This window comes from Mauremys reevesii, linkage group 21, assembly GCF_016161935.1.
Source record: "Mauremys reevesii isolate NIE-2019 linkage group 21, ASM1616193v1, whole genome shotgun sequence".
Taxonomy (NCBI): domain Eukaryota; kingdom Metazoa; phylum Chordata; order Testudines; family Geoemydidae; genus Mauremys; species Mauremys reevesii.
In genome coordinates, this window is record NC_052643.1 from 21,703,121 (window position 1) to 21,847,299 (window position 144,179).

Consider the following 144,179-nt stretch of genomic DNA (forward strand, 5'->3'; position numbering starts at 1 on the left):
GGGACTTTAACTTCCCGGATATAGATTGGGAAACAAATGCTAGTAATAATAATAGGGCTCAGCTTTTCCTAGACGTGATAGCTGATGAATTACTTCATCAAGTAGTTGCTGAACCGACGAGGGGGGATGCCATTTTAGATCTGATTTTGGTGAGTAACGAGGACCTTGTTGAGGAAATAGTTGTAGGGGACAACCTTGGCTCGAGTGATCATGAGCTAATTCGTTTCAAAATAAATGGGAGGATAATCAAAATTGCATCTGAGACTAAGGTATACAATTTCAAAAGGGCTAACTTTACTAAATTAAGGCGACTAGTTAGGGAAGTGGATTGGACTAACATATTTAGGGATCTAAAGGCAGATGACACCTGGGGTTACTTCAGGTTGAAGTTGCAGGAGTTGTCAGAGGCATGTATCCCGAGAAAGGGAAAACGGCTCGTAGGTAGCAGTTTTAGACCGAGCTGGATGAGCAAGCGTCTCAGAGGGGTGATTAAGAAAAAACAGAAAGCGTACAAGGAGTGGAAAATGGGAGGGATCAGCAAAGAAACCTACCTTATTGAGGTCAGAGGGTATAGGGAAGCAGTGAGAAAGGCAAAGAGCCGGGTGGAGATGGACCTAGCGAAGGGGATTAAAACCAATAGCAAAAGGTTTTTTAGCCATATAAATAGGAAGAAAACCAAGAAGGAAGAAGTGGGACCGCTTAAATCTTTAAACGGAGTGGAGATTAGGGATAATCTTGGAATGGCACAATATCTGAACAAATATTTTGCCTCGGTCTTTAATGAGGCTAATGAAGGGCTAAGGAATAGTGATAGAGGGACTGATGGGAATGAAGATATGGGGGTAGACATTATGGTATCTGAGGTAGAAGCCAAACTTGAACAGCTAAACGGAAGTAAATCGGGGGGCCCAGATAATCTACATCCTAGAATATTAAGGGAATTGGCGAGTGAAATTGCAAGCCCGTTAGCGATGATTTTTAATAAATCTCTAAACTCGGGGGTTGTACCGTTTGACTGGAGATTAGCTAATATAGTTCCTATATTCAAGAAGGGGAAAAAAAGTGACCCGGGTAACTACAGGCCTGTTAGTTTAACATCTGTAGTATGCAAAGTCATGGAAAAATTTTTAAAGGAGAGAGTGGTTACGGACCTTGAGGCCGATGGCAACTGGGACAAATTTCAGCATGGATTTACGAAAGGTAGATCGTGCCAAACCAACCTGATCTCCTTCTTTGAGAAAGTAACAGATTTTTTAGACAAGGGAAATGCGGTGGATCTAATATATCTTGATTTCAGTAAGGCGTTTGATACGGTGCCGCATGAGGAATTACTGAAAAGATGGGGATCGAAATGAAAATCCAGAGGTGGATAAGGAGCTGGTTAAAGTGGAGACTGCAGAGGGTCGTATTGAAGGGGGAACTGTCGGGTTGGAGGGGGGTTACCAGTGGAGTTCCTCAAGGTTCGGATTTTATTCAATCTATTTATCGCTGACCTGGGAACCAAGAGTAGGAGTGGGCTGATAAAGTTTGCGGATGACACCAAGTTGGGAGGTATTGCAAATTCGGAAAAGGATCGGGATATCCTCCAGGGAGATTTGGATGACCTTGTAAACTGGAGTATTAGTAACAGGATGAAATTCAATAGTGAGAAGTGTAAGGTTATGCATTTAGGGATGACTAACAAGAACTTTAGTTATAAGCTGGGGACGCACCAGTTGGAAGTAACGGAGGAGGAGAAGGACCTAGGAGTCCTGGTTGATCGTAGGATGACTATGAGTAGGCAATGTGATGTGGCTGTTAAAAAAGCTAATGCAGTCTTGGGATGCATTAGGCGAGGTATTTCTAGTAGGGATAAGGAGGTGCTAGTCCCGTTATATAAGGCGTTGGTAAGACCTCATTTGGAGTATTGTGTGCAGTTTTGGTCTCCCATGTTTAAGAAGGATGAATTCAAACTGGAACGGGTACAAAGAAGGGCCACTAGAATGATCCGAGGAATGGAAAGCTTGTCGTATGAAAGGAGACTTGAGGAGCTTGGTTTCTTTTCCTTAACCAAAAGAAGGATAAGAGGAGATATGATTGCACTCTTTAAATATATCAGAGGGATAAATACCAGGGAAGGAGAGGAATTATTTCAGCTCAGTGCTAATGTGGACATGAGGACAAACGGATATAAATTGTCAGTCAGGAAATTTAGGCTTGAAATTAGACGAAGGTTTCTAACCATCAGAGGAGTGCAATTCTGGAACAGCCTTCCGAAGGAAACAGTGGGGGCGAAGGACCTCCATGACTTTAAGATTAAGCTAGATAAGTTTATGGAGGAGATAGTATGATAGGATAACGGACTTAGTCAATAGGTCAATTAAGTGCCACACTGGTAATTAGTACAATGGGTCAATGATAGGATATTGTTAGCCTTTTTCCAGAGGGTATGGCTGGAGAGTCTTGCCCGCATGCTCGGGGTTCAGCTGATCACCATATTTGGGGTCGGGAAGGAATTTTCCTCCAGGGTAGATTGGCAGTGGCACTGGAGGTTATCGCCTTCCTCCGAAGCATGGGGCAGGGGTCGCTTGCTTAAGGAGTGGGTGGATCGGCTTATGTGGCCTGCATCTTGCAGGAGGTCAGACTAGATGATCATAATGGTCCCTTCTGATCTTGAATTCTATGATTCTATGATTCTATGATGATTCTAAGGGACTAAATCTCAGGTGCGGAATAAAATTCTGCCTCCTTCAGCTCGTCTTTTCCTTGCCTAGAATTCAACTGTCACCAGATGGATCAGACTGAACACGTTTCAAACCTCGAGGAGGCTACTTCCTGTGGATCACCCCACTCAAGGAGTGTTCATTCTAGGAAGCAAGCCGGCTAGACAGTAAAACATCAGACGCTGCTCCCAATGCGCCACTCAGAAATTAGTCAACTTGATGGCCAGAAGAGATCATTAGAGCATCTAATCTGACCCCCTGCATATCACAGGCCTCCTGTATGACACAATAGCTTCTTTTGGGGCAAACACATTCCAGAATTCTCCGGTTCTCCATATGAACCCAACAACCAGCGCACACAGGTCCAGAAGTGGGCAATCTCTCCTATGGTCACTAGATGGCGATGCAGCTTGGCACTTTCCCATTCATGCGATGATCCGACCTTTTGGTTAACCAATCTGGCCTGGTCCCAATTCGATGGGATAAAGGGGGTTCCGCTCTCCTTGTGAGCGATCGTTTGATGCAGGGGATCTTCTGCTGGTGTTATTCCTTGTGGAAAAGTACAAATTGCAAAACTGATGGGAGGGGCCTTCTGAGGTGGTAGGGAGGGGTCACGCTGTTACCTGCAATGTACACAGGCCCTGCAGCAGGGACGCACCTCGGACTGTGCATAGAAACAGCTTAAAAGTGCATCACAACAGTGAAGCCGTTGTCAAGATGCTATTCTGTGCAGAGGACTGTACGACAGCTCCTGTTCCTGATCTGAGGCCTGAATTGATTTCAATGGGAATTAGGAACTGAAATACCTTTAAAAAATCTGGCCCTAAGAGATTTGCTCAAGGTCGCAAAGGAAGTTTGCAGTGAAGGCAGAACTTAAACTCAGACCCCTCAAGTCTTAGTCGAGTGCGATAACCTCTGGACCATTCTTCCTTTCTCCTGTGTCTGTCTAATGACGTGCTTCTGTCTATCTAACCCCAGACATAACCATGTCTCTCTCTATCTAGCCCCATAGAAAAATAATCCGTCTGTCTAGTGTCTACCTGTCTACCTACTTTTCCATAACTAAGCCAGGAGCTAGGCTATTTATAAGAAGTCAATTAAAACCACAAACTAGGAATAAACTCTGATTACGTTCAAGAACCAGCATTCTTGTTGAAATCAGTAAGATTATGTTCACACTGGTTCACTGTATATTAACTGAGGAGATATGAATGAAGAGCAAAGTTAAGCAGCGGGAGCTCTATTAAAACTATGGGTGAAACCCTCATGCCTGCTCTGGCTTCTTGCACAGCCTAAAACTGGAGTTCTGCAGTGGGGAAGCATAATAAGAATAATTCTCTGCTACATTAAAGAGCCCTTTAATACCCAATATGTTCTCTCCATTAAGGCACTTCAACACTTCAATGAAGTTATCTTTCAATCTTCTTTTGATAAGTTAAATAGGTTGAGCTCTTTCAATAGCTCACTAGAAGGCATTTTTCTCCAGCCCTCAGAACATTTGGTGGCTCTTTGCTGCCCCAGCTCCAATTCCACAACTTCTTTTTCAAATGAGGACACCAAAACTGGAGGCTGTATTCCAATATCAGGCTCACTGATGCCGTGTTACCTCCTGTGATGTTATTGACATAAACTGTAACTGTATAGATCACCGCTATACCACTATTCTAGATTTGCAGCCAATATTGCATAAAGGTCGTCGTGTAAGGGGTCTATGGAGAGGTTATGATTGGCTGATTAGAATTATGCTATCTGTTTATGTGTATCATTTTTGTCGTTGATGTTATGAATATTGGCTTTATACTCTAAGTATTTAATACTTGTGTTATGCTTCCAGGGAACACCCCAGACAAGTTGGTGTCAATTCTGCCTAGCCTGCTTGATGGCTCACTAAGGGGTCTGCTCAGTGTCCCGTTTGCAGTTTCGCCCACTTCAGCCACCTGTAGGGTTTGAAGCAGCAGAACAATGTCTGCTACCAAGCACTGAGCAACGCAGCGAGTGGTGGCGCTACGAATCGTGGGGTACATGTCCAGTGAGCTGTACTGCTTGCCACGGCCAGACACAGCACCAGTGGAGCTGCAGGGAGTGATGGTACAGGCAGGGCCGGCTTTAGGAAGTGCGGGGCCCTATTCGAACAGTTTCGACGGGGCCCTGGCAGGGATGACTAAAAAGTTTTGCAATTTGTACTTTTCCACAAGGAATAACACCAGCAGAAGATCCCCTGCATCAAACGATCGCTCACAAGGAGAGCGGAACCCCCTTTATCCCATCGAATTGGGACCAGGGCCAGATTGGTTAACCAAAAGGTCGGATCATCGCATGAATGGGAAAGTGCCAGGCTGCATCGCCATCTAGTGACCATAGGAGAGATTGCCCACTTCTGGACCTGTGTGCGCTGGTTTTTGGGTTCATATGGAGAACCGGAGAATTCTGGAATGTGTTTGCCCCAAAAGAAGCTATTGTGTCATACAGGAGGCCTGTGATATGCAGGGGGTCAGATTAGATGCTCTAATGATCTCTTCTGGCCATCAAGTTGACCAATTTCTGAAAAACTGAGTGGTGCATTGGGAGCAGCGTCTGATGTTTTACTGTCTAGCCGGCTTGCTTCCTAGAATGAACACTCCTGGAGTGGGGTGATCCACAGGAAGTAGCACAAACCTCCAAAGTGCCTGGCCAGGGGCAGGACATTAGAACAGCAAGGGAGGGGTGTGGCAGTGACATCACAAAGGCCTTTTGCAGGACCTCAGGCTATTGGTCAAAGGTGGTGGGGAGGTGGTGACCTCACAGAGAGATGCTGACATCAGCCAGGCAGGACAGGGGCGAGGGGCCAGGGAAACCTCAGAGACCCTGTGGCTTTGCTTCAGCAAGTCTCCTTCTCCAGGTCTCTCTTTGAGGACTGGGGGAATATTGGGGTTCACGTACGGGAGCGCCAGGAGGAACCTCTTTCGAGTTTTCTCCTTCCCTTTTAGTGATTTTACTAGAAAACAGATGTCCCTGTTTAGAAGGTAAGAGCCTCCTCGAGGTTTGAAACCTGTTCAGTCTGATCCATCTGGTGACAGTTGAATTCTAGGCAAGGAAAACAAGAGCTTCAGGAGGCAGAATTTTATTCCGCACCTGAGATTTTGTCTCTTAGAATCACTGGGGACATTAGGGTTTGTCCTTTTAGTTTCACCTTTTCCTCTGTACATCCCTCCCTCCCTCCCTCCTTTCTCTTCGTCTCTTGCTTCGTTTGTCCTTTCTCCTGTTCCCCTCCCAACACCAGGAGAGTGGTGTGTGTGTGTGTGTGTGTGTTAGTTTGCAGGGACTGGTAGTGGGCAGTGTGCTCTGAGAATAGCCGAGCCTTTGATCACAGCAGAGCCCTGATTATGGGGCCTACAAAGGCAGACGAGGAGTCAGCCAGCAGGACAGGAGTCCAGGAGTCACAAACATAGGTGGGCACAGGGCAGTTTGAGTGGGAGTTTGTCAGGGGAGTGTGGGGAAGGGAGTATGTGGTGTTCTGGTTTTGTTTTGTGTGTGTGTTTTCCCTTTTTCTCCTTGACAGGCATTTAGGTGGGAGGCTTTGACAGCTACAGAGGCAGCAGTGGTAGAGACCCCAGGAAGGGAAGCGACAATGAAGCTGATTGGATGTGGAAGCTGTGGAAAGTACCTTATCCTGGAACAGGTACCTGAAAAGAGCTTCATTTGTATGAAGTGCCACCTGATAAGGCTGATGGAAGATCCAAGGTTTGGAGATGCAGGTGGCAACTCTGGTTGAGGTTTGAAGGGGATTTGAGCAGATGGCTGGGGGGAAGGAGAGAGGAGGCTGAAGGGAAAAGTGAAGACTCGCAGATACAAGCCGGACTGGAGAACTCTGAGGGGAGGCTGCTAGGTGAGGAAAGTGGCCCGTGGAAGCATGTGACTATGAGAACCAGGTGGAGGACAAGTTCTGTGTATGAGGGGAAAGCAATGGACATGTTATTCCTTGACTTTAGCAAAGCTTTTGATACGATCTCCCACAGTATTCTTGCCAGCAAGTTAAAGACGTATGGGCTGGATGAATGGACTATAAGGTGGCTAGAAAGCTGGCTAGATTGTCGGGCTCAACACGTGGTGATGAATGGCTCCATGTCTAGTTGGCAGCCGGTATCAAGCAGAGTGCCCCAGGGGTCGGTCCTGGGGCCGGTTTTGTTCAATATCTTCATTAATGATCTGGAGGATGGCGTGGATTGCACCCTCAGCAAGTTTGAAGATGACACTAAACTAGGAGGAGTGGTATATACACTGGAGGGTAGGGGTAGGATACAGAGTGACCTAGACAAATTGGAGGATTGGGCCAAAAGAAATCTGATGAGCTTCAACAAGGACAAGTGCAGAGTCCTGCACTTAGGACAGAATAATGCCATGCACTGCTACAGACTAGGGACCGAATGGCTAGACAGCAGTTCTGCAGAAAAGCACCTAGGGGTTATAGTGGACAAGAAGCTGGATATGAGTCAACAGTGTGAACCTTATTGCCAAGGCTAATGGCATTTCGGGCTGTATAAGCAGGGGCATTGCCAGCAGATCGAGGGACGTGATAAAATTGGAAAGAGTCCAGCGGAGGGCAACAAAAATGATTAGGGGGCTGGAGCACATGACTTATGAGGAGAAGCTGAGGGAACTGCGATTGTTTAGTCTGCAGAAGAGAAGAATGAGGGGCCCCTGCTGTGCTCAGTGGGGTTTGTGCTGCGGTACGGTGCTGTGTTCCTTCGCAAAGGGCAGTTGTTTGCTCCTTTCCTCAGTAAGGCCTAGGTGAAAACAAGATGAAAAATTCCAGCTCTTTTTCTTGGATATTTTTTCTCTTCTTCTTGCACATTCAGGGTTATAGCTGAGAACGTTCACTGACCCTGAAGTTGCATAAAATGTGTTTTGTCTTAATACAGTTTAATTTCATTACTTTCAATTCTCTGATCAGCACAGCCCGGAGTGGTAAAAGTGGGGCTTTCACAAAGATAACCATGGCAATAAAATAGAGACTGAACCAACGCATGAGTAAGAGCGTCACTGTTTAACAGCTTGTATAGGTGCGGACTCAACCCCACGGCACCTCCTGCTGGTGACTTCTGGGAATCAGCTCATTCCAGCTCCGGAGTGCCCTTTCCAGGCCGGTGATCCGCCTGGCCCCTGGCCCCCGTGCCCCTCCCTGGACCCGGTGCCCCTTTAGCTGAGGTGCTGCCCCCTGGCAGTAACCCCTTTCTCTCAGGGTCTACCCTGCCCAGGGAATCCCCCACCCACTATCCCCACCTCACCTCAGTACACGGCTACTGCCAGTCATCGTCTCACCCCCGTGCCCTGGGGCAGACTGCAGTATCAGCCATTCAGCACTGGCAAGGAGGGTTTGGACCTCCTGCCTTGGCCTACCCCTGGGCTGCCCTCTGCAACTCCCAGGACCTCTTGGCCTTCTGCTAGGCCCTGCTCCAATCAGGTACCCTGTCTCTAGCTCCCTGCAGCCAGGCCCATCTCCCGCTACAGACAGAGAGAGACTGATCCTTCTGGCTTCCCTGGCCTTCTTAGAAGGCCCTGTTGCTCAGGTTGGGGCGTGGCCCCAGCTGCAGCCATTTCCCCCAATCAGCCAGGGTTTTACCTTGCCCAGCCCCAGTCCTCTGCAGGGCTTTTCCAACCCCTTCCAGGCTGGAGTGGGGGGTCACCCCGTTACACAGCACAGAGATAAAAGATTTTCTTTCTATTACAAAAAAAACAAAGGAAATTAACAAACAAAAACCCTTCATTTAACCTTACGTACGTTTGCTTTCATCAATAAAATCATTAGGAAATACAAAGTCAAGGTTTCTAAACAGGATGGAAAAGTTACAAAGTGAAGCATTCTCAGGTTAGCAAATGTCCTAAGAGGTGTTGCCCTGGCAGCCTCAATTCAGTCCTCTTGTGCATTTGCAGGATGATGCAGACTTTTATGACATGATCCCATAGTATTTTTTTCCCACAGGACCCCTTCCTCATTCAGCGCACAGGGTTTTCTGCTCTGGGGCTGTGTATTGAAGGAGTCTGTTGCCTGTAGGGTCCCTGCCTCATTTCTTGCAGAGTTAACGTTGCACAGGCAATGCTCATTCTGCTATTTCCTAGCTTGAGAGTGCTTCACTTTGCAGCCTTTTAGTCCTCTGTGCATTTCCTAATGTTTATAGCTTGCTTTACTGAGGAGAACAGTTTTTATGACAAAGGTTTGGGGTTTTTTTTTGGTAATGTCTCCATTATTTATCCGGTCAGTGTCAATAGTGTGCGCTTTACAAGACAGAGAAAGTAAGGACACGCCCTGATACAAAGCCCCTCTGATCTAAGGAAGACTGACACATACAAAGAAAGCAGGAGATGTAAGAACTAGGACGTTCTTTCTTTCTTCTGATGAATAGTCATTTGTTTATTATAAATTATGATTATGATTAAAGAAAGGGTTGTGGACTGGGGAACTTGTGCGGTGAGGATGTTCTATGCAGAAGTTTCCATTGTTTGGCACATGCAGCTGATCTGAAGTGCCACGCAGTGCTAGGTTTTGGGTAGCAAGCCCTCTCACAATGGCAAAGAGCCTTTTCAGAACTCTGATGCAATCTTCTCTTCATGCTGATCATCTATGGTGGCCTTTAATCTTAGGCTCATCTCAAGTTCTTTCCACCTATGGAATGCTCTCTGGTGATTTGCTGCCCTCTCATGGCATGCCACATTTCTAGCCAGATTTTTCCAGTCCTTTATTCCTGTAGAACTCAGTGTGGCTGGAACATTAGACTGGAGGAGTTTGTAACAAAACCAGTATGCAGCATTCTGGGGTTTTGAGTACCTAAGCCATGGCCTCTCCACTTTGTCACCATTGGGGATTTCACACCAGGAATGTGTTGGATGGAAACTTCTATTTTCATTGTCTTTGGGGAATGTGAAGTTTTTCACTTGCTGTGGCCCATGCAGTACAAGGAAGTCCTTCAGGCTATTGCTCAAGTGGGTCCACAGTCCTGGATCATCTAGATTTAAGGAACTAAACTCAGCAGCAGCTGTTTCTTGTGCCTCCACCACACTCTTCTCTGAGCTACACTTTTCTTCAGGAATGTGCATGGTTACATCCATTTGAGATGGAGATATGGATGCTGCAGTAGATGCCAGGTCACCTGCACTCTGACTAACTGGAAGATCAGGCATCTCCTCACCACTCACATCCTCACTGGGGCCAGAAGGCTCAGCGTGAACATGTGTGTCTCTGTATCTCAGGAGAGCTCCTTCCTCCTTAGATAGAAAAGCTTCCTTTGCTTTCTTTCTTTTTCTGAATGTTGCCCCAGGGGGGCGTTTTCTTCTTTCACTCATGACTGCTAGTGGCTCTCAACACTCACTTGAAGAGGACAAATAAGCAGGCTGGTAGCAGGGCCTGAGTGAGGGAAGATCTCAGCCTCTTAAGGGCCTAACCGGCTCCTACTACTTCAGTTGACTGTCTGTTCTCCTCAAGCGGGTTCAGGGAAGCAGCAGGAAATAGGAAGCTCCCTGATAAGCTGGTGTCAATCAGTCCAGGCACCAGCGGGTGCTCGGGAGGTACATAAGAGGCTCCTCCTCTCTCTCTTGGACCATTGAGTAGCCTCATGAACACATCCGAGCGGTGGACATAGGCACCAGCAACCGATCCCCCAAGCTAAAGTCCCCTTTGCAATCCAGGGAAACAGCCTGGGTTGTCTGGAGCACAGGGTTTGGCCCATGGTGACTGCAGACCCTGCCCCTGCTGCACAGCGACTCCTGGGACCCCTCTACCCCATCAGCACTCGGCTCTCCCGCATTCTGCTGAGCAGCTGAGATCTGGGGGAACAGAAACCCTTGGTTAGAGACGGAAAATCTCCTCCCAGGAACACTCTGTCAATGGCTGCCAGACGCCGTCCCTGTGAAACCCCAAATGTGCAGCCCCTCGGATTCCCACAGGGGAGATCTCAGCTCATTCACTTGTCACCCGTGGCCGCAGTCTCTGACAGGGGGAATGTAGAGGGTTTTTTTACCAATGGTCCCTTCTACAGCGCCCAGAATGGGAGGAGGTTTGACCTTGTGATGTGAGGTCTGGATCTGAGAATCAGGGCTCCTGGGATCTGGGGCTCTGCAATGGGTTGTGGTCTAGTGAGTGGAGCTGGATTTGTTGACAGTGAGTGAGAGGGGCTTGTGCTGAAGGACCCTGGGTCAATCCCCACCAATTCCTGTGATGTCTACATGTGGCCACGATTTTACTTACCTCTCAAGGTAGGTTATTTAGCCCATTCCTGGACACACGTGTTACATCTGCTGCTGGCCATCCCTGAGATGGAGGTCCTTCATCCACACAAGGACATGGCACATCAAGGTCAATCCAGCAGCTCTCATCCGGTCTTCACCTCCGCAATGGACGGTGAGCTCTAACCTGACCAGAGAAAGACAGGGTGGTATTCTTCAAGGGAATCTGCTGGTGCTCCTGCATCCCCTGCTCCACCTCACACCCCGACATGCTAAGGGTTTTCCAAAGATACCACTAATCTCGGATAAACAAAGCAGCTGAGATGAGGTCAGTGTGGGTGGATTTACTGAGCAGACTGGTTCTAATGGAAGAACAGATTTCTCCCCTGCTCTAGGGAGATTCCCATAGGAAAAGTCTCTGATGGTTGGGGTGGGGGCAATGCAAACCCTCAGCCCTTTGAATGGCAGGAAATCAGGACTCGGGGAGTTAAGGGGTGTCTCTGTCCTGCTGGAGGGAGCAGACCTGGAGAGCAGGAAGAGCACTAGTGGCATTGTAGAAAAGCCAGTGACTTCTACCTGTGAAGGTGGCTGAAGCTTCTGGCAGACGTTAGAGTCCCGGATCCTTACACCTCCTTTGGGGATCCTTTTCCTAGGAATAAATAAGGACACCACACAGAGAATGACATTTGAATCCCAGGGAAAAGGGATGATCTCAGCCAGGCTACGTACCAGGAGCCCAATTTTTGTCCCAAGAGCCACAATTACCCAGATGAGATTTTCTTCCCCATTTGCTTTCAGGTTATTTACTCACAGGATTCATGTGTTTGCTTTGCCGGGTCTCCACTCTCTGCAGCTCTTCATTGGTTTTAGTAACAATCTTTCAGTTTTTGATTCTGTTGCCTCTTCTTACAGTGTAGCATCTGCTTAGCACTTTTTTTTAAAAAAATCAATTCAAACCAAAATCCTGATCCTACATTGAAGATCTAGCCCGTCCTGTCCCGGCCCCAGCTGAGGGTCCCCAGCTTTGGCCCCACGGCTCCAGCCTGGCCCCCGCAATGCTAGTGCTGGTCCCGGCCCTGGTCCCGCGCCTCTGGCCCAGCCCCCGCGGCACCGGTGCTGGTCCCGGCCTGGCCCCACGGCTCCGGCTCCACCACGCCTGTGCCGGCCCGGGGCCACAGTTGTGGCTTCGCGGCACCGGCGCCGTTCCAGGCCCGGGTCTACAGTTGCGGCTGCAGCTCTGGCGCTGGTGCCAGCCAAGTCCCGCGGTCGCGACGCCGGTGCCGGGCCCACGGTTGTCACGATGGCGCTGGTCCCGCGGTTGCGGCTCCGGCGCCAGTCCCACGGTTGCGGCTCCGGCGCCGCGGCACCAATGCCAGTCCAGGCCCAGCCCTGCGGTTGCAGCTTCGGCCCTGCGGCACCAGTGTCGGTGCCGGTCCCAGTCCCATTCCCAGTCCCGTTCCCGGCCCCGGCCTGACCCCACGGTTGTATCATTTCAGTTCACTAACCACACATCAAATTGCCTTTGTTTAAGAAATCAGTTCGTTTGAAATGCAAAACATTTTGATACAACTTGTTTCTTATGCTTCTCTTTCTAGCTCTGGCATGACCTTGCTGTGTGACCAAAGAGAGGTCACTTCTTTTCTCTTGCCCTCGGTATCATGGGGGATGGAGGAAATTCTCTCAGTCCTAGCAGGAGAGCGATTTGAGCAAGTCAGGCGTGTTAGGGACCTCGTGCTCTAAAGGACAATGGGCGATTGTTGTTTGGGGTAAGAATCCCAACAGATTTGTTACTTGTCCCCCAACCAAAGCCAATAACACCTCTCTGTATTTTCAGTCATGAGTTAGACCGTCTCAGCACCCCTCTGTCTCCCGCAGCCCTCAGGTGTTCCTTGGATTAGGGAGGCTTGGATGCTAAGAGAACTGGAATTAGTTTACTGGCTTCCTGGGTGTTACTAGCCCATGAGGGTCTCAGTCTGCTCCCCAAGGCCCACACTCCCAGACACGAAAGATCAGGACGGATTGATTTCACTCCAAGTTTTTTGTCTTTGTATTTTTGAATTATTGTCCTAATGAAAGATTGATTGTCATGAAATCTTAGAGCTGGTAGATGACAGAACAAGGAGCAATGCTCTCAAGTTGCAGTGTGGAAGGCTTTGATATTAGCAAAACCTTTTTCACTAGGAGGGTGGTGATGCCTTTGAATCTGCTAGGATAGAGTCCCCTATCTTGTACTTAGAGCCTATATTTTTTCTTACCTTCTACACAGATGACAATATCTTTGAAACAAATCCACATCGAAATGAAAAACACACGCACAGAATCTCCTCTACAGCAACTGTCTCTTGGTGCTCAGCGAGAGACCGCGAGATGGAGGCTTGCTGCAGCAAGGCTACAGGGCTCTCCGAGGTTCCCCCTGCCCCGCATCCCTGTCCTGCCCGGCTGTTGGCAAGGGACCTCTGTGAGGTCACAGACGCCTCATCATCTTTGCCCAATAGGCTGAGTTCCTGCCAAAGGCCTTTGTGAAGTCACTGCCACACCCACCTTTCCCTGGCAGGCCTGTCTGCCCCTGGCCAACCCAGCTGGATGTTTAAGCTGCAGCCCGGATCACCTCACTTGCTCATTATTGATTCTGGGGAGCAAGCAGGCCACCCAGTAAAACAGCAGAGTCTGTTCCACACTCCACACTGAGCTTTTCATAGAGGTTAGGAAACAATTCCATCTCCTAATCTGGCCTCTATTTCACAGGCTTTGAAATTTCACACACTTTGCACCATATGAAGCCCAATGGCTTGTAAGTCATTAAAAGGCACCTTCCAGAATGACAGGCAGTTGTGACGTGAGGACACCAGGAAACAGAGACTCCACCTCTCCGCTGGATAATTTGTACCAGTGGCTAGTTTCCCTCACTGTCAAAAATGTGTGCCTACGTCTCATTTGAATTTCTCTGGCTTCAGCTGGCAGCTCTTGGTTCTTGTTGTGCCTTTTTTGGCTAGATCGAATTAGCCCTGCCCCATGAAATGCAATCTCCCCGTCCTGCTGGACCCCCCAGCCAGGAGAACCCAGTAGGGGCCTCCTAGCTATTTCTCTGCCTGGCTGGGGACAGGACTTCCTCTCCGTGGGGATATCAGACGCACTTGCAGAGGCAATGCAGAAGTGAGTGTGCTGCATCAGCCCGGTGTTGGGCTCAGGGCTTTGGCCTTGGCAGCTTCTGCTCCAGTCACGTCTCTGGGTGCCCGGACTCAGAGCTTCTGGCCCCCTGTGGCTGCAGCCAGTGCTGGGGCACTGGGCTCAGGACTTTCATGCCCTTCCCAACTCCTGCCGGCACTCTGGGTACCTGGGCTCGGGGCTTCTGCCTGGCATCTGAAGTGAGAGCTCTGGGCTTCCCTTGCAGTTCCTTCTGGGGCTCGGGGGTCCATTTCTCTGGATGCCCCAAAAATGGTAGGAGCCAAGGTGTTCCCAAGTAATAGGTAGGCGCTGAGGTGCTCCCAACATCAGGGACCCACCTGCACATCTGGGAACCTCCTCTAGCTTCAGAAAGGTTGCTGGCTGCTGCCCTTGGAGCCCAGGTCTGAAGGCAGCACTCAAGTGAGGGTGACAATGCTGTGACCCCCCCCCCCCCCAACAACCTCTGAACTCCCCCATTCTCCCAGTTTGGTCGGGACCCCCATGGTCACAATACCAGGAAATACCTGGTGGAAACATCTGAAATGGTGACCTTGGTCAATTTCAAGGCCAGAGGGTTTGTAAATTAGTCAAAGTGAGCCCTGAATTTGGTAGGGACCTGGCTATTATGCAGCCCCGAGCAGGTTTGCGCTCCCAGTTCTCCTGAAAGACCATGGAGAATTCCTGCTGCCTGAGAAACTTCCCAGAAGAAGCTACCAGGACTGGGGGAGAAATGAAGGAAACCAACCAAAGCCTGAGCTAGGATGGAGAGCATTGATCCAAGCGGTGTTTGAACCCCTCCACCCCCGCCTGCCTGCCTGCGGTGAAACGGACAGAGGGGCACTGATTTCTAGTTTTGAACTTGATAAAGACCGTGGGCTTCAGCACAAGCCCTACAGCCCATACTCTGAACTCTTGGATAAACAGCAAAGCTGGCTTTTCCCAAACCTTTCCCCCCAGTGCTCTGCATCCACTTGGGATTGTGCCCAGCAGAGGCTGGTGGAGGGGAGGGGAAGGGAGAGGAGGCCATGAAAATGTTGTGGCGTCTGCACTACCCCACAGACACACACACACACAGCAATGCAGGGCATAATATCCAGGACAGTAAATTATTTGGCCATAACCTACAAAATCCTCAGTGTTGAAAGGACAATTTTTCTAGAAAACAATGGGAGGGAGGAAGGGGTGAGAGAGTTGCAGTAACCACCTGGACTCCCAGTCTCTGGCCAGGCACATCCCCCTCTCCAGAGTTTTCACTGCTATCATCTCCGAACTGGTCCTCCTGATCTGATGTGAGGTCACATCCTGGCATTTAGGGACATTGGCAGGATCTTCCCTGTTCCCAGCTGCAGCATCACCCTCGTTCTCCTGCCTGATATGGATCCCGCCAGGGCTCAGCTAAATGGCATGTGGCATGACAGGCTCTTTGCTGAGGGCCCTTGACAGCACCCAATCGAGATCTGAATCGGACAGGCACCTGCAGGTGCATTTCCTGACTTTTTACTGGACTCCTGGACCCTCTCATGCTTCTGCTGCAAATGTTCCTTCTCGCTCAGCGCTGAGCAGCAGAATGCTCATTGCCCTTTGGCTGTGCGACATCCAGACGTCTAGGCCTGCTGCTCTGAAAGAAACTGTCTTCACAGCTCTAATCCTGGCAGATATTGATTAAAATCTTGCCGTGCTCCTCTAAGTGTATTTGTGATTGGACGTGCTTCTTGCTAGGGGGGATTCTCAGATACATGAACTGCATAAAACAGAGGGAAACCCTAGGGCGGGAATCCCTACCCATAGGAACCATAGCCCTAGCTCCAAGTGCCCTACTCATAGGAACGCTAACTCTAGGGCGGGAAGGCCTACGCATAGGAACCCTAACCCTACTTCAAGCGTCCTACCCATAGGAACCCTAACCCTACTTCCAAGTGCCCTACCCATAGGAATCCTAACCCTAGCTCCAAGTGTCCAACCCATAGGAAACGTAACGCTAACGCGGAAAGCCCTACCCATAGGACCCCTAACCCAAGCTCCAAGTGCCCTACCCATAGGAAACCTAACACTAGGGCGGGAAGCCCTACTCATACGAACCATAACCCTAGCTCCAAGTGCCCTACCCATAGGAACACTAACCCTAGCTCCAAGTGCCCTACCCATAGGAACCCTAACCCTAGGGCAGGAAGCCTTACCCATACGAACCATAACCCTAGCTCCAAGTGCCCTACCCATAGGAACCCTAACCCTAGCTCCAAGTGCCCTACCCATAGGAACCCTAACCCTAGGGCAGGAAGCCTTACCCATACGAACCATAACCCTAGCTCCAAGTGCCCTACCCATACGAACCATAACCCTAGCTCCAAGTGCCCTACCCATACGAACCCTAACCCTAGCTCCAGGTGCCCTACCCATAGGAACCCTAACCCTACGGCGAGAAGCCCTACACATAGGAACCCTAACCCAAGCTTCAAGTGCCCTTCTTATAGGAACGCTAACCCTAGCGCGGGAAGCCCTACCCATAGGAACCCTTACTCTAGCTCCAGGTGCCCTACGCATAGGAACGCTAATCCAAGCTCAAAGTGCCCTACCATAGGAAACATAACACTAGGCGGGAAGCCGTACCCATAGGAACTCTAACCCTAGCTCCAAGTGCCCTACCCATAGGAATTCTAACCCTAGCTCAAAATGCCCTACCAATAGGAACCCTCACCCTAGCTCCAAGTACCCTACCCAAAGGAACCCTATCCCTAGGGCAGGAAGCCCTACCCATACGAACCCTAACCCTAGGGAGGGAAGCCCGACCCATAGGAACCCTATCCCTAAGGCGGGAAGGCCTACCCATAGGAACCCTAACCCTAGCTCCAAGTGCTCTACCCATAGGAACCCTAACTCTAGCTCCAAGTGCCCTACCCATAGGAAGCCGAACCCTAGGGCATGAAGCCCGACCCATAGGAACCCTATCCCTAAGGCGGGAAGGCCTACCCATAGGAACCCTAACCCTAGCTCCAAGTGCTCTACCCATAGGAACCCTAACTCTAGCTCCAAGTGCCCTACCCATAGGAAGCCGAACCCTAGGGCATGAAGCCCTACCCATAGGAACCCTAACCCTAGGGCGGGAAGCCCTACCCATAGGAACCCTAACTCTAGCTTCAACAGAACTACCCATAGGAACCCTAACCCTAGGGCGGGAAGCCCTACCTATAGGAACCGTAACCCCAGCTCCAAGTTCCCTTCCCATAGGAACCCTAACACTAGGGAGGGAAGCCCTACCCATAGGAACCCTAACCCTAGGGAGGGAAGCCCTACCCATAGGACCCCTAACCCTAGGGCGGGAAGCCCTACCCATAGGAACCCTAACGCTAGCTCCAAGTGCTCTACCCATAGGAACCCTAACCCTAGGGCGGGAAGCCCTACCCATAGGATACTGAACCCTAGCTCCAAGTGCCCTACCCATAGGAACCCTAACCCTAGGGTGGGAAGCCCTACCCATAGGATACTGAACCCTAGCTCCAAGTGCCCTACCCATAGGAACCCTAACCCTAGGTCGGGAAGCCAAACCCATAGAAATCCTAACATTAGCTCCAAGTGCCCTACCCATAGGAATTCTAACCCTAGGGAGGGAAGCCCTACCCATAGGAACCCTAACCCTAGGGAGGGAAGCCCTACCCATAGGAACCCTAACCCTAACCCTCACCCTCACCTCACCCCAACCCCAAACCCTCACCCTGATCCTGACCGCGACCCCGACCCCAACACCAACCCTACCCTTACCTCTACCCTACCCCCACCCCCAACCCCATCCTAAACCCTAAACCCTAAGCCTAACTCCTATCTCTACCCCTACCCCCAACCCCAACCTCACCTCACACTAACCCCTAAACCTAACCGTAACCCTGACACTGACCCTGACCCTAACCCTACCCCTAATCCTACCCCTACCCATCACCCTGACCCTGACCCTACCCCAACCCTAATGCTAACCCCCTCCCTAACCCCAACCCCAACCCTAACCCTTAAACCCTAACCTAACCCGAACGCGAACCCTATCCCTCACCCTCACCCTCACCCTACCCAACCTACCCTGACCCTAACCCTAACCCCAACCCCCACCACCACCAACAACCTGACCCTGACCCTCCCCCTACCCCTGACCCCGACCTTGACCCCAACTCCAACCCTAATCTAACCCAACCCCAACCCTAACCCAACCCTAACCTAACCAAACCCTGACCCTAACCCTACCCCTAACCCCAACCCCAACCCCTAACCCAAACCCTAACCCTAACCCTAAACCTGACCCTAACCCTAACCATAACCCCACCCCCACCCCCACCCTCACCCTAACCACAACCCCAACCCCTAACACCAGATCCTGACCCTGACCCTAACACCAACCTCCAACCCCAACCCTAATCCTACCCCTACCCCTTCCCCTACTCCTAACCCTACCCATACTCCTAACCTTACCCCTACCCCTAACCCTCACCCTAAACCCTATCCCTAAACCTAACCCTGACCCTGACCCTAACCCTAAACCTACCCCTACCCCTCACCCTGACCCTACCCCTACCCCTCACCCTAACCCCTAACCCCACACCCTGACCCTAACCGTGACCCTGACCCTAACTCTAACCCTAACCCCAACCTCCAACCCCAGCCCTAACCCTAACCTAATCCTGACACTAACCCTAACCCTACCCCACCCCACCCCTACCCCAAACCCTACCCCTACTCCTAAATCTAACCCTACCCCTACCCCTACACCTCACCCTCACCCTATCCCTAAACCCTATCCCTAACCCTAACCCTGACCCTAACCCTACCCCTCACCCTGACCCTGACCCTAACCCTACCCATACTCCTAACCTTACCCCTATCCCTAACCCTATCCCTACCCCTACACCTCACCTTCACCCTAAACCCTATCCCTAACCCTAACCCTGACACTGACCCTAAACCTACCCCTACCCCTCACCCTAACCCCAAACCCCACCCAGACCCTAACCGGGACTCTGACTCTAACCCCAACCTCCAACCCCCGCCCTAACCCTACCCCAATCCTGACACTAACTCTAACCCTACCCCACCCCACCCCTATCCCAAACCCTACCCCTACCCCTCCTCCTAAACCTAACTCTACCCCTACCCCTACCCCTCACCCTATCCCTAAACCCTATCCCTAACCCTAACCCTGACCCTGATCCTAACCCTACCCCTCACCCTGACCCTAACCCTAACCCTACCCATACTCCTAACCTTACCCCTACCCCTAACCCTAACCCTACCCCTACACCTCACCCTCACCCCCCCACCCTGACCCTAACCGTGACCCTGACCCTAACTCTAACCCTAACCCCAACCTCCAACCCCAGCCCTAACCCAATCCTGACACTAACTCTAACCCTACCCCACCCCTACCCCAAACCCTACCCCTACTCCTAAACTTAACCCTACCCCTACCCCTACACCTCACCCTCACCCTATCCCTAAACCCTATCCCTAACCCTGAACCTGACCCTGATCCTAACCCTACCCCTCACCCTGACCCTCACCCTAATCCTAACCCTACCCTATTCCTGACCCTAACCCTAACCCAACCCCAACTCTAAACCCTAACCCTAACCCAACCCTAACCCCTAACCCTACCCCTGACCATAACCCTCACCCAACCCTAACCCCAACCCTAACCCTAACCCTAACCCTACCCCTGACCCTGAATTTGACCTTGACCCTAACCCAACCCTCACCCTCACCCTCACTAACCCTAAGCCTACCCCTACCCCTAACCCCCTAAACCCCTAACCCCAACCCTAACCCCTCACCCTGACCCTGACCCCCACCCCAAACCCCACCTCCACTCTCATCCTCTCCCTGACCCTACCCTGATCCTGACCCTACCCCCTGATCCCTGATCCCAACCCCCACCCCTACCCCAACCCTAACCCTAACCCCTAAACCCTTACCCTAACCCTATCCCCTAACCCTCGCCCTCATCCTAACCCCAACCCCTAACCCTAAACCCTCACCCTAAACCCTAACCCTCACCCTCACCCCCAACCCAACCCCAACCAAAACCCACACCCTAATCCAAAAGCTACCCCAAACCCCAAACCCAAACCCCAAACCCAAAAACCCAAACCTAAACCCTAACCCTAACCCCAACCCCTAACCCCAACCCTAAACCCTAATCCTAAACCCTAACCCTGAACCCTCACCCTAACCCTAAACCCTCACCCTAAACCCTCATCCTCACCCTAACCCCCCTAACCCTAACCCTTAACCTTAACCCTAACACCAAGCCCAAGCCCAACCTTACCCCTTCCTCTATCCCTACCCCTGACCCTGACCCTGATCCTGACCCAACCCTACCCCTACCCCTGACCCTACCCATAACCCTAACCCCTAACAATAACCCCTAAACCCTAACCCTATCCCCTACCCTCACCCTAACCCTAACTAAGCCTAAGCCTAACCCCAACCCAACCCTAACCCTACCCCTAACACCTACCCTCACCCTCACCCTAAACCCTAACCCCCTAACCCTCACCCTAACCCCTAACCCTAAACCCTAACCCTAAACCCTACCACTAACCCTCACCCCAACCCCAACCCCAACCTAAACCCTCACCCTAAACCTAAAGCTACCCCAACCCCTAACCCCTAACCCTAACCCCAACCCTAAACCCTAAACCCTACCCCTACCCCTCATCCTCACTCCCACCCAAAACTAACCTTAAAGCTTCCCCTAACCCCTAACCCATGAACCCAAACCCTAACCCCATCCCCTAACCCCTAACCCCAACCCCAACCCTAAATCCTAATCCTAAACCCTAACCCTGAACCTCACCTCACCCCTAACCCTAACCATAAACCCTCACCCTAAACCCTACCACTAACCCTCACCCCAACCTTCACCTAAACCCTCACCCTAAACCTAACCCTAATCCACCCTAACCCCTAACACTAAACCCTACCCTCCCAACCCTAAACCCTCGCCCTCACCCTTGCCCTAGCCCTAACCCCGAACCTACCCGAACCCTAATCCTACCTAACACCTAACCCCTAACCCTACCCCAACCCCATACCCCTACCCCCTACCCTCACCCTAACACCTAACCCCAACCCTAAACCCTCCCCCTAAACCCTAACCCCTAACCCTAAATCCTAACCTAAACCTCACCTCATCATAAACCCTACCCTACCCCTCATCCTCACCCCCACCCCAACCTAACCCTAAAGCTACCCCTAACCCATGAACCCAAACCCAAACCCTAACCCTAACCCTAACCCCAACCCCAACCTTAACCCTCACCCTAAACCTAAAGCTACCCCAACACCTAACCCCTAACCCTAACCCCAACCCTAAACCCTAAACCCTAACCCTGAACCCTTAACCCTTAACCCTAACCCTTAACCCCTAACCCTTAACCCTTAACCCCTAACCCTTAACCCTCACCCTAATCCTAACCCCCCTAACCCTAACCCCTAACCCTAAACCCTACCCCTACCCCTACTCCAACCCTAACCCTAAACCCTAAACCCTCGCCCTCACCCTCGCCCTAGCCCTAACCCCTAACCTAACCGTAACCTACCTGAACCCTAACCCTACCCCTCACGGCTAACCCCTAACCCTAATCCTACCCCTAACGCCTAACCCCTAACCCTACCCCAACCCCTTACCCCTACCCCTAACCCCTACCCTCACCCTCACCCTAAACCCTAACCCTCATCATCACCCCTAACCCCAACCCCAACCCTAAACCCTCACCCTAAACCCTAACCCTCTAACCCTAAACCCTCACCCTAAACCCTACCCCTACCACTCATCCTCACCCCAACCCCAACCTAAACCCTCATCCTAATCCTAAAGCTATCCCTAACCCCTAACCCATAAACCCAAACCCTAACCCTAACTCCTAACCCCAACCCAACCCCCTAACCCTTAACCCTAACCCCAACCCTAAACCCTAAACCCTAATCCTAAACGCTCACCCTCACCCTAAACCCTAACCCTAACCGCTAACCCCAACCCCCTAACCCAACCTAAACCCTCACCCTAACCCCAACCCCAACCCTAAACCCTTACCCTAATCCTAAACCCTCACCCTAACCCCCCTAACCCTAACCCCCTAACCCTAAACCCTAAACCCTACCCCTACCCTAAACCCTCACCCTCACCCCTGCCCTAGCCCTAACCCTAACCCCTAACCTAACCTACCCGAACCCTAATCCTACCCCTAACGCCTAACGCCTAACCCCTAACCCTACCCCAACCCCTTACCCCTACCCTCACCCTAACCCCAACCCCCTAACCCTCACCCTAACCCCAACCCCTAACCCTAAACCCTCACCCTAAACCCTAACCCCCTAACCCTAAACCCTCACCCTCACCCTCACCTTAAACCCTACCCCTACCCCTCATCCTCACCCCCACCCAAACCTAACCTTAAAGCTACCCCTAACCCCTAACCCATGAACCCAAACCCTAACCCTATCCCCTAACCAAAACCCCTAACCCTTAACCCCAACCCCAACCCTAAACCCTAATCCTAAACCCTAACCCTGAACCCTCACCCTCACCCCTAACCCTAACCATAAACCCTCACCCTAAACCCTACCCCTACCCCTCACCCCAACCTTCACCCTAAACCCTCACCCTAAACCTAACCCTAATCCACCCTAACCCCCTAACACTAAACCCTACCCCTCCCCCAACCCTAAACCCTCGCCCTCACCCTTGCCCTAGCCCTAACCCCTAACCTACCCGAACCCTAATCCTACCCCTAACACCTAACCCCTAACCCTACCCCAACCCCTTACCCCTACCCCCTACCCTCACCCTAACACCTAACCCCAACCCTAAACCCTCACCCTAAACCCTAACCCCCTAACCCTAAATCCTAACCCTAAACCCTCACCCTCATCATAAACCCTACCCCTACCCCTCATCCTCACCCCCACCCCAACCTAACCCTAAAGCTACCCCTAACCCATGAACCCAAACCCAAACCCTAACCCTAACCCTAACCCCAACCCTAAACCCTAAACCCTAACCCTGAACCCTCACCCTAACCCCTAACCTAACCCTAACCCTAACACTACCCCTACCCCTACCCCTAACCCCTAATGCCTAACCCCTAACCCCAGCCCCTAACCAAAATCACGCTTGGCGTTGCAGCTAGCTGGAGATGTTAGGAGTAACAAGAAGGGTTTCTTCAGGTATGTTAGCAACAGGAAGAAAGTCAAGGAAAATGCGGGCCCCTTGCTGAATGAGGGAGGGAACCTAGTGACAGAGGATGTGGAGAAAGCTAGTGTACTCAATGCTTTTTTTGCCTCTGTCTTCACAGACAAGGTCAGCTCCCAGACAGCTGCACTCTGCAGCACGGTATGGGGAGGAGGTGACCAGCTCTCTGTGGGGAAAGAAGTAGTTCGGGACTATTTAGAAAAGCTTGACGAGCACAAGTCCATGGGGCCGGATGCACTGCATCCGAGGGTGCTAAAGGAGTTGGCTGATGAAATTGCAGAGCCATTGACCATTTTCTTTGAAAAATCATGGCACTCGGGGGAGGTCCCGGATGACTGGAAAAAAGCTAATGTAGTGCCCATCTTTAAAAAAGGGAAGAAGGAAGATCCAGGGAACTACAGGCCAGTCAGTCTCACCTCAGTCCCTGGAAAAATCATGGAACAGGTCCTCAAGGAATCAATTCTGAACCACTTAAAGGAGGGGAAAGTGATCAGGAACAGTCAGCATGGATTCACCAAGGGCAAGTCATGCCTGACTAACCTAATTGCCTTCTATGATGAGATAACCGGTTCTGTGGATGAGGGGAAAGCAGTGGATGTGCTATTTCTGGACTTTAGCAAAGCTTTTGATACAGTCTCCCACAGTATTCTTGCCAGCAAGTTAAAGAAGTATGGGCTGGATGAATGGACGGTAAGGTGGATAGAAAACTGGCTAGATGGTCGGGCTCAACGGGTAGTGATCAATGGTTCCATGTCTAGTTGGCAGCCGGTATCAAGTGGAGTGCCCCAAGGGTCGGTGCTGGGGCTGGTTTTGTTCAATATCTTCATTAACGATCTGGAGGATGGTGTGGACTGCACCCTTAGCAAGTTTGCAGAGGGTGGGAGGAGTGGTTGAGATGCTGGAGGGTAGGGATAGGATACAGAGGGACCTAGACAAATTAGAGGATTGGGCCAAAAGAAATATGATGAGGTTCAACAAGGACAAGTGCAGACTCCTGCACTTAGGACGGAAGAATCCCATGCACTGCTACAGACTAGGGACCGAATGGCTGGGCAGCAGTTCTGCAGAAAGGGACCTAGGGGTTACGGTGGACGAAAAGCTGAATATGAGTCAACAGTGTGCCCTTGTTGCCAAGAAGGCTAATGGCATTTGGGGTTGTATAAGTAGGGGCATTTCCAGCAGATCGAGGGATGTGATCATTCCCTTCTATTCAGCACTGGTGAGGCCTCATTTGGAGTACTGTGTCCAGTTTTGGGCCCCACACTATAAGAAGGATGTGGATAAATTGGAGAGAGTCCAGCGGAGGGCAACAAAAATGATTAGGGGGCTGGAGCACATGACTTATGAGGAGAGGCTGAGGGAACTGGGATTGTTTAGTCTGCAGAAGAGAAGAATGAGGGGGGATTTGATAGCTGCTTTCAACTACCTGAAAGGGGGTTCCAAAGAGGATGGATCTAGACTGTTCTCAGTGGTAGAAGATGACAGAACAAGGAGTAATGGTCTCAAGTTGCAGAGGGGGAGGTTTAGGTTGGACATTAAGAAAAACTTTTTCACTAGTAAGGTGGTGAAGAACTGGAATGGGTTACTTAGGGAGGTGGTGGAATCTCCTTCCTTATAGGTTTTTAAGGTCAGGCTTGACAAAGCCCTGGCTGGGATGATTTAGTTGGGTTTGGTCCTGCTTTGAGCAGGGGGTTGGACTAGATGACCTCCTGAGGTCCCTTCCAACCCTGAGATTCTATGATTCTATGATTCTAACCCTAACCCTAACCCCTAATGCTCACCCCGACCCCCACCCCCACCCCAACCCTAACCCTAACCCTAAACCAACCCTAAATCCTAACCCTGACCCTAACCCCTAAACCCTAACCCTCACCCTAACTCTAACCCTGAACCCCTAACTCTAACTCTAACCCTAAGCGATTAGGCAGCTTTGTGAACAGGGGTTGCTAACAGGGAGTTTCACAGGGGAGTTCTCCAGGTGAAGGAGGAGCAAATACAGCATCCTTGGGATCAGTGACTGTTTGTGTTTGGGGGTTACTTGCTGTTTGCTGAACTTGTGTTTGTCAGTCTGGTTGGTTGGTTGATTGAAGGACCGTGTGCTGTGGCTGGCAGTTGGAGGCTGTGAGATTCAATGGAAGGTCTGAAAGCTAGAAGCCTGACACATCAGAAAAGGGCAGACAAATAAACGGTGACAAGTTTTTAAAGTGCTTGTACACAAATGCTAGAAGTCTAAACAATATGGGTGAACCAGAGTGCCTTGTGATAAAGGAGGCTATTGATATAATAGGCATCACAGAAACCTGGTGGACTGAGAGGAATCAATGGGACACAATCATTCCGGGGTACAAAATATATCGGAAGAACGGGTCATGCGTGGGGGGGTGAGGGGGGTGAGGGGGAGTGGCACTATATATGAAAGAAAATATAAAATCGAAGTAAAAATCTTAAGTGAATCCACATGTGCCATAGAATCTCTGTGGATAGAAATTTCATACTCTAATAAGAATATCACATTAGGGATCTATTATCGACCACCTGACCAGGACAGTGATAGTGATGATGGAATGCTAAGGGAAATTAGAGAGGCTATCAAAATAAAGAACTCAGTAATAGTGGGGGATTTCAACTATCCCCATATTGACTGGGAACATTTCACTTCAGGACGAAATGCAGAGATAACATTTCTCAATACTTTAAATGACTGCTTCATGGAGCAGCTGGTACGGGAACCCACAAGGGAAGAGGCAATGCTAAATTTAATCCTGAGTGGAGCGCAGGAGCTGGTCCAAGAGGTAACTATAACAGGACCGCTTGGAAATAGTGATCATAATACAATAGCATTCAACATCCCTGTAGTGGGAAGAACATCTCAACAGCCCAACGCTGTGGCATTTAATTTCAAAAGGGGGAACTATGCAAAAATGAGAGGGTTAGTTAGACAAAAGTTAAAAGGTACAGTGACTAAAGTGAAATCCCTGCAAGCTGCATGGGCGCCTTTTAAAGACACCATAATAAAGGCCCAACTTCAATGTATACCCCAAATTAAGAAACACAGTAAAAGAACTAAAAAAGAGCCACCGTGGCTTAACCACCATGTAAAAGAAGCAGTGAGAGATAAAAAGACTTCCTTTAAAAAGTAGAAGTCAAAGCCTAGTGAGGCAAATAGAAAGGAGCACAAACACTGCCAACTTAAGTGTAAGTAAGAAAAGCCAAAGAGGAGTTTGAAGAATGGCCTAGCCAAAAACTCCAAAGGTAATAACAAAATGTTTTTTAAGTACATCAGAAGCAGGAAGCCTGCTAAACAACCAGTGGGGCCCCTTGATGATCGAGATACAAAAGGCACGCTTAAAGACGATAAAGTCGTTGCGGAGAAACTACATGGATTCTTTGCTTCAGTCTTCACGGCTGAGGATGTTAGGGAGATTCCCAAACCTGAGCCGGCTTTTGTAGGTGACAAAAGGAACTCTAGGAACTGTCACAGATTGACATGTCACTAGAGGAGGTTTTGGAATTAATTGATAAACTCAACATAAACAAGTCACCGGGACCAGATGGCATTCACCCAAGAGTTCTGAAAGAACTCAAATGTGAAGTTGCAGAACTATTAACTAAGGTTTGTAACCTGTCCTTTAAATCGGCTTCGGTACCCAATGACTGGAAGTTAGCTAATGTAACGCCAATATTTAAAAAGGGCTCTAGGGGTGATCCCGGCAATTACAGACCAGTAAGTCTAACGTCGGTACCGGGCAAATTAGTCGAAACAAGAGTTACGAATACAATTGTCCGACATATAGAAAAGCATAAACTGTTGAGCAATTGTCAACATGGTTTCTGTAAAGGGAAATCGTGTCTTACTAAACTATTAGAGTTCTTTGAAGGGGTCAACAAACGTGGACAAGGGGGATCCAGTGGACGTAGTGTACTTAGATTTCTAGAAAGCCTTTGACAAGGTCCCTCATCAAAGGCTCTTACGTAAATTAAGCTGTCATGGGATAAAAGGGAAGGTCCTTTCATGGATTGAGAACTGGTTAAAAGACAGGGAACAAAGGGTAGGAATTAATGGTAAATTCTCAGAATGGAGAGGGGTAACTAGTGGTGTTCCCCAAGGGTCAGTCCTAGGACCAATCCTATTCAACTTACTCATAAATGATTTGGAGAAAGGGGTAAACAGTGAGGTGGCAAAGTTTGCAGATGATACTGAACTGCTCAGGATAGTTAAGACAAAAGCAGACTGTGACGAACTTCAAAAAGATCTCACAAAACTAAGTGATTGGGCAACAAAATGGCAAATGAAATTAAATGTGGATAAATGTAAAGTGATGCACATTGGAAAAAATAACCCCAACTATACATACAATATGATGGGGGCTAATTTAGCTACAACGAGTCAGGAAAAAGATCTTGGTGTCATCGTGGATAGTTCTCTGAAGATGTCCATGCAATGTACAGAGGCAGTCAAAAAAGCAAACAGGATGTTAGGAATCATTAAAAAGGGGATAGAGAATAAGACAGAGAATATACTATTGCCCGTATATACATCGATGGTACGCCCACTTCTCGAATACTGCATACAGATGTGGTCTCCTCATCTCAAAAAAGATATACTGGCACTAGAAAAGGTTCAGAAAAGGGCAACTAAAATGATTAGGGGTTTGGAGAGGGTCCCATATGAGGAAAGATTAAAGAGGCTAGGACTCTTCAGCTTGGAAAAGAGGAGACTAAGGGAGGATATGATAGAGGTATATAAAATCATGAGTGATGTGGAGAAAGTGGTCCGGCCGTTCTTACGTTCTTTATGTTCTTATGTAAGTATTAGCCTTAGATCGATAAGAGTTAGTAAGGAAGTAGGATATGCATATGGTGCCCCAGGTAAATTTTACAATTTCTCTCTCTTTGTCCCTTTGTTTAGTTTGCACCCTTTTATCTGTATAAATAATACTGTTTGGGTATTGCATGGGGCTCACATTATCTGGGTGTTATTAGCAGAGCACTTTGCTAATAAAACAGAGTGATCTGACAAACTGAGTCCTGAGTCTAACTTTGACACTTGCCTGTTCCACTGCGAAAAGGTACTAGTGGCCGTTGCCTAGGGGATGGTGAGCGATGGGTCGCCGGGTTGCCACTGCTTTTGAGCTTGGTGCCCTGTCTTGTGTAGGTGGAGAAGGCGGTGTCATGAGTGTCCTAAGTTCTCTCACTACCTCAAGGTCTCTGGCGTGAAGGGAAACTCCAGTGCTTCCGTATGACCCTCCCATGGAGGGGCGTTTTGAGAACCAGCCTCGACCTTGGCCTCAACCTCAATGGTGCCAGGCTAGGCAGTGACACGCTTATGTAGTCCAAAGCAGGTCTCACTGCGCCCGAGTCGTTCCATGCTGGTCTTGGTGTGGGTGAGCCCCTGCCCCCCATCCAGCGATCGGGAACGGTGCCGCGTGCTGCCATGGGCAGGGACACTGTGCAGGGAGCCCTGTTGGTGCCGAGGAGCTTTCTTGGTGCCGAAGTTTCTCATGTCAACATCAGAGCACTGTGCCAAGGTGCTCGGTGCCAGATCGGCTGACCCCAGCTCTGAGTGGGGATGAACTGAAGCTTCCATCAGCAGCATCTTAAATCTTTGATTCCTCTCTTTTTGAGTCCTGGGGCAAAATCCCCTATCGATCTTGCAATGGTCTTTTTGATGCAATTCCCCCAGACACTTCAAGCATGCCCTGGTCCGGGAGGTTGGGGGGGGTGGGGGTGTACCTACTGGAATTCTAACTATTTACTGTTAATAACTACTGAATTAACTATTTACAATAGAAAAGTCTGAAAAGATGAGGGGGAAAAGCTTGCTGAAGCAAGAGAATGAGTGTTCTGGCTAACCATCACAGGTGGTAAGAAGGAACTGAAGTGGTGGTGGGTCGGCAGGGCCCTATATATGGTGCCATGGATGCGTAACTACAGGGGGTGCCTGAGCTGACCCACCGGGTACTGCTTTGGGGAGGGGGAACTTCTGGCTACTGTGCATGTGGCACACAAAAACCTAATGGAATGGACATGAGCAAGCATTCGAAGAAGAAATGATGGTTCTTCAATATGTGTCCCTGTAATGGTCCTCAGGGAGGGCCCTTTGGGCAGCTATGTCAGAGTTTTTAGGCTTTCCACTGTGCTGCTGGAGCTGTAGGCTACAGAGCTTCTTACTCCCAGCTCTGCCACCCAAATTAACTAATTCCCTGCCTTTTAAGTCCTCCAGCAGATGGAGTGTTTGCGGCAGGTGGTCAGGAGTGGCTGAGCCTAAAATAATCCCTCAACTCCATGTTGCCCAGTGTGGGGTTTGTACACCCCATCACAGTCCCCCTATGTAAGTGTATGTGCTTCCCTGCACTTCTGATCAGAGCTCTTTGGTAGTAGTGTCTGTTCAGCCCGTATATGTGCCTCTCCCTCCCTTGTGCTCTGCCTCACGGCTAATTAGTGCTGCATGGGCAAACCACACTCAATTCCTTGTCTACTGAAGAGTCCTCATCCTACATAGAGCTGAGGAGGGTTGGTCATGGAGCACAAGATGAGTAACTTCCTCATCTTCTTCAAGTAGTGTCCTTCTGAGTGCTGCGCTGTAGCTGACTCCAGTGGGAGTTTGGGGCCTTGGCTCTGAAATACTGCAGAGCCAAAGCTAGCATTGGAAGTAGAGTCCCCAGTAATCGCATGGTGTTCTGCAAAGGTATGAATAGAGGCCCAAGTGTCCGCTCTGCAGATTTCAGAGCTATGGACATTACCAATCTTGAGTGTGAACTACATTGCAGACATGATAGCGCCACCCCTTTAGACCTAGCAGTGTGTAAACAGAGGTGGTCTCCATTAGCAGCAGATTTCTACTAGATTTGCTTAGCGATGGCACAACTCAGTGTCTGCAACATATATGGGCGAGAGTAAGGTTATAAAAAGTTTGCCAGTAGTCAAGTTTTACCATCCCACGGAAAAAGCCAAGGGCAACTGAAGCCCAACAACTGTTTGGGAGGAGGCAGTGGGATCGACTGTACTTTCCTTTTGTCCCCCTTTCCTGCAGAAGCAGAATTCACAATGGGTAGGCTCCCCCCCCCCCCCCCAAAACACACACCTTTTCCCCCATCGGAGTGTAATGCAGGCACACAGTCTGAGTAATTACTTCAAGCAACAACAACACAGGTGTGAATATCTGCTTGAAAATAAGAGTTCCTTCACCTTGCTCAAAACCTCCAGTCCCCTTTCAAGCAATGCACACACTTCTAACTGCTGCTGTTTTAGCATTAAGCTTCTTTAGTTTCTCCCTCCCACTGAGTTTCTGTCTTTTGGCGTTTGTCCCCAGATGCAGTAGTTTCTACTCCCCAGCCCTCCCTTTGTAATTTACTAACCATGATTTGATTGTTCGATGCACCTGTAGACTGTTTTGGTTTTCACAGATACTTTCAACTTCTCCCAGTTTAGTATCAGCTGAATTTCATTAACCTGCTGTTTACAACCTTTCTGACAATTAAAGGGACACTGACAACGTAAGTCAATTTTGTCTATTTTTTTAAACCCACTGTTGTTGCTTTGGTTACTTTCAGGGCCACCCAGAGGATTCAGGGGGCCTGGGGCAAAGCAATTTCAGGGGCCCCTTCCATAAAAAAAAGTTGCAATCCTATAGAATCCTGTATTCTCGTGAGGGGTCCCTGCAGGGCCCGGGCAGCCCTGGGAAAAATAAACATTTAAAAATCTTCCTCATCTCGGCACAAACACAGTTTTGAGAACTTCTTTTCAAGGAACCTTTACAAGGTATCACTGGGTCTCAGCATCAGCTAGTGCTAAAAGGCACTAAAGCTCATTAAAAGGGTTGGACAAATATTTTCCGTCAGAACTTTTTTGGATTGAAATCTAGGGTTTTTTTAAAAAGCAGAAAAAAATCACGGACAATGTCTGCCACAACCTGAACATGGTTTGGGGTTTCAGAAGCGTGTGGCCAAATATTTGCTGCTTGCTGTGTTTGATTGTTTAAAGAAATAAAGTTCTGCTTAAAAAAAATCCAAAACTTTTGAACCACCTCAGCTTGTGACCAAACGCCTGAGCCCATCCAGTCAGAGATTTTTTCCATGTTTCTGATACTCTCCTGGCTTCCTTGACTCACAGCTGTCTCCATAACTTTGGGTTCATTTAGGTTAGAACATAAGAATTGCCATATTGGGTCAGACCAAAGGTCCATCCTGTCTACTGCTAGTGGCCAATGCCAGGTGCCCCAGAGGGAGTGAACCTAACAGGTAATGATCAAGTGATCTCTCTCCTGCCAGCCATCTCCAGCCTCTGACAAACAGAGGCTAGGGACACCATTTCTTACTCATCCTGGCTAATAGCCATTAATGGACTTAACCTCCATGAATTTATCTGTTTCCTCACAAACTGGAGACGGTTACTGTGGGTTTGTCTTTAGTATAGACTATGTACATACTCCACGAACTGAGCATTTGAACTTGTTCCAGGATCTGGGATGAGCCTAGGATGTGAAAACTGAAATGCTCAAAATAGCACATGCGTGTGAATGGACACAGCGTGTTAAAATTAACCCAGGGGTTCTCAAACTGGGGGGTCACAAGGTTATTACTGGGGGTCGTGAGCTGTCAGACTACACCTCAAACCCCACTTGGTGCGCTGGTGCCACCACTGCTCAGGGGGGCAGTCAGGGGGGCAGGAAGTGGGTGGGGGGGTCAGATAGGGGGCAGGGCCAGGCTGTCTGGAGAGGCACATCTTTCCCTACCCTAAAGCTCATTCAACAGTTTGAGGCTTGCAGACAGTTATTTAACACAAAGAGCCAAGCTGTTATCTTTTCTCTTAAAGGGACGGTAGCCCTAACTTCTCAAATGCCAAATTATAGTCTACATTTAATTTCAGTGCCATAGGGAGATTCATGTCAGGGGAGGGTAGCTTCATTTAAAATTAGCCACTTTAGATTAACAACCAAGAGAGCCATGGGGGAGGGGACACATCAGAAGAGCAATATCCTACACCAACCCCCTCAGCAGTGGCAGCTCCAGCCAGGCACCAGCGCACCAAGCGCGTGCCGCGAGGGTGGCAGTCCGGCAGCCTTCGGGGGGCTTGCCTACGGGAGGTCCACCAGTCCGGCCGATTTGGCAGCAATTCGACGGTGGGTACGCCGAAGCCACGGTACCGGCGTACCTCTCGCAGGCCTGACGCTGAAGGCAGCCAGCCTGCTTGCTGTCTAGCAAAAAAGCTAAAGCTGCCCCTACCCCTCAGAATCCCCAACTCATCCTGCTCCTTGTCCCCTGACTGCCACCCCACCCCGAGACCCCTCTCAACCACCACCCCGGGACCCCCGCTCCCTGAATGCCCCAACCCCTATCCACCCCCATGGAGTCCTGACAGACCCCCAAACCTCTGCCCCTCCCTGTCCCTTATCCAACCCCCGGCCCTCTTACCATGCCGCTACCCCTGCCTCTCCTCTCTCCCGGAGCCTTAGCGAGCTGGGTCCAGGAGTGGCCCTGGACAGAGCTAAAGCAGCCTAGCTCTGGCGGGACCTGAGCTCCCACCGTTCGGCTTCAGCTCGCAGCCCTGCCCCCTTACCATGCGTCTCCGAGCAGCAGGAGCCACGCCGCTTAGCTCTGTCCAGGGCGCGCCATGCTGAGGCACTGGTGGATGGGGGAAGGCAGAGCCTCAGAGATTCTCATGGGGGCCCCGTGGGGTCGGGGCAAATTGCCCCACTGGCCCCCCCCCCCCCCCCGGCAGCCCTGGTTACTTGTAAAGGAATGGAGGAAAATGCCACTTTTTTCAGTTTATTTTGTATTGTTTTCAGGTTTTATACCACCTCAACACCATCATACACAAGCACCTTCCTATCAATCATCATCTGTCACGTAAGGTTCATTCACTCTCCCATTCCAGGAGAGGCTGCGTGTGCAGTGTTTTGATAAGAGGTTTGGTTTTTCAAATGTACATGCTGTGTATGTTCAGAGTTTGTTAGAGAAGGCAGATGGAAGAAAATGCACCATACATTTGAAGTGGAAGGTGATGAGGTCTGAGATGGTCCTTAGTTCCTGCGGGAGTTCATTTCACTCAACACTGACTTTACAGGGGAGACTGACTGTACCAATTTCGTCAGTTCACACTGGTCTTCACAAAGGAGGGGGAGAAGAATGTTTTAAAGAGTGTAAAATTACAGAGTTTGGTAGGGGACTTGGGAAGGGGGGGGGGGGGGAGGGAGGAGGTATCCAAAACTCATTAACAAGGACCAGATTTCAAGCTGATGGTATCCCTTTAACAAAATGTTAAATAAAATGGGCCTCCACATTGATCCCTACCCCACTCTCCTAGATGTCACCTAAAAAACCTGAGAAAGCTTTGGAGAGGAAGCAGCACGCAAGATAGGGCTGGAATCTAATTTCATTTTATTTTAGCAAATTGCATGTTCATCACTTATCAACATCTCTACATTAGGAGTTACAGAACTCTCCATTTGTTGTTTTTTTAAAAAGCGCAAACAAGAAGTGAAAACTCAGGTTCTTCATCTTTTAAAAAACATTTCAAAGTTGAATTCAAGATGACTTGTATATATTTTGGTATTAGGTAACAGATGGAGGATGTGTGGAATCGCTTACTCAAATCATGACAACCCGACTAACTGAAAAATCAGGAGATTGCCCATTATGGGACTCCTTTGACATCAGATGGGTCAGAATGTTTTGCATTCACTCTGAGATCTGACTCATTTTCAAGGGGAACTTGCCGGTCTGAAGTGGCCAAACAAAAGATCTCCTTAGCAAATCACTACAACGGCCACGCAGAGAGAAGCACCTTCAGAATTCAGTGTGAGCATTGTATATATTTTGCTTCTCCATAGAAGCATTAGGAACCCTTTGTGTTAAGTTACCATGCAGCAAATCTAAGGAGAAAACTACTGCAGTTTTGCCTTTTCACTTCAGAGTTACATTTCCCCAATGATCCTGTTCCTGCTCTGTAAAGATATAAAAATCTTCTTTGAACAAGTTTTAAAAGCAAAAACCCCAAACACTCACCATAAAGTGTACAGATTACACGCTCTAGAAAAGCCCTAAAATTATTGCAAAAACTAAAGATGACTTGTTTCAGGGGGAGGGCAGGCACAAGGCATCTAGATCTAACTCGGGTTGGTTTGACTTCGTTTTCAGCTTTTCCCCATCATTCAAGAAAAAAAAATTAAGTGTTTAAGCATTAGAACTAAAATACAAATGCACGTTGACATTATAAAACAAGATTGTGGATTTGACCATGGATTCCTGACACACTGGAAAAGTTTACTTTTTGCCCGGAGAGACTTCCTCATGGTGGATTTGCCCTTGGCAGGATTTCGCTTCTTTCTCCCGCTTGCTGCTGGTTTCTTGGAAGAGCTGCTACCAGAGGGCCTCTTGATGGATGGGGCTGCTGGTCTGGCTTTCTTGGCAGGGGTTTTGACCTTGGGCGGGGGCTTTGCTTTCCCCCGGCGGACTGCAGGGGCCTTTCTTGGCTTGGGTTTGGACTCTCTTCGTTTCACAGGGGGGGCCCTGCTCTGGGATTTTGGGGGGGATCGCATCTGCATCCTGTCAGGAAGGACAAGAAAATTTAGTACCAAGGCAGCATCGCACAAGGGTTAATTGATATAAAATGGAGCAGAATTCAGCCTACATCTTTAATGTGGAGGACCCACCTCAATTTGAGTAGCCAGACCCCAAGAGCAAGAAAATCTTTTAAGCAAGATCACAGTGTAAAGCTCTTAACAGTCCTCAGGGTGATCTAAATTTGTATCTCCTTTGTTAGCATATAACCCTATGAATAGTGCCTGTCATTCAGGAGTATGAGTCATGCAACCCAAGCGTCCAAGAGCTTTCCTTTGTGTTGGGTTTGTTACTAATATAGCCACTCAGCGTAAATGTACATTTGGAGCAAGAACAGTTTAATTTGGCTTTAGAACAGTAAATACACCAGCCAGAAGAGCGCAAAGTAAACTTATCCTGTATTTATCTGATATCATTAAAAAGTCTCCAGCTTTTAAAAGTGAGACCACAACCTTTCCTAAAGCATAGAAGAAACATGGAGAAACTAAATGGAAAAGGAAATGGATACTAAATATGATACAAAGAATAAGAAAAGGCCCTCTCAGCTTTTATGAAATTGAGTAAAGACTACCATTGGAGCCAGTCCAGGTGCACACTGATAACGCGTGTACAGCACCTACCATGATAGAGTCCTGATCCCGACGGTGTCCAAAGCCTCCAATCACAAAAAAACTATACACCACCTTGCAAATGCCTGCATCATCCCCTGCTATTCCAGTCCTGGATCTCTCTGCAGTAATGGCTATCTGTGGATAATTATCCACTGCCAGAGATTGACTAATCAATTCTCAGCAGTTAGCCCTAGTCCTAAAGAACTTTACCACAGCCATGACAAAGGCCAATGAATTGCCCCAAACTCTGGTTAATCATGACCTCAGTTCCTTCATGGATGATCCAATGTCTGAGTCGCCCCTGCACTATGTTGTTTTGCTGGAGCCTGCTGCTGAAGAGGCAGGATTCCCATGAAGCCTGTAACTGCAGGTCAGTCATACTTTTTAGTATGTCATACTGGAGGAGTCCTGTAGCAAGGAGATTTGGCTTCCCTCAGAGATTGACAGGGAGGGACCACAACATGCCCCCTGTTGTGTAGAACCAGGAAAGCTATGCCTGCCCCGCTGGAAGCTGAGGAGCAGGACAGGAAGTGGAATTACAAAAGGTAGGCCCTTCAGCTCAGCTGGGCTGGAGCTGCCAAGGGAGACAGATGCATCCTGCCTGCTGCTGGAACCTGGAGAGGAACCCCATTGTGCTGAAGACTAGCCAGATCTCCCTGGGCTGCTAGCTGACCAAGATGCTGAGTAGCTGTGGGGGCTGCCGCCTGAGGACTGGCCAGAGTTCCCAGGGCTGCTGGCCAACCGAGACACCAAGGAGCTGCTGGGGCTGCTACCTGAGGACTGGCCAGAGCTCCCTGAGGAGACAAAGGATCCCCACGTTACAGAGGTACCAAACCCCAAGGATGTAGGAAGTAGCCCAGGGGAACTAGATGACCATCAGGTTAAGTGTTGGCCTGATCCTAGGTCAGAGTGTTGCAGGCAGACTACTCTGCCACTGTTAGGGCCCTAGGCTGGGATGTGGTGGAGTAGGTTGGGCCAAATCTCCCCACCGTAGGCCAGAAGGCCTGTGTTGGTCTACCATCCACTGAGCCCTAGACTGCTTTGCTGCTCTGCCCTAACTGAAGGTCCGGGGCTCAGACTGCCTTACTGCCTGGCCTGAGGGCCTGAATACTAGATGCAAGGTAATTTCCCCTTTTTGAGATCACCTTTACAGGTGTGTGACAGCAAGGAGGCATGGCCTCCCTGAGAGACGGACCAGTAGGGATAGCCATGCAGGCATACAAGCCCATTTGTTTTCAGCTCTATACCTTTTCTTTGGAGGTGGTTCTTCTTCCTCTGACTCTTCTTCCTCCTCAGATTCCTCTTCTGCCTCCTCTTCCTCCTCCTCAGATTCCTCAGAATCCTCCTCCTGCTGCTTCTCTGGGAACAGCACACCTGGGCTGCAAGAGTAATCTTGTTAACTCATGTCAAAGGATAAAAAGTTCAGTATCAGATGGCTGAAAAGGAGCCACTGATTGACCCTACATTGCCAGGGCTAGTTGCCCATTTTGTTACAGTAAAACCTAGCTAGTTTGAGCTTCCACACACCGGATTTACACACGATGCTGATTTCCATGCATGGTGCTAAATATTATAGAAATCAATGAGGTGCTGCTAGGGAAGGGCCAAGGTGGATGAAGTCAAGCTGGCTGCAAATTAATGGACATGCCACAGCCCCACCTCTCCCCTAAGCAGTCCTTCCTCAAGCTTTCTTACACATTGCTCTCTCCCATTGCAGGCATAGCAGGGGGATGGCAGTTTAAGTCAAGGTTCTCACTGATCATGGAGCAGGTCCTTAAGGAACCCATTTTGAAGCATTTGGAGGAGAGGAAGGTAATCAGGAACAGTCAATAAGGATTCACCAAGGGCAAGTCATGCCTGACCAACCTGATTGCCTTCTATGATGAGATAACTGGCTTTGTGGATACGGGGAAAGTGGCGGATGTGATTTACCTTGACTTTAGCAAAGCTTTTGATATGATTTCCCCCTGGAGCCGGGTTTGTTCAGCATCTTCATTAATGATTTGGATGATGAGATGAATTACACCCTCAGCAAGTCTGCGGATGACACTAAGCTGGGGGGAGAGATAGATACGCTGGAGGGTAGGGATAGGGTCCAGAGGGGCCTAGACAAATTGGAGGATTGGGTCAAAAGAAATCTGATGAGGTTCAACAAGGACAAGTGCAGAGTCCCGCACTTAGGACAGAAGAATCCCATTCACTGCTACAGGTTGGGGACTTGACTAGCTAAGCAGCAGTTCTGCAGAAAAGGACCTGGGGATTACAGTGGACGAGAAGCTGGATATGAGTCAGCAGTGTGCCCTTGTTGCCAAGAAGGCTAATGGCATATTAGGCTGCATTAGTATGAGCATTGCCAGTAGATTGAGGGAAGTGATTATTCCCCTCTATTTGGAACTGGTGAGGCCACATCTGGAGTATTGCCACTATTCTGTAGTGGGGGGCCAGTTTTGGGCCCCCCAGTACAGAAAGGATGTGGACAAATTGAAGAGAGTCCAGTGGAGGGAAACAAAAATGATTAGGGGGCTGGGGCACACGACTTATGAGGAGAGGCTCAAGAAACTGGGCTTATTTAGTCTGCAGAAGAGAAGAGTGAGCGGAGATTTGATAGCAGCCTTCAACTACCTCTGATATTGACTGGGAACTTTTCACTTCAGGACGAAATGCAGAGATAAAATTTCTCGATACTTTAAATGACTGCTTCATGGAGCAGCTGGTACGGGAACCCACAAGGGGAGAGGCGACTCTAGATTTAATCCTGAGTGGAGCGCAGGAGCTGGTCCAAGAGGTAACTATAGCAGGACCGCTTGGAAATAGTGACCATAATACAATAGCATTCAACATTCCTGTGGTGGGAAGAACATCTCAACTGCCCAACACTGTGGCCTTTAATTTCAAAAGGGGGAACTATACAAAAATGAGGGGGTTAGTTAGACAAAAGTTGAACGGTACAGTGACTAAAGTGAAATCCCTGCAAGTTGCGTGGGCCCTTTTTAAAGACACCATAATAGAGGCCCAACTTCAATGTATACCCCAAATTAAGAAAAACAGTAAAAGAACTAAAAAAGAGCCACCGTGGCTTAACAACCATGTAAAAGAAGCAGTGAGAGATAAAAAGACTTCCTTTAAAAAGTGGAAGTCAAATCCCAGTGAGGCAAATAGAAAGGAGCACAAACACTGCCAACTTAAGTGCAAGAGTGTAATAAGAAAAGCCAAAGAGGAGTTTGAAGAACGGCTAGCCAAAAACTCCAAAGGTAATAACAAAATGTTTTTTAAGTACATCAGAAGCATGAAGTCTGCTAAACAACCAGTGGGGCCCCTTGACGATGAAAATACAAAAGGAGCGCTTAAAGATGATAAAGTCATTGCGGAGAAACTAAATGGATTCTTTGCTTCAGTCTTCACGGCTGAGGATGTTAGGGAGATTCCCAAACCTGAGCTGGCTTTTGTAGGTGACAAATCTGAGGAACTGTCACAGATTGAAGTGTCACTAGAGGAGGTTTTGGAATTAATTGATAAACTCAACATTAACAAGTCACCGGGACCAGATGGCATTCACCCAAGAGTTCTGAAAGAACTCAAATGTGAAGTTGCGGAACTATTAACCAAGGTTTGTAACCTGTCCTTTAAATTGGCTTCGGTACCCAATGACTGGAAGTTAGCTAATGTAACGCCAATATTTAAAAAGGGCTCTAGGGGTGATCCTGGCAATTACAGACCGGTAAGTCTAACGTCGGTACCGGGCAAATTAGTTGAAACAATAGTAAAGAATAAAATTGTCAGACACATAGAAAAACAAACTCTTGAGCAATAGTCAACATGGTTTCTGTAAAGGGAAATCGTGTCTTACTAATCTATTAGAGTTCTTTGAAGGGTCAACAAACATGTGGACAAGGGGATCCGTGGACATAGTGTACTTAGATTTCCAGAAAGCCTTTGACAAGGTCCCTCACCAAAGGCTCTTACGTAAATTAAGCTGTCATGGGATAAAAGGAAAGGTCCTTTCATGGATTGAGAACTGGTTAAAGGACAGGGAACAAAGGGTAGGAATTAATGGTAAATTCTCAGAATGGAGAGGGGTAACTAGTGGTGTTCCCTAAGGGTCAGTCCTAGGACCAATCCTATTCAATTTATTCATAAATGATCTGGAGAAAGGGGTAAACAGTGAGGTGGCAAAGTTTGCAGATGACACTAAACTACTCAAGATAGTTAAGACCAAAGCAGATTGTGAAGAACTTCAAAAAGATCTCACAAAACTAAGTGATTGGGCAACAAAATGGCAAATGAAATTTAATGTGGATAAATGTAAAGTAATGCACATTGGAAAAAATAACCCCAACTATACATACAACATGATGGGGGCTCATTTAGCTACAACGAGTCAGGAAAAAGATCTTGGAGTTATCGTGGATAGTTCTCTGAAGATGTCACGCAGTGTGCAGAGGCGGTCAAAAAGCAAACAGGATGTTAGGAATCATTAAAAGGGGATAGAGAATAAGACTGAGAATATATTATTGCCCTTATATAAATCCATGGTACGCCCACATCTCGAATACTGTGTACAGATGTGGTCTCCTCACCTTCAAAAAGATATTCTAGCACTAGAAAAGGTTCAGAAAAGAGCAACTAAAATGATTAGGGGTTTAGAGAGGGTCCCATATGAGGAAAGATTAAAGAGGCTAGGACTCTTCAGTTTGGAAAAGAGGAGACTAAGGGGGAAATGATAGAGGTATATAAAATCATGAGTGATGTTGAGAAAGTGGATAAGGAAAAGTTATTTACTTATTCCCATAATACAAGAACTAGGGGTCACCAAATGAAATTAATAGGCAGCAGGTTTAAAACAAATAAAAGGAAGTTCTTCTTCACACAGCGCACAGTCAACTTGTGGAACTCCTTACCTGAGGAGGTTGTGAAGGCTAGGACTATAACAGTGTTTAAAAGGGGACTGGATAAATTCATGGTGGCTAAGTCCATAAATGGCTATTAGCCAGGATGGGTAAGAATGGTGTCCCTAGCCTCTGTTCGTCAGAGGATGGAGATGGATGGCAGGAGAGAGATCACTTGATCATTGCCTGTTATGTTCACTCCCTCAGGGGCACCTGGCATTGGCCACTGTCGGTAGACAGATACTGGGCTAGATGGACCTTTGGTCTGACCCGGTACGGCCTTTCTTATGTTCTTATGTTCTTACCTGAAGATGGGTTCCAAAGAGGATGGAGCTAGTCTGTTTTCAGTGGTGGCAGATTGTCAGAATAAGGATAAATGTTTTCAAGTTGCAGTGGAGGTGGTCTGGGTTGGATATTAGGAGAAACTATTTCTCTAAGAGGGTGGTGAATCACTGGAATGGATTACATAGGGAGGCAGTGAAATCTCCATCCTTAGAGGTTTTTAAGGCCTGGCTTGACAAAGCCCTGGCTAGGATGATTTAGTTGGGGGTGGTCCTGCTTTGAGCAGGGGGTTGGACTAGATGACCTCCTGAGATCTCATCCAACCCTAATCTTCTATGATTCTATGATCCCAGGCAGCTGTGCTGAAGCCATGATGGACTTGAAGATTAATAGGATGATTCATGCTTGAGTGTAGAGTCTTTGAGAGGTCACCCTGCCACATGTCTCCTCAGAAGAGGCTCTCAAGATAGTCACCCTCTTCATGCTCCAAGTGGCTCAGCTTAAAGGTAGGAATGTGAAGAAATTAAAGATGGTGGAGCTGAGACTGGTTCTCTCCCCTCCATAAAGAGGGGAGGCTAGCTTTATGGTATTACAGATAGTGGGATAGTTGGACCCAGGATATTTTTCCTTATAATCATTCTTGTGTTAAGAAGCAAGGAAACTGAGGGCCATGCAGATTTGCTTCATCTTGGAAGCACTTAAATAATACAATGATGGGTACTACAGAAGATAAAAGGACAGAATATCTGAGACTACTAGACCCAATATTTTATATATTCCTTAAGAGTCTCCTGGTTGGTAAAGCCATCATAATGTTTAATCAGATTTGTTATCATCAGAACCTAGAATGATACGGGTTATACAATGTTGGGCATAATCAAGGTTGTTAAACCCTATTAAAAAACAAAAACAAAAAAACCCCCACAAACAAACAAAATCTTCCAAGGTAAAAAAAAATTGGTCCTGTGAACATCAAAATGTTAAACAACATGGCTAGGCTAATGGTTTGTGAAATGCTCTGCATGACCACCTGTCAACGGAGGGCTCTTTACCTGGGGTAATAAGGGAAGCACAGCTGGAAGGTGCCACTGAAACCTTTCCCAGAGATCTGCTCCATCCAGCCATTCTTCTCACATTTCTGCAGGGTTCTCTTCAGTAGATGCACTGCAGGAAGTTAAGTAAGGGTGTGTCAGTAACGTTATCCAGCCACAAGCCCTGACTTTACTGTTCTATACAGGCCCCTTCTCGATGCAGTCAGCTTCTGTGTAGGACCCAGATAAAGAGCTGCTTTAGAAGAGGTTTACTACATATGTACGGTATGTAGAACTTACAGGGCAATTAGGTAGATTTCAGGTGGGGAAGGGAAAGAAAAATCGCATAAAAAGGAATATACTGTTTAGTAAGCATAATAAATGGAAAGGTATTCACTCCATCCAGCTTCCACAATATTGCTGAAGTGGGGCTTTTAGAGAGATAACATTTCACTGTAACAAAATCATTTGGGACTAAGCCATCCTTTTATCAGCCTACAGACCATTCACACTGAATAGTTTTAATTAAAAATAGCACTTAAAGAGCTTGCTTTATTAACGGAATGGATCATTTCCATTAAACTATTAGCTTTGTCCATGTTAGATGCACAAGAGTCCAAAATAATTATTTAAAGAAAAACCACCAAGTTTTATAATATGCCTCATAAGGCTATTTTTAAACCGGGGCAGCGAAAGGAGTGCAAGGGACAAAATGACAACCATGGCAGAGCACAGAACTCCTAACATAACTCCCTGTCTGCTTCTACATCTCCTCGGGTCTCCTGCTCTGGATAGTCCAGAAAGAGAGTGAGATCATTACAGATATTTCCATCTAGTGGTAGGGGGTGTAAGTTAACAGATGGCATGCTGAAATGTTTCCACATACGACCAGTGGTAAACAGATATGATACATCTGCAAGCAATGATCAAATGTTCTCAGGCACTGGGGATAAGGCGTACATAATCAACCTATCAACCAGAGTTAAAATTTCCTACAGCAATGCTCTAAAACCAAATAATGCCAGTGCTAAATACATATTAGACTAGCATGGATATTCTTCCCACAGCAGAGATTCAAGCCGAGTCATGGGTCAAAAGACGAAGTTACTCACTGTGTGCAGTAACAATGGTTCTTCAAGATGTGTCTCCCTATGGGTACTCCACTGTAGGTGTGCTTGTGTCCATGTGTTGCAGGTTGGAGAACTTGGGCAGCAGTGTCCATTAGGCCCGCACATACGCTGGTCTCCTCTCATGCCCTACCATGAGGCTAGTCAGCGTGTGTGGTCTAACCCCCTCTGTTCCTTTTCTACCACAGAGTCACTGACAAGAACTCCAAGTAGAGGGGAGCAGGGTGGGTTGTGAAGCACTCATAGGGGGACACATCTCAATGATCCATTGTTACGGCACAAGGTGAGTAACTACTATTTCAGGGATTGGCAACCTTTGGCACGCGGCTCGCCATGGTAAGTACCCTGTCAGGCCGGGCCAGTTTGTTTACCAGCCGCGTCCGCAGGTTCGGCTGACTGCGGCTCCCACTTGCCATTCCAGGCCAATGGGGGCGGTGGGAAGTGGCGGCCAACACATCCCTGGGCCCACGCCACTTCCCACCGCCCCCATTGGCCTGGAGAAGCAAACAGTGGCTAGTGAGAGCCGCAATTGGCCGAACCTGCAGATGCGGCAGGTAAATAAACTGTCCCGGCCCGGCAGGGTGCTTACCCTGGCGAGCTGCGTGCCAAAGGTTGCCAATCCCTGTACTATTTTTTCTAGTAGTGTCCCTATGGGTACTCCACTGTAGGTGACTCCCAAGCAGTATCCCCACTGGAGGGCTAAGACTTCGGAGTAAGGTCAGTTACAAATGACAGTACTGTGGAGTCAAAGATGCCATTGGGGGTGGAGTTCCCAGCGGTTGCATAAATGTTCTCTGAAAGTGTGGACTGATGCTCATGTTGCCGCCCTATAGATCTCTGAGATAGAGACATTCTTGAAGGAAATGAGAGATGAAGATTGACCTTGTGGAGTGTGTACAAGTAGTATCTGGAGGGGTTATATAGTGAACTTGATAACATTGTCTGATGCAGTTTGGGATCCACTTGGAGAGTCTTTGGGCTGATATTGCTGAGTCTTTGGATCTTTCTGCAATGGAGAGAAAAAAAAATCTAGGGGGACTTCCTGAAAACTTTTGTCCTGTCCAGGTAGAAGGCTAGGGCTCTCCTGGCATCTAGAGCGTGTTGTTTTGGTGAGGCTTGGGGTAAAAGGTTGGAAGGTGATGGGGAGGCTACCGTGGCAGTGAATTTCAGATGTGGTCTGAACGTAACCTTGTCCCAAAACAATACACTGTAGGATGGATGTGCCATCAGAGCTGCTATTTCTCCTATTCTCCTAGCCAAGGTAATTGCTATCAGGAAGACTGTCTTCACTGAGAGACATGCAAACAAACAGGTGGCCATGGGTACGAAGGGAGGCCTAGTCAGTCCTTTCAATACCAGGTTTAGGTCCCACATGGGAGTAAGAAATTGAGGAAGTGATCGGATGCAACAGCAGTGAGTATCCCTCTACTGGTTGGTGGAAGGCTGCTACAGCCACTGGGTGGACTCAGAGAGCCCTGATCTTTTTAGGGTTAATGCATAATCTAAGATATGTGGAAGAGTTGATATCAGGGAAATTTTTTGGGAAGTACACCAAATCCAAAACCTGGACCACTTTTGCAGGTAAATACATCATGTTGAGGACTGTGTAATACCTCTTGGACCTCCTTTGAACAGGAGCTTTTTTGGTGTTGGAACCAAGTAGGAGCCATGCCTTGAGCCAGCACCAGAAAATCCAAAGACTAGGGTACGTCCTCAGTTCTGAGAGGAGGAGGAATGGGAGAGGGATCAGCAGGCACATCACAAACTGTGACAGGTAAGGGTGCCAGGTCTGTCTTGGCCAAGTGGGAGCAAGATGGCTCACGCCATCTCTTTATTTCAGCAGGACTTTTGACAGTAGAGGAAAGGAAGGAAAGGCACGGAGAAGGTCCTCATGCCAGGGAGGAGGAGAGCATCGCCCAGAGTGTGTTGTTCTATCCCTGCTCTGGAGCAGTAGTGTGGACATTTCTTGTTCAGGTAAGTGACAAATAGGTCTGTGGTCGGCATCCCCCATCACCTGAATGGATCACGAAGTACTACTGGATCTAGCTCCCAGGTATTTCTACTGAATGATCCATAAAAGGTAATAATTGGAGATATACCAATCTCCTAGAACTGGAAGGGACCTTGAAAGGTCATTGAGTCCAGCCCCCTGCCTTCACTAGCAGGACCAATTTTTGCCCCATCCATCTTTCCTGTCACTTCTTCCCCAATAAAGGATGCTGTTATAATGGTATCAGACACATATCAAGTCAAATCACAACTTCTATTTACAATATTTACACCAGCACCGCTATCCAATAGGTCATCTTTGGGTCCATTATCTGCCACAATGACAGTTATTCTAGGCCTCCCGTTCGAATCCCATCTTAATCTAGTTATCTCCCACTCCTGGGGACCCATTTCCTGTGGGAGCAACTTGTCATCAGGGCTTCTCCTATAGGGTAGGTTTCTCTGAATCCTCAACTTGCACAGCTGCAACTCTTTTCTGCTCCTTAGATATTTCTTCTTCCATCCTTTGCATTTCTTTGATTAATTCATCAGTATGTCTCCCATTCCACTGATCCATATTTACTCCCCTCAATTTCAAATACCTCCAAGCAATATTTCAAATCACATCTACTCCCTTCTGGGGCTCATTCTGATTATTCCACCTTCTACCACAGCCTCTCTCTCTCTCTCTCACGGAATCCTGATCTATAAGCACTCTCATTTGAATATGTTATTGCTTCAACAAAGGGTACTCTGGGTTTGAATCCTTCTACCTTTCATCATTCCTTGGCACATTATCCAGTGCATCCATAACAGTTAACCCCTCGTCCTGGGCTGCTTGGTTCACCAAATTAGTAGACATTGCTAATAAATTCCTCTCCAATCCCTCAAACACATCATTTCAAAATTCCCTCTGTTTCAAATAAACTGACATTAAAGAATCAGCTATGATGTGCCTGGCAACCTCTGTCCTGGGGTTAGTCACCAGTTGTATTTCTCCAGCCAATAACCCCAATGTTATTCTACATAACAGGTAATCCCTAGGCGAATCCCCAGGCTTCATGTAATCTGCACTGGATAGCACTTTCATGGGTCTTTGACCTCTTTCTTTCCCTAACAACATAATAAACTGCAGTATCAGCTGGTGTGCTTCTGGCTGCCTGTCCAAAGCATTTTTCACTCAATCTACTGCCTCTCTAGTGGTAGCTGCCCTGATCAACCTATAAAATTAATTCATATTTAAATTCTCCATTCCTCTTAACTCTGCCCACTGTACTAGCCATATAGCTATATTTTTCATATTCACTGGGTCTAATGACTTTGCCATCAACTGTAAGTCTGATGAACTCGCAGGAATTATTTGTGTCTGTTCTGACTGTATATCCCCCACTGCATCCCTAACTGTAGCAGTGATAATAGTGATAGAAAGGAGATCAACCGTCTTTTCTGGCTTAGGCTCTCCTGACCAGTTTCTTATCTCTTCCCTCAGCTTAGTATAAAGCCCCTCTCGAGGCTTTTCCTTTTGACCCCCCAGATCTTCTCCATACCACATGTCTCTTTTCACTGAAATCCCAATCTCTGTTGTCTCCTTGGCACACAGCCACCACTTGTAGTCCCTTTATTTTCAATTCTCTTTTTAATACTACAATGGTTTTCTGACACCAACTGTGAGAAGCACTTACAATCTCTTCTTCCTTTTTCTTAGTCAGTTCTCGAATTAATGCCTTCATTCCTACCACTTGATTTTCTAATTTATCCTTATTTGCCTTAATCTTTTCCCAATCTATCATTTTCTTTTCCAGTTCACTATTGTGTTTCCCCATTTGGTCTAACTGGGTTTGCATTATCTGTGCGTGCCTGTCTTCCTTCCCGCTACAAATTTTCCTGGCAAGTTTTAGAGTTCTCTTGTAGCATCTGTAGCTTTGAACAGATTTCCCCCTTACATACAATTGCCTTTTTACAGCCTGTTACAACAACCATACTACGGCCATTTGCTTTTTCCTGGCATTAGGCTTGTACAGCTGTACATGTTTCTCAAACATGTTTTCTAAGGTCTCAATTGTTTCACCGGGCTCCACTGCACCGTCCATCCAAGGGCACGTCCCAAATGCAACAATCTCCTTTTTTAACAGAGGAGGGGCTTTAATTTTAGTCTACTGGGGTGCCTCCCCCACCCCTTTACTTTTCTTCTTAAGCAGTGTTTTAAACATTGTTACAACACCAACACACACACACACACAGAGTAACGCTAGTTCTCCATGTGATATCTTCCCCATGCATATTTTTCCCCTCACAAATTCCACAAATAAAGGACTCCCCCAACACTGTAAGACTCGAAATCCAGCACTCTTTAACATCTCTTCCCCCCAACCCCTGCAATTCTCTACAAAGTGTTTATCTCGGGAATATATCTCCATACATAATCCATACATCCATGTAATATGTTATAGGCCTAGTGTGGATGAAGTGTGCTTGATGTGAGTTGTGTGTTGACAACCGAAGCAAGAATTTGAGGTTTTAAGCGGTCAAGGGCTGTTTGTGAAAAATAACTTTGTTATGAGAAAGATGAAGAAATACCAGAAAAGGAAATAACATTGGGGGCACTGCCATAATAATATACCTGTTGCAATGTACCTGCTGCATTTATAAACAAGAATTGGGGATAGAGGAACAACTTGGGCCTGGGACTGTTTCTAAACAGCTTGGGTTTTGACAATTTGCCCAGAACTGTCTCTTTGAAATTGCCCAGACAACTGATGATGTGACGGAGTGGCTTATAAAGGATGTTCAATACACTCGCAATTTGGAGTTGTTCATGGCTCCATAGCCCTGTTCAGATTAAGATGTAGTAATGCTGGCTCCCTGCATCCTGTGATCGAACTGAACATTGACTGGCCACTGGGACTTCAGTTCTGATCTTCAGACTCTGGTGTAGTATGCTTGGGTTATGAATGTGGAGTGAATGGTTTATTTTGTAGACAACAAAGAGTATTTGTGGATTATATACCAACACTGTGTCCAGTATCTGCCTGCTCCCCTATCTTGTAGGGAGACTCCTGCTGCAGGTCTAACACAGGGACATGTTGCTAATGGCTCGAACAGCAGCCCAGTCAACGGAGATAGTACCAGGTTGAGAACTCAGTAAGGCAGAGACTGGTGCATATGCGGATACAGGTGCTCCAAGCCCTTTAAGAACCAAGAGCTAATTGGGTTGGAGAATACCGATCACCTGTCAGGGTTCCCTCCCTACTGTGAACTCTGGGGTACAGATGTGGGGACCCGCATGAAAGACCCCCTAAGCTTATATTCCCCAGCTTAGGTTAAAAAATTCCCCAAGGCACAAATTCCTTTCCTTGTTCTTGGATGGTATTGCTGCCACCACCAAGTGATTTAAACAGACATTCAGGGAGGGGCCACTTGGAGCCCTATCCCCCCCAAAATGCCCCCCCCCCCAAGCACCTTCATCCCCTTTCCTGGAGAGGCTTGAGAAGAATACCAACCAAATTGGTTATTAAGTGAGCACAGACCAGACCCTTTGGTTTTTAGTGTCCTAAAACCCAATCAGGTCCTTAAAAGAAGAACTTTTTTTTTTTTTTTAAATAATAAAGGGCAAAAGAAGCACCTCTGTAAAAATCAGGATGGAAGGTAATTTTACAGGGTAATAAAAAGACTTAAAGCACAGAGGATTCCCCTGTAGGCTTAACTTTAAAGTTATAAAACAGAAATAAACCTCCCTCTTAGCATAGGGAAAATTCACAAGCTAAAACAAAAGATAATCTAACGCATTTCCTTGCTGTTACTTACAATTTCTGGAATTTTAGATGTATCATTTCAGTAGGAGCAGGATTACCTGCTTGGTCTCTCTCTGTCTCAAGTGGGAACACAAAAAAGAGCACAAATACCCCCTCCCTCCACCCCGATTTGAAAGTATCTTCTTTCCCCAGTGGTCCTTCTGGTCAGGTGCCAACTAGGTTATTTGAGCTTCTTAACTCCTTACAGGTAAAGGAGGGGTTTTATGCTACCCTTAGCTGTATGTTTATAACACTGCCGTTCACCGGTAGGGGGGAATGCTGAGACTGCAGCTAAGTGGACTCTGATGGAAGATACTGTAAGACCTTCCCCCTTCAGGTGGAGCAGGTAGTCCAGGATAAAGGGGAGTGTGGCCTCCAAGGGAGGGACTCCCTTTCTGAAGTGTTCAGAGTGAGAACCTCTTACACTCTGCTAGATAGAAAGCAATCAACCAGAATGGTTTACTACCCATAAGGACCGCTTGAACCAGTGCCCAAGCATCCCAGTTTTGTTTCGCTCAGCCACAAAGATGCCAAGCCGTCAGATACAGGGATTCCAGATTTGGGTGGAGCAGGTGGCCGTGGTCCTGGGAGATAAGATCTGGCCACAATGGAAGACCGATTAGGGTATCTATCGAGAGGTTCAGCAAGGTTGTGAACCAATGCCAGTGCGGCCACGTCGGCCCTACGAGAATCATGTGTGCGCTTTGCCTCTTTTGACCCTGAGGACCATCTTGTGGATGAGGGGTGTGGGAGGAAAGGTGTAAAGGAGTCTGGTCCCCCCCACCCCCATGGCAGACGGAAGGAATCCGAGAGAACACCCAGGCTGTGCCCCAGATATGAGCAGAACTGGGGGCATTTCCTGTTGCTTCTGATAGCAAACAGGTCCACCTGGGGAAATCCCCACTTCCAGAAAATAGCCTCCAGGATGGAGGTTAGAGAGACCACTTGTGATGACTGGTGAAAGACCTGTTCAGGTAGTCTGCTAGCCCATTCTGCGAGCCTGGAAGATAAGCAGCCTCTGGGTGAATGGAGTGGGCTAAGCAATAGTCCAAGAGTTTCAACACTTCATGGTAGAGGTGAGAGGATCGGGCTCCCCATTGTTGTTTATACAGAACATTGCTGTGGTGTTGTCTATGAGGACTGACAAACATCTGCCTTGGAGCTTGAGGCAGAACATTTGGCAGGCAAGGTGCACTGCCCCCAGTTCCCTGTTGTTGATCTGCTGGTGTAACTCCTCTGGTGTCCAGCGACCCTGTGTCCTAAGAGACCCCAGCTGGGGTTCCCAGCCCATAACCGAGGCATCTGTGACCAGTTCTACTGAAGGTGCGGGTCTTGCAAAGGAAACGTCGGCATACACTATGCCTTTATCCTGCCACCACTGAAGGACTTCAAGAGTCAGAGGAAGAGTAACTACTCTGTCTAGCTGGTGACCACCTGGTATGTATACTGATTCCAGTCACAGTTGGACAGGGTGGAGTCTGAGACATGCATGCTGCACCACATATGTGCAAAAGGCCATATTCCCCAGGAGCTTTAGACAATTCTTTGTTGTGGTGGTGGGGCACGCTTTCAGGCTTTGTACAAGAGCTGAGATGGCCCTTAAGTGGCACTGCGGTAGTGAGGCCTTGCCCCATTCACCTCGAGGACTGCTCCTATGAATTCTATCCTCTGGACAGCGTGAAGGTGGACTTCTGTTCGCTGATCAGGAGTCCCAGGCTCTTGAAAGTAGACAGTATGAAGTCCACATGTTGTTCCACTAGTACCTTGGACCAACTGCTTACCCGCCAGTCATCCAGATAATGATAGACCTGCACCCCTCTCCTCCTGAGGAAGGCTGCCACCACCACCATGCATTTTTGGGAAAACTCTTGGAGCTGCTGATAGGCCGAAGGGTAGAACCTGAACTGATTGATAGTGGTTATGGTTTACCACAAACCGAAGGTATCTTCTGTGCCCTCAGAAGATAGCTATATGGAAGTACACGTCTTTTAGGTTGAGGGCGGCATACCAGTCCCCCAGATCTTGGGAAAGAATAATCGAGGCCAGGGAGACCATGCGGAACTTCAGAAACCTTAAGTTCTTACAGAAATTGAGGTCTAGAATAGGCCTGAGCTCCCTGTTGGACTTTGGGATCAGGAAGTAATAGGAGTAAACCCCTTGCCTCTTAGCTCCATGGGAACCTCCTTCACTGTCCCCACCCTTAGGGGTGACTGCACCTCCTGGGCCAGGAGATTTTTGTGAGAAGGGTCCCTGAAGAGGGATGGGGTAGCGGGGTTGGAAGGAGGGGAGAAAATAAACTGCATCGTGTATCACACTACTACTGTGCAAAGCACCGTGTGATGTTGCCCCGCGCCTGATAAAAGTAGTACAAAACAGTCCACAAACATAGGGGTAAGATCCAGGTTCTGGTCTGGTGCATCATCTTCGGGTGCACCCTCAAAAGTTTTGCTTATTGCCTAATGGTTGTTTTGCAGGCACAGATGTTGAGGCCACAGAGGAGTGAGGGGCCTGTCTTTTCCTGAAACCCTATTCCTCCTCTGCTAAAAGTCTTGCCTCTGGTGGGACTGGTAAAAAACAGCCCATGGGCTGCAGCTTATAGTATTTCTGGGATGGGCTCAGACTGTGGAGGCCCAATGATTTCTTTTAGGCTATGCAGCCAGGCATCTGTTTGTTCGGAAAATAAGGAAGGATCGCCCTTCGAACAGGAGGTCCTGAACTTCTGCTGGACTTCATAGGGGAGGCCCGACAACTGAAGCCAGGAACTTTTCCTCATTACAACTCCGGTGGCCATCACCTGGGCTGCTGCATCTGCAGCATCTAGGACCACTTGGAGGGCTATGGACCTGCCCTCTTCTGCCATGGCCATAAACTCTGCCCTATTCAGATGTCAGGAGCTCTTTGAATTTCTGGATCGCCGACCAGGAAATTAAAATTGTAGTGACTAAATAGAGCCTGGTGACTTGCAATTCTTAGCTGGAGGCCCCCATGGAGTAAATTTTCCCCCCAAGGAAGTCCAGCTTTTTGGCCTCCTCTTTAGCCTTCGTGATGGCCCCTACTGCCATTACCTCTCCTTCTTGTTGGCCACAGCGACAACCAAGAAGCCCAGTGGAGGATGAGCGTACAGATGTTCATAATCCTTATGGGAGATGAAATACTTCCTCTCCACCCGTTTGGCCGTAGGCTGGACAGAGGCCAGGGTCTGCCACAACACCCTTATAGGCTGTAGGATGGCCTTGTTCAGGGGCAAGGCAACTCTTGCTGGCCCTGAAGTCAAAATGTCTACCAAAGCCAGGGCTGACTCAGCAATCTCCTCCACGTGGAAGTTAAGGTTCTGAGCCATCTTACACAGGAGCTCCTGGTATCATCCTGCATCGGGACTATGGCCATACCCATCAATACCTTGTCAGGAGAAGATGAGAAAGTGGCCTGGACTGCCACCGGTGCCTGTACCTCCTCTGGCCCTGGTGGGTCTCCTGCCAGTGTGGCTTGAGTGTCCTTGATTTCTGCACCAGGAACAGATCCTCTTTCCAATGGGGATGCCCTCATCTCAAGAGAGTGCAGAGAATGAATGTCCCCCATGGGAGCCCTGGACCATGTGCAGCCAAGGGGTTCACATCATCCACTGAGGCCATATCAATGTGGAGTCTCTGATTTGCCTGGGGGCCAGTCCCTCACAAGGCATATGATTCCACCTGCAATTCGGAGACTGGGGACCCGCTTCTAGGCAACCAGGGCAGTGCCGCGCCTCATGGCGCCAAATAATCCTGCCACAATGGAGATGTGGCACCGGTGTGGTGAGCGTGGCCTTGCTGCTGAGTCTCCTGACTACGAGCGGGATGGGGGGTAGTGCCTTGCCATCATCGCGGGCTTGCCCCTGCGGAGCCTGACTTGTCCCCTGAACTGAGGCCTGGAAGGAAGGTGGTGCCGGGAGAGTTAGGAGGTTCTGCACTGCCTCGTACACATCTGCATCAATATTGCTGCCAGGGGTGTGTCCCCTCCTTGGCTCACCCTACGTGGGGGAGTATTGGATTCAATGCCTCCCTTTCCAAGGCCAGAGTCAACGGAGCCAGTTGAATTGCAGCCAACTGAGAGTGGACCACCACATTTCGCACTCTCTCCATAATATTTCTCCAGGGGGAATGCCCTCGTTCAGACTTCGTTTCCCAAAAGGTACTGTGTAATTGTCGCTGACTTCTTGGGTGCTGAAGAAGCATGCCAGTGTCGGGAGAAGGCCGGCACCAGGGAGCCCATGCTATGCTGAATGGCCGTTGGCGTGCTCCTGGTAGAGGAAGCGCTCAGTGCTGGATCAGGCTGCCACTCTGAAGTGGGATGGAGTGCTGCCTCCATAAGTAGGAATTTTAATTGATTGTCTCTCTCTTTTTTGGTTTGAAGTTCCTATAGATCTGCACTCATCTTGGATATGACCCCTTCCAAGGCACTTTAAAGAGCTCTTGTGAGGGTCACTAACTGGAATGTGCTTGTGGCACGCCACACAATTTGGAGCCCTGGGACCGAAGCATGTCCTGGGGCTCAGGTGAGAAAGCCCCACAGGGCAGGTGCTTACCAGAAAACTAAACTACTACTATACTTATGCTAACTAAGTATTTACACTTATCTACAATCTATTTATAGGAAGACTACCACTACCGGGATCACTTGCTGAGCAAGAGATATGAGTGTTCCAGCAACCGCCACAGATGGAAAGAAGGAACTGAAAAGGCAGTGGATTGTTCGCTGATCAGCAGCACAGGGACGCAAGCATATCTATAGTGGAACACCCATGGACGCTACCTGAAAAAGAACCTGACATTGTGATCTCTGTAGCCTTAGTCAAACCCCTTTTGCCCTCATTGCTAGGCCCCCTTATGGATGAGAGAGCCCTGAATCAAAGATTTGATTATGCTGATGCAGATGTACAAGATGAGCTGTGCTATCCGTGGCCCTGTCTCCTGTAAGCATTACAAGAAGACACCAAGCATCACAAAAATTTTGAAACAAAGAACCAAAAATGCCAATGTGCCTGGAGATTTGCTTCTGGGTCTGGCAGTGAGTTGCATCTGCTTCATATGACTGCCAGCACAGGGGAAACAATCACACTGTCCAGACGTGCTCAGATCAACACCACATACTGTAATTCCTCTGCAAGTGAACGGTTAGAAAAGAAATCTACCTTTGAGTCCCTAAGGCATCACCACTACTCTTAATATAGAATGGTTTACAAGTCACAATAAATTATAATATCCCATGAAAAGATATTTATTTTGTTTCTGGCAACCAAGATGTGCTATGCCTCTTTCAAATACAACTAACACAGTCTCTGCCTCAAGCAGTTATCTATCTGACTTAAGATTATAAACTATGGAGAAGTGGGGGAAGCACAAACAAGCAAACTGCTCAAGGTGGGGCATGGGTGCTTCAAGGGCTAGGATTGTGCAACATCTCCAGGTAGGAAGTAAATTTGGAACTGAATTTATTTTGTTGAGCTATAGTCTCCAAGAATTTTTCCAGAAGTAACAAAAAAGATCAAGTATCAGAAGGGTAGCTGTGTTAGTCTGGATCTGTAAAAAGCGACAGAGTCCTGTGGCACCTTATAGACTAACAGACGTACTGGAGCATAAGCTTGTGGGTGAATACCCACTTTGTCATATGAATGTAGTGGAAATTTCCAGCGGCAAGTATAAACATGCAGGCAAGAATCAGTCTAGATTATACCTGCCTCTGGAAATTTCCACTACATTCATCTGACAAAGTGGGTATTCACCCACGAAAGCTTATGCTCCAATAAGTCTGTTAGTCTATAAGGTGCCACAGGACTCTGTCAAAAAAGATCAATTCAACTGGCTTAAGACAAATAAGAATGGACTATCTAGACTAATACTGCTTTAATAAACTATTTTCCTCCTCTAGAAATGGGCTTTAGAACAAGATGACCCAAGAATCCATTATGGTTCAGAGATGGACCAGGCTGCTATAAGCCTTGGAACTCAATGGACATAATGGGACTTTAAAATCCTGTGAATCTCTGTAGTGTGCTTCTTTCACACAGGATAGTGCTAAGCAGCTGCCTGGCCTCTGGTAAGTAAAACAGTACATTTTTAACAGGGAGTATAGAGAATTCTGTGGCTTTTGGGACTCCTCACTTAGTCTCTGTGAAACTAACAGCTATGTAGATTTGGAGTCATACCCTGGAAGTTGGGGTTGGTCCCTGGGTGGTTCTCCAGGACATACTTCTTCAGAGCTGTGGTGGAGCAAGTCTTCGGTTCATTCATGGCAGCAATAGCAGACAGGATGGCATCTTCCATCAGACTCCCACCAAGTAGGGGCTTCTCCCCTGATTTCTTCAGCTATTTTCCAAGGGGGAAGAGAAAAGCAATCAAGACAAAATTCTCCCAAACCAGCTCGGGATAAGACTCCTCTGCACCAGGTGCATTAGCACAGATACGATTTACATTAAAACGCTGCACAGGGAATACTTCCTTCCCACCCACGAGGAGAAGACGGATTTTTTTTAGTCAATTGGCCAGAAATGCTATTTATTGGATCCACTGTCCCATCTCCAAGATGCACAGTAGATATATTTTTTAATATACTCAGTACTGTTCTGAGTGCAGGGAACTGGACTAGATGAGCTCTCGTGGTCCTGTCCAGTCCTAGGATTTATATTGAGCTGAAGAAACTAACACCACAGGCAAATTAACATGCCATGACCTTCCTCCATCCCACAGACAGCCATTGGCTTTAGACTTCCTTATGCCTCTGCCATGGGTGGGACAGATGCACACACCTAGCAAAAGTATTTATGTTAAAAAAAACCAACCCAAACCAAAAACTTACTCCACCACCATGCTCATCACTCTAGTGAGTCAGAGCTGAAGCAGTATGTGGAGCACTACTGACAACAAACAGGCTATAAATCTCAGCAAGAATAGCTAGGTGTCCAGCTCCAAAAATGTAGACCAACTTAAGAATCCGAATATTCCACCATCTGAGAACTGCTGATGGGGGAGAAAATAGAAGGATTATGTATGGTATAAACAACAACAGAAGGTGAAGTAAGACTAACTCTGGCCTCTGACCTGGAATGTTCCAGAAGCTCCTTTGCCTGTGATCTGCTCTAACTGGCCCTTCTCTACTGCTCTCTGCAGGGCATTCTTCAACAGCTGGGGTCTGAAAAAGATGGGCAATATAACTTTAAAGAGGAGGTGGAGAAATGACTCAGACTCATAGACTTTAAGGTCAGAAGGGACCATTATGATCTAGTCTGACCTCCTGCACAATGCAGGCCACAGAATCTCACACATCCACTTCAATAACAAACCCCTAACTTATGTCTGAGTTACTGAAGTCCTCAAATTGTGGTTTGAAGACCTCAAGCTGCAGAGAATCCTCCAGAAAGTGACCCGTGCCCCATGCTGCAGAGGAAGGCAAAAAACCTCCAGGGCCTCTGCCAATCTGCCCCGGAGGAAAATTCCTTCCCGACCCCAAATATGGCGATCAGTTAAACCCTGAGCATGTGGGCAAGCCAGCACCCAGGAAAGAATTCTCTTTAGTAACTCAGATCCCAACCCATCTAACATCCAATCACAGACCACTGGGCATACTTACCTGCTGATAATCAAACATCAATTGCCAAATTAATTGCCAAAATTAGGCTATCCCATCATACGACCCCCTCCATAAATTTATCAAGCTTAGTCTTAAAGCCAGATATGTCTTTTGCCCCCACCACTCCCCTTAGAAGGCTGTTCTGGAACTTCACTCCTCTAATGGTTAGAAACCTTCGTCTAATTTCAAGTCTAAACTTCCTAGTGTCCAGTTTATATCCATTTGTCCTTGTGTCCACATTGGTACTAAGCTTAAATAATTCCTCTCCCTGCCTAATATTAATCCCTCTGATATATTTATAAAGAGCAATCATATCCCCCCTCAACCTTCTTTTGGTTAGGCTAAACAAGCCAAGCTCTTTGAGTCTCCTTTCATAAGACAGGTTTTCCATTCCTCGGATCATCCTAGTAGCCCGTCTCTGAACCTGTTCCAGTTTGAATTCATCCTTCTTAAACAAGGGAGACCAGAACTGCACACAGTATTCCAGATGAGGTCTCACCAGTGCCGTATATAACGGTACTAACACCTCTTTATCTTTGCTGGAAATACCTCGCTTGATGCATCCTAAAACTGCATTAGCTTTTTTAACGGCCATATCACATTGGCGGCTCAGGGTCATCCTGTGATCAACCAATACTCCAAGGTCTTTCTCCTCCTCTGTTACTTCCAACTGATGTGTCCCCAATTTATAACTAAAATTCTTGTTATGAATCTCTAAATGCATGACCTTGCACTTTTCATTATTAAATTTCATCCTATTACTATTACTCCAGTTTACAAGGTCATCCAGATCTTCCTGTATGATATCCCAGTCCTTCTCTGTGTTAGCAATACCTCCCAGCTTTGTGTCATCTGCAAACTTTATTAGCACATTCCCGCTTTTTGTGCCAAGGTCAGTAATAAAAAGGTTAAATAAGATTGGTCCCAAAACTGATCCCTGAGGAACTCCACTAGTAACCTCCTTCCAGCCTGACAGTTCACCTTTCAGTACAACCCGTTGTAGTCTCCCCTTTAACCAGTTCCTTATCCACCTTTCAATATTCATATTGATCTCCATCTTTTCTAATTTAACTAATAATTCCCCATGTGAAACCTATCAAATGTCTTACTGAAATCGAGGTAAATTAGATCCACTGCATTTCCTTTGTCTAAAAAAATCTGTTACCTTCTCAAAGAAGGAGATCAGGTTGGTTTGGCATGATCTACCTTTTGTAAAACCAGTTGCATTTTTGTCCCAATTACCATTGACCTCAATGTCCTTAACTACTTTCTCCTTCAAAAATTTTTCCAAGACCTTACATACTACAGATGTCAAACTAACAGGCCTATAGTTACTCGGATCACTTTTTTCCCCCTTTCTTAAAAATAGGAACTATGTTAGCAATTCTGACACTTTACACAGGGCATGAGAGTAACTATCAGCAAGTGACATGAGCAAGGAGTAATGGACATTATTTAAAGGTGAATTGACATTGTCTTCTGGTTCTACAGTTTTATCTAGAAAAGATCAAATTTCATGTTTCAATTTAAAAGTTTGACTCAACTGTAAAGCAAATTTGTTGACAGGACAAGGTGGGTGACTTACCCACCAATCAGTCAATGGACAGAAGGCTCTTTACGTTCACAAATTAAAAGACTGTACACAACATCATATTTTTTGAAACCACCCACATGGGTGAACTAGCTGGCAGGCTGTGTGCCCTTTAAAGCATAAAAAAGGAAGTGGAATAAGATGCCAAGAGGAAACCTGTAAATATTCATATTCCAAAAACTAAAGGGATTACATTTATGTTACTGGTGGATGTGCAATATGAACAATGCTACCTTAGGGATCAGGAGTTTCATATGGGTCACAAAGAAAAAAAGTCACAGGAAAAAGCATTTTATTCTCTGCTTCTAGGAGGATATTACAAGGTTGAGCTAAAAATGCCATCTACAGTCTCTTTAAAAGAGCAGAAGAGGGAAAACCAACGGAAATTAGTGTTTCAAAAACAGTGAGAGACACCCATTACCAAAATGTACCACCTGCACCTACCTTACATCCACCTTCAGTTTGGGGTAATACTGAGACACATATTTTTTGATCAGGCTGTATGAAGCTTCCTTAGGTTCACAAAGGCGGGTGAATGCCAACGGAAGGATGTCTTCTAGCTTGACTTGCTGCTCTGGAGTGGATGTGGAGGTACTTCTCTGAAATATATTTTTCAAAATATATCTAAAATCAGAACAGGGACTAGGGCTGTAGGATGGCCTCGTTGTTGAAACAAAAGTTACTTATAGTAACTGGAGTTCTGCAAGATGTGTAGTCTCTATGGCAGTGGTCTCCAACCTTACACTTTTTGAATTTAAGGGCAACCCAGGATCTACCCCGCCCCTTCCCCGCTCACTCCATCCCTCCCCCACCCTCACTCACTTTCAGCAGGCTGGGGCAGGGGATGGGGTTCAGGAGGGGGTACGGGCTCTGGGCTGGGGCTGAGGGGTTCGCAGTGTGGGAGGGAGCTCCAGGCTGAGCCCGGGGCTGGGGTGCAGGAGGGCGTGAGGGGTGCAAGCTCTGGGAGGGAGTATGGGTGCAGGAGGGGGCTCTGGGCTGGCGAAGAGTGTTGGGGTGCTGGAGGGGGTATGGGGTGCTGGCTCTGAGAGGGGGCTCAGGGCTGGGGCAGGGGTGCATGAGGGGCACAGGCTGCTGGCTCCAGGAGGCTGTAGGTTGGGTGATGGAAGACAAATGCTTGTCCTGCTTTATTTATGCTAATCCTGGTCCTAATGGTGCAGAGCCATTCAGAACCTGCCCATTGAAGGGGGAGGCACTTACCTTGGGTGGTCCCAGCCCCACCCCACTACCGCAATGGGCCAACGCACCCCTGCAGCCCTTCGGGAGGGGGCATGTAGCTCCACATGCTGCCCCTCTCTGCAGGGACTGCCCTCCACAGCTCCCATTGGCCATAGTTCCCCAATGGGAGCTGCGGGGCAGTGCTTGCAGGCAGGAGCAGCGTGCAGAGACTCCTGCCCCCACACTTCCCCAAAGGCAACGGAGGCGTGTTGGGCTGCTGGCCACTTCTGGGAGCGGCGTGGGGCTGGGGCAGGAAGGGAGCCTGCCTTAGTGGCAGACCCGATGCACCACCGGAGATCACAATCGACTGGGAGAGTCTCCAGGATCAACTAGTCGATTGCGATCAACCGGTTGCTGACCCCTGCTCTATGGGTATTTAGTGTGGGCGTGCAATGTGCACCCAGGACTGGAAATTTTTCAATAGCAGTGTCCATTGGTCCATGCCTGCACCTGTACCTCCAACTGAGGGCATAATGGGTGGCAAATATGGATGCAGGTGGTGATCCAGGCCGAAATCCTCTGAGAAGACACCAGAAGGGCTTGGTGCGCTACAGGTAGAAAGCCTGGGCACATCTGACATCTAGGATGTGCAGATGCCTCTCCTCTTTGGACACGTGAGGCTTTGAACAGAACATGGGGAGGAAGATATCCTGGTTGACACGGAATTGCAACATCACACGCAGGAATGCTGGATGGGGATGCAGTTGGACCTTGTCCTTGTAGAACACTGCGTACGGGAGCTCAGACACCAGGGCTTTAACCTTGGAGACTCACCTCACCGAGGTAATAGCTACAAGGAACACAACCTTCCATGACAAATGTGAAAAGGAGCAGGAAGCCAGAGGTTCGAAGGGACAGCCAGTGAGTCTAGAGACAATTGGGTTAAAATCCCACTGGGGAACTGGGTCTGGAATAAGCCTTTCAGGAACCTGATCATCATCATCTCATGTGAGAATACTGATCTACCCTGGACACGAGGGTGGAAGGCTGAAGGTACGCTTAGTGGCCATATCATCGATAAACAAGGCAGGCCCTGGTGCTTTAAGTGAAGCAGATAATTTAGGATGGATTGTAGAGATGATTGGATTAGAGAGCTATTCCATTCCAATGCCCAGCAGAAAAAGCGCTTCCACTTTGCCAGGTATGTCACCCTGGTAGAGGGTTTTCTGCTTTCCAAGAGGACCTTCTACTCCTGACTAGAGCAGACTTGCTTCTTGGGATTCAGCCACTCAGCAACCACGCTGCAAGGTGGAGAGAGGTGAGGTTTGGGTGCAGTAATGGTCAGTGATTGTGAGAGAGCAGGTCTGGGCAGCTGGGAAGTGCCCACGGGGCTGCCACTGCTAAGTCCATGAGCATGCTGAACCAATGCTGGCGTGGTCAAGCCGGGATGATCATAATGATTCATGCCTTGTCCCTCTTGATCTTCAAGAGGGCCATGGGCCGATCAGTGGGACTGGTGGGAAGGCATACATCAGGTCACCTGACCACGACAGGAGGAAGGCATTGGATAGCGAGCCACTGTCAAGACCTTGCAAAGAGCAGAACTGGTGACATTTTCTGTTTTGTCTGGTGGAGAACAGGTCCACTTGGGGAGCTCCCCACTTCTGGAAGAGCATCCTGACGACCTCCAAATGGAGGGACCACTCAAGGTGAGAGAAGAAGGACCTGTTGAGGCGATCTGCCAGCATATTCCGGACACCCGGGAGGTGTGAGGCTTCCAAGTGGGTAGCATGCTGGATACAGAAGTCTCACAGAGGAAGAGCTTCCTGACAAAAGGCCGACGATTGAGCTCCTCCCTGTCTGTTGACAGAACACAGAGGCGATATTGTCTGTCAGCACCTGCACTACACAACTGGACAGATGGGGAAAGAACAATTCGCAAGCCAGGTGGATGGCCCCGAGCTTTCTGATGTTTATGTGCAGAGACTATAGCCCCTAAGTTCTGAGTGTACCGAGGTGTGCTCCCCAACCGAGGTTGGATGCATCTGAAATCAGGGACAACATGGGCCATGGATTCACAAATGGCACACCTTCCAACACCGGAGTCGGTTTGCACCACCACTGCTGCGAGGTGAGTATCCGCGGCAGGACCGTGAGAAGTTTGTCCAGTTGAGGTCTGGCCAAGGAGCAGACAGATGCCAGCCACATCTGGAGAGGTTGGAGCCAGAGTCTCGTGTGCTGGACAACGTAAGTGCATGCAACCATGTGCCCTAATTGCCTGAGACAGACTCGGGCTGTGGTGAGCAGGTGGGCAGTGACCTGGGCGATCAGATCTTACATTGCCCTGAATCTGGCTTCCGGCAGGAATGCTCTGGCTTAGGTAGTTGAGAACCACGTTGATAAACTCTATCCTGTGCACCAGTACCAATGTTCAATTTTGTTTATCAACAGGCCCAGTGCTTGACAGGTGGCTTGCAGTGTCATGAAACTGCATTGGACAAGGTTCCTGGAGCGGCCCTTGATGAGCCAGTCATCAAGGTACGGGTAGATCTGGATACCCTGACGTCTGAGGTAGGCTGAGACTACTGCCATGCACTTTGTAAATATCCTTGGTGCCATCGCTAGGCCAAATGGGAGCACTGCGAACTCGTAGTGGGTGTTCCCGATGACAAATTGTAGGAACCTTCTGTGGCTGTGAAATACTGAAATATGAAAGTAAGCATCTTTCAGATTGAGGGCAGTGTACCAGTCTCCCGGATCCAGGGAGGGAATGGAGGCAGGCCAGGGAGACCGTGCTGAACTTCAACTTCTTGAGATACTTGTTGAGGCTTTGCAGGTTGAGGATGGGCATAAAATAAAAAGTTTGAATGAGTAAAACCCTTTCTCTCTCAAATGCTGTGGAACTTCCTTCACAGCCCCCAACCACAGGAGGCCTTGCAACTCCTGAGCGAGCAGATGCTCATGAGTAGGGTCCCTGAAGAGGGACGGGGAGCGGGGGTGGGAGGGATAGAAAGGAATTGGCGGGTATACCCCCCTGCCACAGTGCTGAGCACCCACTGGTCTGATGTTACAGAAGTCCAAGCAGGGAGGTAGGGCAATAAACAGTTAGAAAACAAAAGGGGTGTTCGATCCAAGATACCGGTTGGAAGGTCACCCTCGACCACACCCTCAAAATACCTGTTCGTTACGCAGCTGGTGGAGTGCAAAGTAGCCCTAGAATCTTTCAGGCCATAAAAATCCATGGTCTGCTCCAAAAACAGTGCCAGGCCATTGAAGAGGAGGTCCTGGATTGACTCCTTTACTTTCACCAACACCCCAGAGGATTGCAGCCACGACACGCTCCTCATGGAAATGGCTGAAGCCATAGTCCTGGCTGCAGAGTCCACCACGTCCGAGGCTGCTTGGAGGGCAGTCCTCGCCACTGCCTTGCCCTTGTCTTTTAAAATTCATATGGGCCTCTCCTGCTGGTAATCCAGCGGGTCCAAATTTCATCCAACTTTGTGGGGATTTGCGGGGAGGGGATAAGGGATTTTTTCTAGCTTTGTTTTTATTGTTATGTTAGATCGCAATTCCTACAGAGGACAGCTTGCTTACTTACCAAATCAGTGATCATGGTTCACCAATGTGGTTAGATGTTCAGCTGCATGTGTGTTTTTCCTCTGTGTTCTCCCTGGGTGTTGCCCCAGCTCTGTGCAGAGAGCTGGCACAGCAGACCTTGAGCAAACCGCCCAATGATCACAAAATCCATCAAGGTACGAAAGCACCAGGCTATGTTTATGGTCGACAAAGCACGGTACTAGTATCCCATAGACTCTACTGGACCACTAATATATGTGTGCCCGTAACAATGGACTAGCTCATTGAACGGCAGGACTTTCCGTTCCTCCCTAGGCGAGACACACTCCCTCTGAGATACATTTTTATACCCTGATACAAACAAGTTATGTACAGTCCCTCTGACACAGTTACTTCCCCCGACGTGGCTAGTTATTGCCCATTACCTTATAAATGTTGGTTCAATCAAAACATTTTATTAATGTTTATAAAACATTATAATGTTATCATTGTGGCCAAGTAGGGCCTGGTGATTGGCCACTCTCAATTGGAAGCTGGTAGTTGAATAAAATTTTTCTGCCCAAGAGATTGAGCTTCTTCGTCTCTTTGTTCTTAGGAGTCGAACCCAGTTGCCCTTGTCTGTCGCGCTCATTGGCCGTGGATATGACCAGCGAGCTCGGGGAGGAGTGGGTATAAAGGTATTCAAAGCCCTTGGCTGGAGACATAATATTTCTTCTCCACCTGCTTGGAGATGGGGGAAAGGGAGGAGGGAGTTTGCCACAAGGCCTTGATCAGTTTTACCACTCCCTTGTGGACGGGTAAGGCCATCTTAAGAGGGGGCAGCTGCACTCAAAATGTTGAATAGGGTGAAGGGTTCCAACAACTCCTTGGCCCCTAGCCCCAAGTTCACTGCCACCCTTTTAAGTAGCTCTTGATGAAGGCATCACTACTACCTCATCAGGTGAAGAGGATGAGAAGTTAGGTATAGGCAGGTCAGTCAACTCCATTTTCCCTGCCAGGGGAGCCTCAGCTGAGGCTGGCTGCTCTTGGGGACTGTGCTCTGATTCCTCCTCTGAGTTAGTGGGCGGGTGGGAGACTGTCGCCAACTGCTTCTCAGATATCTCTGAGACTGACTCAAAAATCTGAGGAAACCCCCAAGGGTTCCAGAACTGCCACGGAGCTGGCCACTGCCTCAGAGGCCAGGCGGTACCAGGGGAATCCTGATGCCTCCGGTGCGTGATTTGGCCCACAGGCAATGCACCTTCCTTGCTTTCCCAGCTTGAGGAGGAAGAAACTTGTCTCCAGGACCAAGGAGGTACTGCTTCCGCCTGTCTGCACTTTCCACGCTGGCTGTCCCCACATTCTTCTCTTGGGCACCAGTGCTGGGATGTTGACACTTGGTGCCGTGTCTCCGGTGATGGCAGATTAGTGAGGGTAATGCAGCAATCAATGCCTCGCACTCTGAGAGTGGTGCCTCTCTATTGACCAGGAGCAAGGAGACCTTTGTCGCTATTCCAGAGATCAGCGATGGGCCTCTGGAGACCTGTATCGACAATCTGGAGATTAGTGACGAGACTCCGGAGACCGGCGCTGCGAGTCCGGAGGGTGATGCAGATGCTATGGGGACTGGTGCTGGGCCTCTGGGGACTGGCAACTCACCTCTGTCAGTCTCTGCCAGACAGCTGGTGATGAACATTGGGATCCCAGACAGCGGCGCCTAGAGTCCAGGGAGTGGAGCCGGGAACTCTGGCAGGTAATCCACTCATATTGGAGGGCCGGCGACATTGCTCTGGAGACTGCTGGCAGGATGCTGCCAGAGATCGGTGCTGCGGAGTCAGAGATCACTAAAAAGGCCCCATGGTGGGTTTGCCCCTAGAACAGGCAACCTCACTGGCAGGCGTCAGCAGCAACAGAAGGCTGAAGCAGCCTGGAAGGTGTAAGGGCCGTTTCCTGGCATGGCAGGCAGGTCTCAGAGGAAGCTCGATAGCTCTGTGGACACTAGAGCCTGGCTACAGGCTGGAGGTGGTGAGTCGCCTCGCCAAGGTCTTTGCTCACCTCCGGCTCTCTTCTTACTCTTACAGGATAGATGATACTGCCCTCTCCCAAGCTTTTTCTGATTCTTATCCGGCGCTGGGAATGGGGAGGTCCCAGAGGTTGGTGGCACACACTGCACTGACATGGCAGTGCTCAGGGTGGAGTCCAATCTGGCCAGCTTGGAGGCTAGTGCAGGGGACAACTCCATAAGGGGTGCTTGAAGCTGAATGTCCTGCTCCTTTTTGGTGCGCAGCATGAAACTTTTACAGATGCAACACTTGTCATTTACGTGGATTTCCCTCAAGCACTTCAGACAGCTTTGGTAGGGATCACTGACAGGCAGAGGTTTTTTGTAGCAGTCAGAAGGCTCGAAGTCTGGGGACTGGGGCATATCCCATTCCTAGGCTAAGTCCTGTAGGGGACTATTTCTACACTAAACATTAAGGGAACTATTAAAAACTAAACTGAAAAACACTAACAACTATATACAGTATAATCACAAATAGGAACACTAACTGTACAACAAGGTAAAGCTTGCTGCAGCAAGGGAATATTCCAGCACCATCACTGGCGGTTAAAAAAGAACTGAAGGGGGCGGGGGAAGCCAGCGGTGCCCCTTATACCAGCATACACACACCACTCTAGAGGACACCAGAGCCGGTCCCCTACGGATACTACTGAAGGAAAAATTTCTGGCACTGGTGCATGTGGCAAGCACACATGCCTACAATGGAATGAACATGAGCAAGCACTCGAAGAACCTTGTCTTTATGAAAAATTGTATGAGGTAGGTGTGCCATAAGGACCCCAACCTTCTCTCCCCTTCTAGCCAAGGTAATCGCTGTCAAGGAGGCAACTTTTCAAAGAAAGATGGAGGAGACAGCAGAAGACCAAGGGTTCAAATGGTGGTCTCATAAGAGCTGAAAGGACAAGCTTCAGCGCCCTGGCAGGGACAGGTTTTGAAACTGGAGGGGGAAGGGGAGTGGGGGATAGGATGGGCCTGTCCTTATATTGCCCTTCAGGAATTTCACAGTAGTAGGATGCAGGGCCGCCTTTAGGCCGATTTCACCGATTCCCCTGAATCAGGCCCCGTCCTTAAGAGGACTCTGCGCCCAAGCCCCGGTATGGCGTAGCGGCAAGAGCTAATGCGCAGTACCGGGGTGGCCCGGCTTCCCCGGGGGCAATTTAAAGGGCCTGGGGCTCCCAGCGGGCCCTGGGGTGGGGTGCGCCAGCTGCCTCTGCCGCCCCGGTCCTTTAAATAGCCCCCAGAGCCCCACCGCTTCCCAGGGCTCCCGCGGCTATTTAAAGGGCCGGGGCGGTAGAAGCAGGGGAGCCCCGGGCCCTTTAAATAGCCCCTGAGCCCCAGGGCTGCTGTTGTTGCTGCTACCCCAGTGGGGGAGGGAGAAGGAGGGGGCACTTACTGTACAGGGTGGGCTGTACCCCTTGTACCCACACCCTCAGCCAGCCCCTGCTGCACCCCTGCCCGCACCAGCCAGCCCCACAACCCCTGCCCTGCCTGCACCAGCCCTGCACTCCCTGCCCTGCCACTGCCGCAGCCAGCCCCTGCCTGCAGCCAGCCCCGTACCTCCTGCCTGCAGCCAGCCCCTGCCACACACCCTGCCCTGTCTCCAGCCAACCCCTGCTGCACCCCACTGCGGTCCTGCCCGAAGCCAGCCAGCCCCACACACACCCCTGCCTGCAGCCAACCCCTGCCGCACCCCCCTGCCTGAAGCCAGCCAGTCCCGCACTCCTGTCTCCAGCCCCGCCAACCCATGCTGCAGCCCTGCCTGAAGCCAGCCAGTCCACCCCCGCACCCCTTGCTCTGCCTGCAGCCAGCCCCTACCTCCAGTCAGCCCCTGCCCTGCCTCCAGCAAGCCCCATGTCCACTGGTGCCCTGCAGTTCCCAGGGCAGTAACCCTGCACACCTGCTTCAATGGGGCAGGGAGCAGCTGGGACCCACACATGTGCACACCCTAGGGTGACCAGACAGCAAGTGTGAAAAATCGGGACAGGAGTAATAGGATCCTATATAAGAAAAAAGACCCAAAAATCGGGACTGTCTCTATAAAATCTGGTCACATCTGGTCACCCGAGCACACTCCCAGGGAGTGGTGGGGACGCACACATGTGAAACAGAGCTCATTTCTAGTTCAGGCCCATCTTTTTTAAAAAGAACTTTAGGTAGGGTTAACATACATCCATGTTTTCCTGGACACGTCAGGCTTTTTGGTTCTTAAATCGCCGTCCGGGAAAATACGGACGTATGGTAACACTATTGGTACAAATAATACATACAGTGGCACATCCCTTAAATCAGAACTTTTTATAGGGAAACCGTTGCTAAGAAATGAAAGGCTTTTTTTTTTTTTTAACATGTTTTTTGTTTGTTTTTTTAAGTCATCCCTGCCGAAAATGTTCGAATTGGGCCCCGCACTTCCTAAAGCTGGCCCTGGTAGGATGGGTAAAGACTGAGCACCCCTCCACCAGGGCATAGAAAACACTGAGAGCTACTGTGTGGGACACATAGGGAGTAGATAGACAAGCCTGACTTCTTCAGTGAGAGAGAATATTCCAGTACGAGGGGTATTCCCGATGCCTCAGGATGTAAGTGGTACTCCAGAACCAAAGGGAGAATCGTATCCACTTCAGTGTAAATGCTATTCCACTGAGAGGTTCTCCTGCTGTTGTTGTTTAGGATGGATTGAACATTCTGAGAGCACACCCTCTCTATGCTTGTTGTCCATCCAAAAACCACACTGCCAGATGCAGGGAAGCTGGGTCGGGGTGGTTTGTCCTGCCCATATTCTAGGACAGCAGGCCCAGGAATGGTTGTCGGTGGACACATCGATGGGAAGCTAGCTTTAGGATGGTGGTGAACCAGAACTGCCTCAGTCACTAGGGGGCTGTCAGTCAGGATCACTGTTACCCCAACAAGCTTGATTTTCCCCAAGTGCATGATACGAGGTATCAGGGGGATGGAGCAAAGGCATACATCAACGGGTCTGACCATTGTACCAGGAAGGCATCCCCTCTGGAGCTGAGGTCCTGGGCAGCCTGGGAGCAGTGTGACAGACACTTCTTGTTCCGCTGGGTCGAAAAGAGATCCTAAGATAGGACCTTCTCATTGCTGAAAAATGCGCTACACTATCAACAGGTAGGAGTTCCTACTTGTGATCCACCTAGAAGTGTCTGCAGAGGGAGTTGATTATTGCTGGAATGTGTACTGCTGAGAGGGTGATCTGGTGGCCTCAGGCACCAATTCCAAAGTTGGATTGCCTCTCTGCAGAATGGGGTGGATCTTGCTTCTCCCTGTTTATATGTTAGACTGTGTTCATATTGTCTGACTTGACTTGGATGTATGGAGACTGGATAATGGGTAGAAACATCTTACAGGCTTTGTGAATTGGCTGAAGCTCAAGTAGGTTGATATGCAGCCTGGATTTTTTGGGGGACAAGGAGTTGTGGGCTGTCTGGTCATAGAGATGTACTCTTTGTAAGTGGCACGGGAACAAAGGGGACTCCCACGTAAAACCATGTCTCTGCTCTCCCACCAGGTGAGTGACATCAGCACATTCCATAGAAGAGAAACTTTAACTGGGACACAGACTATCCTTAGCCATGTTTGGAGGCACTGCAGGTGCAGCCGTGCAAACAGGGTGACATAAGCCACATGGCAGTGTGCCCCTAACAGGACCAAGCAGGATCATACTGTAGTCTGAGGACCGAGACAAAGCTGGGCAATGAGATCCCTCATGGCAAGGAATCAGTCTTGAGGTACGTAGGCCATTGCTATGAACGAGTTCAGAGCCATCCCAACTAATTATATGATTTGCGCGGGCGTTAAAGTTGACTTGTCTACATTTAGCTGGAATCCCAGGAATGAAGGAGCTGAAGTGCAGCAGGGGCTGCTGCTTACATTTCTTGACATGACCAACTCACGAGCAGCCAATCATCCAGGTAGGAAAATGTTGGTCTGCCTTGGCTACCACTACAAGCACTTTTGTAAAGACCCTCGGGGCCATCAAGAGGAACTTTTTTTTTTTCGGGGGGTGGGGGGAAGGAGGGAAGGAAAGGGGACTGTCCAAATGAAACTATGCCTCTTTCAAATCAAGGGCCGTAAACCAGTCACCTCCACTGAGGGAGAGTATCAGAGGCCAGGGTGATCATCCTGAACTTTGAGTGCTGTATGAAGACATTCAACTGCCTGAGGTATAGCATGGGCCTCCAGCCCTCCTTCTTTTAGGAGTGAGAAGTACCTTGAGCAAAAAGCCCTTCCCTACATGAGAGGGTGGTATGGGCTCTATTTTGAGAATCCTCTAATGAGATGGGTCCCTGAAAAGGGACTGGGATGGGGAGAGAGCAACTCTAGTGTGTAGCCGTTTGATAGCATCCAGGACCCATTTGTCCACTGTGATAATGCGAGAGAACTGGGAGACAGCCACCAAAAGTGGTGATAGTGAGCAGTGCAGAGACTGGTAGATGCCCTCATGTATCGCATCAAAATATTTTCTGGAGGCAGCTAAGACAGTAGAGTGCGACAATGTGGGATGTGTGTGTCATAGTCTATAAGGTGCCACAGGACTCTTTGCTGCTGTTACAGATCCAGACTGACACGGCTACTCCTCTGATACCTGGTGGGTGTGTGTCACAGGCTCACATGGTGGTTGGCGGGGAGCTTAATGAGACAAGTCCGTGGGGACCTTGGAAAGGATACAGATAGATTATGTAGGACCTCTGCCATTAAATTGGGGGGGGGAGGGCGGAAAAGAGAGAAACAAAAACAAAATCAATTTATGCTGGTGGTGGTAGATGCTTTTAGCAGGTAGGTGGAGGCATTCCCAACAGGATACCAAACTGCCAAGGTGACAGCTAAAAATCTGGTCAATAAGGTATTTACTTGTTGGGGGGGTTCCAAAAATAATTGACTCTGACCAAGGAGCCGCTTTCCAATCAGATCTGATGGGGGAGCTCACAGCACTCACCGGAATCACACAGCTGTTCCATATTGCTTATCACCCGCAGGCTGTGGGACAGGTAGAACGCATGAACCGCACTATTAAAAGTGAATTGAGAAGGGGGGTAGAAAAAGGAGGGAAAAATTGGTCACAATTGTTACCCTTTGTTCTAAAGAGAATAAGGGCCAGAAAATCAAAAAGGTACAGGATTCTTCCCCTCCTCCCCCCAAAGCTCTTATGGGAAGGCCAATGGAACAGTGGGAAATTGTGCTTACTCCAGTACCTGGAGAGATTACTACACATGGATTAACACAATAATGGGTTTTAAGCCTAATTAACCAGAGAGGGCAGTGGCCTGGCAAAATGAGCAAGGAGCAGCAAAAGTCAAAACATGGTATAATCTACCAGGAGAACACAATATATCGCAGTGGGTGACTGAGTGATGTACCAGATTCCCAGCTTGACAAAACCCTGGCTAGGATGATTTAGATGGGGTTTGTCCTATTCTGAGCAGGGGGTTGGACTAGTTGACCTCCTGAAGTCTCTTCTAGCCCTAATCTTCTATGATTCGAGGACACCATCATCCATGAATGGAAGGGCCCTTACCTGGTCCTTAACCAATTAGGACCCAGTTTACTATTACTGGCAACAGGAGTGGATTCATTGTACACAAATAAAGAGGTACAAGTACACAAAAGATGAGAAACAGGAAACAACGATGTTATTTGTTTTACAGAAACAAAATGCAAAGGATAGTGGAATGGAGAGAAATCAACAACGCTAAAATGTGGAAAGGTAGATGGTACCTGTGGATGCGAATGGGATGATGTTTAATAACCCAGGACAGAGGTGTAACCACTCACCGAATACCCACCTGTGATTTAATGAAGGGGGAAGAGGAATGAGAACCAATTGCAGTCATACGGGTTAAGGGAGAGTGTAGACAGGGAATGGAATTTGCTTCTGCCCCACTGGTAAACTTAAATTATACTTGTAGTGCCCCTCCCCGATACCACCCCTTCTAATATACAGTCATGTTCTGTTTTGGGAGGGTCTTGTGTCTAGGGGCGATGAGACCACCTCTTATGTACCTGATGGGAGGGGTAAGGAGCGAGGTTACTTTTGGCCATCATCACTTTCTTGCAGACTTTGAATCTCCTCCTTACACCTTCCCTGCTCCTCCAGCTGCTTGGTTACCATAGCAACTGATTAGCCCCCTTATCTTCTCTTGTTACTGAAAGGTAAGGCTACCAGCTTGGGGGGGTGGGGGGGAGAAGAAGAAGGAGAGTGTAGCCTTGTGCTTTCACTTACATTCTTTTGCTTGCTTATTCAGCCTGTTTAAACTAAAAGCAAGGCCAGAAGCAAGATTATTATTGTTTAGTCTTTACCCTATTTACTTCACATTCTCCTATTAGCCATGATGGTCAGGGACAACCTTATATTCTAGATGTCCCTAAACCTCTGACTGCTAGAAGCTGGGACTGGATGACAGGAGATGGATCACTTGATAAATGCCCTGTTTTATTAATTCTCTCTGAATCATCTGGCACCAGCCACTATTGGGAGACAGGATACTGGGCTAGACAGACCACTGGTCTGACCCAGTATGGCCATTCTTATGTCATGCTCCAAGACTGGAGCCAAAGGTACCGCGACATCCTATCCGGACCTACCAGGAACAAGAGTAGATGAGGAGCACATGACTGCACTGGAGCTTCCAATTCACAGCTGGGGCAAGCTATTGGTGGACGTTGGCCTGACTGAGTCAGGACATCCTATAGCAGGATTGGATCTAAGAGTGACTGAGGATTCCAGATCTGTATAGATAGCTAGATCCTAGAAGAGGGCATATCGAGGTCCAGCCTGCCAGGTGTCTTGGGCTTGGCCTGAACTGTCCATCTCACCTTAGAAGTGTAGGACTTATGCAGGGCCAATACCACCAGTGCAGAGAGAGAATGATCCCTTCTGTCTCTACGTAGTGCACGAGTTGTTACTGCCCTTTCACTGCAAGGTCTCAGCACTCTGGAAGCTCCCAATACCGTGAATGTAATCTTCCTATAGTCCAGGTGCACCTGTTCTGGGGCACAGAGTCTAGCAGGAGGAAGAGGCAAAGGAGACCCATTTTTAGAGAATTTATGGGGAGATTTGTCCCTCTTCTTGTGAGGTTGTTGACCCTTGCCTTCCTCATGCTTCTGCTTCCTAGTCCATTTCTCGAGGCCTCCCATCTGTTGGGACAAGACACTGGAAGGGTGTTGCCCGGAGGCTCTGAATAGGTAGTTGGGGAGTAGGAGGGCCCAGGTTCTGAACAGGGCCTCATGGAGAGCTCCAGAGCCTGAATTAATGAGATTGCCTGGTACACAGGGAGAAGTGTGGCAGATGCCACACTCTGAAGGATGTGTGCTTCCCGAGGTAATACAGGCAGCTCTCATGTGGGTTGCTCAGTAGGAAGACCTCAGGGCTAGCCAGGCAAGGCTTGAAGCCTGGAACTTTGGGCATAATAGGTACCCAAAACTCAAGCTATTTAAAACTTTGAACAACTATTTACAATATTTACAGGTTTGACGAAGCAGAGCACTGAAGAGCAGAATCGGACATAGGAGGGTTCCATCACAGACCACAAGTTGTAGAAAAGGAACTGGAGGGGCTGTCGATCCGCACTACTCCTTATGTTCTTGGTTGGGGGCACAAAGAGGCGCAGAGTGCAAGCATGGACCAACGGACACCGGTATTGAAGAATTTCCAGTACCAGGTACACAGAGAGTGTGCACACTCACAATGAATAGGGATCAGCACTTGAAGAACCTGGCTATATATTTAATAAAACAAAGTTACAATAAGGCAGCTTTTCAAACTTAATGTTGCATCAACAAGTTAAAGGGGAATTGTCTACATGAAATTTAGTCAATTTGTCTGGGATTTTCAAAGGAGCCTAATGGAGCTGGGCACTTACAATCCCAACCTTAAATAACGGAGTTAATACACCTGCCCTGAATGCTCTTGACCACATGTGGGTTTAGTCACATCTTCCTTTTTATTATGTAATGTCTCTTCTCCCATTCCTAATTGCTGTGTGAAAGTTTTTATCTGCTTATGTGAATCTGACTTTACATCATCATCAAATGCACAAAAGCAAAACTGAAAAGGTAAGGTTCCCCCATGCATTCTGCATCAGTTCTATTAATCTGTAGGAGCAAAAAAGACTGGAGTGTAATTTTTAAGTCGGTGTTCCTTTTAATCAAGCCTTCACACGTTGGTTTCCCTATCAGTTCCACAGTAGTAGGAGATGGATGATTAGAAAGGGGAGCTCTGCTCTTTACACAAAAATATCCTGGTGAAGAATCAAAGGGAAGAAAATGCAGTAGATTTGTGAATAGTTATTCACGTGTAGGAACTGCACATCCAGACAGTTTTCACAACAGGTCAGGTTGCTAGCTACTTGTTTTTAATTAGATTATTAATTGCTGCTGCAGCAGGCTAAGTTATCCTACATGAAGAAATCAAACAACGATGAGAAATACTGATTTGCTTCAATGCTCTGCAAGGACATGAAGCAACATATTAGCATGGATTAGCTGCAGTAGCCTTTAATGCAGCAACAAAGCTTTATTTTAAAAAAGAAACAACTCTGCAGTAGGTTCCTTCTCACACCTTAAGTACCCATAAATATCACCATCATTAGCCTTCCTAGGTCTCTTGGTTTCTTTGGTAGACAGGAAGTAAGCTTCAATATCTTCAAATACTCAGTGTAATACCACGTTTAAAAATATCTGGACTCAAGTCTGGGACATCAATGGATATCCCATTTTTGTAGATTGGATATCACTTAGTTGGCACCTAAAGCATAAATGCTGCACAGCCATTACCACAGCAAGGATGGAGAGGGAAAGCTAAGATGGAGCTACTATTAGCAAGGGCATCTGAGCTCAAGAACGATACCTGATTTTTGGACATAATACAATATACATCACATTGCATCTCTGGCCTCCTTTCAGGAGAACTAAGACATTTGTATTCCCTTTCTTCCTCACTGCTGATGTAAGGGGTCCAATCTGTCAGCCCTGGAGACTGAAAGTCCTCCATTTATCCCACAGAAGCAAGGTTCCCCTCACACAGCCATGGGAGGGATCCACCTCTAAGAGTAAGGAGAGAAGCCCAGTTCTCATGGCCATTCACTCTTCAGCCTCTCTATGGTGATTTTAGGTTGATGTCTGTCCACTAACAACTGTGATGACTATGAGAAGACAACCAGCCAAAAACTCTCCAAACTACCTACTACAGAGAATTCAAAGACCACTCTGCATTACAATTCACACAGAAATTAAAGGAGATCATCAAATCCTTCCACAAACAGCTCCAAGAGAAACTCTACAACCTTATACCCCACAAACATAACCCAGGGACCTTATACACACATCCCAAGATACATAAACAAGGGAACCCAGAAAGACCCATCATATCTGCCCACAGCACTCTTACTGAAGGAATATGAAGACTCTCAGAAACCCATCCTCAAGCTACTCACCACATAAAGGGCCAGTTCCCTAAAGGATAACTGACTTACTCCAGAAACTCTAACATTAACAACCTCTCTCAGAATACCGTCCTTGCCACCAGATGTCATATCCCTATACATCAACATCCCTCATCATACCGCTGCCTCCCTCAAATATCTATAAGACAATACACAATACTTACATAGCCATACCAAAAACTTTAAAAAACTCATTCATTTCATCCTTATCCATAACAACTTTACATTTTAACACTCTATCCAAATCATGGGAACAGCCATGAGTACTATGACAGCTCTTCAATATGCTAATCTCTTCCTGGGCCACCTTGAGGAAGAATTTCTCAACAAAGGCACCACAAAACCTACGATATACCTGAGATTCATCGATTATATTTTCATCCTCTGGACAGACAACCTAAACTCCCTCAATAGATTTCCACCACAACTTCAACACCACCACCCACACATCAAACTCTCTTTAGAACACTCTCACACCAGCATCAACTTCCTGGACACCACGATCAGCTTCAATAATGGAACCCTACAGCCAACTATACACAAGAAAGCCACAGATCACCACACACTTACCTCCACAGATCCAGTAACCACCTCAGACACACCAAGAAATCTGCTGTCTACAGCCAGGCACTCAGATACCATAGAATATACTCTGAGGAGAAAGTCCAGGAAACACACTCAAACTCACTTAAAACCTTCACCAGACACTGCACCAGAGACGTCGAAAGCATCATGGAACAGGGCACCCAAATACTAAGGAAACTTGCTTCATCATGGACCAAAAATACCCAAACCCCCTTTTGTGACCGTTAAATAGCCTCCCAGACTCACCAAGCTCATCACAAGTCAAAGCAGCACCAGACTCTGCCATCACGACAAATGCAAAACCTGCAGACATCAACACCCCCGAGAACACTCCTTTCAAGATCCATATGTCCTACATGCACCTACCACAATGTCTGATGTATCTCTGCCAGTGCATCAAATGCCCCTACAAGAACTATGTGGGTGAAGTGAGACAACGACTACGTTCTCAAATGAGCTCTCACAGGAAGAAAAAAAATACTATACATTTGTGGGCGAACACTTTTTGCAAATATCCATATCTGACTTTTCAGTCCTCATCCTCAAAGGAAACTTGCACGCCACCTTCAAAAGGCGGCCCTGGGACCATAAATTCATAACTCTGTTAGACACTAAAAATCATGGACTCAAAGACACTGGTTTTATGGCTAATTACAATTTGTAACCTACTAACCCTCTTTTCCTATGACTGTAGAGGTACTATTGCTAAAATCATTTTAAATGGTTTCCTGCAATGTGTTAACCCCTTATGTTTAGCAATCTGTCCCACCTGGTATTTAGCTGTGACACTGATTACTTTTTCCAGAGCTGAAAAAGAGCTCTATGATGCCTGAAAGCTTGTACCTTCCATCATCAACAGAAGTTGATCCAGTAAGAGATATTATGTAACCTACCATGTCTCATTAAGGACTAGACAGACCAATTAAATTATTTCTATTAGAGGAAAAAATTAACTGTGAGAACATTTTACTGATTATATTTGGGAAAGAAGGGGAAGGAGCAGCTGTTGGGGGGTCTGGTTTTTGGCCATACTGCATTTTGTACAATATGTTATTTGTCGTATTTTGCTGGGCACCTCAAAGGCCTTTGAGACCATATTTATTATTAAAACTGATACATCTTACCTTTCTGTCTCTGGATTTCGGAACAGTTTTCCCTGCATTAGAGACCACCACAAAACTCCCAGAGGCTCCCTTTCCTTTCACCTATTTTAAAAGAATAATTTTCATTTCACTCCCCAGTAAGCAATAAATTAACTTTCAATAATGGCCAGTTGAGAGAGGCTGTAGTATATTGTGCCAAAGAATTAGACTACCTCTGCGCACCTTACAGTGACACAGGAGAGCTCTCCTGCCAACAAAATAAAACCATCTTCAATGAGGGGTGGTAGCTTTGTCGGTAGGAGAACATCTCACACTGACAAAGTGCTCTCCACACCAGTGCTTTTCATTGGTAAAAAAAACTTTTGTCAGTCAGGGATTCCCCCCCACACACACACCCCAACTGACAAAAATTTTACTGACAAAAGCGCAGTGTAGACACAGTCTTAGATTGGAAGGCTTCCTGGCAGTAGACTGCCACAAATTCAGAGTCTTGGATTTGATCCCTCTATCTTAGCCATAGAGAGCAGCACACTGAATCTCAGAGGCAATGGTGATTTTAAACAATAGTCCTTCTGTAAGACTAAGGAGCTAGTTGGTAACAAAAGGCAATAATAATAGCATAATCTGTTTGCCTTGAGCAGATGATCCTGTGATGCTGGAAATCTGATGTTGCCAGGACAAAATATACTTTTAAATAAGACATGCTGATGCAAAGGTGAGGCAGCTAAACTTACAGTGAAAACACAAGCTGTTGCAATGCCATAAACCACAGTTCACCATCAAGATATAAACAACTGTATCTTGTACAGAAACTTATGAAGTATATGGTTCCTAGAACAATGCTAACACCTGTCAATGACCAAAGAAGCTGAGACAAATGTATAGTAACCTTCATGAGAGACAACAAGATCACCCAAATGACATGACTATGGAGTGTCTCACTACTGGGTTAATATGGGTGTTTTCACTCACCTCTGCAGGGCTGCTCAAAGTGGCTCTTACCTGTCTGATGACTCCCCTCTCCAGCTCCCTTTTCAGTGCTTGCTTTAGAAGATAACCTCTCCTCTCAAGCTCCAGGGAAGGGTACTTGTGGATAATGTATTTACGTATGGCAACCACTGATGCACCACTCTTTTGAAAGCATGCCTGAAACAGAACCAACAAGTTAGCAAACCACATGCAACAGAACTACCTCTCCATGGGACCAGAGAGGTAGAGATTAACTGTTGCATATATGACAGCACAGTGGCCCAACATGCCAGGGCTGCCTTGGTCCCACAATGGTTTCAGAGGCAAAGAATAGCACTAACGGTATCACATCTTTCTACCCTTCACAGACTGACTGAACAGCAGACAACATACAAGTAGTGTGGTAAACAGGTGGACAACTCACTTGTCCTGTGTCATGGAGTACCAATTTCTGTTGTAACAGAGCTAGTCACTCCTTACAGCAAAGCAACAACTGCACAACTGTTACTATGTTCCACCCATGTCAGACCGAGTTAATCATTGGTTACAGAATTAATTGCCAAATTTCCACTCCCAATTTTTTGCCATGAATTTTGAGAGTGAAACTAGCAGGCTAAAAACAGAAACTAAGCTACAAATTCATATTTTAAAAGTTGCTTCTTTCAGAGATTCATGTTTAGGATACCAAGTGCTACTTTTAAATTTCCTTGTTAAGTATAAGATCTTATGAGATTATAACAATACTATAATTCTGCTATAATTTTGTAGCCCAGTTATCCTAAATCAATTACTTAAAAAAAAAATCTTATTTTAAAAGCAATTAATTGGTAGTTCCAAGAGTTTAACTTAATGAAACTCTGGGTATAAAGTCAATTTGCAGGTCTAGGCAGATTTAGGACGACTACCCACATGTACAGTCATGTAACATGGGATGAATTTAACCTACACAGAGCACAATTATGAGCCTTAGAATCTACACCGTTACCTGCCTCTTCTAAATAACAGCAAGCAATCTAGGATTTAGAGCAACCTAGAGTTTAGAGCATTTCTTCTCTCTTCCTCCAATGGATTTGGACAAAACTTCGGTAGACTGCAGTGGCGGGAGAGGTAGAGTCTTTTGCAACCACAGCTGGTAGAGCCCAGACTCCCTGCGAAGGGAGTGTGCATTGAGTGAGTTCTAAGGGGAAGTGGCAGTGTTACTGCTACAAAAAGGATCTTGGGACACAGCCAGAAGTGGGGATGCAGTAGACTTAAGACCACTGACATTTTTGGACTTAATTTGCAGTATTTCATCCATTTTGTGCTTTGAAAAAGCTTTGAAAGACACACATAGCAAATTGCTGTGCCAATCAATATAAGTCTGGTAGAACACAGTTAGAAGCAGAAGCACAGCAGATTGGTTAACTGATGCCAGCAGTCAACCAAAGTCAATGCAACAGTTTCTAATGAGTCAAACAGGAAGAGGTACAAACTCTAGACAGAGAAAAGTTAGTCAAGAGCCCCTCTCAGTTACATCACTGACTGAGAAACAAAACTCAAGTGCCAGGAGTCAAGAGTGTAGTAGGAAGAGGACCTGAAACATAAGCCCTTGTATCAGAGGCCTGAGCTAAAATAGTGGTCAAAGCTGTGCTGATATAAAGCAGAGTCAGGCTGTGAGCTAGGTAGGGCCGGCTCACAGAATCTGGCAAGAACAGGGCTGATATTGCAGAAACACACATTCCTAAGTAGTGCTAGGCACAGGCCATGCATGCAAACCCATTCCAGAGGGGTGGTACCAGAAGACCTTGATACCAACACATTCCCCAAAAGATAACAGGAACATGCTAACCCATCTTAAAGATAAGGTCAGGATAACAGCATGATGGATAGAGATGTTTTGATCGAATCAACAGGTACATGGTAATGGGTGGTGGTTAGCTACGTCACAGGGTGGTATCTAGGTATGTCAGAGGGCAGTAACTAACGTCAAGGGGCAACATGTAACTTGTTTGTAGCTGTGTATAAAGATGCATCTCAGAGGAGTGCCTTTGTCTGGCCAAGGGGAGAATGGAAAGTCCAGCCATTCACTGAGCCAGTCCATTGTCACGAGCATACATGTGTTAGTGTACCACTGAGCCAGGGCATTAGCACCGTTCGTCGGCAATAAACCTGACCAAAGTTCCTTTGCTGAAAACTGAGTCTGTGGATTTAGTGGGCAGCTCAATCAAAGTCTGCTATCTCCGCAGAGCTGGGACAACAGAGAGAGAGAAAACACACACACACACGCATGCAGCCAACATCTGACCATAAGGAATTTCTGTCACCAAAGTCCAACAGTATACAATATATTATAGTATGACTACACTACAAAAGGAAGTTTCATGTCTATATTCATGTCTATATTCATGAATAAGACAAGTATTATTCATGTCTATACAGAAAGCTGATCTGAACACAAGGGCACAACATCACAGCAGGATTTCTGGACCTCGTATTATGATTATTTTCCCTGCCCCACCATCACAGCAGCACTGTTATGTTATCACAGATACATAATCTCTTGCCTTATCTACACACTTATAACATACTCCTTGTAGTATCTGAGCACCTATTTGTCCATGCCTTAACACATGCTAAAGGTGATTTTGCTTACCCACAGTCAGAATTAAGTATATATTAGTCCCAAGATAAGAAACTGTGAGGATACAACTGTGAATCCTAAGAATCCTCAGATTCATAATATATTTTATATCTGACATACAAACAAAGGGAATGAAGTCTTCCACTTGCCTTGATGGCCTCAGTTAAGATAGCATCCATCTTTGGGCGTGAGGAGGCAGCCATCTGTGTTTGCTTCTGTGCTCTAGCTAGTTGGCTAGCAGAAAGTGTTGCCCATGAGGGAATGGTCTTTTTCACTTTCTTCTCCTTTTCTTTAGACTGATCCTTCTCACTTAGGGGGAAAAAAATAGTGACAGTAAGACAACAGATACTGCACCAAGGCAGCCCATGGAGCAAAGAAGCAAAACTGAAAAAAATAAAAGTCTCAAAAGGTTGTCTTAAAAAGGAAGGGCTTTTTAAAAAATATAGGAGGAGGCTAAGTAGATAAAGCACTGAGGACTTTATATTAAACTGATATATTTTGAAGCATAGACCGTGATAGTTCAGTACCAGAGGATAAATCCAAAACCCCTCAAAAGACCAATTCATTTATTGCATAACTAACAGACATGTTCAAGATCAACAAGGACACAAGGAACTAGAGATCTGCCCTTGTCCCTTCAGCCAGAAGGATTCACACAGAATATCACACAACTCTGTAACTCTCCTTAGGCTAACAAAGGGTTCCAAGACAGAATGGAGACCCATATGCAGGCCAGGTCTACCCTACAAACTTTTGTGAACATACCTGTGTCAGACAGGGGTGTGACGTGTGACCAACACAGCTGTACTAGTCCCTAATGTAGATAGTTATATTGGCAAAACTGCACTTCTGCCAATGATGCTTGGTTAGCTTTTGGAGGAGGGTGTGACAGAACAGACACGATACCTAGAAGGAACTATGTGAGCAAAAGTACAGTTTTATTAGAATAAGCTGTGTCCACACTGGGAGCACTTTGCCAGTACAATATAGTACTATACCTACATTGTCATAGGGCTCCTAGGCCTGGTCTAAACTGGGGGGAGGAGGGGGAGGGGGAAAAGAGGGGAAATCGATCTAAATTACGCAACTTCAACTACGTGAATAACGTAGCTGACGTTGACGTACTTAGATCTACTTACCGTGGTGTCTTCACTACAGTGAGTCGACTGCTGCTGCTCCCCCGTCGACTATGCCTGCGCCTCTCGCTGAGCTGGAGTACAGGAGTCGACAGGAGAGCGCTCGGGGATCGACTTATCCCGTCTAGACTAGACGCGATAAATCGATCCCTGCTGGATCGATCGCTGTCTACCGATCCGGCCAGTAGTGAAGACATACCCCTAGTATATACCTAGCCCCCTGTGATGGACAGTCAGAGTTAGTCAGAAGATAATGCAGAAGGCTTTGCACTCCTGATGGCACCCTTACAGCATACTAACATGGCATATGGGCTGTTTAGTAAAACTTCTGTAAGGGCTCTGCCTTATCAGGGAAGAGACAAAGTACCTGTCACAAGAAGGTTACAGGAATATGACCTTACAGCACATTTAAAACACTAAACTTACCAGTCTAGCAAAACTGATTTTGAACTGCAGCAAGGATTTATTTCAGTTCATTGGAAAGTGGCACAACAGGAAGAATTATTTGCAACCACAAAGTGGGGGAGGGACATCAGATTGGAGCAACCTCAAGGCTTCTCTTCTTGGGAAACAGCATCAAGTGCAACAAAAACACTTACTTCACACCCTGGGAATGCGGTAACAGAACAAGGTGCTAACAGTGGAGCCCATTACACAGAAAAGACGGTTACTCACCGTTGTAACTGTTGTTCTTCGAGTTGTGTTGCTCATATCCATTCCAGTTAGGTGCGCGCGCGCTGCGTGCACGTTCGTCGGAAGATTTTTACCCTAGCAACACTCGGTGGGTCGGCTAGGCGCCCCCTGGAGTGGCGCCGCTATAGCACCGAATATATACCCCTGCTGACCCATCCGCTCCTCAGTTCCTTCTTGCCGGCTACTCTGACAGTGGGGAAGGAGGGAGGGTCTGGAATGGATATGAGCAACACATCTCGAAGAACAACAGTTACAACGGTGAGTAACCGTCTTTTCTTCTTTGAGTGATTGCTCATATGCATTCCAGTTAGGTGATTCCCAAGCCTTACGTAGGCAGTGGGGTCGGAGTGAGATGCTGCAGAATGCAAACTGCTGAGCCAAAGGCTGCATCATCTCTGGACTGTTGAACCAATGAGGCAAAGGTGTGGACCAAGGACCAGGTAGTTGCACGACATATCCCCTGGAAGGGTAAGTGAACCAGGAAGGCAGCAGAAGAAGCCTGAGCCCTGGTGGAATGTGCAGTAAGGTGGCTCGACAGAACATGGGCCAAGTCACAGCAGGTGCGGATGCAGCGTCACCCAAGATGAAATCCTCTGGGAGGAGACAGGTAGGCCCTTCGTCCGGTCTGCCGGTACGACGAAGAGTTGGGGCGTTACGAAAGGGTTTTGTCCGCTCGAGATAGAATGTGAGCGCCCTACGGACGTCTAGGGAGGGCAAACGTGCTCCCCTCGCGAGGAGTGTAGCTTCGGAAAGAAGACCGGAAGGAAGATGTCCTGGTTGATATGAAAGGTCGACAGCACCTTGGGGAGGAAGGCTGGACGTGGTCACAACTGCACCGTGCCCTTGAGAAACACAGTATACCATGGGTCCACCTTGAGAGCCTGAAGCTCGGAGACTCGTCTGGCCGATGCAAAGGCTACAAGGAAAAACTGTCTTACAGGACAGGTATATCAGCGAGCATGTTGTCAGTGGCTCGAATGGGGCAGTCATAAGACTGGTTAGAACCAGGTTGAAGACCCAGGTTTTGGCGGGGCGGTGAACTTGGGGGTATAAACGCTCCAAGCCCTTGAGGAACCTAGAAACCACAGGGTGTGAGAATACGGTGCGGCCACTCTCCCCTGGGTGGAAGGTAGAGATGGCTGCCAAGTGTACCCTTAATGATGACCGCGCCAGGCGCTGCTGTTTGAGAGACCAGAGGTAGTCCAAGATGGAGTGGATCGGAACTTCGGTGAGAGAAACATTGTGCGTTTCGTAGCAGCAAGAGAAACCCTTCCACTTGGCCAGCTACGTTAACAGAGTGGAAGGTTTCCTACCACCCAGGAGAATCCTGTAGAACCGAGGCAGAACGTAACTCGGATCGGTTTAGCCACGCAGCAGCCGTGCTGTGAGGTGCAGGGATTGCAGGTCTGGGTGGTGAAGTTTGCCGTGATCCTGCGTTATGAGGTCTGGGCAAAGAGGCAGGGGAATCGGGTTGGCTACTGACAGGTCTAGCAACATGGTGTACCAGTACTGCCTGGATCACGCTGGAGCGATCATGATCAGGTGCGCTCTGTCCCTGCGGAGTTTTAGCAGGACCCTGTGAACCAGCGGGAACGGTGGAAAAGTGTACAGCGGACGACTCGTCCACGGCATCCGAAAAGCCTCCAAGATCGAGCCCGGGGAGAGGCCTTGGAATGAGCAGAACTTCTCTCTCTTTCTGTTCTCGCGAGAGCGAAGAGGACTATGCGGGGACAGCCCCACTTCTGGAAAACGGAATGGATAACGTCCGGAGGAATCGACCACTTGAGAAACAGGAAGGATCTGCTGTGGCGATCCGCCAGAGTGTTCCGGACCCCTGGGAGAAAGGACACTACCAGGTCTATTGATTGGGCTGTGCAGAAGTCCCGGAGTTGGATAGCTCCCTGCAAAGAGGGGAGGACCGTGCTCCACCGTGCTTGTTTAGGTAACACATGGCCGTTGTGATGTCTGTGAACACCGAGACACAACGGCCTTGCAGGTGCTGCTGAAACGCCTGGTACACAAGGCAGATTGCTCTCAGCTCCCGGACATTGCTATGCAAGGCCAGCTCTTGAGCCGACCGAAGGCCTTGAGTGCAAAACTGACCCAGGTGAGCCTCCCAGCCGAGAGATGGGGTGTCCGTCATGAGGACACCGAGGGGTGAGTGGATGGAACAGCATCCTGCACGCACCAGGAGGCGTCGACCCCCAGTCAGGGAGCCTAGGGGCGCTCAGGGAGATCGAGGCGACCATGACTATGCTGTCTCTGCCGGGTGGTACACCGAGGTGAGCCACGATTGACGTGGACGGAGGCGAAGCCTGGCATGTTTGTGCAGGCAGCCATGTGACACAGGAAACCTATGCAAGTGCGAGCCAAAGTTGTCGGAAAGGTCCATAGACCTTGTATAATTGTTACCATCGCGTGAAACCAAGGCTGAGGTAAGCAGGCTCTGGCGAGATTGGAGTCCAGGATGGCCCCAATAAATTCTATTCCTGTGTGGGAATCAGAGTGGATTTCTCTCTATGGATCATCAGGCCTAGGCGCAGGAATAGGTCCTTGTCGCGCCACATGACTGGTAACTTGGGCCCGGTGGTCCCTCAAATGAGCCAATCGTCTAGATACGGAGAAGCGTGTATCCGGCGGTGGCGGAGAGAGCGGCGAGTACAGCCATGCACTTTGAATACACTTGGGGCTGTAGAGGCCAAATGGAAGGACCGTAAACTGGAAATGATGACGGTTGGCCACAAACCGGAGGTACCTTCTGTGTGGAGGATAAATGGTGACATGAAAATACGCGCCCTTCATATCGAGGGCGGCATACCAGTCTCCGGGATCCAAGGATGGGATGACGGTCCCCATGGATACCATGCGGAACTTCAGGTGTATCATGAACCTGTCGAGTTCCCGCAGGTCTAGGATAGGTCTAAGACCTCCCTTCGCCTTGGGGATTAGGAATTAGTGGGACTGGAACCCTTTGTCCCTTTCGTCCTTTGGTACCTCCTCTATAGCTCCGATGGTGAGGAGCGTCCGCCCCTCTTGCAAGAGGAATTGCTCGTGAGAGGGGTCCCTAAGAGGGACGAGGATGGATAGGCTTTTGCCCCATTGGTGGTTAGAAGGACCCTGATTTTGCCTTTGGGGTCCTGACTGACGCCTATGACTGCCTCAGCGACGCCTGCTGGCAAAGTCCTGTCTTTGTCTAGGCGCAGGGTAAGGGCGGTGAGGCTGGGGCGGAAAGGTCGGCGCTGAGTCACTGGCGTGTGCATGCCGAGAGGGAGCGCATAGTGACCTTGCTGTCCTTTAGGCTTTGCAGCCTAGGGTCAGTTTTTTTTTTTTTTGGGGGGGGGGGGGGGGAGAACAGGCCTTTGCCATTGAAGGGCAAGTCCTGTATAGTGTGCAGCAGCTGCGAGGGAAGGCTCAATAACTGGAGCCATGAAATGTGCCTCGTGGCAACACCCGAGGCCAGAGTCGTGGCTGCGGAGTCAGCTACATCCAACGAGGCCTGGAGGGAAGCTCTCGCCACCTTCTTCCCTTTTTCCAGGAGGGCAGCAAACTCTTGACGGGAGTTCTTAGGAACAGACTCCGTAAATTTGCCCACCGCCGCCCATAGTAGCGGCTAAGCAGGGCTTACTGGTTTGCTACGTGAAGTTGCAGGGCCCCTGCCGAGTACATCTTACGGCCCAGTAAGCCCATTCGCCTAGCCTCCTTGGATTTAGGGGCTGGTGCCAGCTAGCCATGGCGGTCCGTCTCATTGATGGACCGGACAAGGGAGCAGGGGGGAAGATGTACATATAGGTACCTGTAGCCCCTGGAGGATACCATGTACATGCGTTCGACTCCCGTGCCCGCGGGCAGGATAGAAGCTTGAGACTGTCCGATGGTAACCGCATTGGCCTTGATCATCGGAATGAACGGTAGGGCCACTCTAGTGGGGGCGTCAGCTGACAGAATGTCTACGACCGGATCCCGTATCTCCGAGACTTCCTCCACTTGGAGATTCATATTGAGTGCCACCCGTCTCAGGAGGTCCTGATGGGCCCCCAAGTCGATTAGAGGAGGGCCAGAGGAGTACGCTCCTGCCCACGCCTCATCTGGGGAGGAGGAAGAAGAAAGGCCGGGGACAAGCGGGTCCTGTGTGGGCTTGCGCTCCTGGACGACCTCCTGATCCGGTGGGATGTGGGAGTCCAGTGGCTGAACCGGGGCTTCCTCCGTACCGGTCGGAGGGGGGCGGCTAACTGTCGCCTCTGGCACCCAGTGCTCTGACAGAACAGAGCGAGATGGGATCACAGGTAGGCCTTTGGCCTGATGGCACGCCCAAGATGTACAGGGTGACCACTGATGGGGTCAGGGTCCTGGGCCTGGGGCACCTGGAAGACTCTGGTGTGCACATCCGAATCACAGTCCTGCGCATTTGAACTGCCCACGCAGGACGACACTGATGCATGTCTGGATGGCCATGGAGGAGCTAAAAAGCCCTGGGCAGAGTCTCCCTCTCTAGCTGACGTCGCTCGATGCGGCACTGGGGATTGGTACCGGGAGGCATACCAGTACCGGGAGCGAGAACGGGACCTCCTGCGACCGGAGCGGTGCCGGGAGGTCGACCGAGATCTCGAGGCTCGACGTCGAGAGTGGCGATGGGAGTCCAGTGCCTAGAGCGGTGCCGGGAGCTGGATCGGCACCGGGAGCTGGATCGGTGCGAATGTACTGGGCGGCGAATGGGGCGCTGATCGGTGCGCGGTCGACCAGTACCGAAATGGAGAACGGTGCCAGGACTGCGAGCAGCATCGGCACCTGGATTGGCGACGGGACCGAGAACATCTGCGGGACCGCGATCGTGAATGGTGCCGCTCTGCGGTGCCGACAGAGGGTGGTCTGATCAAGGCAGGCTTGCCGATCGACTATATAACCCGCACTGGCGTTGCGGGAGTTGAGGCGGTGCGGAGTCGGCGGTGCCGCTATTGCCGGTGCGCGGCAGGTATCGGAGCGGGCTGTCCGACTTAGTATAGCACTCGGGCTGCGGGCAAGCGGCTCTGGCGCAACAATAGTGAGCTCAACCACGGCTCGTGCGGGAGCTTTCGGCACGGACTCGGCGGCTCTTGCGTGGCGGAGATGGCGGTGCGATATTGTTGGTGCCCTGGCAGGTATCGGTGCCGGGCGGTCCGACTTAGTATAGCGCTCGGGCTGCAGAGCAGGCGGCTCAGGCGCAGCAGGAGTCTTGTGCCTCTTCATCCTCCAGGAGAGGATCCATGCCGGCGGGCGTTGGTGCGGCGGCGGCCGGTGCCGAGAGGTGTTGGCGGTACCGGCGATCCGGTGCTGAGGGAATGCTTCTTGAAGACTGACCAGCGCTCAGTGCCGAGAGCGGAGGAGTAAGAGCTGCCTCCCTCAGGAGCTGCTTGAGACGAAAGTCTCGCTCCCCTATTGTTCTCGGCCTAAAGGCCTTACAAATGCGGCACTTATCTGTTAGGTGAGATTCCTCGAGGCACTTAGGAGAGGTTCTCTTGTCGGCATCGGCTTGTGGCCAGCCGAGCACGGTTTGAAACCCTGTGAACCGGGCATAGTACCCGGCACCAGGTGAGGGGAAGGGGATAATCCGCAAACCCCTGTGAACTATATACACTAACTATACTACAAACGAATAAAGTTAACTACAACTATATAAATCTGAACTAAATATTCAAGAATTAACAAGAGAGACTACGAGTAGCTAGGGAAGTGGAGGTCAGCTAAGCTGCGCTCCACTGTCCCAACGACCGACACGAGCGGTAAGAAGGAACTGAGGAGCGGATGGGTCGGCAGGGGTATATATTCGGCGCTATAGCGGCGCCACTCCAGGGGGCGCCCAGCCGACCCACCGAGTGTTGCTAGGGTAAAAATCTTCCGACGAACGTGCACGTGGTGCGCACATCTAACTGGAATGCATATGAGCAATCACTTGAAGAAAAATCCCTGTAACTAGGACAGGAAAGACAGGTTGCCTGAATATTACTCCTACTTATTTACATTTGTGGGATTTGCCCACAGCCCAGCTGCATTTTGGAATCTTCTAGAAAAGCAGTACCTGTCGGAACCACAAGTAAGCATTCTGTGCCCCGAGAGTACACACAGTTCCCATCCTCTTCAGTGCCTTCCTTTTCACAACTAACTGTAGATTCTCTGGGTCCAAACAGGAGTTTGTGTGTATGTACGTCCCACAAACAGTAATATGCAGAACCACCTCAAAGAAGAATTGCTCATTTCAGGTCAGCAGTCAAGTGACGTTAAATATATCCCTCTCCCTGCACTAATGGAAACCCAAAAGATGGAGAATATGTTCAATATATTCAGACTAGCAAACCCGTTTGCAGAAAACAAGTATTTTCCAGGCAATTCTGGTTTGCAAGGGAAAAAAATGCCACACAAATCATTTCCTGGGAAAAGTTATCTGCTACTGGATGAACCCAAGGAATTTGCTCCACCCCAAAACAAAATACTCAATTTTGTATTAATTTACTTCAAAAACAGCAGCTGCATTTTGGCTTCCATCCTTAGTTTTCGAGAAAATTTTAGTTGTCTTTTTTCACTAAAATCCTTTACAAAAAAATTCCAAACTTCCCCTACAATCCCACCCCAATTCCAGGCACTCAGAAAGGAGTATGTCTTACTCCTTTTTGGTTTCTTCAGAAGACTTTGCTTCTCCCTTCTCACTCTCTGGTTCTTTTGGCTGCTCTGTCTCACTGGATGTAGCAGGTGGAGTTTCATTCTCTTGCTCCTCTCCAGTAGAAGCAGATTCCTCAGAGCTGACTTCCGGGTCTAATGAAAGATTTGGAAATACAAAGTCTGTATCCAAAACAAAACTCTACTCTTTAAAAAAAGACACAGGGAGAGTTTATAAACACACCCAAAAGCAGCCATTTCCCCAGATAATCTCTGTGAAAAACTCAAATTATCCACTTAAACTAAACTTTAAATAGTTCTATGAACTTATTAAATCTCTTCAGTATGTCATGATTAGCAGTAAAATGCCAGAGTAAGCTTCAAAACAGACATTACATAAAAATTCTCAAACTGAATTAACTCACTTTTCTTATTTCACCCACTTCCCCCCTCCCGCCCTGTCCCACATCTCCTTTTCCTAGATTATGGAAGTTTACTATCATTGTGGTCATTCAAGTGAGATGCCACAGAAGAAGACACTATCATCTCTGTTTCGTGCTAACTCTAGATGAAGTGGAAAGGTTTTTGCCTAGACTGAGATGATCTCTGGCATCCTTACACACCTTAATACTGAAGAGACACTGCCAGTTAAAATTTGACATTTAGAGATCAACTTGAGATCAATATAAACATACCCATGAGTTCTTTTGTTTTCAAGAATAGGTTTGATCACGACCAACTACTGTTTTAAAAATATCACAGTCTTTGTTTATACTAAAAACAGTAGTGTTTAAAAATGTTAACATGTTACCTAAATGTTCACTAGTCATGCATGGTTCTAGACAGGGCCTTAGAGTTTTCATTTCTGGGTTCGGTTCTGCTCAATATCTTCATCAATGATTTGGATAATGGCAGAGAGTACAGTTATAAAGTTTGCAGATAATACCAAGCTGTGAGGGGCTGCAAGTGCTTTGGAGGATAGGATTAAAATTCAAAATGATCTGAACAAACTGGAGAAATAGTCTGAATAAATAGGATGAAATTCAATAAGAACATATGCAAAGTACTCCATTTAGGAAGAAACAAGTTGCATACATGGAAAATGACTGCATAGGAAAGAGTACTGCAGAAAGAGATCTGGGGGTCATAGTAGACCATAAGCTAAATATGACTCAGTGTAACATGGTTGCAAAAAACAGCAAACATCATTCTGGAATGTATTAGCAGGAGTGTTGTAAGCAAGACACAAGAAGTAATTCTTCCACTCTAGTTGAGGCCTAATCAGCGCAGAACAGAGTATCGTGTCCAGTTCTGGGCACCACAATTCAGGAAAGATGTGGACAAATTGGAGAAAGTCCCGACAAGAGCTACAAAAATGATTAAAGGTCTAGAAAGCATGACCTATGAGGAAGACTGAAAAATTAGTCTGGAAAGAGAAGACAGAGGGGATGTGATAACAGTTTTCAAGTACATAAAAAGTTGTTACAAGGAAGAGGGAGAAAAATTGTTCTTCTTAACCTCTGAGGACAGGACAAGAAGCAATGGGCTTAAAATTGCAGCAAGGGAGGTTTAGGTTGGACATAAGGAAAAACTTCCTGTCGGGGTGGTGGAATCTCCATCATTGGAGATTTTTAAGAGCAGGTCAGACAAACACCTGTCAGAAATCATCTAGAAGATAATACTTAGTCTGCCATGAGTGCAGGAGACTGGACTAGATGCTCTCGAGGTCCCTTCCAGTCCTATGATTAAATTGGCAAATTCATTATTTCAACTGTCCATTCGTTACCTGTTTGGATGGAGAGCCCCTAACCTACTCTAGTTACTCTGTGCACTATAGAAAGCCATCTTCCCTCTCCCTTTAAGAAGTGTGCTCAAGTGACTTTCTGCTGCGCACATTTTTCTTTGAAATTTTGTGAATTTAAAATATCAATTCAAATGCATTAACAACGATTTTGCATTAATTTCATTTTCCCACAAGAAAGAGGGTAAAAGGGATCAGTGGGATTAACTGAATATGATATCCAAGAATCATTTGCCAAGAAATTCAGCAGAGGTGATATGATCAGAGATGCAACTTACATCAATCTTACAAAGAGGTAGTGTGGCGGGCAGCTGCCTGACTGGCTGGCAAAGGTTAATAGCAGACCTTGGAGTGGCTGTGCAGAACCCAGCCAACCAGAGGAAGGCTTGGAAGCAGCCAATCAGGGCCAGGCTGGGCCCTATAAGAAGGGCTGCAGAGCAGAGAGGAGCTCAGTCTCTCCCTGAAGCTTGAGGGAGAAGGACTGGCTGCCTGTAGAGAGCAGTGCCTGGGACAGAGCAGTGCTGGGCAGGGTCAGGGGTGTAAGCGGAGCTCCAGCCTGGCTGGCTCCCAGACGGAAGCCTTGATACAGGGGCCGAGTAGATGCCGGGGCTATGTGGCCCAGGGAAAGCAGGTAGTGGCAGAGGGGAAGGAGTGAGTGGCTGCCAGCTATACAGTCCCTGCATCGGGGCCCAGAGAAGCGGGCAGGCCTGGGGAAGCAGTCAGCCAAAGGAATGCAGTTTGCCCCTGAGTGAGGGGCAGGACTAGGGGCTGCAGTTTGCCACTGCGGTGAGAGGCCAGGCGAAGGACTGATTGTTTCCCCGGATGGGAGGAGACAATGGAGTTAGGGCACAGTTGGAGGGCCATGCCCTGAAGAGGACGCCGTGGTCCGGCAGTGATGCGGGTCCCCATTACACCTTGCTAAACTGAATAGTCCATCAACACAACAGAAAAAAGCAGAAAAACGTGCAGTTAAGTCATTCAGCATCCTGTCTACACTCCATTCATCAGCCCCCCTTCTCAATCTCAGACTGCCTTCCTTCCACCAATGAAAGCCACATATCTCTACTTTCACCCTGAACAACCAACAGGCAATCATAACAGACCATGCTTATTGGTTATATGTTCATGCAATGCAGTAAAGCCACAACTATATTAATCATAAAACAAATTTAGTTTATGTGGTTTTGTACTGGTGCATGTAAGTGAGGTATGGTTTCAGATTGCAAATGATGGCTGCAAGACAAAAAAAAACTTTTCAACTACCAAAAAATAAAGGCATGTGAATGGGAGTTCTTTGTTAGTGACTGCTCTAACCTTGGCGGTAATATCTATGTAGGAATTACAGAACTGAAGTCTGTGTTGGTGTACACATTGGTAACTCAGTATACAATTATTAGCCTGTCGTATGAAAGGAGACTTGAGGAGCTCGGTTTGTTTTCCTTAACCAAAAGAAGGTTGAGAGGAGATATGATTGCTCTCTTTAAATATATCAGAGGGATAAATACCAGGGAGGGAGAGGAATTATTTCAGCTCAGTACTAATGTGGACACAAGAACAAATGGATATAAATTGGCAGTCGGGAAGTTTAGGCTTGAAATTAGACGAAGGTTTCTAACCATCAGGGGAGTGAAATTCTGGAACAGCCTACCGAGGGAAACAGTGGGGGCGAAGGACCTCTCTGGCTTTAAGATTAAGCTTGATAAGTTTATGGAGGGAATGGTTTGATAGGATAAGGTGATTTAGTCAATAGGTCAATAACGTGCCACCACTGGTAATTAGTACCGAGGGTCAATGTTGGGATATTGAAAGTCTTTCCTGAGGGTCTGGCTGGAGAGTCTTGCCCGCATGCTCGGGGTTCAGCTGATCGCCATATTTGGGGTTGGGAAGGAATTTTCCTCCAGGGTAGATTGGCAGTGGCCCTGGAGGTTTTTCGCCTTCCTCCGCAGCATGGGGCAGGGGTCTCTTGCTGAAGGATTATCTGCTACTTGAAGTCTTTAAATCAGGATTTGGGGACTTCAACAGCTGAGTCAAGGGAGAGAATTATTTCAGGAGTGGGTGGGTCAGCTTTTGTGGCCTGCATCTTGCAGGAGGTCAGACTAGATGATCATAATGTTCCCTTCTAATCTTAAGTTCTATGATTCTATGAATTATCATTTCATTTTACCTGGCTTGGCCTCCTCACCTTCAGCAGGTTTGCTTTTGGGAGGAGTTTCCCGAGCAGAAGAATTCACAGCACGACGGATTGGCATGGTGTCGTCTTCAACCTTCTTTAAGAAACAGAATAAGAAAATCAAGCAAATATGAGAAAGAGCCTGAGAAAGTTCCTGAAATGGGCCTAAAGCAGAGTATTAGAAGCTACTGGAAGAAGTGTGTGGAGAAATTTTTCAGGCAAGATCTGATGCAATCAGCTTTCTAAATTTACAGGTAAAACCCAAACCAGCTTCTCTGAAGCACATTCGGAGACAAAATAGTTTCACGTTTTTTATTTCAGTTTACAATTTATGAGAGAGAATCTTTTCATTTCAATTCAGTTAAATGAGGAGAACATTTGAGGATTCTGGCAAACCAGACACATCTCAGGGAAATCAGGGGAGGGGAGGAAGCATGCCTATAGGGTTTTAATCAGACTCCCAACCAAGTTTCCTACAAGCAGGGGAGGAAAAGTATAAAATAACCCTCAGCAGGGCTGGAAGCCAAGAACTGATCCAAGGGCGAGCTTGGAGAATGGGTCAGACCCTACCTCACTTAACTTGTCCGTGTGGATCAGCTGAGCTCCCGTTAACAATGGGCGCCTTATGATGTAAGGGTTCAGCTTCAGACAGATCAGTCGCCATTTAAATTAATTTCTAGCCCCAAGTGCAGGTAACACTGTGGAGCCCCAGGTTTTAACCACAAAGATTTTTCCTAATGGTTTCACAGTGCAGTGAGGAGTCAACCTAAAGTACAGAAGAGATCTGGTATGATTAACAAAAAACAAAAAAACAACCACTTCTATTAAACTAAAGATTTAAAAAAAAAAAAATGAAAAGGATGAATTACTGTTTACATCAACATGACTGACAGTATGTACTTCATGTTCGATAAAGATGCCACAACATCAACACACACAAACTATTATACATAACTAGGACAAAGGCAGAAGCTATAGCAGCAGTCTGTTCTGTTAATGCACCTTCTAAGGGAAAAAGGAGACCACAAAGGAAGAAACATTCAAAAACAGAATCACCACAATACACTATGCCTAAAGCACAGGGTGGATAAAAATCAATGATTTAATTTAAATCGCATTTTTTTGATAAAATGCTTTTTGAGGGAAAAAAACTACCTAAAGATATAGTTTTAATTAAGATACATTATAGCTCAAAGATATCTCATCATGGAATAGGGATTATAAATTCTAATTCTATAGTATGAGACAATGTAATGTTCAAGAAAAGTTTTGTAAATGAGTTCCAATAGTTCATGAATTAGAGACCCAATCTTACGGGGTTCCAGGGGCTGCTGTATAGATTAACCTAAATAATCTTTCTATCTAGCCAATGGGACTCGGTGCTCAGTCTAGAAGATACCATCAGAGATGCCTAATTTTGCAGTTCTCAAACTGTGGATTTGTGTCTCCAGAGATAATAAGCTTGTTAACAGCAAAATTGTTTTAAAATAAATAAACTGATTTGAGATCTACATACCATTCTCCCACTAGAAGGGAAAACCTGTAATGGCAGCAGGCCGTAAAAGAGACCCAGTTTGGGAATAAGAACCATTCAAGAAATATATGTTTGCTGATAATGTTTTAAAGAAAGTCACACCAGTGAACTGGTGGAAGTCACTTAAGCACTTGGATTCAGAGAATGTTGAAGTGATAATCTCACTTTTAACAGCAGTAGCTTCTTCTGCTGGTGTAGAAAGAATATTTTTTTCCTTTGGACTAATTCATTCCAAACTGAGTAATCGTTTAGGACCTGAAAAAGCAGGAAAGCTTGTTTTTCTTTTCCAGATTAGGAACAAACAGGAAAATGAAGGTGAAGACGACTGAGTTAGCAGCTAACATTTTAATATTAGAAGCCAATATTTTAAGTTTCTCATGTTGACCTGGCTGACAGAGTTGATTGAATTTTTTTGAAAATATTTCATTTAACTATTTTAGTTAAAACAATTTTAACAAAAACAAACCTGAATTTAAAAAACTTGGTTTAATGAAATTCAAAAAATCATGTTTGTTTTGTTAAAAGTTTTTATGTTTGCTGTTGAAGAAAAAAATCCAGAATACATAACATTGTTGTTTAAGTTAAATAAAACAAATTTAAATGTCTGTCTGGCGATGTTCTCCTCCTAATACAGCATGGCAAGAAAATCCTCCAAATATTAATGATTAACCTGTTGAATTGGAGATATTTATGAAGTAATTGGGAGATGAACTATCTGCTTCAATTACCTTTGGTAAATGAAATATCCAAACAATCATTCATTTTCTGATATAGCTGTAGAACTAATCTGAAAAGTTTTCAAAATTATACATTTTTAAAGTGATTTGTGTGTACCTTTTAAAAATGAAACCTACATCTATCTCTGAGTTGTGAAGAATATGTATTAAGGTTATAACAACCAATAAGAATGCACTTTTATGTAGAAATCCATGATTCAATCGAGTCTTCCTGACTAGTGATTTAAATCAAATCCACCCTGCTAAAGCACCAGTTGGCTAAAGATAAAGCTTCAAGGTAACAGGGCTAGAGCAGGACTTGAAAAAATTACCTAGTACCTACTAACCCAGCAGTAGGCAACCTATGGCACAAATGCCAAAGGCGGCACACGAGCTGATTTTCAGTGGCACTCACGCTGCACGGCTCCTGGCCACCAGTCTGGAGGCTCTACATTTTAATTTAATTTTAAATGAAGCTTCTTAAACATTTTAAAAACCTTATTTACTTTACATACATCAATAGTTTAGAATCCTGTGGCACCTTATAGACTAACAGACGTTTTGGAGCATGAGCTCGTGGGTGAATACCCACTTACGGATGCAAGGTGCCACAGGATTCTTTGCTGCTTTACAGATCCAGACTAACACGGCTACCCCTCTGATACTAAGTTTAGTTATATATTATAGACTCATAGAAAGAGACCTTCTAAAAACGTTAAAATGTATTACTGGCACGCAAAACCTTAAATCAGAGTGAATAAATGAAGACTCGGCACACCACTTCTGAAAGGCAGCAGGAGAGCACTGTTTACAAACCTGCAGCTGCCAGACACACACCGGCCTGCCCAGTCCTGTGCTGCCAGCATGCCCCTTCCCAGTGCCTCTGCCACTGCCCACCACCTTCCTCACAGTCCCACCATCACAGCCGCACAGCACCCCATATTCTTGAGGGGATTCTGCACCGGGAGTGCCATGGGGCCAGGGAGCCTGCCTTAGCCCCGCTGCACCGCAGGGCTGGCAATCCCACAGTATTCTTGCCAGCAAGTTAAAGAAGTATGGGCTGGATGAATGGTGGATAGAAAGCTGGCTAGATCATGAGGCTCAACGGGTAGTGACCAATGGCTCCATGTCTAGTTGGCAGCCGGTATCAAGCGGAGTGCCCCAAGGGTCGGTGCTGGGGCTGGTTTTGTTCAATATCTTCATTAAAGATCTGGAGCAGGAGTGGGCAAACTATAGCCCGGGGGGCCGGATCCAGCCCCTCAGGGGTTTGGACTGGCCCGCAGGATTGCCCCCCATGGCGCTGCGGGCCTGGCACTGCTGTCAGAAGCGGTCCCTGGGCGGGGGCGCAGAGGACTCTGCATGCGTTGCAGCTGCCTCCAGGCACTGCCCCCCTGCAGCTCCCATTGGCCTGGAATGGGGAACTGCGATCAATGGGAGCTTCAGGGGAAGTACCTGCAGGCACGGCAAGGGCAGCATACACAGAGCCCTCCATGCTGCAGCGCTCCCTGGAGAGGCACAGAGCCGGGGACAGGGCGGGCAGGCAGGCAGCAGGCCCTGGCCCCGGTGCACCCCGGAGCCACTTTAGGTAAGCAGCGCCAGGCTGGAGCTTGAACCCCTCCTGCATCCCACCCTCCAACTCCCTGCCCTAAGCCCCCTGCCTTAGGGTGACCAGATCACCCAGGTCAAATATCGGGACATGGGGGGGGACAGGGACAGAGGGGGAAAAAATGGCGGCAGAGCAAAAAAAAAAATCCCCTATTCCTCCTCCCTCCATAGCGCTGGAGGGAGGCCCGGGAGACTCAGGGGAGCACGGGGCTGGGGTGAGTGTGAGTCTGGCCTGGCCCCAAGCAGGCAGGACTCGGGCGCGGTACCTGGAGGGAGAGTAGGGGGCGGCCTGCAGGGCCAGGCGGCGGTTGTTCTCCCCACCTGGGCAGCGGGACTTGGGAGCAGCCGCTGCAGCTCCCACTGCTGGGGAGGAAGCGGCCGCTGGCCAAGCTTGGCGGCTGCGGCTCTAGCACCCATTAACCCCGAGCCGGGCCTGCTGCGGGACCCAGCGCGCAGCCCCTGGCCAGTCGCGTCTGGGCTGGCTGCCCAGCTGGTGCAACCCAGCGGGCGGCCCCGGAGTGGGGCAGCAGGCCCCAGCCCCCATCCCGCCGGTCCCGCGGGAGAGCGAATGGGGCTGGGCTGCCGATGCCTCCGCTGCGGGATTGCACCAGCCGGGCAGCCAGCCCAGACACGACTGGCCAGGGCTGGGCACAGCGTGCGCGCTGCTGGGTCCCTGCAGCAGGCCGGGCTCGGGGTTCTGGCCCGGGCGCCAAAGCCGCAGCCACTGGCGCCATGTGCTTGGCCGCTTCCTCCCCGCGGCAGTGGGAGCTGCAGCAGCGGCTGCTCCGAGTCCTGCTGCCCAGGTGGGAGAACAGCCGCCGCCTGGCCCGCAGGCCACCCCTACTCTCCTTCAGGTACCGAGTCCTGCCTGCTCGGGCCAGGCCAGACTCACACTCACCCGGCCCGCACTCCCCTGCGTCTCCTGGGCATGGCATGCTTGGCAGAGGCGGGATTTGGGAGGAGCCAATGGGGGAAGGAGGGGGCAGAGTCAGGGCGGGGGAGGGCGCGAGCCCTTCTGGGCTCCGGAGCCTTTGCTTGTTTGTCCAGTGTCCCGACCTAACATTGGTCGGGACGCGGGACAAACAAGCAAATATCGGGACAGTCCCGATAAAATTGGGACGTCTGGTCACCCTACCCTGCCTGCACCTCGCACCCCTCCTGCACTCCAACTCCCTGTCCTGAGCCCCCTCATATACCTGCACTTCTCCTGTACCTCAACCCCACCCTGAGCCCCCTCCTGCAGTCTGCACCCCTCCTGCACCCCAACCCTCTTGCCTTGAGTTGCACACCACACCCCCTCCTGCACCCCAACCCCCTGTCCCGGCCCTGCATACAATTTCCCCACTCATATGTGGCCCTTGGCCCAAAAAGTTTGCCCACCCCGATCTGGAGGATGGCATGGATTGCACCCTCAGCAAGCTTGCAGATGACACTAAACTGGGAGGAGTGGTAGATAGGGTAGGGACAGGATACAGAGGGACCTAGACAAATTAGAGGATTGGACCAAAAGAAATCGGATACGGTTCAACAAGGACAAGTGCAGAGTCCTGCACTTAGGACGGAAGAACCCCATGCACTCCTACAGACTAGGGACCGAGTGGCTAGGCAGCAGTTCTGCAGAAAAGGACCTAGGGGTCACAGTGGATGAGAAGCTGGATTTGAGTCAACAGTGTGCCCTTGTTGCAAGAAGGCTAACGGCATTTTGGGCTGTATAAGTATGAGCATTACCAGCAGATTGAGGGATGTGATCATTCCCCTCTATTTGGCATTAGTGAGGCCTCATCTGGAGTACTGTGTCCAGTTTTGGGCCCCACACTACAAGAAGGATGTGGAAAAATTGGAAAGAGTCCAGAGGAGAGCAATAAAAATGATTAGGGGGCTGGAGCACATGATTTATGAGGAGAGGCTGGGGGAACTGGGATTATTTAGTCTGCAGAAGAGAAGAATGACAGGGGATTTGATAGCTGCTTTCAACTACCTGGGGAGTAGGGAGGATGGAACCAGACTGTTCTCAATGGCAGCAGATGACAGAACAAGAAGCCATGGTCTCAAGTTGCAAGGGGGGAGGTTTAGCTTGGCTATTAGGAAAAACTTTTTCACTAGGAGGGTGGTGAAGCGCTAGAATGGGTTACCTAAGGAGGTGGTGGAATCTCCTTCCTTAGAGGTTTTTAAGGTCAGGCTTGACAAAGCCTTGGCTGCGATGATTTAGTTTGGGATTGGTCCTGTTTTGAGCAGGGTGTTGGACTAGATTACTTCCTGGGTCCCTTCCAACCCTGATATTCTATGATTCTATCCCATGGGCCGGATTGAAAGCCCTGAGAGGCCGGATCTGGCCCGCAGGCATAGTTTGCCCTAGACAATTAAAAGGATTCGCTCTGTCTCTAGAGCAAAGTTCTGTTTCCATCACATTCCCAAGCAACTCAACCTGGGTCTTCTACACAGTTTACTTCTGAGGGCATTCTATGCCAAAAAATTAAAAATTCAGCACAAAAAAAAAAATCTGCAAGTTTTGTCAATAAATGCAGAGGCTCCAGCATGGTAGTGGGAAGCACAGGCCACTGGCTGGATAAAGATCGGAGATCACCCTGTAGCCCTCCCACCCCCCACGCCCAGGACACGGACTCATCGGTGAGGCTGCACTCGACCCTGATACAGCAAAAGGCCTAGGCCTGCCCCAGAAACATCCTGAGCCCCTGCTCCTCTGTGCCAGATATGGGACAGGCAGGCTCAACCAGGCAGGATCCAAGTGTGGAGGGGCTCAGTCTGGGGATCAGGTGAGAGAATTGTGTGGGACAATCTGGGTGCAGGCAGCTCAGTAGGGGTTTAGGTGTGGGTGGGATCTGGATGCCCAGAGATTCATTGCAGGGGGTGGGGGGGGTGTTCCAGGTGAAGGCGGGTGCAGTTAGTTGAGGGTCAGTGGCATGGAGGTCCAGATGTGGGGGCTCAGGGTAGGGCACCTGGGTGGTTTGAGAGCTCAGTGGGGGTGCAGGGATGGGGTTCAGAGGCAGGGGTATGATGCAGGGCAGCTTCAGATGCAGGGGTTGAGGTTCAATGGGGTGGGGTTCTGGATGTACTGGGTGAGGCTTGGCAGAGGTGTCTGGGTATGGGAGGTCCGGATGCACGGGGGTTGAGTGAATGAGGGAGCAGCTCCCCGTACAGTGACCCTTCCACCCACAGCTGAGGAGTGACAGCAGCAGTAACTAGGGGAGGATGCTGAGCTTCCTGCATCTGGGGGAGGCTTCTGGGGGGGGGTCTGACACAGCCCCAGCCACTCCTTGCAGGGGAAGTGGAAGTCCCATCCTCTCCTGCCTCCAGCCCAGCCAGAACTAGCAGCTGATCCCAGCTCAGGGTAGGAGCCACTGGCTGGGGTATCCCCAGTCCTGCAGTGATTTGCCTCTCTGCCGGCTGCTTGAAATGATGTACCTGCGCTGCTACACCCACATCTTGAATACCATGTGCAGGTGTAGTTGCCCCATCTCAAAAAAGATGTATTGGAATTGGAAAAGGTTCAGAAAAGTGCAACAAAAATTATTAAGGGTATGGAACGGCTTCCATATGAGGAGAGATTAATAAGACTGGGACTTTTCAGCTTGGGGAAAAAAAAAAAAAAGACAGCTAAGGGGAGATATGATTGAGGTCTAAAAAAAACCATGACTGGTATAGAGAAAGTAATAAGGAACTGTTGTTTACTACTTCTCATAACACAAGAACTAGGGGTCACCAAATTAAATTAATAGGCAGCAGGTTTAAAACGAATAAAAGGAAGTATTTCTTCACACAAGGCAGTCAACCTTTGGAATTCCTTGCCTGAGGATACTGTGACGGCCAAGACCACAACAGGGTTCAAAAAAGAACTAGATAAATTCATGAAGGATAGGTCCGTCAATAGCTATTAGCCAGGATGGAAGGGAATGGTGTCCCTAGTGTCTGTTTGCCAGAAGCTGGGAATGAGCAACAGGGGATAGATCAATAGATGATTACCTGTTCTGTTCATTCCCTCTGGGGCACCTGGCATGGGTCACTGTTGGAAGACAGGATACTGGGCTAGATGGACTTTTGGTCTGACCCAGTAGGGCCGTTCTTATGCTAGGGAGTAGTGCATGACTGCTCTTGCAGTTTCCCTGTCAGAAAATCATTTTTCTGCAGGGAAGCAAAGAAATCTGTGAGGGACATGAATTCTGCGCACGCAGGAGTAATAGTAACAGAGCAAAATGAGAAACATTCATACAAACAAAATTGGTGGCAGTTGGGGGGTGAGGAGGGAGGACTTGAGAGGAACATGTAATATTTGGAAATGATGATTCCTGAAGACTAAATACGGACAACGAGGTTCAAGTTTCACAAAAAAGACCGTCCCTTCAGAATTTAGTGGACCAAATTCAGCCCTAGTACAAGGGCTGATTTAGGGCTGAGCAAGGCTAAGAGTATCTCCAATTCAACTGTAGGCCAATCAAAGGGAGGTAGTAAGATAACTGGAACTATTCCCAGATGAACCAAGCAGGCAGCATTTCAACAGGAGACATACCCTGAGACATTTCTTTAACAGGCAACTGCAAAAGGCAGGCGTTTCTGATGATTAAATACAATTTATTCACTTCCTCTACAATGTAAACCTCATTTGATGCTCTTTAGGACAATTTTATTAAAAGAGTGTAAGTGTCATTTTAAAAAGTGTTGTGGTCTCTACACTAATGGAAGTGAATGAAGTAGACTAGGTTTGTTCCCCCCACCCCCCTTAGTGGTAAAAAGCTAAGTTCATAAAGTGCTGCATTCCAAACAAACAAGGGAAAATGAACTTTTCTGTGTCATTCCACTCTTCTCCTGGAATTTCAATACATACTAAACCATTTGCCCTATGTCCAGCACTTTAATTTCATTTCTGTCTGGGATGGGAGGCCCCATCAAATGTGGGGGGGGGGGGAGGGGAAGAGAGAACACCTAATGAAATTTTGGAATCTATTTCAGAGTCTTTCAATTATTAATCTAATTACTATAAACTATCAGCAGCTTTGGCTATCAAAGAATTCCTACATTCTTTTGGTTACCATTCATTACTCAACAGGCAGTTCAAAGAAACTAGATGCTTTAGTTAAGGTAGATTGAAACTGAGAAGTCATGTCAATTTCACTCTGCTCCTCTCATATAGATGTTCCTATAAAAATGCAAAATGCAGGGAGAATGGAAGGAATAGAGGTCTGCTGAATTTAAAGCTCTGATAGGGGGAGACAAGGTCACAAGTGCTTCTGGTCCTCTCAAGTCAAAGTTCAAGGTCTGCCAGCTGGAATCATCTGGGCATATCTTAACTAATCAATTCCATGCTACCGCAAGGGCCTTAGGCATTAGTGGCACCTTAGGCCTGGTCTACAACTACGCATTTAAACCGGTTTTAGGAGCGTTAAACCGATTTAACGCCACACCCGTCCACACTAAGAGGCCCCTTATATCGATTTTAATGGCTCTTTAAATCGGTTTCTGTACTCCTCCCCGACGAGAGGAGTAGCGCTAATATCGGGATTAACATATCGGAATAGGGTTAGTGTGGCCGCAAATCGACGGTATTGGCCTCCGGGCGGTATCCCACAGTGCACCACTGACCGCTCTGGACATGATTCTGAACTCTGATGCACTGGCCAGGTAGACAGGAAAAGCCCCACGAACTTTTGAAATTCATTTCCTGCTTCCCCAGCATGGAGAGCTCATCAGCACAGGTGACCACGCACAGCTCATCTGCACAGGTAACAATGCAGTCTCCTGAGAATCGAAAAAGAGCCCCAGCATGGACTGCACGGGAGGTACTGGATCTGATCGCTATATGGGGAGAGGATTCAGTGCTAACAGAACTGCGTTCCAAAAGACGAAATGAAAAAGTATTTGAAAGAATTTCTAAGGCTAATGACGGATAAAGGCCACAGCAGGGACTCACTGCAGTGCAGAGTGAAAGTTAAGGAGCTCAGACAAGCCTACCAGAAAACCAAAGAAGCAAACAGAAGGTCCGGGGCAGAGCCAAAAACATGCCGCTTCTACGCTGAGCTGCATGCAATTTTAGGGGGCTGCGCCACAAGTACCCCACCCCTGTCCGTGGATTCCGAGGTGGGGGTTGTAATCTCCGCCATGGCTGAGGATTATGTGGACAGGGAAGATGACGATGAAGAAGAGGAGGACGAGCTAGCAGACAGCACACAGAACTCCGTGAGCCCCAACAGCCAGGAGCTTTTTCTCACCCTGACGGAATTACCCTCCCAAGCCACTACCCCAGACAATGAAGCCATGGAACGGACCTCTGGTGAGTGTACCTTTGCAAATATCAAACATTGTTTTTTTAAGCAGCGTTTTTAAATGATTGATTTGCCCTGAGGACTTGGGATGCATTCGCAGACAGGGACATCTCGATGAAGCGCTCCTGGGAGGTACTCCAGAAGCCTTTGCAGAAGGTTTCTGGGCAAGGCAGTCTTGTTCCGTCCACCATGGTAGGACACTTTACCACGCCATGCATGTAGCAAGTAATCAGGTATCATTGCATGGCAAAGCATAGCTGCGTATGGTCGGTGATTGCTGGCATTCAAGAAGCATCCATTCTTTATCTCGCTGTGTTATCCTCAGCAAAAGTGATATTGTTCAGGGTAACCTGGTTGAAAATCAGGAATTTAAGTAAGAGGATGGCCATTTTCCTGCTGGGTTCGTGGACTGCAGCAGCTTAAAAAACAAATCCTTTCCTGCACATAGCCAAGTGGGGGGCGGGGAGGAGTGAAATGCCGATGATCTTTTTCGTGTTTGGTCAGCAGGGATCTTCCCCAAGCTACCAGCCACGCAGTGGGGAGAAGGGTGTTGATTAGCAGGGAGCTATCGTGGTATTAGCCAAGCAATGGGGGGAGGGGTAAATAACTGCAGAAGCCGAAAAACAGTGGCTTACCATGGCGCATGCAAGCTGAATTCTGATGCCCGGACCTGTGTCTGTGAGATCTGTAACCCCAGAGCTGCAGGCACTCAGTATTAAGATGAAAAATGCGACCTTGTAGGGAAATCACATGTGCTATGTAAGGTGAATAGTGCTGTTCACTGTGAAAGAGTATAACCATTGTTCTGTACAATGTATCTTTTTAAATACTTCTCTCCCTCATGCAGCTGCAAATTTTTCAAGCCTCCCTGCTCCATCCCAAAGGCTAGCACAGATAAAGCGGAGGAAAAAGAAGACGCGAGATGAAATGTTCTTCGATATTATGGAAGTTACACAAAGGAAAGAGCTCATCTGAATGAGTGGAAGGACGTGGTATCAAATTACAGGAAAGATGCCAGTGAACGTGAGGACAGGAGGGACACCCGAGATGAGAGGTGGCGGCAGGAAGATCAGCGGTGGCGGGATGCAACTCTGGGGCTGCTGCGTGATCAAACTGACATGCTCCGGCGTCTGGTGGAGCTTCAGGAACGGCAGCAGGATCACAGAGTGCCGCTGCAGCCCCTATATAAGCACCCTCAACCCCCACCATGTTCCACATCCTCCTCACCCAGGCGTGTAGGCAGCGTGGGGAGGCTCCGTGCACCCGCCCACTCCACCCCCGTGGACAGCCCAACCAGAAGGCTGTCATTACTGTGAAATTTTTTAAGTGGCCTTCTCCATCCCTCCTATCCTCCTCCCAAACCACACCCGTACTTATCTCCCTCTTTTTATAATGAATTAATAAAGAATACATGATTTTTAAACGAGAGTGACTTTATTTGCATAAGTAAGCTGTACTCGAAGGGGGAGGGTGGGTTGCTTACAGGGAATGAGTCAATCAAGGGGGGTGGGGGTTCATCAAGGGGAAACAAACACAGCAGTCACACCCTACCCTGGCCAGTGATGAAGCTCGTTTTCAAAGCTTCTCTGATGCGCACCGCTTCCTGGTGTGCTCTTCTAATCTCCCTGGTGTCTGGCTGCGCGTAATCAGCGGCCAGGTGATTTGCCTCAGCCTCCCACCCCGCCATAAAGGTCTCCCCCTTACTCTCACAGAGATTGTGGAGAATACAGCAAGCAGCAATAACGTAGGGGACATTGGTTTGGCTGAGGTCTGAGCGAGTCAGTAATGTCTGCCAGCGCCTTTAAGCGGCCAACTGCACCTGCCACCACCATGCTGCACGTGCTCAGCCTGTAATTGAACAGATCCTGACCACTGTCCAGGCTGCCTGTGTATGGCTTCATGAGCAATGGCATCAAGGGGTAGGCTGGGTCCCCCAGGATAACGACAGGCATTTCAACATCCCCAACTGTTATTTTCTGGTCTGGGAAGTAATTCCCTTGCTGCAGCCGTTTAAACAGAGTAGTGCTTCTGAAGACGCGAGCGTCATGAACCCTCCCTGGCCATCCCACGTGGATGTTTGTGAAACGTCCCTTGTGATCTACCAGTGCTTGCAGCACCATTGAAAAGTACCCCTTCCGGTTTACGTACTGGGTGCCCTGGCGCTGCGGTGCCAAGATAGGGATATGGGTTCCATCTATCGCCCCCCCACAGTTAGGGAATCCCAGTGCAGCAAAGCCATCCACTATGGCCTGCACGTTTCCCAGAGTCACCTTTCGTAGCAGCAGCTTAGTGATTGCTTTGGCTAGTTGCATCACAGCAGCCCCCACAGTAGATTTTCCAACTCCAAATTGATTCCCGACTGACCGGTAGCTGTCTGGCGTTGCAAGCTTCCACAGGGCTATCGCCACTCGCTTCTCTACTGTGAGGGCTGCTCTCATCTTGGTATTATGGCGTTTCAGGGCAGGGGCAAGCAAGTCACAAAGTTCCATGAAAGTGCCCTTACGCATGCGAAAGTTTCGCAGCCACTGGGAATCGTCCCACACCTGCAACACAATGCGGTCCCACCAGTCAGTGCTTGTTTCCCGGGCCCAAAATCGGCGTTCAATGGATAGAATCTGCCCCATTACCATCAGGATCTCCAAAGCGCAGGGGCCCGCGGTTTGAGAGAATTCTGTGTCTACGTCCTCATCACTGTCATCGCCGCGCTTCCGTATCCGCCTCCTCCTCGCCTCGGTTTGAAGGTCCTGGTTCACCATAGACTGCACGAGAGTGTGCGAGGTGTTTAAAACATTCACGATTGCGGTATTGAGCTGAGCAGGGTCCATGCTTGCTGTGCTATGGCGTCTGCACAGTTCACCAAGCAAAACAGGCGCGAAACGGTTGTCTGCTGCTTAGGGAGGGAGGGGTGAGGCTGTACCCAGAACCACCCGCGACAATGATTTTTGCCCCATCAGGCACTGGGATCTCAACCCGGAAATGCCAAGGGGCGGGGGAGGCTGCGGGAACTATGGGATAGCTACCCACAGTGCAACGCTGCAGAAATCAACGCTAGCCTCGGACCGTGGACGCACACCACCGAATTAATGTGCTTAGTGTGGCCGCGCGCACTCGATTTTATACAGTTTTACTAAACCGGTTTCTGTAAATTCGGAATAATCCCGTAGTGTAGACATACCCTTAGTCTATTCTGCTCTTTCCCTCTAGCACACAATTTAGTCTCCCAAGGACTGAAACGCTTTGGTCTAAATAAAGTTTTTGGACTTAATATAAAAGGTATGCGGGTGGGTGTAATTTAATGGACTAGTGATATACTGGAGATTAGACTATATGTGATGGCCCCTTCCACTCAAATATGAAAAAACAACCCACTCTTAACAAATATATCTGCCTGCCCGAGAATCAGGCTAAAGATTGATTTCTACACCAGGAGAGAAAGGACCAACCAAAACATCACTTTCTGGATTGAGCATGAGAGATGGCAGCTGATGAAACGGTCTAAAATCAGTTTATCAAAAAGCACTGAAGCAAGTAACAAGTCTCAGCAAAAGCAACATTTCCATCAAAATTCATGCAAGGCCAGACCAGGTGAAAAGAAAGCAGACACTCCCAACTTTTATTAATTTACACTTTAAAATAACCTTTAATCCAAAAGCATTTTACAGACCACAGACAGAAACCTTCATATAGTACTGAAATGCAACTCTTCTGCACAGAAATTGAGGATTGGAAGTGAACAAGAACACTGTTTTCAATTAAATTGCAAGTGGATTTAGAGGCAAAAGTCAAGTTACCCAAACTGAATTTGACCAAGATACTCAAACTCCTTGCACTGAGTACCAGGGGATCTTTAATGGTCAGGAGTGTTTAGAAAAGCTGCAGTGACACATAGGAATATCTTCTATCATTGCTTTTAATTGCAAGAATAATTTGGAAAGCATTAATTTTTTTTTATATTTAAGAGAATATTAACAAAACCAGTGATGTAGGTTAGGACAAGAAACACAGGTCACCATTCAAAATGGTTACAAGGTAATTTTTGTTAATCTGATCAACTATCATCAAAACCTCAGATCCCTACTAGACATACCAGTATGATTCAACAAAAGAGATACTAAAAGTGAGATTTCTAAAAATTGCTTTGGAAATGCATACAATTTTACACACACAGAGCTACTGTTCATTTAGGTTATCCATAAGAAATGATGCATGGCTTAGCAGTGGCCCATGTAGTCCAGTATTCATTTCTCTCTCTCACTGAACAATCTGGTACTGATGTGAGAGAGAAAGGTACAAGAAGCCATAGTGAAGTTGTGGAAAACTTTACCTATAGAGAAGTTCCTGCCTAACTTCGGTCAGTTATCAGAGTAGCAGCTGTGTTAGTCTGTATCCGCTAAAAGAACAGGAGTACTTGTGGCACCTTAAAGACTAACAAATTTATTTTAGCATGAGCTTTCATGAGCTACAGCTCACTTCTTCGGATGCATAGAATGGAACACACAGACAGGAGATATTTATACATACAGAGAACATGAAAAGGTGGAAGTATGCATAACAACAGGAAAAGTCTAATCAATTGAGATGAGCTATCATCAGCAGGAGGAAAAAAAAACTTTTTGAAGTGATAATTAAGATGGCCCATAGAAGGTGTGAGGAGAACTTAACATAGGGAAATAGATTCAATTGGTGTAATGACCCAACCATTCCCAGTCTCTGTTTAGGCCAGTGTTAATTGTATCTAATTTGCATATTAATTCGAGTTCAGCAGTTTCTCTTTGGAGTCTGTTTTTGAAGTTTTTTTTGTTGTAAAATTGCCACCTTCAAGTCTGTCACTGAGTGGTTAGAGAGGCTGAAGTGTTCTCCCACTGGTTTTTGAATGTTATGATTCCTGATGTCAGATTTGTGTCCATTTATTCTTTTGCGTAGAGACTGTCGGTTTGGCCAATGTACATGGCAGAGGGCATTGCTGGCACATGATGGCATATATCACGTTGGTAGATGTGCAGGTGTACGAGCCCCTGATGGCGTGTCTGATGTGATTAGGTCCTATGATGGTGTCACTTGAATGGATATGTGGACAGAGCTGGCATCGGGCTTTGTTGCAAGGATAGGTTCCTGGGTTAGTGTTTATGTTGTATGGTGTGCGGTTGCTAGTGAGTATTTGCTTCAGGTTGGGAGGCTGTCTAAGCGAGGAAAAGTGGAAAAGCAACATCACTTGCCCCATAACCTAAGCCGTGCTGAACACAATGCCATCAACAGCCTCAAGAACAACTCTGACATCACAATCAAACAGGCTGACAAAGGAGGTGCTGTCGTCATCATGAATAGGTCGGAATATGAACAAGAGGCTGCCAGGCAGCTCTCTAACTCCACATTCTACAGGCCATTACCCTCTGATCCCACTGATGATTACCAAAAGAAACTACACCATCTGCTCAAAAACTCCTGAGAAAGCACAGGAACAGATCTGTACAGACACATGCCTAGAACCCCGACCAGGTGTAGTCTATTTGCTACCCAAGATCCATAAACCTGGAAATCCTGGACGCCCCATCATCTCAAGCATTGGCACCTTAACAGCAGGATTGTCTGGCTATGTGGACTCTCTCCTCAGGCCCTATGCTACCAGCACCCCCAGCTATCTTGAGACACCACTGACTTCCTGAGGAAACTACAATCCATCGGTGATCTTCCAGAAAACACCATTCTGGCCACTATGGATGTGGAAGCCCTCTACACCAACATTCCACACAAAGATGGACTACAAGCCATCAGGAACAGTATCCCCGATAATATCACGGCTAACCTGGTGGCTGAACTTTGTGACTTTGTCCTCACCCACAACTATTTCACATTTGGGGACAATATAGATCTTCAAGTCAGTGGCACTGCTATGGGTACCCGCATGGCCCCACAGTATGCCAACATCTTTATGGCTGACTTAGAACAACGCTTCCTTAGCTCTCGTTCCCTAACGCCCCTACTCTACTTGCGCTATACTGATGACATCTTCATCATCTGGACTCATGGAAAAGAAGTCCTCGAGGAATTCCACCGTGATTTTAACAATTTCCATCCCACCATCAACCTCAGCCTAGACCAATCCACACAAGCAGTCCATTTCCTAGACACTACTGTGCTAATAAACGATGGTCACATAAATACCACCCTATACCGGAAACCCACTGACCGCTATACTTACTTACATGCCTCCAGCTTCCATCCTGGACACACCACACGATCCATTGTCTACAGCCAAGCTCTAAGATACAACCATATTTGCTCCAATCCCTCAGACAGAGATAAACACCTACAAGATCTCTATCAAGCATTCTTAAAACTACAGTACCCACCTGCTGAAGTGAAAAAACAGATTGACAGAGCCAGAAGAGTACCCAGAAGCCACCTACTACAGGACAGGCCTAAAAAAGAAAATAAAAGAACGCCACTAGCCATCACCTACAGCCCCCAACTAAAACCTCTCCAGCGCATCATCGAAGATTTACAACCTATCCTTAAAGATGATCCCTCACTCTCACAGATCTTGGGAGACAGGCCAGTCCTCGCTTATAGACAGCCTCCCAACCTGAAGCAAATACTCACTAGCAACTGCACACCATACAACATAAACACTAACCCAGGAACCTTTCCTTGCAACAAAGCCCGATGCCAGCTCTGTCCACATATCCATTCAAGTGACACCATCATAGGACCTAATCACATCAGACACGCCATCAGGGGCTCATACACCTGCACATCTACCAACGTGATATATGCCATCATGTGCCAGCAATGCCCCTCTGCCATGTACATTGGCCAAACCGGACAGTCTCTACGCAAAAGAATAAATGGACACAAATCTGACATCAGGAATCATAACATTCAAAAACCAGTGGGAGAACACTTCAGCCTCTCTAACCACTCAGTGACAGACTTGAAGGTGGCAATTTTACAACAAAAAAACTTCAAAAACAGACTCCAAAGAGAAACTGCTGAACTCGAATTAATATGCAAATTAGATACAATTAACACTGGCCTAAACAGAGACTGGGAATGGTTGGGTCATTACACCAATTGAATCTATTTCCCTATGTTAAGTTCTCCTCACACCTTCTATGGGCCATCTTAATTATCACTTCAAAAAGTTTTTTTTCCTCCTGCTGATGATAGCTCATCTCAATTGATTAGACTTTTCCTGTTGTTATGCATACTTCCACCTTTTCATGTTCTCTGTATGTATAAATATCTCCTGTCTGTGTGTTCCATTCTATGCATCCGAAGAAGTGAGCTATAGCTCACGAAAGCTCATGCTAAAATAAATTTGTTAGTCTTTAAGGTGCCACAAGTACTCCTGTTCTTTTTTCGGTCAGTTAGTTGTCTGCTTATGTCCTGAACGCAACATGAGGGTTTGTATACTATGTGAGTGTGTGTTTTATATACATATAAAAATTTATCTTAGTTGTAGATGAGAACATCCACAAACCTATAACTGTTTTTTAATCCAAAGTTAATAGGTTAATTATGCATTGTATAAAAGCATTTCTTTGTACATCTTAAACATCTTGCCTTTCAACATCATTGATATCCCCTTATTTCGTAAGTGTAAATAATAGTACCCAATTTACTTGTCTTTTTCATTTATTTTATGTATTTATCATGCCCTCTTATTCCATTCCTCTCTAACCTAAGGTGTTTGCAAGTCTTTTCACTATCCTTAAGTGAAGTCTCTCCATATCTCTAGTCTCCACTTACTAAAACATTTCCATCTCTGCTAGAAAAGAAAGGAGAGGGTAAAGGTATGTGGAGGATGCTCTTCTTACACAAACCCTAGTGAGCTCACAAAAAAACAGGTTTAACAGTAATTTTCACTGGTGAAAACATAGCAGGCATTATTAGAGGACTTTAAGGACTGATCAGTCATGGAAGAGACTTTCAGTTTCAAGCAGTGACCCCAAACTGACAGCCAATAAAGGCTGGCAAGATGACACATAGAAGAGGCAAGGAAGGGAGGAAGTTCAGTTATGGTACATAATTTTTCGGCAAGACAATTCTGAAGGAAATCACTACCACTTTGCCATTTGCCTGACCAGAAATAAGGCTGTCTGTCTAGAGCCACCTTGTTTCCCCTCTACACCAGAAACTGTTCAAACCCACAGCCAGGGCTACCTAACATCCATAAACAAAGTTCCATTGAGGATAGCTGCTGTGAATCAGGAACTTGTGGATTTTGCAGGGAGGCAGAGGAAGAGAAAAGAAAAGAATGAAAAAATAATAAAATAAGGTAAGAAGGGTAAAAGGATAATCAGTCTCAAACAGGGATAACGGAATCCCTGCTACCAGTAAAAACACTGTTAGTGAATATGTGCAATTGCAACTGCCCTGGGTAGCAATTTGGACTCTTGTCTGAGGCAAACAACAACTAAATAGGGCAACATGGGTGAGTAAAGTATCATTCACCTTCCCACAGCAGATTCTACAGCACAAGTTAGCACAACCCTGAGAAGAGTTATCAACAATGCTGGCTTAGAGATGTCTTGACACCATAAGGAAATACTTTAAAAAGCAGTTTTAAGCACACAGGGTAAGTTTACTGCAACCAAATGTGCAACAGAAAAAAAAAAATCTGTGGGGTGAGGTAGGGGGCATGGCATTCAGTCTTGTTCTGCCAAGGAAGGCACATCTACTTACTACGATCATGCAACATACAATACCAGTGACTAAAAGATATACTGGTTAGGGAAGACTTCTACATTCTATCTTCATAGTGGTTCTGAGACTCAAACCAATAAAGCTAGACACCAGTGTTTTATAACATCTGAAGGATTAGAAGTCCTGCTTTAGAGGATATAAAGAATACCAACCTCTAAAAAGCAGTTCAAAAGGTATCGATTGTTTAAAAAAAATATATATCAGAACCATAGGCGCCAACAACATGGGTCCAGGGCTGGAGCACCATGGAAAACACCTGCAGCCAAGCTTTCCCCCTCACCCCCAGTACCTCTTGCCTGCCGGTAGCCATGCTGATCAACTCATCCCCCTCCCTGCCACCACGATCAGCTGTTCTCATGCAGGAGGTGCTGGGAGGGAGGAAAAAGGTGCGTGGGGGTGGGGGTCATCGAGCACCTCCCGGGTACAGAGGAAGTCAGCGTCTATGATCAGAACTAAAGTATTAAAAAGCAAGATAATCAGAATGAATTGATTTCAAGCCATGGATATCACCTAATTTTACTAAAAATCATTTTCCAATACTTGGTTATTGAATGTTAGATATTGCTCAAGAGTTCCAAACAAGATGCGCTGCAAAGCAAAAGTGAAAATTTGAGTTTTGTAGCACAGAAATGTGCTGCATGCTATCCACTAAGTAATTTAAAACCAGCACAGAAATAAGTTTTAAACTAGTCTTCTACAGACTACTGCCCGTCTGAAATCCTCTAGGTATTTCCTGGTTCACTGAAGATGTCACAAAATGCAACTCACAAATACAAGACATCTGACTGCAACCCAGGATATCTGCCACATCACAGTATGCTGCATCCTGTAATACCTTCAGTATCAAAAAAAAGTTTCATAAAGGGAACAGTTAAAATTCACTTCTTTGCTGAATAGGCCTTTCTCACTAAGTTCTGAGAGCCACAGCACTCATCTTCACTCCGCTTCCATTTTTATTTTGCAGCTCACCTTTAATTGGAGAACCGGGTGCACAGCCTCTTGTCCTGATAAGGAAGCTGGTCCAGTAGAATAAAGCCATTCAAGTCAGCCTAAAAAAATTATGAGGCTAAAGCACCTTACTAAATAAAGAGGAAGAACACACACTTATTCCCTGTGTTGTATCAGATCTTTATTTGGTAGTTTCTGTATTAAAAACAAACAGGAGTACTTGTGGCACCTTAGAGACTAAAAAATTTATTTGAGCATAAGCTTTCGTGGGCCCATAAGCTTATGCTCAAATAAATTTGTTAGTCTCTAAGAATCCTCTAAGAATCTTCACTTGCATCTGAAGAAGTGGGTATTCACTCACGAAAGCTCATGCTGCAAAACGTCTGTTAGTCTATAAGGTGCCACAGGATTCTTTGCTGCTTTTACAGATCCAGACTAACACGGCTATCCCTCTGATATTAGTCTCTAAGGTGCCACAGGTACTCCTGTTCTTTTTGCAGATACAGACTAACATGGCTGCTACTCTGAAACCTGTCTATATTAAAACTATTTCATAGCTGGTTAAGCACCACTTCACCATAGGTTCCTCCACCAAGCAACTTTTATACTAATTTGGTCCCGATTAAGCAGCAGACTTTGCCATTCATTAGCCTTATGCTACACAGGTTTCCTGGGAGGTGTCCTACTTAAGCAGACTTACAATCATAGAATATCAGGGTTGGAAGGGACCTCAGGAGGTCATCTAGTCAAACCCCCTGCTCTAAGCAGGACCAATCCCCTTTCTAGTTAAGTAGCTCCTGATCAAGAGGCAAAGACCATATCTGTAACTCCCTTGAAGTTCCCCGTACCAGAAATCTCTTACAGACTATTCAAGCCCATGCATGCATCATAAGCAGTTCCTGTTTCAATTTAAAAAAAATAACAGTCCAATATGAAGATCTAATAATTCACAACCTGCCAGACTAGAAAGAAATTATTTGGCCTCATCAGTACATAAGAACGGCCGTACCAGGTCAGACGAAAGGTCCATTTAGCGCAGTATCTGTCTACCGACAGTGGCCAATGCCAGGTGACCCAGAGGGAGTGAACCTAACAGGCAATGATCAAGTGATCGCTCTCCTGCCATCCTTCTCCATCCTCTGACGAACAGAGGCTAGGGACACCATTCCTTACCCATCCTGGCTAACAGCCATTAATGGACTTAACCACCATGAATTTATCCAGTTCTCTTTTAAACGCTGTTATAGTCCTAGCTTTCACAACCTCCTCAGGTAAGGAGTTCCACAAGTTGACTGTGTGCTGCGTGAAGAACTTCCTTGTATTTGTTTTAAACCTGCTGCCTATTAATTTCATTTGGTGACCCCTAGTTCTTGTATTATGGGAACAAGTAAATAACTTTTCCTTATCCACTTTCTCCACATCACTCATGATTTTATATACCTCTATCATACCCCCCTTAGTCTCCTCTTTTCCAAGCTGAAGAGTCCTAGCCTCTTTAATCTTTCCTCATATGGGACCCTCTCCAAACCCCTAATCATTTTACTTGCACTTTTCTGAACCTTTTCTAGTGCCAGTATATCTTTTTTGAGGTGAGGAGACCACATCTGTACGCAGTATTTGAGATGTGGGCGTACCATCGATTTATATAAGGGCAATAATATATTCTCTGTCTTATTCTCTATCCCCTTTTAATGATTCCTAACATCCTGTTTGCTTTTTGACTGCCTCTGCACACTGCGTGACATCTTCAGAGAACTGTCACGATGACTCCAAGATCTTTTTCCTGACTTGTTGTAGCTAAATTAGCCCCCATCATATTGTATGTATAGTTGGGGTTATTTTTTCCATATGTGCATTACTTTACATTTATCCACATTAAATTTCATTTGCCATTTTGTTGCCCAATCAGTTAGTTTTGTAAGATCTTTTTGAAGTTCTTCACAGTCTGCTTTGGTCTTAACTATCTTGAGCAGTTTAGTATCATCTGCAAACTTTGCCACCTCACTGTTTACCCCTTTCTCCAGATCATTTATGAATAAATTGAATAGGATTGGTCCTAGGACTGACCCTTGGGAACACCACTAGTTACCCTCTGCATTCTGAGAATTTACCATTAATTCCTACCCTTTGTTCCCTGTCTTTTAACCAGTTCTCAATCCATGAAAGGACCTTCCCTTTTATCCCATGACAGCTTAATTTATGTAACAGCCTTGGGTGAGGGACCTTGTCAAAGGCTTTCTGGAAATCTAAGTATACTACGTCCACTGGATCCACCTTGTCCACATGTTTGTTGACCCCTTCAAAGAACTCTAATAGATTAGTAAGACATGATTTCCCTTTACAGAAACCATGTTGACTATTGCTCAACAGTTTGTGTTTTTCTATGTATCTGACAATTTTATTCTTAACTATTGTTTCGACTAATTTGCCCGGTACTGACGTTAGAGACTTACCGGTCTGTAATTGCTGGGATCATCTCTAGAGCCCTTTTTAAATATTGGCGTTACATTAGCTAACTTCCAGTCATTGGGTACCGAAGCCGATTTAAAGGACAGGTTACAAACCTTAATTAATAGTTCCGCAACTTCACATTTGAGTTCTTTCAGAACTCTTGGGTGAATGCCATCTGGTGCCGGTGACTTGTTAATGTTGAGTTTATCAATTAATTCCAAAACCTCCTCTAGTGACACTTCAATCTGAGAGAGTTCCTCAGATATGTCACCTACAAAAGCTGGCTCAGGTTTGGGAATCTCCCTAACATCCTCAGCCGTGAAGACTGAAGCAAAGAATCCATTTAGTTTCTCCGCAATGACTTGATCGTCTTTAAGCGCTCCTTTTGAATTTTCATCGTCAAGGGGTCCCACTGGTTGTTTAGCAGGCTTCCTGCTTCTGATGTACTTAAACATTTTATTACCTTTGGAGTTTTTGGCTAGCCGTTCTTCAAACTCCTCTTTGGCTTTTCTTATTATACTCTTGCACTTAAGTTGGCAGTGTTTATGCTCCTTTCTATTTGCTCACTAGGATCTGACTTCCACTTTTTAAAGGAAGTCTTTTTATCTCTCACTGCTTCTTTTACATGGTTGTTAAGCCACGGTGGCTCTTTTTTAGTTCTTTTACTGTGTTTCTTAATTTGGGGTATACATTGAAGTTGGGCCTCTATTATGGTGTCTTTTAAAAGCGCCTATGCAGCTTGCAGGGATTTCACTTTAGTCACTGTACCTTTTAACTTTTGTCTAACTAACCCCCTCATTTTTGCATGGTTCCCCCTTTTGAAATTAAATGCCACAGTGTTGGGCTGTTGAGTTTTTCCCACCACAGGGATGCTGAATGCGATTGTATTATGGTCACTATTTCCAAGCGGTCCTGCTATAGTTACCTCTTGGAACAGCTCACGTGCTCCACTCAGGACTAAATCTAGAGTTGCCTCTCCCCTTGTGGGTTCCCGTACCAGCTGCTCCATGAAGCAGTCATTTAAAGTATCGAGAAATTTTATCTCTGCATTTTGTCCTGAAATGTTCCCAGTCAATATGGGGATAATTGAAATCCCCCACTATTATTGGGTTCTTAATTTTGATAGCCTCTCTAATTTCTCTTAGCATTTCATCATCACTATTACTGTCCTGGTCAGGTGGTGTATAATAGATCCCTAATGTTATATTTTATTAGAGCATGAAATTTCTATCCATATTCTATGGAACATGTGGATTCACTTAAGATTTTTACTTCATTTGAATCTACATTTTCTTTCACATATAGCGCCACTCCCCCACCCGCATGACCTGTTCTGTCTTTCCAATATATTTTGTACCCCGGAATGACTGTGTCCTATTGATTGCTCTCAGTCCACCAGGTTTCTGTGATGCCTATTATATCAATATCTTCCTTTATCACAAGGCACTCTAGTTCACCCATCTTATTATTTAGACTTCTAGCATTTGTGTACAAGCACTTTAAAAACTTGTCCCTATTTATTTGTCTGCCCTTTTCTGGTGTGTCAGTTTCTTTTTTATGTGACTGTTTATCATCTGATCCGGCCCTTACATTATCCTCTTCCATCCTCTGCTCCTGACTATAACCTGGAGATTCTCTATCATTAGACTCTCCCCTAAGAGAAGTCTGTGTCCGAGCCACATGCTCCTCTGCATGAGTCGGCTTCCCCGCCCCATCTCCTACTTTAAAAACTGCTCTACAACCTTTTTAATGTTTAGTGCCAGCAGTCTGGTTCCACTTTGGTTTAGGTGGAGCCCATCTCTTCTGTATAGGCTCCCCCCATCCCAAAAGTTTCCCCAGTTCCTAATGAACGTAAACCCCTCCTCTCTACACCATCGTCTCATCCACGCATTGAGACTCTGAAGCTCTGCCTGCCAACCTGGCCCTGCACGTGGAACTGGGATCATTTCTGAAAATGCCACCATAGAGGTCCTGGATTTCAGTCTCTTCCCTAGCAGCCTAAATTTGGCTTCCAGGACATCGCTCCTACCCTTCCCTATGTCACTGGTACCTACACGTACCACAACCACCGGCTCCTCCCCAGCACTACACAAGTCTGTCTAGATATAAATTCTTCCAGTCCCAGTACATTTTCCTAAGTACTAATCTCTAACCAGTAGCTAGGGGGGAGAGAGAGAAAGAAAAAGTTATACAACATCACAGGCTCTTTTTTGGAATAGATGGATATGCTGTATACATTATGAAGAAAAAAAAATGGTTACCTGCCTTCTGTAACTGTTGTTCTTCAAGATGTGTTACCCATGTCCATTCCATTCCAGGTGTGCGCGCGCCCACGTGCATGGCAATATGAGATTTTTGCCTTAGCAGTACCAGAGAGTGCCACAGCCGGCCCTCCAGAAGTGCTGCACTCATGCTGCCGTATATTAGGCACCGCCAGCCCCTCGGTGTCTGGCTGCCCCAGGCTGGGCTAGCGAGCAGGAAGACAAAGGGCAATGACGACCAAAACTAGCATCCTTTCTCCTTATAGGTCCCTGATGAGGCTGCCAGGGTCTTAGCGTTGGCAGAGGTCTGAAGGACTTCCTGACTGATTGAAGAGTGTGCATACCCAACAAGCAAAGGGTAGCTCTAATGTCCTTCAACCCATAAAGCCTGGCATCCGTTTGGTCCAAGAACAGACCAACTCCGTCAAAGGGGAAGTCCTAGATCGAGGCCTGCATCTCTTGGGAGACACCTGCAGTCTGGAGCCAAGAACTATGTTGCATGACCACTGTGGATGCGACAGCCATTGCCACCAAATATGCCGCGTCCCATGCCATTTACAGGGAGCATCTGCCCGCTGCCATGCCCTCCTCCACCAGCGTGCCAAACTCTTGGGCCAACCCCTGAGGGAGGGATTCCTGGAACTTTGAGACCATCCCAGAGATTAAAATTGTACCGGCAGCCCAGCAAGGCCTGATGATTCATCACCCGAAACGGTAGGCTGGCAGTAGAATAAATTTTTCTCCCAAATAAGTCAAGTTTTTTAGCGTCCTTATTTTTGGGAATCAAGGAGGTGGGGACCTGCTTGTTCTTTTTGTTGGCTACAGATATAACCAGTGAGCCGGGGGCTGGTGCATATAAAGGCCGGCACAAAGTATTTTTTCTCGGCCATTTTAAAGGTGGATTGGATGGAGGAGGGGGTCGGCCACAAAGCCTTGGCTATTGTGAGGACCCCCTCATGCACAGGCAGGGCGACCCGGCCATGCGTAGAAGCCAAGAGGACGTTGAAGAGGGTGTCCCCCTACTCCGCCACCTCTTGCACCTCGAGCACCCATTCTCGGCCACACCAGAGAAGGGCTTGATGTTACCAAAAATCATCCACTGGTTGTTTAGCAGGCGTCAAGCTTCTGATGTACTTAAAAAACATCCAGTTCATCCAGCGGGCTAGCTCTAGGTCCCACGCCCACCTCGTCTGGGGTCGACGAGGAAGACTGGACCACGGGTGGGGGTTCTGGGGTCTTGATGGCCAGAGAAAGAGGCTTTGGGGTGGGCACAGGTTCTTCTGCGCCATCCTCAGGACAGACTTCCAGTACAGGGTACGGTGCCGGTGGGGCTGCTGCCCCATCATGACCACCAAGGAGTGCTATGAAGGAGGCATCGTCACGACTGGTACACCCCATGCTCTCCAATATTGCCACTGGTCATGCTGCCATTGTGGTGTTGCCAACGAGGGAGCGGGCTCTGGTGCTCAGCCAGGTCGATGAGACCGTGGCGACGGGCTGACCTGGACCTCTATGCTGGAGGAGCCACCCTCCGGCGACCAGGGAGGAGCCATCAACGCCTGAGTTCGTTTGCTAGTCATGTCTACCAGTGACCATTGCCTGGGCATAACTGAACTGTAACTGCAGTGTGGTGAGTGGTACCGGTGCCAGGGGGACCGGTACTGGGACGGGGAATGTTCCCATCATGCTGGTGATCGGGACTGATGCCTAGAGGACGACAGTTGATTTGGCAAGCAGTGCCGGGAATAGTAAGGGGAGGGTCAGCCCCATGGTAATCTGGAAGCTCGCCTGGGCGACTGACGTCACGATTGGGATCTGCCCCACGATACCTGATGCAGCAGAGAAGATAGACTCCTTCTTTCTGGCGACTGATGTTGGCCCCCTCTTCCCTAAGAGTCTTAATGGCGAGCTTGCCCTCTTAGGGAGTCTTAGCCGGGTCCTGCAGCACCGGGGTCGTTGTCAGAGCAGGTGGAGACCTGTGCTCTCTCTGTACCATGGGAGCCTGGGCTGATGAAGATGCAGGCAGGCATGCAGGTCTCAAACCACTCCCAAGAGTCGTGGCAAACCTTTCAGGGGGTTGGGCACCCCACCCGGGGAGGCACAATCACATGGCTCCGGAGCAATCTGGTGGGCAGGCCAGGTCCCTTGATAGATGACCCCTGGGTCTTCTTCCTCGGTGCCATGGAGCGCTTCCTGGACTACTACTTTGACACCAGCGATAGCAAATGGAGCCAGGAGGAGTCAGGTGCTGGTGGTGCGCTTTTCACAGAGGCCAAGGCACTTGGTGCGACCTGCCCAGATGGCTCGGAAGCCGGGCGGAGGGTGGATTCCATGAGGAGAGCCCTGAGGCAGATGTCCCATTCCTTCTGGGCACAAAGACAAAAGTTTTTGCAGATCTGGCACCGTTCCTGAACATGTGACTCCCCCAGGCACTTAGGGCAGCTGCTGTGGGGGTCACTCACAGGCATAGGCCTGCTGCAGTCTGAGCAGGGCTTGAACCCGGGAGACTAGGGCATGCCCCTCTTGGGGCAAAGTCCCACTGGGACACTAACTACTTACCAACTACACCTCTACCTTGATAGAACGCTGTCCTTGGGAGCCAAAAAAATCTTACCGCGTTATAGGTGAAACCATGTTATATTGAAATTGCTTTGATCCACCGGAGTGCGCAGCCCTGTCCACCCCGGAGCACTGCTTTACTGCGCTATATCCAAATTCGTGTTATATCGGGTCGCGTTATATCAAGATAGCAGTGTACTTAAGACCAACAAAGTGAACTATATACACAATGGCCTTAAGGCCAAAGTTCAAAATGGTAGACAACCGCTAGCTCTTGCCAAGCAAGAGAGGTGCTCCGACTGACCATCATGGGCAGTAAGAAGGAACTGAGGGGGCATAGGGCCAGTGATTCCTGATATACCATGGCGTGAGTTCAGCACTCCAGAGGGTGCCACAGCTGGCCCTATGGGTACCACTAAGGCAAAAATCTCCAGTGGCCACACACGTGAGTGTGCGCACACCTAGAATGGAATCGACATGAGCAAGCACTTGAAGAAAGATGAAAAATACTACAGAGGGAGCATCATTGTAAATCTGAGTGATACAGCACTGAAATGAAAATGTAACCAAACGTAACCAAAATTTGGACCTCTGACTCCCAATAGCATTAACAGCAGTAGTAACTAAAATCAGGACATACAGGTTAAATGCTGTATTTGTGATTACACATAGGCTATATCTTCACTGCAAAAAACCTGTCGGTGTACACTGAGATCGCTAACTCAAGGAAGCTCTCCCGATGTAAGTTCATAGTGTAGACAAGGCACTGATAATCTCAACTAGCTTTATGAAGCTAAAAAAACCTATCCATGCCTTGTCTCTACTAGGCTTTTACATCTTAACTTAGGACTAGAAAGGCCCTCCCTGGATCACCGAGTCCAAGAGAGTTCTCTCAGCATTATCTCCCCCACTCCCTACCCCCGCAAAAAATGCCATAAACTCCAGTTTCCTCTCTTTCCATTCATCCTCTAATCTTCTGAATTCTAGAGAAGCAGCTCAGCAATAGATCACTAGAGCGCTGCATGGATACAAAATTTATATCCGCATCCAGTCCGCAAACATGCAGATATCCGTGAATATAAAGCAGATAAACACAGATATGCAGGACTCTACAGATCACTCCTATTGGACGAGAAGATAACTCATCAGAACCTAATTGGTGTTATCCATTATTTCTAATTTGATGACCAGAGCCAGGTACCGCAGCATTAAGCCTTTTTGGCCCTCTCCATGCTAGGGAATGCCAGTGATTAAAATAATTTCTAAACATGGTTATAGCATTATGTACAATTCTGTTACATAGAATATTATGGTTGGAAGAAACCTCAGGAGGTCATCTAGTCCAATCCCCTGCTCAAAGCAGGACCAACACCAACTAAATCATTCCAGCCAAGGCTTTGTCAAGCCAGGCCTTAAAAACCTCTAAGGATGGAGATTCCACCACCTCTCTAGGGAACCCATTCCAGTGCTTCACCACCCTCCTAGTGAAATACTGTTTAATGGCAGCCAACCTAGACCTCCCCCACTGCAACTTGAGACCATAGCTTCTTGTTCTGTCACTGAGAACAGCCTAGCTCCATCCTCTCTGGAACCCCCCCCTTCAGGTAGTTGAAGGCTGCTATTAAATCCCGCCTCATTCGTCTCTTCTGCCAACTAAATAATCCCAGTTCCTTCAGCCTCTCCTCGTAAATCATGTGTGCCCCAGCCCCCTAATCATTTTTATTGCCCTCTAGTGGACTCCTTCCAATTTTTCCACATCCTTCTTGTAATGTGGGGACCAAAACTGGACGCAATACGCCAGATGTGGCTTCGCCAGTGCCAAATAGAGGGGAATAATCACTTCCCTCGAATTGCTGGCAACGCTCCTACTTATACAGCCCATTGGCCTTCTTGGCAACGAGAGCACACTGCTGACTCATATCCAGCTTCTTGTCCACTGTGATCCCCACGTCCTTTTCTGCAGAACTGCTGCTTGGCCAGTCGGTCCCAGCCCGTAGGGGTGCATGGGATTCTTTCTTCCTAAGTGCAGGACTCTGCACTTGTCCTTGTTGAACCTCATCAGATTTCTTTTGGCCCAATCCTCCAGTTTGTCTAGGTCACTCTGGACTCTACCTTCACTCCAGCGCATATAGCTCTCCCCACAGCTTAGTGTCATCTGCGAACTTGCTAAGGGTGCAATTAATCCCATCATCCAGATCATTAATAAAGATGTTGAACAAAACTGGCCCCAGGACTGACCCTTGGGGCACTCTGCTTGATACCAGCTGCCAACTAGACATCGAGCCATTCATCACTACCCATTGAGCCTGACAATCTGGCCAGCTTTCTAGCCACCTTATAGTCCATTCATCTAGCCCATACTACTTTAACTTGCTGGCAAGAATACTGTGGGAGACTATATCAAAAGCTTTGCTAAAGTCAAGATATATCACATCCACAGAACCAGTTATCTCATCATAGAAGGCAATTAGGTTGGTCAGGCATGACCTGCCCTTGGTGAATCCACATTGACTGTTCCTGATCACCTTCCTTTCCTCCAAGTGCTTCAAAATGGATTCCTTGATTTTACCAGGGACTCAATGGCAGTTCCCCGGGTTCTCTTTCTTCCCCTTTTTAAAGATGAGCACTACATTAGCCTTTTTCCAATCATCCGGGACCTGCCCCGATGGCAATTGAGTTTTCAAAGATAACAGCCAATGGCTCTGCAGTCACATTCACCAACTCCTTTAGCACCCTCGGATGCAGTGCATCTAGGCCCATGGACTTGTGCTCATCCAGCTTTTCTAAATAGTGCTGAACCACTTTTTTCTCCACAGAGGGCTGGTCACCTCCTCCCCATACTGTGCTGCCCAGTGCAGTAGTCTGGGAGCTGACCTTGTTCATGAAGACAGTGGCAAAAAAAAAAAAAGAAAAAAAAGCATTGAGTACATTAGCTTTTTTCACATCCTCAGTCACTAGGTTGCCTCCCTCATTCAGTAAAGGGCCCCACACTTTCCCTGACCACCTTCTTGTTGCTAACATACCTGTAGAAACCCTTCTCGTTACCCTTCACATCTCTTGCTAGCTGCAAACCCAATTGTGCCTGGCCATCCTGATTACACCCTTGCATGCTCTAGGAATATCTTTATACTCCTCCCTAGTAATCTGTTCAAATTTCCACTTCTTGTAAGCTTCCTTTTTGAGTTTAAGATTCCAAACTAAGCTAAGTCAAGTCAAGCTGGTCACCTGCCATATTTACTATTCTTTCTGCACTTCGGGATGGTTTGTTCCTGCGCCCTCAATAAGGCTTCTTTAAAATACAGCCAGCTCTCCTGGACTTCTTCCCCCCCTCATATTAGCCTCCCAGAGGATCCTGCCCATCAGTTCCCTAAGGGAGTCTAAGTCTGCTTTTCTGAAGTTCAGGGTTGGCATTTTGCTACTCTCCTTTCTTCCTTTGGTCAGGATCCTGAACTCAACCATCTAATGGTCACTGCTGACTAGGTTGCCACCCACTTTTATTTCCCCTACCAATTCTTCCCTGTTTGTAAGCAGCAGGTCAAGAGGAGCACGGCCCCTAGTCAGTTCCTCCAGCACTTGCACCAGGAAGTTACAGGTAATATTATAACCATGCTGAGGAACTGTTCTAGAACTCTAAAGGATTAGCATAGAGCAGAAGTTTCTGCTTCCATGGCTGTTTAAAAACAAACAGCACTGTTATTTTTTATCCTCTGCATTGGAGCACAAAACCACAATACCTACGACCTATATGAGGAAACTGTTTTCAAACAGTTTTAGCTATGGTTCATGGCCTAGAATCCTAATCTCTGCTATGGCAGAAGACTTTTGGAGGGCACAATATCCTGAGTTCAAAAGTCAGTGTATCAACTTGAAATTTATTGTATGTTTGGGTCAGAATCTTAAAGCTAATATAACAGAAAATTTGTTATGGAAACACTTGGAGAAGTTATGGGCAAAAGATGGATACTGGAATTCAGATGTCACTCAAAATTTGATATACTGCTAACCTGACACTTGAAGGGAGATTTATATCACTAATACTATGTATCAGGGAGAGAGGTTTACAAGTGAGAAATATGACTGTTTAAAAATGTTATTCAGTTAGTATTAAAAAAAAAACCTCTAAATTCATGCTAACGAAGTGTGTGTGTTCTGGACATAATCCACTAACAGTTCATAATATATATATATTTTTTTATGTAAAGAAACTCTTACTTGTATTCTCTCAAAAGGTTATAAGAGGACATCTTAGGTCACTTGTAAACAGACAATAAAAGACATCAGCAACAGACATCATAGTTTTAATCAAAAAGGAAAATGTGAAAGAAATTATACCCTTAAGACTGAAGCAGCTCCCATATTTGTCTAAATTATGAAAAAAATCCTAACATTTTCCTGAGTTGCACTCAGTGGTTATATACTTAGGAATAACTGTTAAGAATAATTATATACTCTGGCTTTTACAATTTCTCATATTTACAGTGTACTCTTACTTGGTTCTCTCCATGGAAAGACAGAACGTGGGGTGGGGAAAGAGTTTTATGTCCTATGCATCCTTGATTTACTGAAACCTTCCACTTTATTCACCAATACCCTTGGATCATATCTTGTAACAGCCATCCTTCTGGTGGAAGAGAACTGGATGGATCTCCCTTTACAGTTCATTAGTGAGTGAAGATAAGTTAAACAGATCAAAATAGGTGCTGTAATGGCAATACCCAACCCCAACTCATCACGGCTCCCTGCATGCACAACATTCATGACAACTTCAGGAGCAAGAGATTGTTAAACCCTAGATCAGTGGTCTCCAAACTTTTTTGATCGCGCACCCCATCAGTAAAAAAATTTTGAGCACGCACCCCCTGCTGCGCCACAGGGCTGGCTCTACCATTTTTGCTGCCTCAAGCAAAAAAAAAAAAAAAAAAAAAGTAGTGCTCAGACTCCCATCCATACTGCAGAAGCAAAACAAAACAAACCCAAACTGACTTACCAATTTCACAGTTCTAGAATTTTAAAAATCGAAAATTTCATGATTTCAGTTATTTAAATCTGAAATTTCATGTGTTGTAATTGTAAGGCTCCTGACTCAAAGGAGTTCGGGAGAATCACAAGGTTATCGTGTGGGGAGAACTGCGGTACTGCTACCCTTAGTTCTTCGCTGCTGCTGGTGGCGGCACTCCTTTAAGGCTGGGTAGCTGAGGGAGTAAGGATGGCATGGTACAGTAACTCCTCACTTAAAGTCATCCTGGTTAACGTTGTTACATTGCTGATTGATTAGGGAACATGCTCGTTGCACAATGCTCCCTTATAACGTTGTTTGGCAGCCGCCTGCTTTGTCCATCGCTTGCAGAAAGCGCAGCCTGTTGCAGCTGGCTGGTGGGGGCTTGGAAACAGAGCAGACCGGCAGCCCCCCCCCCCCCATCAGTTCCTTTCTCCTCTAAGTTCCCTGTGCAGCAGCTGCCCAGCAGGCTACCAATTGCCAGCAGTTCAGCTCTCTCCTGCCCTCTGCCTTGGAACTGTTCCCCAGAGCCTCCTGCTTGCTGTGCAGGGGAGGGGCGAGAGGGGGAAACTAATGTCAGGGTGTCCCCCTCCCCGCTACTCCTGCTCCTCCCCCCACTTACCCCTTCTCCATATAGAGCAGGGAGGAGAGACAGCTGCAGTCTCAACTTCCTGATCTTTTAAAGGTAATGTACTTAGAATGTGGTGTCAGTGTACTTAAAGGGGCAATGCCCATCTCTCTCTCTCTCCCATACACAGGGTGTGTGTCTGTCTGCAATGCTGTCTCCCCTCCCTCCATTCGTGCTGTCTTGTAGAGTATGAGGCTACATTAACAATGTGTTAACCCCTGAGGGCTCAGCCAAATGCTAGTTCATCATTTAGCAGTAAGGCATTCCCTGGGAAATATGCCACTCTATTCCACCCTCTAACTTCACCACCTCAACCAAGCTTCACAATCATCATTGCTGTGTACAGTATTAAATTGTCTGTTTAAAACTTAGAGTGTGTGTGTATATAAATAAATAAATAGCCACCCTTACTTCTGCACTGCTGCCTGTGGAGCTGAGCCGGCAGTCAGCAGTCGCCATTCCCCGGCCACCCAGCTCTAAAGGCAGCAGCACAGAAGTAAAGGTGGCAGGGTATCGTACTTCTCTACTGCTGGTGGTGGTGGGGCACTGCCTTCAGAGCTGGGCATCTGGCCAACAGCCGCCATTCTCTAGCTGCCCAGCTCTGAAGGCAGTGCAGAAGTAAGGGTGACAATACTGTCACCCCTCCCCCCCCCCCCCCAACTCTCTTTTGTGTCAGGACCCGCAATTTGAGAAACACTGGTCTCCTTCATGAAATCTACATAGTATATGGTAAAAGCACGCAAGACCAGATTTCACAGTCCATGACGTGTTTTTCATGGCCGTGAATTTGGTATAAAACATCAATATTTAAGTATCTTTTTCCATACAGTAAAGATATGCTTGCCAAAGGATTTTTTTTTGTTAGAAGAGAGGGAAAACAATGATGAAAATGTGTATTTTTAGTAAAAATAAACACTACATGCCTTCTTAAACACACAAATTGGGTGTGTTTAAGAAGCCTGCTATGAGCGACAACTCACATGCTTGTTAACCTAGAACGAAGTTTAGCAGCTATGTCAGATGCCTGACTACACAAACTTGCATGTGAAATGCTGATATAGGTGAGCTGAGAGTCACAGAGCAGAAATAAATGTGATGCTTGTGGTTGGGTGTTATCTAAATATCTCCTCCCTGATGATAAGCAGGTCTCCATGAATTCTAGATTTGTTGCCAAATTTGTTCTGAGCAGGGTCAACTGTGACACAGTTTGTGTTCCCAAGCTGCAGATGTGGAGAAGGCCACAGTCAATAGATTCCCAACTGATGTAAACTGTCATTGCTCTGTTGATTTAAATGGAGCTATGCCAATTTGCACCAGCTAAGAATGTGTTCACTATTCTGTTCTCTTTTCTACAAGAACATACACAAGGTTTCAACCAGGAACACAGTCCAGAGGGGTGGACAGGCTAATAAATCCAGAATGCTTCCACTTTGGAACAGTCCAATTTTTTCTGGCTATAGAATTTACAGCCTCCACTACTTTTTAGGTGGGAGAGGAGAGAAGATAAAGGTTTAGATTTTGAAACCTCACCAAAGAAAAGTTTTTTCCCCCAATGAGATGGAGAACGCACAAGGAATGGTGCCTTCTATTCTAGGATTTGAACCATAGCTCCTAACAGTCTCTAAACACATTCCGACATGGATGAAGGCTTTTCTTTTGGAAACATAATGCACTAGATGCCACGCCACCATGAAGAGTTGGGCTACTGCTCAAGAAACCATCCCAACAGTGGCAATTAAGACAGCTACCATCGGATTTAAAATCTCTCTGTACTGGCAAAGATAGTGGTGAAAATGGTGTTAAGGCAGCTGGTGTTAAGAAACTTCGTAAGTCCTCATCAATTCTATTTAGGACTTATGACAGAGAGGCTACTGATATTTTTGGTGGTTGTGCTACCCCAAGCGATCACACTTTCACAGGGCTCATGCTGATTTTGTTAGATCTATCAGCAACATCGGATAGCATCAACCTTAGGGAAACAAGGTGGATGAAATAATATTATTGGACCAACGTCTACTATTGAGAGAGACAAACTTTCAAATTTACACAGAACTCTTCTTTCGGTCTGGGAAAGGTACTCAGAGAGTGTCAGCTAAATAGAAAGTGGAATAGCATTCACTTTAAGGAGTTGATACATTTTTCAAGAGGCTGCTCAAGGTGAAGTAGGCAGTTAACACCTCTGTAATTGCAGGACAAAGAAGGGTTGGTAGATTACAGTTTGTTGTAGTGAGCCATAATCCGATGTCTTTACTGAGTCCATGATTTTTAGTGTCTAGCATCAACACCACTGCAATCAAGCAGGTAGTATCATGTATCACTTCCTCTCAAAAGCCTCTCAAATACTGGATACCATAAGGTTCAGTCTTTTAACCCTCCCAATAGGTAAATGCTACAGATGAGATAGCGAGGGGTTACAAACCGCACTGTCAGTGGCATTCAGGTGAAACTTCATTCTACATCGCGTTTCACTCAACACTGCTGCTTTTGTGCTTGTGAGGCTTGTCTCTGGGTGTGACTGAGCCGGGACAAGACCAGAAACAATGCTGCTCGGTCAGGGAGTTTATCCAGAGAAGTGGAACGGGGCTCTGTCATTTTCAGAGCGCAGGGCTGCTGCCCTTCTCAGTCCAGCCCAGCCTTGGAGGCACATCTGACCCCTCAGCACAGCTGGATATGCAGGGAGCAGCGGCTCTCCAGGCCAAGCCAGGCCACATCTCCTCGCCGCCGCTACATCTCTACCTGTCACCGCGGGCTACTCTGCTGTAAAGCGGATCAGGCAGGACCAGGGCGCCGCATTCACGATCCACAGCCTCCTGCGATGCCCTGCGCCCCTGGGCTGCGGAGGCCCGGTCGCCCCGGTGACAGCTGAACGCTGCTGCCCGTGCCAGGACGCCCCACGCCGTGTGAGGCCGGAGCCTGCTCAGCTCCGGGTCCCCTCCCGCCTGGCCCGGCCCGCTCCGGACACTAGGCCCGCGGCGCGAGGAGCCAGGGGCCGCCGCCTGCCCCTCCCCCCACGCAGTCGCTACGGGGCCGCCCGGCCCTTCCACCAACAGCGGCCACCGCAGCCCCCGGCGCCGCCTGGGGACCCTGCCCTCCGCTACTCACCGGCAGACTCGGCGGACACAAAGCGACCCTCTAAGGGCGACGCTGGCGAAACCGGGGAAGACAGGGGAGGGGGGCGGGCACAGTCGCCGCGCAGCCAATCGCAGCCCCCGAGCACCTGGCGAAAGCCCGCACGGCCCTTCCGTCAGAAAAGCCCTGAGTTGGCGGCCAATCAGCGCCGCCGCACAAAGCGCAGGCGCACAACTAGGCGGGAATCGGCGCAGCACAGGGCAGCCCAAACAAAACAAATCGGGAGCGCGCGGGGCGGGGCGGGGTCTCCAGTGGTGGCCGGGAGCGGCCCCTGCCTCGGTTCCCTCAGTGCTGCCCGCGGGGCCTGACACTTAGCGCGCGCCGGCTGCCCAGTCCTGCGCAGCCGTCGCCCGCGCGCTCCCGAGAGGAGACCCCGCGCCCCCTGCAGCACGCGCGCCCTGCAGCCGTTTTGAAAGAGACAGTGACTGAGGCAGCCCTTAGCGCTGCTCAGGCGGGGGCGGCCTAGGCCCGGGGAGGAGGCGGGGAAGCTGGGCCACCGCGCGGGAGGAGGCAGCAGGCCAGGCTCAGCCAGCGCCTCGGGTTAACTTTGGGGTCTACGGGTCTGTCTACACTTACTATTGACATCACAAAAAGTCCCTTTTCACACTAAAACTCGGGGGACTATCTACACTTGTTAAAGACTTTTTGCAAAGAAAACCACCTTCTACCAGCGTAAACACCTTCTGGCATCCGGAGGAGATCCCACCGTTCAAAAAGCGAGCACGCTGGCCAGCATCTCTGCTGGTCACGTCCGCCTCTCCCCTTGTAAGCCCCGGGAAGTTTGAAGCTTCCTTTGTATATGTGGCAGGGAAGCAGCCAGACAGCAGGACATTTAAAAAAGAATGCCAAGAACGAAGCAGGGCAGCACGGGGTACTGAGCAGGGACCCAGAATGTCTTCAGCTCACCCTCCCCCCAGATCTGTTGAGAGAGCTCCACTGTGGGATAGCTGCCCTACAGCCTACAGTTTTCAGAGTGGTAGCTGTGTTAGTCTGTATCAGCAAAAAGAACAAGGAGTACTTGTGGCGCCCTAGAGACTAACAAAATTTATTTGAGCATAAGCTTTCGTGGGCTAAAACCCACTTAATTGGATGCATGCAGTGGAAAATACAGTAGGAAGATTTATATAGACAGAGAACATGAGAAAATGGGTGTTGCCATACCAGTTGTAATAGGAGTAATTAATTAAGGTGAGCTATTATCAGCAGGAGAAAAAAAACTATTGCAGTGATAATCAGGATGGCCCATTTCCAACAGTTGACAAGAAGGTGTGGGTAACAGTAGCGGGGGGGGAATAGCATGGGGAAACAGTTTTTACTTTGTATAATGATCCATCCGCTCCCAGTCTTTATTCAAGCCTAATTTAATGGTGTCTAGTTTGCAAATTAATTCCAATTCTGCAGTTTCTCAGAGTCTATTTTTGAAGTTTTTTGTTGCAGTATTGAACAAAAAAATTTAAAAAAACCCTTCCTGATTATCACTACAAACGTTTTTTCTCCTGCTGATAATAGCTCACTTAATAGCTATGTCTACACTACGAAATTAGGTTGAATTTATAGAAGTCGGTTTTTAAGAAATCCATTTTTATACAGTCGATTGTGTGTGTCCCCACAAAAAATGCTCTAAGTACATTAAGTTGGTGGACTCCGTCCACAGTACTGAGGTTAGCATCGACTTCCAGAGCATTGTGCTGTGGGTAGCTATCCCACAGTTCCTGCAGTCTCCGCCGCCCATTGGAATTCTGGGTTGAGATCCCAATGCCTGATGGGGCAAAAACAGTGTTGTGGGTAATTCTGGGTACATGTCATCAGCCCCCCGCCCCGTGAAAGCAATGGCAGACAATCGTTTTGCGCCTTTTTTCCTGGGTTACCTGTGCAGACGCCATACCACGGCAAGCATGGACCGTCACCGTAAGTCTCCTGGGTGCTGGCAGATGTGGGATTGCATTGCTACACACGGCTGGGCATCGCAGAGGCCCCCGGCGCGCGCGCGGGCCTCCCGCCCTCCCGAACGCGGTCTCCCGCCCTTCTTCCCGCAGCTCGGTTGAGCTCTGCATGCCTGGGCGCCGTCCCGCCGCCGGGCGGGAGCGCTGCCGCGGTCCTGCGCGGCGAGCTCAACCCCGCCGGGGGCGGGGGACCCCGCCGCAGTCATGGTAGAGCCGCCCCTGGCTACACAGCAGCAGCTCATTGCCTTTTAGCAGCAGACGGTGCGTTACAACTGGTAGCCATCGTTGTCGTACTCCTGGGTGCTCTTTTAGCTGACCTCGGTGAGGTCAGTCGGGGCGCCTGGGCAGATATGGGGGTGACTCAGCCAAGTCATTCCCATCTTCTGCCGAGCACCCAGGAGGCAATGATGGCTAGCAGTCCTACTGCACCATCTTCTGACGAGCAGCCAGGAGATGATGATGGCTAGCAGTCAAACTGCACTGTCTGCTGCCAGCCTAAAGATGTAAAAGATAAATGGAGTGGATCAAAGCAAGAAATAGACCCAATTTGTTTTGTATTCATTTGCTTCCTCCCTCCCTCTGTGAAATCAACGGCCTGCTAAACCCAGGATTTTGAGTTCAATCCTTGATGGAGGCCATTCTGTGTGACAGTTGTTTGTGTTTCTCCTTGATGCAAAACCACCCCCTTTGTGGACTTTAATTTCCTGTAACCCATGTCATCAGTCGCCCCTCTCTCCGTCAGAGCAGACAATCGTTTCGTGCCTTTTTTCAGCCCAGACGCCATAGCACTAGGATCATGGAGCCCGCTCAGATCACCGCGGCAATTATGAGCACTGTAAACACCACGTGCATTATCCTGGAGTATATGCAGAACCAGAACCTGCCAAAGCAAAACCAGGCGAGGAGGCGACGGCAGCACAGTGACAAGAGTGATGAGGACATAGACATGAACATAGGCTTCTCACAAAGCACGGGCCCCGGCAATGTGCACATCATGGTGTTAATGGGGCAGGTTCATGCTGTGGAACGCCGATTCTGGGCCCAGGAAACAAGCACAGACTGGTGTGACCGCATAGTGTTGCAGGTCTGGGACGATTCCCAGTGGCTGCGAAACTTTCGCATGCGTAAGGGCACTTTATGGAACTTTGTGACTTGCTTTCCCCTGCCCTGAAGCGCCAGAATACCAAGATGAGAGCAGCCCTCACAGTTGAGAAGCGAGTGGCATTAGCCCTGTGGAAGCTTGCAATGCCAGACAGCTGCAATGCCAGTCGGGCATCAGTTTGGAGTGGGCAACTCTACTGTGGGGGCTGCTGTGATCCAAGTAGCCAAAGCAATCAAAGAGCTGTTGATATCAAGGGTAGTGACTCTGGGAAATGTGCAGGTCATAGGGAATCCCATTGCAGCAAAGCCATCCACTAACTGTGGTGGGGCGATAGACGGAAGCCATATCCCTATCTTGGCACCGGAGCACCAAGCCAGCAAGTACATAAACCGAAAGGGGTACTTTTCAATGCTGCTGCAAGCACTGGTGGATCACAAGGGATGTTTCACCAACATCAACGTGGGATGGTGTAGTGAGGTGGCTGGGCTCTCAGCCACCCCAGAGAGGGACGAGCCCCTCCGGATGCCAAAGTCGGTGGAACCACTGGAGCCTGCGTCCGCCCCCCAGAGGTCAAAGCGGAAGACAGGAAGTATAAAAGCCCAACCCCAGGGCTCAGAAGCGGCCTGTCCGCCAGAGAGGCCAGACGCTGGTGCCCTAGCTCCCGCTGGGGAGACTCCTGCAGCCTGTGACCGACCCAAGGACTGGCCATACCAGTTGAGACCGGACGCCGACCAGACGCCGGAGAAGCTGGTAAGTCTACCTGTGAGAAGTGATCCAAAGGAGCTGCCAAGTCTACCGCTCGCTGAGTATCCTGAGGAGCCCATAGTGCTAGAGCCCATGGAGGACACTGGCCAGACGCAGATGCAGGTACTGCTAGAGGGGGAGGTCGGAAGTAGCCCAGGGGCAGCCAACCCTAGTCTGGCTCTGGCACCCCAGAGCCGATGTCAGTGTGTTGCCAGGATCCCCACTGACACAGCAGCAGGCCGCTTGCTGCTGTTAGGGCCCTGGGCTGGGACGCAGTGGAGTGGGCGGGCCTGCATCCCCCCTGCCACCCCACTCTGTCCTTCATGTCCTTTGAGACTTTTTCTAATGTTTTGGCATTTCGTTTACTGGAATGGAGTTCAGCTAGCACGGATTCGTCTCCCCATACGGCAAGCAGATCTCGTACCTCCTATTCAGTCCATGCTGGAGCTCTTTTGCGATCCTGGGACTCCATCATGGTCACCTCTGCTGATGAGATCTGCACTCACCTGCACCTTGCCATGCTGGCCAAACAGGAAATGAAATTCAAAAGTTCGTGGGCCTTTTCCTGTCTACCTGGCCCGTGCATCTGAGTTGAGAGCACTGGCCAGAGTGGTCACAATGGCGCACTCTGGGATAGCTCCCGGAGGCCAATACCGTCAAATTGCATCCACACTAACCCAAATTCGACCCGTCAAGGCCAATTTTCGCGCTAATCCCCTCATCGGAATTGGAGTAAAGAAATCGATTTAAAGAGCCCTTTAAGTAAAAAAAAAAAAGGACTTTGTGGTGTGGACAGGTCCAGGCTTAAATCAAGGTAACACTGCTAAATTCGACCTAAAATTGTAGTGTAGACCAGGCCTAAGATGCCACAAGTACTCCTCATTCTTTCTGCCCTACAGTGCTGTAGTGTAAACATTCTCTGACACCTGAGGAATTGAGTACACAAACCAGCGCTTTACTGTCACCGGTTCCCTATCACTGGTGAAACTTACAGGGCAAAAACTCTAAGTGTAGACATACCCTAATGGTAGCCGGGCCTATGGTTCCCTGCTGGACCGCATCACAGCAGCCCTGTCCCTGGTGGCCTGGAAACGGCCCTGCCCTACTCGCAGAGACCGTTTAATGGACAGAACCAGTCGGGGGGAGGGAGCAGCTGCCCTGAGACCAGGCAGAAAAGCGATCAGGCTCCGGGCCGGCACACTGGTCGTAAATTGCTGTAAGACCTTGTCCTCACCTCACTGTCAATCTACAGTGGAGTGGAGCAATTCCAGATTCATGCTGAATCGCTACCCCAGCCCAAAAACTGGGGCAAATGGCTAAATTGTGTAACATGCACTAATTGGGCATTTACTAGGCCTGAAACACCTCTAATTTACCTCTTTGGAAACTGGGGGTAACATTCCCCCCCACCCCCGATATCGCTGGTGACATAAACTGAAAGCCATGGGGAGGAGGGATTAAGCCCAGTTGATAGGGGAAATACATTTCACTTCTTTGCCTGGGCATAGAAGTTACAATAGCCACTAATAGTGTGTACATTAGCACCTCAGAGTTACAAACACCAGAGTTACAAACTGACCAGTGAACCACACACTTAAGTTGGAACTAGAAGTAAGCAATCAAGCAGCATCAGAGACCACAAAAAAAAAAAGGCAAGTATAGTACTGTGGTAAATGTAAACTACTAAAAAAATAGTGTCACAGTATGGCTTGCTATAATACTGCTGTCCCCACAGCTGTATCTACAGTAGAAGTCTGAACCAATGCATATGGAGCTCTAGATCACCAGCCTAGAAAAGGTACATCTCGCAGAGATGCTGCAGAGGTTACTGGAGATCTGGTGGAATGGGATCTTACCCCATCGGGGGTTGGAGGAATACAAGCTAGTTGGTAGCAAAGGATGATGCAACTTGAGATCCACTTAGAGCAGGGGTTCTCAAACTGGGGGTCGGGAGGTTATTACTATGGTAATAAAAAGCTTGTGTTTTTCTAATTGCTTTTGTTCTCTGTAGATAAAAGGCCAGTGCCTGTCAGACATCTAGAGAATGGAGCCCTCTCTTCTCATCAAAGGCATACGGTTTTGGAAAAAATACCAGTAAGCAGATGGTTTAACTTATTTGAATCTCCAAATTTATTTTAGAGATTAATTTCCAAGTGGGAGAGGGAGCAAAGAGACACCTTCTCTTTATGAAAGATGGCATATGGTGGCTCTGCCATGAGTGCTCCCAGTTCACTCACCCTCTTGGCTGATGTTATGGCTACTAGGAAGGCAGCTTTCATCAAGAGATGGGACGTAGAACAGGTGGTTAATGATTTGAAGATAGGTTTGGTGAAAACCAAAAGAATAAGGTTGAGGTCCCATTGTGGTGTTGGTTTTGCTATTGGTGGAAGAGTTTGAATAAGTCCCTTCAGAAATCTAGCCATTGTGGGATGAGTGAAGATAGTATGGTCCGCAAATGGAGGATAAAAGGTGCTGATTGCTGGAAGATGGACCTCCAGGGAACTGATTGGCCGAATAGCATCTCCTGGTAAAATTCTTCCTGCTTTGTTGGAGAATGGTTTGAACAGCCACTTAACACGAACACTCTGTGTCTGATGCCCATCCAAATACCAGGCCTTGAGTAGTAGAGGTTCTGGGCTTGAGTGCCTGATTGTATCATTACATTGCATTAGCAGATCTGGAAATCATAGAGATATCATAGGAAATGGTTGGATATTGATGGGCAGATGGGTTGAAACCCTCAGGAGTTCCGAGAACCACACTTGTCTCAGCCCATTGGGCACGGCAAAGATGACCTGAGCCCTGTCATAGTAGGTCTGTTGCAGGACTTGTGGTATTAGTGGGATGAGAGGGAAGGCGTATCTGAGCTAGTCTGTCCAGGGGAGCAACAGGGTATCACCCTTCGAGCTATGGGCCACAGCTCCTCTGGAGCAGTATAGGGGTAGTTTCTTGTTCCATTGTGAGGCAAAGAGACCTCAGGATGGTGTTTCCCCACTGAGTGAGGATCTTGTTGAAAACAGAATTGTGACTCTCCCATTTGTGGTCTGTGGAAAAATGTCTACTGAGAAGGTCTGCTAGGGAATTCTGCACACTTGTTGGTATACTGCTGAGAGGGTTATGTGGTTTCTGACACATCAATTCCAGAGGTTGATTGTCTTTGCACACAGGAGGAGAGAGCTTGTTCCCCCCTGTTGTTTATGTAGAAGACAGTCATCCTATTGTCCAACATTACCTGGATATGTTGGGATTGGATGAGTGGAAGGAAAGCATTGCAGGCCTGAGAGACTGCTCTTAATTCCAGTAAGTTGATATACGTCATGGCCTCCTGAGAGGTCCAGATGCCTTGAGCAGTGTGATTGTGCATATGGGCTCCTCACCCTAAGAAAGAAGCAACTGTGATTTTTGTCTTCTCGGGTGTAGGTGTGAGGAAAAGAACTCCACCCAAACTTTCTCCAGATTTGTCCACCAGGTGAGAGAAACCATACCCTGTGCTGGAATTGTTACTTTGGTATTGATGGTGTCTTTTTCTTTGGTGAGTAGATGGACTGAAGCCAGGTTTGTAGGCAGCAGAGATGAAGCCTGGTGAACAGTGAGACATAAGTGCATGAGGCCATAAGAACAAGGAGGAAAAGACAGGTCCTGACTGTAGTCTCATGTCTGAGGTTGACCTGTTTTATCAGATCATCCATGGTGTGGAATCTCTCAATGGGAAGATAGATTCTTGCTGTGGTTGAGTCCAAAGTCACTCCTATGAAATCTATGGCTCTCGTGGGAGTCAAAGTAGACTTTCTGTGGTTGAGACAGATTCCCAGGGAAGACAGAAGTCAGACTAGGAATTGAGTTGCCAGTTGGACTTCCCTGCTGGATCTGCTAGCTATCAAGATATCGAAACACAATAAAGCTGTTTCTTCTCATCAAGCTACTACCATTGAAATGACTTTTGTGAAGATCCAAGGTCCCATAGCTAGTATGAATGGAAGAGCTCTGAATTGGAAATGGTCTTGCCCAAGGAGGAAATTTCCGTGGGATGGGTGAATGTAGATGAAAGTGTCTTTCATGTTGAGAGCTGAGAACCATGTGCCCTTTTTCAGAAAGGGAATTTTTAATGCCAATGTGACCATGTGGAATTTTAATTTTTGGGTGAATACATTTAGTTGGCATAGGTCGAGACTTGGTCTCTGTACACAGGATTTTTGGGGGACTAAGAAATATGGGGAGTAGAACCCCTTTCTTTAGTGCTGAGGATTCTCTGGCCCGTTTCTGGAGTAGAGAACTTACTTCTAGATGAAGAATCTTTGTGCGAGATTGGTCCCTGGAAAGGCCCTGGGAAGGGGGTTTGGGGTGGAGAGGTGAGAAACTCAGTGGTGTAGACTTGGTGCATGATGTCTAGTACCCACTTGTCTGTTGTTATTGCCCTCCAGTTGTGGCAAAGTGGGTAAGGCAGCCACCAAAGTTTTTAGGGCGGGCAATAAGGTATGCCATCAATATCGGTATGCAGTCCTCAAGCGTACCATCAAAAGAATGCCTTGGACAGTGGGTGAGGCTAGACATTGATTGTAGTGGTATAAGAAGCCACATATCTGGGTTTTTGAACCCTTTGGCTTTTGCAGAGGGGGTTGGGGTAAATAAGGGTGCTGATGATAGAATGCCTGAGAGGGAGGTCTGGGTCTATAGATTTGCTTATTATGTCTCCTCTTCAGGGCAGCGGTGTAAATGTCCAGGGGGAAGAGAGTTGTCCTAGACTAGAGTCTTTAAGGGAGTGTAGAGACTCATCGGTCTTTTCTTGAAAAAGATTAGACTCTGTGACGTTGTGCAGTCTATATGGTTTTATAAAAATTTAATAATAAGTGAACATAATGTAACTGAAATATGCTTCATGCAAAAGGTCTCTTGTAAGGTATCATTACAAAGCTTATAATCTACTAAGTGTAATCATTCTATTTGTATAAATGTACCATTCTTGTATCTGAAACTAGAAATATGAAATATAACTCTGAAGGCCTATTGTAATTATGTAAAGTGTGGGCCATTAATGGTGGTTTGGGATCTTGATGACTCTCATTAACTAGGACCATTGTCTGCAGATGGGTGTGTTTTACCTGTAAGTCTTCCTCTATACGTGTGCGCTGGCAAGTGGGCAATGAAGTCTTGCAGTGACATGTGATCATGTCACCTGAACTGGAATCCATCTTTAACCTGGTGTCTTTCCATTGAGAAGGAGGAGGTGGGAACTCAGAGAGGGACAAAAAGATTCCCGCCTTATGCAAAAGATATATAAAAGGGTGGAAAAGAACAAGGGGAGAGGAGCCCTCATGAAGAATCCCCTAGCTACCATCAAGAGCTGTACCAGGGGAAAGAATTTTGCCCAGGCCTGGAAGGTGTCCAGGCTGAGGAAAAAAATTACTGAAGCATCTCTGAGGGTGAGATTATCTGTATTCAGTTTGATTAGACATAGATCTGCGCATTTTATTTTATTTTGTTTGGTGACTTACTTTGTTCTGTCTGTTACTACTTGGAATCACTTAAATCCTGCTGTCTGTATTTAATAAAATCACTTTTTACTTATTAATTAACTCAGAGTATCTATTAATACCTGAGGGAGCAAACAATTGCACATCTCTCTCTATCAGTGTTATAGAGGGTGAACAATTGATGAGTTTACCCTGAATACGCTTTATACAGGGTAAAACGGATTTATTTGAGTTTAGACCCCATTGGGAGTTGAGCATCTGGGTGTTAAAGACAAGAACACTTCTGTGAGCTGCTTTCAGGTAAACCTGCAGCTTTGGGGCAAGTAATTCAGACCCTGGGTCTTTGTTGGAGCAGACGGGAGTGTCTGGCTCAGCAAGACAGGTGCTGGAGTCCTGAGCTGGCAGGGAAAACAGGAGCAGAAGTAGTCTTGGCACATCAGGTGGCAACTCCCAAGGAGGTTTCCGTGATTTGCAAACAGGAGCTGCTAACAGGGAGTTTCGCAAGGGAGTTTGGAAGGGGAGCGGGAAGGGAGCGGGGATCCCTTGCCGGTTCTATCTGTTTCCCTTTAGTCCCCGTAAAACCTATAAACCAAACTACATTCAAAAACTTCTTGCTTTAAACAACCCTTTCATTAACTAGGAGACGATGCAGGCAGAAGCCCCGCAGCAGAGGGGGGGCTATCCAGTTTATTACATTGAGTGTAGCATGTATGATTACCTGCCCTGTGGGCGGGTGGCGTATGTGTGCATTCGGTGCAACGAGCCCTTGGCCCTCAGAGACCATGTACGGACTTTGGAGGCCAGGGTGGCAGAACTGGAGGAGCTAAGAGAGGCAGAGAGGTATGTTGATGAAGCTTTCCGAGACACTGTAGAATTGTCCCACCTCCGCTTAGACAGCTCCTGTGCTGTTGAGGAGGAAGAAGGGCCCAGGGAAGTAGAGCAGTCAATGGGAGCAGAGAGAAACCTTCCTATAGTTGGGACCCTCCTTCCAGATGGTGCTGGGGTTGCCTCTTGCACTGAGGTTACCTCTCGGGGGGAGGGAACTCCAGTTGCTAGGAAAAGGGAGATGTTAGTAATGGGAGATTCGATCATTAGCAACGTAGATAGCTGGGTTTGTGATGACCGAGAGAACCGTATGGTGACTTGCCTGCTTGGTGCGAGGGTTGCAGATCTCTCGAGGCATCTAGACAGACTTATGTGTAGTGCTGTGGAGGAGCCGGTGGTCATGGTACATGTAGGTACCAATGACATAGGGAAGGGTAGGTGAGAGGGAAGAGACTGAAATCCAGGACCTCTGTGGGGCATCCTCAGAAATGCTCGCAGTTCCACACGCAGGGCCAGGTAGGCAGGCAGAGCTCCAGAGTCTCAATGCGTGAATGAGACGATGGTGTAGAGAGGAGGGGTTTACATTCATTAGGAACTGGGGAAGCTTTTGGGATGGAGGGAGCAAGTGATGTTCTCGTCCATCCTCCCTGTGCAGGGAAAAGGCCTGGGTAGGGATTGTCGAATTGTGGAAGTCAACGAATGGCTACACAGATGGTGTGGGAGAGAAGGGTTTGGATTCTTCGACCATGGGATGGTGTTCCAAGAAGGAGGAGTGCTAGGCAGAGATGGGCTCCACCTAACGAAGAGAGGGAAGAGCATCTTCGCAAGCAGGGTGGCTAACCTAGTGAGGAGGGCTTTAAACTAGGTTCACCGGCGGAAGGAGACCAAAGTCCTGAGGTAAGTGGGGAAATGGGATACTGGGAGGAAGCACGAGCAGGAGACTGCAAGAGGGGAGGACTCCTGTCTCAGACCAAGAAAGCAGGACAATCAGCGAGTTATCTTAAGTGCCTATACACAAATGCAAGAAGCCTGGGAAACAAGCAGGGAGAACTGGAAGTCCTGGCACAGTCAAGGAAGTATGATGTGATTGGAATAACAGAGACTTCTGGGATAACTCACATGACTGGAGTACTGTCATGGATGGATATAAACTGTTCAGGAAGGACGGGCAGGGCAGAAAAGGTGGGGGAGTTGCATTGTATGTAAGAGAGCAGTATGACTGCTCAGAGCTCTGGTATGAAACTGCAGAAAAATCTGAGAGTCTCTGGATTAAGTTTAGAAGTGTGAGCAACAAGGGTGATGTCGTGGTGGGAGTCTGCTATAGACCACCAGACCAGGAGGATGAGGTGGACGAGGCTTTCTTCTGGCAACTAGCAGAAGTTAGTAGATCACAGGCCCTGTTTCTCATGGGAGACTTCAATCACCCTGATATCTGCTGGGAGAGCAATACAGCGGTGCAGAGACAATCCAGGAAGTTTTTGGAAAGTGTAGGGGACAATTTCCTGGTCCAAGTGCTGGAGGAACCAAGTAGGGGCAGAGCTCTTCTTGACCTGCTGCTCACAAACAGAGAAGAGTTAGTAGGAGAAGCAAAAGTGGATGGGAACCTGGGAGGCAGTGACCATGAGATGGTTGAGTTCAGGATCCTGACACAAGGAAGAAAGGAGAGCAGCAGAATACAGACCCTGGATTTCAGAAAAGCAGACTTTGACTCCCTCAGGTTGCTGATGGGCAGGATCCCCTGGGAAAATAACATGAGGGGGAAAGGAGTCCAGGAGAGATGGCTGTATTTTAAATAATCCTTATTGAGGTTGCAGGAAAAAAACATCCTGATGTGTAGGAAGAATAGTAAATATGGCAGGCGACCAGCTTGGCTTAACAGTAAAATCCTTGCTGATCTTAAACACAAAAAAGAAGCTTACAAGAAGAGGAAGATTGGATAAATGACCAGGGAGGAGTATAAAACTATTGCTCAGGCATGCAGGAGTGAAATCAGGAAGGCCAAATCATACTTGGAGTTGCAGCTAGCAAGAGATGTTAAGAGTAACAAGAAGGGTTTCTTCAGGTATGTTAGCAACAAGAAGAAAGTCAAGGAAAGTGTGGGCCCCTTACTGAATGAGGGAGGCAACCTAGTGACAGAGGATGTGGAAAAAGCTAGTGTACTCAATGCTTTTTTTGCCTCTGTCTTCACGAACAAGGTCAGCTCCCAGACTACTGCACTGGGCAGCACAGTATGGGGAGAAGGTGACCAGCCCTCTGTGGAGAAAGAAGTGGTTCAGGACTATTTAGAAAAACTGGACAAGCACAAGTCATAGAATCATAGAATCTTAGGGTTGGAAGGGACCTCAGGAGGTAATCTAGTCCAACCCCCTGCTCAAAGCAGGACCAATCCCCAGATTTTTACCCCAGTTCCCCAAATGGCCCCCTCAAGGATTGAACTCACAACCCTGGGTTTAGCAGGCCAATGCTCAAACCATCAACTCCTTCCAAGAAAAAAAAATGCTGTCACTGAAGTTTTCAGTGTGCATCACTTCAGTTTTCAAAGTATATACAAAAATAATCCATTACATTACATACCTGAAAATGTTGTTCTTCTGAAGATGTATAAGATAGATCCACTCACTTTGGTTTAGGGATCTCAAGCTTTTGGCTTACAGCAGCCAGGAATAATCTGTTTAAAAGCCTCACCACACAGCAGCAGCAGGTCTCAGATATACATAACAGACCACTGCCCTTGCTTAGTTTCTTAGTACTGAGGCACCTTAATATAGATTAATACAAGCATCCCAGTCTAGTGCAGATAGTGGAAAAATGTGAACCTATTTAAAATACACTATGGTACTTTTCCTAAAGGCTATAGTCAAGCCATAATGTAAGAGTTCTACCATTGTCTGTAAACAGCTAAAGAAGGTTTATTTAAAAATGTGAACTGCGAAGAAATAAAATGGGTGGGGGGGAAGGGGGAGATTACCCTATACCACTCCTTTCTGGTAATACTTTTGACTTTCAACCTAAGAATGCTAATATTTTACCAATGATAATTACGGAAGAGATGAAAAAGCAGCAAAGAGTCCTGTGGCATCTTATAGACTAACAGATGTTTTGGAGCATGAGCTTTAGTGGGTCAATACCCACTTCATCGGATGCATCCTTGTTTTAGAGAGAAGAATGAAGTGTATGACACGTCTGTATTGCAGTTTTGGGTGTGACTACAGCTTGAATAGACATACCTGAGCTAGGTTTAATCCAGCTAATTCAGGTACTGGAGCAGTGAATCCACAGCAGCACATGTGATGCAAATCCATCCAGAACCTGGAGCAATTACCCAGGCAGCTAGCATTGTCATTGTTTCACTGCTCCAATACCGGATGCACTGCATCCAAGGGTGCTAAAGGAGTTGGCGGATGTGATTCCAGAGCCATTGGCCATTATCTTTGAAAACTCATGGCGAACGGGGGAGGTCATGGATGACTGGAAAAAGGCTACTGTAGTGCCCATCTTTTAAAAAGGGAAGGAGGAGGATCCGGGGAACTATAGGCCAGTCAGCCTCACCTCAGTCCCTGGAAAAATCATGGAGCAGGTCCTCAAGGAATCAATTCTGAAGCACGTAGAGGAGAGGAAAGTAATCAGGAACAGTCAGCATGGATTCACCAAGGGAAAGTAATGCCTGACTAACCTAATTGCCTTCTATGAGGAGATAACTGGGTCTGTGGATGAGGGGAAAGCAGTGGATGTGTTATTCCTTGACTTTAGCAAAGCTTTTGATATGGTCTCCCACAGTATTCTTGCCAGCAAGTTAAAGTAGTATGGGCTGGATGATTGGACTATAAGGTGGATAGAAAGCTGGCTAGATCGTTGGGCTCAATGGGTAGTGATCAACGGCTCCATGTCTAGTTGGCAGCCGGTTTCAAGTGGAGTGCCCCAAGGGTCGGTCCTGGGGCCGGTTTTGTTCAAGATCTTCATTAATGATCTGGAGGATGGCGTGGACTGCACTCTCAGCAAGTTTGCAGATGACACTAAACTGGGAGGAGTGGTAGATACGCTGGAGGGTAGGGATAGGATACAGAGAGACCTAGACAAATTAGAGGACTGGGCCAAAAGAAACCTGATGAGGTTCAACAAGGACAAGTGCAGAGTCCTGCACTTAGGATGGAAGAATCCCATTCACTGTTACAGACTAGGGACCGAATGGCTAGGAAGCAGTTCTGCAGAAAAGGACCTAGGGGTTACAGTGGACAAGAAGCTGCATATGAGTCAACAGTGTGCCCTTGTTGCCAAGAAGGCTAATGGCATTTTGGGCTGTATAAGTAGGGGCATTTCCAGCAGATTGAGGGATGTGATCATTCCCCTCTATTCGACATTGGTGAGGCCTCATCTGGAGTACTGTGTCCAGTTTTGAGCCCCACACTACAAGAAGGATGTGGAAAGATTGGAAAGAGTCCAGCGGAGGGCAACAAAAATGATTAGGGGGCTGGAGCACATGACTTATGAGGAGAGGCTGAGGGAACTGGGATCGTTTAGTCTGCAGAAGAGAAGAATGAGGGGGGATTTGGTAGCTACTTTCAACTACCTGAAAGGGGGTTCGAAAGAGGATGGTTCTAGACTGTTCTCAGTGGTACCCGATGACAGAACAAGGAGCAATGGTCTCAAGTTGCAGTGGGGGAGGTTTAGGTTGGATATTAGGAAAAACTTTTTCACTCAGAGAGTGGTGAAACACTGGAATGGGTTACCTAGGGAGGTGGTGGAATCTCCTTCCTTAGAGGTTTTTAAGGTCAGGCTTGACAAAGCCCTGTCTGGGATGATTTAGTTGGGAATTGGTCCTGCTTTGAGCAGGGGGTTGGACTAGATGACCTCCTGAGGTCCCTTCCAACCCTGATATTCTATGATTCTATGATTATACAGGAGAGATGGGCTCCACCTAAACCAAAGTGGAACCAGACTGCTGGGACTAAACATTAAAAAGGTTGTAGAGCAGTTTTTAAACTAGGAGAAGGGGGAAAGCCAACTGCTGCAGAGGAGCATGTGGATCAGACAGAGACTTCTCTTAGAGAGAATCTCCAGGTTATAGTCAGGAGCAGAGGATGGAAGAGGATAATGTAAGGGCCACATCAGATGATAAACATTCACATAAAAAAGATTCTGACACGTCAGAAAAGGGCAGACAAATAAACAGTGACAAGTTTTTAAAGTGCTTGTACACAAATGCTAGAACTCTAAATAATAAGATGGGTGAACCAGAGTGCCTTGTGATAAAGGAAGATATTGATATAATAGGCATCACAGAAACCTGGTGGACTGAGAGGAATCAATGGGACACAATCATTCCGGGGTACAAAATATATGGGAAGGACAGAACAGGTTGTGCAGGGTGGGGGAGTGGCACTATATGTGAAAGAAAATGTAGAATCAAATGAAGTAAAAATCTTAAGTGAATCCACATGTTCCATAGAATCTCTATGGATAGAAATTTCATACTCTAATAAGAATATAACATTAGGGATCTATTATCGACCACCTAACCAGGACAGTGATAGTGATGATGAAATGCTAAGGGAAATTAGAGAGGCTATCAAAATTAAGAACTCAGTAATAGTGGGGGATTTCAATTATCCCCATATTGACTGGGAACATTTCACTTCAGGACGAAATGCAGAGATAACATTTCTCAATACTTTAAATGACTGCTTCATGGAGCAGCTGGTACAGGAACCCACAAGGGAAGAGACAATGCTAAATTTAATCCTGAGTGGAGCGCAGGAGCTGGTCCAAGAGGTAACTATAACAGGACCGCTTGGAAATAGTTACCATAATACAATAGCATTCAACATCCCTGTGGTGGGAAGAACATCTCAACAGCCCAACACTGTGGCATTTAATTTCAAAAGGGGGAACTATGCAAAAATGAGGGGGTTAGTTAAACAGAAGTTAAAAAGTACAGTGACTAATGAAATCCCTGCAAGCTGCATGGGCGCTTTTTAAAGACACCATAATAGAGGCCCAACTTCAATGTATACGCCAAATTAAGAAACACAGTAAAAGAACTAAAAAAGCGCCACTGTGGCTTAACCACCATGTGAAAGAAGCAGTGAGAGATAAAAAGACTTCCTTTAAAAAGTAGATGTCAAATCCTAGTGAGGCAAATAGAAAGGAGCATAAACACTGCCAGGATAGGATAGGATAATTGGAGATATACCTATCTCCTAGATCTGGAAGGGACCTTGAAAGGTCATTGAGTCCAGCCCCATGCCTTCCCTAGCAGGATCAAGTACTGATTTTTGCCCCAGATCCCTAAGTGGCCCCCTCAAGGATTGAACTCACAACCCTGGGTTTAGCAGGCCAATGCTCCAACCACTGAGTTATTCCGCCCCCCAAATTAAGTACAAGAATGTAATAAGAAAAGCCAAAGAGGAGTTTGAAGAACGGCTAGCCAAAAACTCCAAAGGTAATAACAACCAGTGGGGCCCCTTGATGATCGAGATACAAAAGGAGTGCTTAAAGACAATAAAGTCATTGCGGAGAAACTAAATGGATTCTTTGCTTCAGCCTTCACGGCTGAGGATGTTAGGGA

General features: G+C 47.7%; 1 protein-coding gene across 1 annotated transcript; it reads right to left on the reverse strand.

The window, feature by feature from the left end:
- Window positions 1-29,781: 29,781 nt before the first annotated feature.
- On the reverse strand, window positions 29,782-92,400 carry LOC120388044 (heterochromatin protein 1-binding protein 3-like). The gene is given in 14 exon segments (XM_039509587.1): window positions 29,782-29,972; window positions 34,561-34,838; window positions 36,712-36,843; window positions 41,685-41,796; window positions 54,755-54,914; window positions 55,647-55,737; window positions 58,211-58,365; window positions 75,727-75,807; window positions 76,708-76,851; window positions 79,444-79,603; window positions 87,759-87,906; window positions 91,716-91,818; window positions 92,292-92,340; window positions 92,342-92,400. Coding segments are annotated over 14 exon segments (1,848 nt in total). The 5' UTR covers window positions 92,386-92,400.
- Window positions 92,401-144,179: the final 51,779 nt, after the last annotated feature.